The sequence below is a fragment of the Monodon monoceros genome, unplaced genomic scaffold, assembly GCF_005190385.1.
Source record: "Monodon monoceros isolate NGI ecotype Baffin Bay Population unplaced genomic scaffold, NGI_Narwhal_1 Super_Scaffold_9, whole genome shotgun sequence".
In the NCBI taxonomy this organism is placed as follows: Eukaryota; Metazoa; Chordata; class Mammalia; order Artiodactyla; family Monodontidae; genus Monodon; species Monodon monoceros.
The window spans coordinates 45,808,660-45,946,330 of NW_021703786.1; the positions used below are offsets into that span (position 1 = coordinate 45,808,660).

The window sequence follows — 137,671 nt, forward strand, 5'->3', positions numbered from 1 at the left end:
GACTTGATCTCTAGGCTCAGAGAGTTGCTGCAGCAAATGAGATACGATTAGTCCAGTGTCACTATCCAGAGTACTCTCTGATGTTGAAATCTCCTCCATTCATCCTATCAGTTTCCAATTTTTTTTCTAATTGTATTATTTTTTTATCATTTAAAAAATGTATTTATTTATTTTTGGCTGCGTTGGGTCTTCGTTGCTGCGCACAGGCTTCCTCTAGTTGCAGCGAGCCGGGGCTACTCTTCATTGCGGTGCACGGGCTTCTCCTTGCAGTGGCTTCTCTTTGTTGTGGAGCACGGGCTCTGGGCGCTCAGGCTTCAGTAGTTGTGGCTCGTGGGCTCAGTAGTTGTGGCACACGGGCTTAGTTGCTCCGCGGCATGTGGGGTCTTCCTGGATCAAGGCTTGAATCTGTGTCCCCTGCACTGGCAGGCAGATTCTTAACCACTGTGCCACCAGGGAAACCTTCAGTTTCCAAATTTTAGAAACCAATAAATTATTCTGTCCAGAGTTGCATTGCTACATATGGTAGCCGCTAGGGTGGCTATTCAATATGGGGCTATTGAAATCAAGTTAAATTTTAAAACTTCAGTCCCTTAGTCCAAATAGCCACATTTCAAGTGTTCAGTAGCCACAGGGAGCTAGCTGGCCACCATACTGGACAGAGACAATGTGGAGTATCTCCATCATCATGGAAAGTTCTGTTGGACAGTGCTGACCCCAGACTGAGACAATCTGAGACTCAAAAAGCAAAACAACTGCAATGCAATGAAACACACAAAAGATGTTAAAATCTAACAACTAAAAACAACTAATTAGTCACTTTGGGAGGATACTGGGGAACCATTATTCTGAAAACTGGTAACTAATGGAATGAAAATCACACATTTATCCAACCTTTCCTGTATGACCTGTATCTCATGGTAAACAATGAGTCGATAAGGGCACATTCTTATTTACAGGAGAATCCCAGGTGACAAATGCAGAAGGAATGATAGAATTAGGACATCCCCAGTTTGCAACCCCCCCCTTGAAATAATGGAGCTAGGCAGTGACGATTAATTAAACCAGTAGGTGAAAAACTGATGGGGAACTTTACAGTGGTTGCCTCAGTCTGACTACACCTGAACCCACTGCTCAGATTAAAAACCAGAAAAAGAGAGACAAGCAAGCATGATGTGCTGCCTGTTAAAAGTCCAAGGCACAGTCATATCCATTTTCAAGACAAGGGATCATACATCAAAATGACATACTGATGTATTACATAAAGTTCACCGAGGTACATAGTCCAGGCAAGCACTTACAAAGTGACCGGCAAGTCACCATGACGCCCTACAGAGTTGGGAAAGAATGCTATTCTTTTAAGAAGTTAAAAAAAAAAAAAGTTACACTACTAGCATCAGAAGAAAGGGGGAAAAATTGATCTTTACAGTTGAGCAGTCACTTCTGTCTTTGAGGAGCTCTGGCTAATGTGTAATGCAGATACACACTGCACATTAGGGAGAGAGGGAGGAGGGCCAAACAAACACACAGAGAGAATTTTATGTTTAGTTTCTCTTGTCCTGCCTTAAAATATAAATTTTATATCATCACCAGAATGAGGGAATTTAAGGCTAAGAAAGCTGTGTAACAAAAGTCTTCATTAGTCAGCTACCCCTAGCACAAGCCCCTTTGTTAAATCTTCACAAATAATATTTCTTTGTCAAACAATGATATATAAACAGCCTGCTTTGGTCACTTCGGTGGTCCCATTTCTATGAGACGTCCCTGTGTATGAATTAAATTGTTTTTTTCCTCCTGTTAATGTCTTGTGTCAACGTAATTATTAGATCAGCTAAAAGAACTCAAGAGAGATGGGGGGAAATTTCTTCCTCCTGGACAGAATTATTTCGTGATGTCTGGGATTTGCTTCAAAATAACCCAGTGGGACTGGGAGGGAGAGGATAGCTGAAAAAACGTTGGTCATGTGTTGGTAATCACTGAAGCAGAACGGTAGGCTTCAAATGGGGTTTTCTTTATTTTTCTTTATCTTTACATATATTTGAATATTTCTGTGATTTAAAAAATGTTTTTCTAAATTCTTTTATGACCAGTTCAAATGTTGGGACATGTGAGTTCCAGCCCTGGGACGAGTGGCCCCCTGGGGAAGGACACTTGGTCACCAGCAATACCTCCTATGGCCACAGGGTGGCTCCAAAAATCGCTTTTGTGAGACTGTAGAGCAGGCTTCCCTGAACCAAGGTCATGGAAAGTGACAGGACAGACCTAAATGCTTGCTGTTTACTAATTCACAATGTGAACTGTAACTGCCCAGTTTTTACTATCTATAGGTCCCCTAGGCAGGAAGGCTATTATGAGCAGAATACCCCAAACTTCCAGCTGCTGGAGCCCAAAATCTAACAGTCATCCTTGACTGCTCCCTTTTTCTCATCCACCCACAGCCCCATGTTCAGACTTTATCTTCTAAGGATCTCTAGATTCCTTCCACTTCACTCCACCTCCTTGACTCCACTCTGGTCCAATCTCATCCTATCTTTCTTGGATAACACCATGACTTCTTCACAGACCTTCTGCTTAAAATCTTAAAATCCATTCTCCATGTTGCAACCAAAGTCATCTATGTATGTTATACAAATCTGAGCCTGTCCCTCCCCATGGCTGCAAGGCCATGTCCCTTGTCTACCCATCCCACCTCGCCCTGATCTCTTCTTCCCCTTCCATTATGGGCTTCAGACACACTAGCTCCCTTTCTGTTCAACAAATACACTGGGCTTGTTCCCACCTAAGGATCTTTGCACTTGCTGTGCCTCACCTGGAATGCTCTTTCCCCAGATCCTCATACAGCTGACTCCTTCTGTTCATTCTATTTGCTCCAGGGACCTTGGAGAATCTTGCAAAAGCGGGTCATGGGCTTTCCTCACTTTCACTCTAGGACAGTGCTTCCTTCACCTGTGAATAGTCAGACCTGATAAACTGTCTGGGGGAGCGTGGCTCTGAAGTCCTGGGCTTTCTATTCCCAGAGAAAAGTTCTAACGAGGACATTCTCTTCCATAAAGGCAGTAGAATTATCAAAGACTCAGGAAATTAACACCGATACAATACTATTATCTAGGCTAGAGACCTTATTCAAATTTTGCCAGTTGTTCCACTAATGTCCTTTATAATAAAAAAATTTCTTTCCTGATCCAGGATCCATTAGGATCACACATTAAATTTCTCATGTCAAATTTGGCACGTCTTTTTTTTTTATTTTATTGAAGTATAGTTGTTTCACAATGTTGTGTTAATTTCTGCTGTAAAGCAAAGTGATTCAGATATATATATATAGATAGATAGATAGGTATATAGATAGATAGATATTCTTCTCCATTATGGTTATCAAGGATATTGAATATAGTTCCCTGTGCTATACAGCAGGACCTTATCGTTTGCCCATTTTTGTCACATCTCTTTGTCTTTCATGACCTTGAGGAAACATCTTTTGACTGTCTCTTTGACTTATGAATTTTTTCACCCATTGGTTTAGAAAAAAGGAAATCCATTTATTACACTGGGGACCTGGAAGAGAGAAAAGCATTTCCTCTCATTTTTGACCACATTTCCTAAAACAAAGTTTAAGAACAAATGACCCATTTTCAAAGAAACTTTCCTTGATCACATTATTCTAATATTTCCCTTAAAAATTTTTATTTACAGCACTTATTATCATGCAGATATATTATTTGTTTGCCTGTTTGTCGTCGATCTCTCTGACCCCAGGAAGGTAGACACTTCTGACTTGTTCCTCAAGAACATGAGCCCAGCACAGTGCCTGGGACTTATAGCTAGTCAATGAATATCTGTTGAATGAATGAATGAAGAAATAAAAAATGCCTCTAGGGTTTGTAGTTTAGACCCTCCTAGAAGCACTGAGATGAAGAGTGGTGATAAAAGAAATGTTCACATATTGAGGTATGGGGAAGTCATTCTGGCTTAAACATGAGCTAACTTGAATTTTTGTTTGTTTTTGTTTGTTTTTTTTTTGCGGTACGCGGGCCTGTCACTGTTGTAGCCTTTCCCGTTGCGGAGCACAGGCTCCGGACGCGCAGGCTCCACGGCATGTGGGATCTTCCCGGACCGGGGCACGAACCCGTGTTCCCTGAATCGGCAGGCGGACTCTCAACCACTGCGCCACCAGGGAAGCCCCTAACTTGAATTTTATGCTAACTAAAACAGCCTGTTTGTGGCCTATCAAACATACATTGTACACCTGCTTTATTAAAGAAAAGGGCACACTGAGCAGAAGTAAAGAATGTCCATGTTAAAAATAAACATGGCATCTTGGGATGCCAATGCTGGTCCTCTTTTGATGATGACTCCCTTCCCAGGTGCCAACACCATACTGACTTGCTGTATACTCATGGTCTGTTCTTTTTTTTTTTTAAAACCATGAAGAAATGTAACACTTACTTGTTTAATGTTCTTTGTTCTGACCAGATATAAAACTGTACTGGAAACCATGCTTCCCTGGGGCAGTTTCTCAGAGTGATCTGGGAAGTGGGCTTCCGGGCTAGTCCTTAGTTTGGTTCAAATAAAACTCTATTCTTACTATAGATGTTTATCCATTATTATTCTTGACAGTAGGAAGAGAGATGATCTGGTAAGTGGGTAGGGAGGCCCCTGCGAGGTTGTGACTAGACTGTGAGCAATGAATGCGGGCGAGAACTTTCAGTTCTGCAGGGATCCCCTGTGAGGCCCAAAGGTCAGTGAGGTCGCGATAGTGAGAGATGCTTGGACTGTAGTTGGGCTAAGTCGTGCCCACAGCTCAAAGAGATAAGGAAATCGTTGCGGAGTCTGCATCTCCGCCCTCGATCCTTGCCTCCCAGGGACGCAGTGTTTCATTCTCTTCCTCCACTCCCCGCTCCACCCCCTTTTCTCGTACACTCCCTTCCTCCCTAAACACGCCTCTCATCCACACCCTAGTTCAGAAGAGCGGGCCATTTTCTGCACACTGCAAATCCCTCACCAATCTGAGCAAGTTGTCTGGGGAGTTGGTTGGGGGGAGCCCGAATCAAGGAAGGTTCAGGTATGAACCTTGTCCGCCGACAACCAGGGGCTCCGGGAGAATAAACGACAGCCGGACAACGTAGGGGCATCCACCTCTCCAAGTTCGGCCCAGGGCAGGTGGAAGCTAAACGGATGCGGAGGATGGAAGAAAAGAGAGTGTCCAGGCCTCAGGCATGGCGATGCCCTAAGGCCGGCGTGGCGGTGACAGTGGTATCCGGAGGGTCGTCCTGGGCAGCGCAGCGGGGGCTGGGGGCCGGGCGGCTCCCGGCATGGGCATCCGGAGAGGAAGGAGTGTCCCGGGCTAGGCAGGGCGGGTTTCCGTTCGCCGTGGCTGCGCGGGCAGAGTCGGCAGTGCGGGATCGCGCCACCGCCGCACACTCTCAGGTACCGACAGCTCGGCTGCGCGCGGGGAGGCGGCTGGCTGTCCGCACCCGGCCGGGATGAGGTACAGAGGACCCGTACCCACGATCCTCTGGGGGTTCTCGGCGGCGCGATAATTTACTGCTCTCGCGATATTCTCAGAGATTCGCGTCGTAGCCCCCGCTTATGCGGTTACCAAGGCAACTGGGCGGCACCAGCGCGAGCGGGAGGGCGGAGTACGTCGAATTTTTGTAGGCTAGCCTGGGAGACTTGAGGAGTGCCTCTCCCTGAGCTTCCAGTCCCAGAGACCACGGCCTCTGCTCCAGGAGGTAACCCTTACCCAGGGGGCCATGGGTCGGATCTCGGGACTCGTGCCCTCTCGCTTTCTGACGCTCCTGGCGCATTTGGTGGTCGTCATCACCTTATTTTGGTCGCGGGTAAGACCCATGGCCCCCCTCCTCTCGCCCTCCTTCCCACCTTGGGGTGGTCCCAGCCCTACCGCACCTTTTCCCCCGGGGCCTTACCCGGTGGGGTCCTCCCATTCCCCCGCCATCCGCCGCCCGACCCTCTTTCAACTTCTCTTTCTTTCTGCCCTGTTCCCCAGGACAGCAACATCCAGGCCTGCCTGCCTCTCAAGTTCACCCCTGAGGAGTATGAAAAGCAGGACATGCAGTGAGCACTTGGGGCAGGGTGGTCAGAATTAAGCAGTAGTGGGAGTGAAGGGGTGTTAGAAAAAGGCCAGAAGGCCTAAGCCAGCTCCCTTCCTTTCTGCAGGCTGGTGGCAGCGCTCTCTGTCACCCTGGCCCTCTTTGCAGTGGAGCTGGCCGGTTTCTTCTCAGGAGTTTCCATGTTCAACAGCACCCAGAGCCTCATCTGTATCCTTTCTACTTGTGCACCTTTCCTGTACGGCCCATTTCCATCTTAACGCCCTTCAGCCACCTAACTAGGCCTTTCTGGCACAGTGATGTTTGCCCTAGCAGTCAAACAGAATCCCTCCAGTTGAGAGATCTTCTTAGGTAACGTAGAAGATTTAATACAATCTTTGATCATTTGTTAAGCTCCTGCTATGCGTCAGGCACTGGAGATCTGAAAATGGGAGTAAAACACAGTTTTCTATCAGACACACAGACAGACATCTGTAATTCAGTGTGATAAGCACTGTACCATAGGATGTGTAAAGATGTGAAGCACTATGGGAATGCAGAAGAGACTGAGGAAGATGGATCAGGGAAGGCTCTTGACACTGGGATAGTGGACGGGGAGGACCAGGTGCTGGAGAGTGATTCTAGCAGGGTGTATAATGTCACTGTGAGCATTCCCGTGTGCTTGGAGTAGGTGGGGAGCCTACTACTTCACCTGATAGATATGGGGTGGCGGTAGCTTGGGGCCCCAGCTGTGCAGGCTCAGTTCTGGCCTCCACTCACATGGCAGTCCTAAAACTCAGAAGTCAGGGCTGCTGGCTCTGGCCTTTGCAGTGTGGTAAAGGGAGCAAGAGGTGCCCTGCTCTCCAGGAGGTGAAACAGAATGCAGATGCCAGTCCCACCACTGGCCTTTTCTGGCCCATCACTACCTATTGATCCAAAGGCTTTCCTTGACTCTGGTGCGTTCCCAAGCCATTGGGGCTCACTGTAGTGCATCTGTGGCCCTATCCTTCTTCATATTTGAGCGTTGGGAGTGCACCACGTACTGGTACATTTTTGTCTTCTGCAGGTATGGTAGCACCCAATGTTTGAGGACAGGGAAGGACGGTTTACTTTAAATCTGAAGGTTTCCCCTACCCAGCCCTTTACTCCATGTGTAAGATATCAGATCCACTCAACATCCCGTGGTCTTTTTGAGGTCCCCCACTCCTACCCTTTGGGGGTGGGATTGCTGGCTTGGGGATTTGGATATTTTTATTGGAAGGGACCCTGAACCTATCACCTACCTTCCATAGTGCCATCCCAGCCGTCACCGAAATAGCATTATTCATCAGCGTCTTTGGGCTGAAAAAGAAACCTTTCTGATACCTTCGTGACTGGAAGTAGGGATGAAGGCTGGAGAAGCGAGGGACCACTCACTGTTCCTGGAAGAAGGAAACCATAGACTTCAGCCCTCCCCCTAAAACTGCATTTGGTGGAGGATGTCAGTGTTAGGGTAATTGTCTCTCGAGTCTGGAGTTATGAGTTTTGTTTACAGTTCTTCGTAAAAAAAATATATTTTAGGGTAAGATCAAGACTTACTGGAATTCCGTGGCGGTACAGTGGTTAGGACTCCGCGCTTCCACTGCAGGGGGCGCGGGTTCGATCCCTGGTCGGGGAACTAAGATCCCGCATGCCGCGCAGCGTGGCCAAAAAAAAAGATAGATCAAGACATAAAAATTTCAGGAGAAAATTGGGGTGGCCAATCTACTATAGAAACGGAACAGTCTTGCACTCTAAGATACTAGATGTCGCTTTTATTTTGGTTATTACGGTAGATTTCTGGCGGAAGGGAGTGGGCGGGGATATGTAAATAAAGTGAGGCGGCCGGGTAGGACGGCAGGCTCTTAAGTGAGTGGAGCGTTCTGGGAGGAATTAGCCTATGCTTTTTTGACGCCAAATGCAAAAATATATTTTATAACATCTGCAAATAAATGTAGTAACAGAAATGGAAGAACCTAGATAGCTTTAGGTTGCTCAGGGTAACGTGTTGGGTTCTCACCCTCTCTCAAAGTGGAATCTTTTTCCCAGAGTACGGAATGCCCCAGAGTTTTTTTGTATCGTCAGGTAGGATAATCCTTACCTGTTTCTCCTTTTGGAGAACAGAATAGAATATGATGATTGGAGCACGCATGATTTCGTGATTAACGGCTGTGCGTAATCAGGCTTTGCAACATCCTGATTGCTCCTGTCTGATTCTTTCTGACGATCTTAATCTTTAGTGTAATTTTATTCTATGGGTAGTAGTTAGTCGTTTAGTGGTATAGTGTACTTACTGAAAGAGAAAATGGGCGTGTAGGTTTTGCGGCGTTATTCGTGTCCGGAGTACAGGGATTTCTTGGAGTTTGTTAGTGATGAGATGTTTTTTTCGAAGGAGGAAGTTAAGGATTTTTTTTTTTTTCCTTTGGAGAGGTCGTGTAGCGGTAGTTCTTAGACATACGTTAAATATTACGGTAGTAAATGCTGGCTAATGTTATTTTTTAAGTTTCTAATGACGTGTTATGTGTCCTTGGGTTTTTGAGGAGTGAGTGTTCTGTATTTGTTATGGTTTTATTCTGGCAGTATTAGTATTGAATCATTAATTTCGCTTTGCAGGAGAGAGTTGTGTGTTTCACTTCAGTTTCCTTGTAGTGGAATCTTTCTTTTAAGAACCTGTTGAAGCTTCTGTTTTCAGTCAATAGTGTAAGTAAGAGTACCCTGTTTTTGCTTGGTAGTTTATAGTAAGAATATGTTCAAAAAGAAGTTATTGAAACGCGCTGTTAGGTGTTGTGAAAACTACAGGAGTCGAAGGTTTGCTCTTGTCATGGGGTGAGTATATTTATTTGCAAGCTCACGTTTTCAAGAGAAGGGTTGTTGTGTGTTGGGAAAGTTTTGTTCGTACATTTCAGTTTTAAAAGGTGGAGTCCAGGCTTTTTTTTTTTTTTTTTTAAGCGGTACGCAGGTCTCTCACAGTTGTACCGTTGTGGTCTGTCTCGTTGCGGAGTACAGGATCCAGACGCGCAGGCTCAGCGGCTATGGTTGAGAGGCCCAGCCGCTCCGCTGCATGCGGGATCTTCCCGGACCGGGGCACGAACCGCGCGTTCTCTGTATCGGCAGACGGACTCTCAACCACTGCGCCACCAGGGAAGCCTCAGGTTGTTTTAAACAAGCAAAAACACATGCAAGGAGATGTTTTCTGGTGATACCCTGCAGGTGATTCCTATACGTAGATAACCTTTTCCTAGCTCTCTCTGTTTTCTGGCAGCGCTTCTTTATGGATACTAGTACTGTATGCTGTAGTAGGCACTGAGGGAGCAGATGTTTGATACTCGGCCATCACAGATATTGCGGCTCATGGAAAGAGACAGAAGTGTGTGGTACTCCCAGAGTAGTTTAGTTCTAAATTGTTATAAAAGCTGCAGAGGCGATTTACAGGTGCCACGAAGGAGTGATGAAATTGTCGAAGGTGGCAGGAGTGCTGCTTCTCAGGAGCTGTTTGAGTGAGGTCCTCGAGTGTGGCTGGAGCAGAGAAAAAAGGGAGCAGGTTGTCCGCGAGAAAAAAAAGGTGGACCTTTGCAACGTCACGGGTTCGAGCCCTGGCTCGGGAGGATTCCACATGCCGCGGAGCAACTACACCCATGCGCCATAACTACTGAGGCTGAGCGCTGGAGCCTGCAAGCCACAACTCTTGAAGCCTACACGCATTAGAGCCTATGCTCCGCAACAAGGGAAGCCATGAAGCCACGACAATGAGAAGCCCACGCACTGCCACAAGGACCCAACGCAGCCAAAAATAATTAATTAATTAATTAAAAAAGAATCTTTGGGCTTCCCTGGTGGCGCAGTGGTTGAGAGTCCGCCTGCCAATGCAGGGGGCACGGGTTCGTGCCCCGGTCTGGGAAGAACCCACATGCCGCGGAGCGGCCAGGCCCGTGAGCCATGGCCGCTGAGCCTGCGCGTCCGGAGCCTGTGCTCCGCAACGGGAGAGACCACAACGGTGAGAGGCCCGCGTACCGCAAAAAAAAAAAAAAAAAGAATCTTGAAATGTCATGTCTATAGGCTGTTACACTGTGAATAGCACAGAAAGTTGAGGATACATTCCAGGATTTGAAAACTGTTGTCAGTTTCAGCAAAGAAATCACTCAAGTCATTGAGGAATCTGTGAGGTTTCAGCATATCATGTGTTTCATTTTTGTCTTACTCAAAAACGTAAATGAAAACATCAACGAACGTTCACGTTGGAACTGCACTTGTACTTAGGCTATAACTCCATTTATGAAATCATGGATACAGAATAGCATTTACAATAAAAAAAATATTGTACATTTTATTTGTGGATTCTGTTACATATCCTTTATATCAGTAAAATTTATAATAAACTTATGTACATACACAAATGCATACTTTTTTTGGAAAGTGGGTTGTTAAACATTTACCAGCACTTTCTTGCTCCTGCAATAATCCCAAGAAACCTCTCATCACCAATGATTTCCTTGTTCCTAAATCCAGAGGTTCCCTCTCAGACTAGAGTTTGATCTCTTTCCAATATGCCGACCACTCCCCTCATTTGAAATTTGTTCTCCCTTCGTTTCTGAAATTAGTTCCCCTGGCTTACCTCCCCCTGTTCTGGCTGCTCCTTTTTAGGCTCAGCTAATGAATATTGACTGAGAACCCAGAGCTGGCCAGTCACTGGGGACATATTACTGGGTTGTCGCCTCTGCTTGCCTCTTAAGTGCCGGTGGTCACTACTCCTTGGGTGACTTCATCCACCTCTTCAGACATCACCCAGATGCTGCTGGTTTCCATGCCTTGGCTCTCTTCTGTGATCCCCAGCCTGGGGCAGAGACCAGAAGCGAGCTGTGGAGCCAATCCTGGGGTTAACGTGCACCCTCTCTCCTTGGTTGTGTGATCACCAACAGGTCACTAAACCTCTCTGTGCCTCAATTCCTTCACGCTCCAGAAGTACTTACCACGAGCACCTCAACTATCTATCTCTTAGCCACCACCCGAGGCTTTGCCAATTAGCATCAAAAATAGGTTTTCATTTTATTGTGAAATTAGTGGCTTGTTAATCAGCGTCAGCCAGTCATGAAAAAACAAATACTGCTCGAGTCTACTTATATGAGGGACCAAGAGTAGAGGCTCAAAGTCATAGAGACGGAATGTAGAACGGTGGTTGCTGAGAGCCGGGGGAGAGGAAAAGGGGGAGTTGTTTAATGGGTAGAGAGTTTCAGTTCTGCAAGATGAAAAGAGTTCTGGAGATTGGTTGTACAACAATATGAATGTACTTAGCACTACTGAATTGTACACTTAAAAATGGTTAAGATGGTAAGTTTTATGTATTTTTTATAACTTAAAAGTAAAAAAAATTAAAAATCGGGGGGAAAGGGATTAGTCAATAAAGTTTATTAGAACAACTGAGTAGCCATTGGGGGGAAAATATGGATCAATACCTTATAATTTTAGAGCACAGAAAAGTTTCAAAAACAGTACAAATGTCCTGTATACCCTCACCCAGCTTCTCCAGATGTTCACATCTTGCATAGCCATGGTATAATTATGGAAACCAGGAAATTAGTGTTGATACAATACTGTTAACTAATCTACAAGTCATATTTGAATTTTTCCGGTTTTCCCATTAATGCATTTTTTCTGACTCAGGATCTAATTCAGGATTTCACATTGCATTTAGTTGTCATGTCTCCTTAGGCTTTTCCAACCTGAGACAGTCCCTTTTTTTTTTCCTTTCATGATCTTGACACATCTGTAGAGTACTAGTGAGTTATTTTACAGAATGTCCCTCAATTTGGATTTGTCCAATGTTTCCTCGTGATTAGTTAGATTGAGGTTATGCATTTCTGGTAAGAATACCACAGAAGTAAATAGTTTGGAGTAGGGAAGACATAAGTATGAAAACAAGATGCAGAAGTCATAAAAGACTGATATATTTAAATCTGTATTTAAAATGTTAAAAGTATGCATGGTAAAAAAAAAAGCAAAAGTTAAAAGACAAATGAAAATCTAAAGAAAAATATTCATAACTCGTATTACAAAGAGCTAATTTTGATACATAAAAATGTCCTACAAATCTGTAAGAAAAATACCGACAACCCAATAAAAATGTACAAAAAACTGTACAGACATTTCACAGAACAGGAAATATAAAAGGAAATATAAAGAACTCTCAAATATAGGAAGGGATGCCTGACTTCATTCAGCATAAGACAGATGCAAATCATGCCTAACTTACAATGACCAAGAAGTTTCATAGTTGAAGAGGGTATTGGGTTTAAGTAAACAAGCCTCACCTGTTTGTTGGTGGCGGTAACACATCCACCTGAGAGCAATTTGGCAATATTCCATCAAAATCAAAATCAATCACAAGGACCCATACCCTTTGACCTAGGACTTTCACATCTAGGAATTAGCCCTTCAGATTTGCACACAGGTAGAATGGGGATGTGTAGATTATTCCTTGCAGCTTTGCTTGTAGTGGCAAAAGATTGGAAGCAAATGTCTGTCAACAGGAAGTTGGTTAAACTGCATTACCACGTAACACTGCAGCCAGGAGGAAAGCAAACCTTATACACGGTTATAGAACAGTCTCCAAGATACTTAAGTGACAAAAGCAAGTTACAGAACAGTTCGTGTTGTGTTCTTCCATTTGTGTAAAGAAAGGTGGAAAGCTATGTGCACAGAGCATCTCTGGAAGGAGGGAAACTACTGGGAGGACTGGGGCTGAGAGGTGGAAGCTGGAGGGCTGGGAGAAAAGGGTGAGAGAGAGACTTTCTCCATATGCTCTCTTGAATTTTTGGAATTTTGAACCACATTCTTTTTTTTTTTTTTTAACTAACATTTTAAAAGAATGTGAGCCTGCAGCTGCTTCTGTTCCCTGTCTGGAAATGAAGCTAAGGCAAAGGCCAGCAGGGCTGGAAACAGAGAACCAGATCCCTGATGACATCACATGAGCACCTGGACCCTGCTGTTTCCAGCTACACTCCAGTCATGTGAGCCCTCAGAGCCTCCTTTCTGGTTTAAATCTGTCTGAGCTGTGTTGGCAAGTGTCTTGATCATTACGTCCGTCAAAGATCATGGTGGGTGCTTTTTTTTCCCTCCAGCTTTATTGAGGTATAATTGACAAACATGATGTGTTGTGGGTTTTGGTTTTGGTTTTGGTTTTTTTTGGCCGCACGACTTGGCTTGCGGGATCTTAGTTCCCCGACCAGGGATTGAACCTGCGCCCTCAGCAGTGAATGAGCAGAGTCCTAACCACTGGTGCCAGCACGGTGCCCGGCATTGTAGAGTGAAAGAGCCCTCATTTAACAAATGAGGAAGATGAGGCCCAAGCAGAAAGCTATTCACTTGAGGTCATCATGCAGATAGGGAGATCTGGGACCACAACCTGAAACTCCTGGCTGTCAGGCCAGATCAGTTGACTCAATTCAGCAAGTGTTTGATAGAGGAGCTTGTTAACCCCAGTGAATTTCTAATGAATAATGAATGGAAGGTTGCAGAGTGAGGGTATGGGATCAGGAGGCCTCCCAGGCCTGCTGTGCTGGGCTCTCCTTTAAAACACTCCTCACTGAGACCGCAGTTCACCATCATTCATTATTCATGTGCCTGCCTGGCTTCTGCGCTGTGCTTGGTACCTGAGAACTACACAGATTAAAAAGATACCAGTTTATGTACTATAATATGTTGCATACGAAAAAAAAATTAAGAGATATTTATTCTATATGTGAAATAACCAATTTAATAACTGACTAACCAATTTAATAAAAGATCCCATCAAGGCATTTCTCTGGGCCTAGGTTTCCCCAAATGTGAAATCAAGCCAATACCTACTTCACAGGATTGTCCTGAGGGCTGACTGATGGTGGGAGGTATTTACAACAATGTTCCTAAGAGCACTGTTGTAACAGCGGAAAAATTGGAAACAACCTAAAAGCTGGTCCTTGGACTTCCCTGGTGGTCCAGTTGTTAAAGACTCCAACACCCCCAAGGCAGGGGGCACGGGTTCCATCCCTGGTCAGGGAACTAAGATTCTGCAAGGAGCGTTCGGAAAAAAAACAGAAAAAAAAATCCAAATTTGGTCCTTGAGGGACATAAACTGTGGTGAGACTTCTGGCTAAACATGGAAGACATGTAAACATGAGCATTTGTCTTCTCTCCCTTCCATAACTGAACTGGATAACAGGAGAGGCGTCAGAGAGGCATGTATGTACACGGACAAAGACCCGGAGAGAAGACAGCAGTGGAGAAAAAGATTCCAACAGGCTTTAGAGGCTGGACAGTGGCCTAAGGGTGGTGACAGAATGAACAAGAAATGATGCTCCAAGATCCTGGAGGTCCCTAGACTCTGGGTCAGGGCCTGGCTGAACACAGAGGGTGGCCGAGAGCCTGTGTTCAGGGTGTCGAGACCCCTGGGTCTCCCTCACCTCTCACATCTGAGTCACACACACCAACCCTCCGCACACTCATTTTTGGGGAGGCTTTGGACTTGGGGACCCCAGGCGCAGCAGAGGTGAGGCTTGAAGCTAGAAATAGGAACTCCCACCCTGCCCTCCCAACCCACACCCATACAAGACAGGGATGGAGAATGGAGGATATTCTCTCAAAAAACTGAACGGCCCCAGAGAAAGCCTGCCACCTGTCAACATTTGGGAGTCTGTGTAAAAAGGCTTTCACTGTCCTACAGCAAAGCCGACAGTCAATGAGTGCCCTCCCCCTACACGTGCGCGCGCACACACACACACACACACACACACACACACAGAGCTTCCACTCGGCTTCTTGCTGGCTCCCTATTAGATATTAACAGAGAGCCAACGACCAGCAGACATTTAAGGAAAGCCTCCAAAATGAAAAGAGAGAGACTCCTTCCATATATTCCTCCCAGATATTAAAAAGCCTATCAAAGAAATCTGGAAGAAATAGAGAAACTAGGAAGCACAAGAAAAAAAGAAAAAAACTCTATAATTGGAAAGTTAAAAAAAAATGGAAGGGGAAACAATGCATATAGTCTGTTAGCATTTGTTGTTTTTTTTTTTTAGCATTTGTATTTTTAAAGAGAAAAGAAGTATCTATGTCTGTGTCTCTGCACCAACCAATCTGGAGGATTTACAAGACTGAAACAGCAGCTGTGTGGAATAGGGGTCTTGGGTGGCTCAGGACAAAGGTTCGCTGTACGTTCTTTCGTACCTTTTGAATTTTGATTGTTACCTATTTCTTGGGTTACAATATAATACTGCATTTAAAAAATATAGATGCAGAGAGATGCAAGAAGATATTGCACTTTGGAAATTAAAAAGGTAATCAACATCCATCTTTATTTAAGGATAAAGAGTAATGGAAAAAAATAAATATAACAAAAAACTTTTTTTCCCCCAAAAGGAGGACACAGGAAAACTTCCAGAAAGTAAAACAAGAAGATGAAGTGGGGGGTGTCCAAGGGAACCTCAGTTTTATGTCTAGTGCTTTAATATTTTTTGAGGAGAATGCAGTCATATTATTTGCGTAATTAAGACACTGAATGTGGGTGGCAATCCATGTAAAGCTCCTCACATGCAGTAGGTACTTGGTAGTTTCCCTTCCCTCCAGGAGCCCAGGGATTGGCAGGCAGCCCCGAGCCTTCCAGTTTGGAGGGCAGAGCCAGAGGTCACAGGGTTTGAGTAGCCGATTGTGAGGGAGGCTAGGCCATTGGTCCCCATTCCATGCAGCCCTCCCAGGGACATGATTCTCCTCCTAATTAGAAGGCTTTTTCTGTACATGCTGTGTTGAGGGACACACAAGGTCTCTGAAATTAATTACTAGTTTGGTCAAGTTTGACTCATGTGGATGGAGCAAGTTCATGAGTCAGTGGAGCAATGACCCAGCTCCCTTCCACCCCAACTTTGAAGTCAGTTGTTAGAAGAAGAAAAAGCAATAAAAGAAAACCTTTATTAAACCTTTATTAAAGGTCTCTGCCATGCCACCTACGTCAGAACCATTGGAGGTGCTTGGCCCCCTCGCACATCTTTTGAATGAGCGTTGGGAGTGGAGCCTGGAAATTTGGCTACCAACCCCCAGAAGCAGGTAAATGTAGAAGCTACGATCTCAGTTATGCAAATATATTATTTTATTTCTCTTTAGTTCAATTTACCTCTATTTTGGGTCTCCCTTCTAGCTGCTTGCAGAAAACATTCTCTTAGTCATTCCCAGGTGAACTCACCTGGTCTCCCCCACCCCACCTCTTCTCCTGCCTCCACCATTGATGTAAATGTGGGGAGTTCCCTAGCACCACAGCATAGGTGGGGTGGGCGGGGAGGGCTGCTCGGTGAGCTGCGCATCCTCTCTTGGGGATAAACCCTCCTGGGTCCCCGCCTCCATGGGTCCATGTGCTCTCATTTCTGTTCTGCTGCTGCTGCCCCCAGGATCCAAGAGCAATGGCAATGTGCCAGCCTTCCAAGCCACACCGCATGGCCTTGGCTCCCCCAGTGTATTCTGGGTTCCGTCCCTTCCATGTCCCCTGGACTTGGCCGTTGGGGAATGAGGATCACTCTTACACCCGTGTCTATCATCGTGTCTGGTCCTCCACTAGCTTCTCCCCTGCTAGCATAGGGTGTCGGGGCATGGTGGGGGGGGGGAGCGCTGCCTGTTTGTACCTCCTTCCAACCTTACCTGTCTGAGACCCAGACCCTGAGGCTTTTGAACTCAAAAGCCTGGAATTTGGCGTCTTTGTTCTCTGGCTAGAAAGTAAAGTAATCTCAGGGCCAAAAAGCAAGAGCTAGTCTCCCACAGCATCATCTGAGACCATCAGGGAAGCTGCTCTTTTCTTCCTTTTCACATAGGCTGAGCCACCCAGATCTTCTGTGTCAGTGCCCAAGGACCAGGGAAGTGGCGGCTCCTGGGAGGGGAAGGGAGCTGAGCTCATCTTATCTTAGATCTGCTGGGTCCCCACACCCAACACACACTCCCAGTTCACTCACCTCCCCCGGACAGCTGGGAAATGACACCTCTGGTGACAGAGCCAGTCCCAGGCTTCTGCTGGGAGGGGGTGGGGTGCTGCATGGGGGAGGCTGTCACACCATAGGCCCTGGGAAGCCTGGGTGGGAGAGGGAAGAAGCTAGCTCCTGTTTGTCTCAGAGACCAAGGCCACCAGCCTCCCCTGCCCCCCTTCCAGGGACACAGTGAGCACCCCTGCCCCCGGGCCACTAGGTCTTCTTCACTCTTGAGGCTGGTCCTGACTCATCCCACCGGACAGGCAGCTCACCTGTTCCCATCTTCCCCTGCCTCAGGGGGGCCAGTCCTTCTGGGAAGGAGCGGGGTGGGTGTGTCAGCTGCTGCGTCAGGGACGACAAGGGGTAGTGGATTATCTCCTACCGGGTCCCAGTAGTATATTTTGGGTCCAGAGCCAGGACAGGAGCTGTTAGGCTGACACCCATGAGGTTAATCGGCACGTACAGTAGTACCAAGTACCTGGGTACCGCAGGTGCCGTCCCTGCCTACTTACTGTCCTTCCACCTAAAGGAAAACCAAAACAACAAAACAACAAAAAAGTAAAAGTCCTGGGCTTCCCTGGTGGCGCAGTGGTTGAGAGTCCGCCTGCCGATGCAGGGGACGCGGGCTCGTGCCCCAGTCCGGGAAGATCCCACATGCCACGGAGCGGCTGGGCCCGTGAGCCATGGCCGCTGGGCCTGTGCGTCCGGAGCCTGTGCTCCGCAACGGGAGAGGCCACAACAGTGAGAGGCCCGCGTACCGCACACACACACACACACAAAAACCCCGCAAAAGTCCTGTCCTTTCGCCCAGGCCCTGTGCCTGGGATCAGAGGTTGAGCCCTCCTGCTGCTGCCAGGGTAGCTGCCGCCACTCTGGGACGGAGCTAGGTTTAGGCCAGTCTGCAGCCACCACCTGAAGCAGCCCCATGGGGCAGCCCCATGCCCTCCTCCCGGCGCCCTAAGCTTGCCCCACCTCAGCCAGGCCTCTCCTGCCAAGGACCCCTGGTCTGAACCTCAGCTGTGAGGATCGTGTTGCTATCCCCCCTACTCAGCTGTCAGGGGCCCCAGACCTCCCTTGAGATATCCATCTGCGGGGCAAGGGGTTGGGGACCAACTGCCACCACTTCACCTCACCAGCGGGGTTCCAGCTATCCGCATGGCCCGGGAACCTGCACTTGCCCCTTCTGATTTCCCTCCGCCCGCCCATTCCACATGCTGAAGGCGGGTCAGCAGGCGTTGGGACCTGGGGGCAGGCCGAGACCTGGGGCTGGGTGGGGTGCGGACCGGTTGATGGGTTTCACGGAGAAGGAGGAGGACGTGTTTGGGGCTGAAGGGTGCCGTAAGGGCCAGGAGGCAGGGGCACGGGGACGGCGGGGAGGGCTGTGGTCAGACCAGGTGGGCCAGCTGTTGGTGTGGGGAAGCCGCGGCCGCCAGACTCCGGGCTCCCAGGCGATGAGGGAGTGGCTGGGGCTCCGCGGCGCCAGACCAGGAGCCCAGCCAGTCGCGATCTCCGCTCTCCGCGCCCCGCCCCCGCGGCCCGGCTGCCAACTAGAGGCCCGCCGCGCCCCGCCCCCGCCTGCAGTGCCCGGATGTGAGTGACGTGCGGCCGCCATCTTCCTGTCCCGGGCAGCCAGCGCCAGTCGGAGCTAGCGCGAGTCACCGCCGCCATCACTGCCGCTGCCAAGTTCTCCGCCCGCTGCCCCCGCCATGTGAGTTGGCGCCCGCGCCCGCGCCCGCACCGGGTGGCCTGCGCCGGCCGCCGGCCGCCGCCCTTAGGCCCAGGCCCAGGGAGGGCCCGGGGTTCGACTTGCGCCCCCCGGCGCGCCCCGCATCCCGAGACCAGGCCGGCGCCAGTGACTGCGCGCAGGCAGCCGGAGGGCCCCGCGTCCCCGGCTGGCCGCGCGGGCCCTGGCCGCGGGAGGGAGCGGACCCGGCGTGCGCCCGCCCCGCCCCTGTCATCGCTGCCGCCTGTCGTTTCGGGTCCACCCTCATTTGACAGGCGGGGAAACTGAGGCCCGGGGGGGAGGGGGCCTCACTCAAGGTCACGCAACAACTCGCTCGCGGGGCCGGACGGAGTCCAGGGTTCCCATCGGGTGGCTTTCTTCCCGGGAAGGAGGAAGGAAGGGACGGATGGATGGACAGGCGGATGGGCGGGGCCCTTGCTGCGGAGCCAAGGGCTCCAGGCCTTGGGTCTTGATCCGTCCCTGCCCTTCAGGTCGGCCACGGCTGCCACCGCCCCCCCTGCCGCCCCGGCTGGGGAGGGAGGCCCCCCTGCGCCCCCTCCAAACCTCACCAGTAACAGGAGACTGCAGCAGACCCAGGCCCAGGTGGATGAGGTGAGTTGTGGGGGGGGCGGGTGTCAGGCCAGTGGGAAGGACCCTGAGGGCTGGGAAACAGGTGTACGGGCCCATCTTGGGTTGGGGGTGATGGCAGTTCATGTTAATGAGTTTGGGGACAAAATTATGTCATGCCCGGTCCTTGTCAGCATGCAGTTGGGAGGGCCGTGAGGTGTCAGTCAGCCTTGCTAGCCTGGGGTGTTTCACCCTGGGCGGGTGTGCTCTGGTGATCGGCAGGCTGCTTGAGGCTCGATAAATAGAGAGTGCTGCTGTGATATCTGAGATGTCTGGCTACCAGCATGCCCCTGATGCGTGCTCCTTGGCGCATCTGCGGCTATGCTAGGCATGTTCTGTGTATGTTCTTGTCATGTTCGCCAGGCAGCATCGGGGTGCGTGTTCTATATGTGGGCTCATGGTGGAGGAGTGCCCTTTGCGATGGGCCTTGGCACACTCCCCCTGCTTTGCGGGCCTTCCCCCAGGTGGTGGACATCATGAGGGTGAACGTGGACAAGGTCCTGGAGCGGGACCAGAAGCTCTCGGAGCTGGACGACCGTGCAGACGCACTCCAAGCAGGGGCCTCCCAGTTTGAAACAAGTGCAGCCAAGCTCAAGCGCAAATACTGGTGGAAAAACCTCAAGGTAAGGGTGGAGGCAGGCGGGAGGGCAGGTAGGAGGAGTGTGGGGGGGTGGGAGAATCATGGTCTGTCTCACTGACCTCCCCCTCGCCCCCAGATGATGATTATCTTGGGAGTGATTTGCGCCATCATCCTCGTCATCCTCATCGGTGAGTAGGTGGGAGTGGCTATAGGGCCCCTCCCGGAGAGGTGGGAGTGGCTAGGCCCCTTCCCGAAGAGGTTGCCCCTGTCCTTCCTGGGTCTTGAAGGTCATTAACCTAGTTCTTACTATTCAGCAGAAAGCACATATAGCTGCCAATAGAAGTTCTGATTCATCCACAGCCCCAAAGCTTGAAGCTGTTTAGCTTGCTCTTTGCCTGAATCTGGGCAATTTCTCTTAAGAGTTTTGGAAACAGGAAAGCTGGTGGATCCCCACTGCTCCCTTGAGGACCCTTTGGGCCTAGGAGCCCAGTCTGGGAACCCTGGAATTGGGGAGTGGGAGAGCAGCAAAGACCCAGGGGCTTGAGAAACAGTTAGGAAGCCAGCCACCCCACTGTCTGAGAGCTGTGGTCTCAGAGGCCCAGAGGATTAGGGGTCTGTGGCCCCAAGGCCATACCGTGGAGTTGAAGAGACCTTGGAACCGACCTATCCAGCCTCTTTGTGTTACAGATGGAGAACCTGAGGCCAAGAGGGGAAGGGATGTCAACCAGCTGGGAGGTGGGGAAGATGGGAGCAGGGCCGGGCTGACACACTGCTTTCTCTCTCTCTTTCTCCCTTCTCCCTCTTCTTCCTTCTCTTTCCCTCTCCACAGTTTACTTCAGCTCTTAAACCCCTGAGGAGCCTGCCCTGCCCAGAGAAGGGCCTCTCCCCCCCACCCCCAGCTGCTCCTCCACCTCTCAGCCATATCTTCCAGCCCACCTCCCTGGATCCGTGTGTGTGTGTGTGTCGTGTGTGTGCCCCCTTGTAAATAGCCAGCTGTTATTTATACATATATAATATTATATATATTTGGTCTGTTTGTAGTTTTATTACTAGAAGATTTTTTCCGGTTGTCCTTAACAGCCCTTCCTGAGGTTCTCATCACCTCCTTTTTCTCTTTCCCTCCTTCCCTTTCCCTTTCTTCCTGACCAGCCCCAAGTCCCCTTCATTTGCATCTGTTATGCAGTCCCCTCTTCCTCCTTCCCTTGGATTTAGCTGATCCTTCCTCCCGCCCTGGACTTCCCCATACCTCCACCCCCCTGCAAAAATTATAAAAAGCAACTGTCCAGGCCTCCCTAGGTGCATCTTCTTTGCATCTTTGGGAGGCTCCGAGACTGGTCCCTTATGGTCCTAAGAATCCCAAGGTCTTCTGGGAGCTTCCAGCATGTTAATTAGCATCCATTTGCCTACTGACATCCCTTTTGGTTTCCTTCTCCCCCCCCATTTTCTCTTATGTTCAGTCTTTCAACCTGTGTTTCTTTTTTACTGAGGAGTTAGTCCCTGTTGGTCCTTGTATCACACTTTCATTTGCATGATGTTACTTGCAGGTGGTGGGGAGCCTGGGCTTTTGGGGAGCCAGGTTCTTCTGGCCCCCAGGATCGCCTCCTCCTAGCCCCCCTAGTCCAGTTTGCCTCCCCTACCCCGATTTTCCAAACCTCTTGTCCCTCCTTTCCCTCCCCCCAGCTGGTGTGTAAGTGTCTTGGAGTTCAGTGTGTTATGATGGACCAATAATTCTGCCACTTGGAGTCTCTCCCCACATTCCTGCTCCCCAGTTTCCGTGTGGGGTGCTCAGTTGACATTCCCATGGGGTCTCCCTCCCTCCCATCTGCCTGATCTGCCTCCTCCTCCTCCCACCAGGAGAGTTGGGGGTTGGCCACAATCTGATCTCTCTTGGGAGAGGTGGCTGCCAGTGTGTCGGGGGGGTCATCACTGCCTTGGGGAGGATGGGGCAGGGCAAAGAATCCCCCCAGTTCCTTCCTGAAATCTCTGGCCCCACCCCTGCTGGGGGCTGAACTGAAATCCCTCCTCCCTCATTGGGGGGTGTTGCCCCGTCACTGCCCAGCTCCTCTGACTGCCCCTTTGAACTCAGGCTGGGAGTACTGGTCACTGCCAATGTGTGCATGGGACGCGCTGCAAGACGGGGATTCTTGCCCCTCTCCGGGTCTCCTCCTTAGGTGAAATGATGAAGGAAGGGTCTAATGTCTTTTTAAATGGCACAATTTTAGGGGTCTGAGGGTGCAGTCCCTTAACCTGCCACTGGAGGGCACCCCCTAAACTCTTTCTTCCCCGCACAGTCGAGGTTCCTGTGTGGAGGGGGAGCAGCGAGATCGAAGCTGTGGTGTGAAAGGGTAGGGAGAGATGCTGGGGGTGAGGGTGCTGTGTTCTAGACCCCCCATATTATCCCAGTATCCCCTGCCCCCCTTCCCTCACCCCATGCCCCCAATTCTGTGGCGCATCCAGATTGTGAAAATGTACAATAAATGTGTAATGAGTAACCAGGTGGTGTTTTAAGATCTTTTTTTAACCAGTGGGAAGCGTATTGGATCTGCAGGTGTAACAGGAAGGTTGAGAAGATACATCTGGAAGGGACAGCTTTGCCAGGGGGCCTGACCTTGGGCAGGGCAAAGGCAAAGTGTGATTCACCAAGTGGCCACGAGGGGGCACCAGGAGTTGATAATGGGAAGTGTTCATGATCCCAGTGTCTCTCGGTCCCGTGAACCCTGAGGTCTGGGCTTCCCAGCTTCCCGCCCCCCCCCCCCACTTCCCTGCGGGCATGCTCCTGCTGTTTATTGGATCCCTTTCTGCTCCTTGATTTAAGTCTCAAATGCTCTGCAGTCTCTCCCGTGGTCATGTACTCCTAGGCCTGAAGTAGATGGACAACTGTGAAACGTCTCTCCCTCATTGTGCCTAGCACAGTGCTGCATCCAGAAGGCGTTAGTAAATACTTATTGAACAAAACAGCTCAGGGAGATCCAGCCGAGTGCGGTGTGGCTGGCTGTAGATGGCCTGCTGCCCCTGCACTCAGTGTTGCCCGACTGGTGGCTCTGGACCCCATACTGAACTCCTTTAACCTCCAGCTCCATAACGCCCTTGACGTGGCACCCTAGCATCCCTGCCCACAGGCACTTTTAACGGGGGGGCGAGTGCTAGGTGAGTTCTGGAGGGCCCACTTTTCTGTGCTGCAGCATGAGGATTCAGCAGCCTAGGAAACCTAAATAGTGTTTCCCAAACTTTTAGGCTCCTAAGAACTACCGGGAATGCTTTTAAAAATAGATTTTCAGGCCCCTTCCCCGGAGATTGATTCCGCAGTTGTAAGGGACCCAGGTGATTCTTATCATTATGTATACAGCCATTATAATGTTCATCACTTGTTGAGGGCTTACTATTTTCAAGACAGTGCTCAGGGCCTTTTTGTGCTTCATCTACTGAGTCCTTCACATGTTTAGGGTTCCCGCAGGCCTTAGGGCCCACCTTTATCGTATCAGGGACCTGAGTTCAAATCTTGACCCCAGTAGAGACTAGCGTGTTAATCCGGATACATTATGTAACCTTTCTGGATCTCAGTCTCATTTATGAGACAGTGGGAAGTAGATCAGCCGCCTCCTCCGGGTTTGTAAGAAGCGCATGGCCTGGCCCACAGAAAATATAATCTGGGAGGTGGCTATCATCTTCATCGTTACCACGCGGCACTGAGACCTGAAGATCGCTTCACCGTAATGCCAGCAGCTTCCAGCTTCAGGGAGCTTCAGGAACCCAGGTCCACAGTCCCAGCGCGGGGGCGCTCTTGTCACGCGCCTAACGGCTCACAAAGCGCCCCCACCAAAGCCACCACTGCTCACATCTGCGCCTGCGCAGACTCGGCCGTCCTGGGTTAGCGTGTCGTCAAGGAAAATCCCCAGCTTCTAGGTAAACAAGTTGCCGCGTGAGATCGCCCGCACGTGTCCTCTACAGCTCCGGGACTTCTCAGCCTATGAGAAAATTTGGAGGACTGGACTGGCGTCCGCGTCACCGATATAGGCGGGTCGGGGGACGCTGCCACAGCCAGTAAGAACTTCGGAGGTGGATGTGGGCGTGGCTTTCGGTCAGCTTCCAATCAACGTGCTAGGGTGGCCCCTCCCGCACGTGGATCTGTCACTGCTCGTTGGCAAACTGACCAATGAGAAGATGAGGGAGGCGGGCGGCGCCAATGGTGGCAGTGCGGGGGCTGGGCGGCCGCACGCGGCGCGGGGCATGGGTCGGCGCCCTTCGGCCAATAAGCTTGAGGGGCGTGGCATCCTGGTCGGCGGGCGGGCCTGGAGAAGCGAATCCAAGTCTCCTTGATCCTAGTTAGGAACAAATCGGACGGCGTGCGCGCTGAGCGGTAAGTGCTCAGGCGTGGAGGGTGAGGAGCGGCGGTCGGTATGGGTTTTTCCACGGTGGTTCTGTAAGAAGGGGTGTTAATGCATTGCCGTGAGGGGGATCTTGCAAATGCGTGATCACCGCGGTGGGAGCTCTGATGGTTGCGGGGGAATAGGGGCTGCGAACTCAGCTCTAGAGAGAGGGGAGCGGGAATCCTTGACATCAAATCCCTCAACGCCCTAGGGTCCCTGTACCCCTGACTGCCGCGGGGAGGGGCTCAGAAGTCAGCGAACTGAGGGAGCTGAGAACCCTACTCCCAGGGAGGTACGGGACAGGACCCCTGAGAGCCGGTGGGAGACGTTCCAGTGCGTGACTGCTGTTTTGGTAGGTGCCTTAAGCACTTGGAATAGGCAGGGGTTCTGAGGCTGGAGAGAGGTCCTGGTAGGGCAGTTGAGAGGGTACCAAAGGGGATACGGTGATTTGAAAAAGGGTGGGGTGATGATTTGTGTGACCCTGAGCTAGTCACATCAGGGCTCTGGATGTCTTTCTCATGTGTAAAGGGGAGGGGTTGGAACTCGGAGCCATCTTTGGGAGTAAACGTGGGGTAGCAACTGTCGGATCCTGAGAGGGAGGATGGGCTTGTGCAGATTGGTTGTATACTTGTCTTCCTGAGCCCCTGGAGGTGAGGAGGCACCAACAGGGTGCTCTGGTATCTGTCTGTACAAGCAACGAGGCCTGTGGTAAAGTGACCTGCGGTAAGGTGGAAGAGTGAGGAAGTGGGGTTCCTAGGAAGTCACTGGGGCTGGTGGCTGCTAGGGTGATCTCAAGGACTTTGTGAGCATGTGAAAACTGGGACTGTGATGATTTGAAGTGTGTGGAGAGTGCAAACTGAATGTCCCAGGGTAGAGGAGAGGTTGGATGGAGTCTGTGTTTTAGGCACCAAACTTAGAATTGGCTGAGTGTTTGAGAGGCCCAGGTTCCCAGAGCTGGTAACACCTCAAAGGTTCCTGAAGGGTAAGAAATCAGAATGAGAAGCCATTATCAGAGCTCAGATTTGAACCCTGGGTCCCATTTGTTAAGAGCCTGAGAACTGATTATGAGACATTTTAGGCAAGTTTGGTAACTTCTGAGCCTTAGTTGGTCCTTGTGGAATGGGGATAATGATACCCATCTCGCAGGATTGTTCTGAAGATTAAATAAGATAGTGTATGTACAGTGCTCAGCGCAATGCCTGGGTCATGTTTTTAATTTTTTTTTTTTTTAGGTAAAAGAAAATTGCTATAGGGTGACAAAAGAACAGTGACAGGGTGTAAGATTTATGTGAATGCTGTGGTGGGGAACTATTCTCATATTCTTAAGTTTTTTTGCAAATTTTGGTGACCCCCGCCCCATTTCCCTCTTCCTGGTTCTTGTCTCGAGGCACCAGCCCCAAACCTTCATTCCTCCCTTTTATCCCTCTCCCAAGATCCAGGCCCCAGGCTGGGCCACTTGCTCTTTCCCAGTTCGAGTTCCTCATCCTAGACCCATTCTCCTCCCTCTCCCTCCTCCCTGTCTCTGCTACCATAGTAACAAGAGATTCAGGCTCTGAAGGGGGCCTCAGGGAAGGAGCAAAGGTCTCTTGCAGAACCTGGCCTCCAACTTTCCCGCCCTGGCTTTGGGATCGGGCCAGCAGATGTGTACAGTCTGGAAGAGGGGGAAAGCCAATGCCAGGAGCTGTAGGAGCAAGCCAAGGGGAGGGCGGATGCGAGTCTGGAGAAGAGAGCCAGGCGTGGGGGCAGGGGCGGGGGCGGGGGCGGGGGAGGGGGGACCCCGGGGGACCCCTTCCTCCTAATCCTCTCTCCAGGAATCCCTGGCTTTGGGACAGGGTGGCTGTCGTTGGGTTGGGGGGAGGCGCCCAGGCTGGGTGCATGTCCTGGGCTACCAGCCAAAAGAACATGATGTTCCCAAGTTCGCTGGCCGCCGCCCTCTCGGGCTGGCCGCCTCCCAAACCGCTGCCTCTCCAGCCTCCCTGCCCCACATTCCCCGGCTGCCTCGCCCCGCCCCCTTCCTCCGCTTGACGTCACCGCCGCCTCCCACCCCCTCTCCTCCATTGACGGCAGCAGGGTCTGGTTACTGTGGGGACCGTGAGGCAGGATCCTGATTAGGGCCTTGAGAGCTGCTGGAGCGCTGGACCCTTTTGTCTACGCAAAAGGAAAATATGGAGGTGGAGGTGGAGAGCAAGGATCGCCTGTGCCGGGGGAGATCACATCTAGAGCCCTAAGGAGTGCTGAGGAAGAAGAAAAAGGATGTTTCCAGAGAAGAGGTGTTTGAAAAGGAGACAAGGGACTGGGCCACAATATATGAGTTGGGGGGACATTTTCAAGGAGAGAAGACTGAGAATCCAGGCTCCTCAATCCTTTATTTCCTGTTTTCTTGCTTTGGTTTTTCTGGGTTATTCTGTAAGCTTTTCCACAGAGCCCTGACCCTGCCCACCCCCCCACCCCCCCACCCCCCCACCCCCCCCATGGGGAACACAATTGTTAAGGAAAGCTTAGGCCACGTAACAGGCGTGTGCACCCACGCTGATTACGTCAGCATCAGCCTCTTCACTTGCCACCCACGTTTCCAGGGAGCCCTGAGAGGAGCTACGCATCAGGCTTGGATGGAGGGGGTCTGTGTAACTGCAGCTCTTCGCGGCCCAAGGTGGCACTTTGTTCCCCCAAATTTAGGACTCAGTGTTCTGCTTCTTGCCTCTTAAAAAAAAAATTATAGTTTCCAGCTCCTTCTCTATTACTGAGGCCCCTCCCCCTCCCCTAGCTCTAGTTACAACGTCACCACGTTTATGATCACCTACTGCGTGTCAGGTTCTCTCCTGGGGGCTGCGGAATACAGTTAAGGAGACAGGTGATGAGGTCCTTGGCGTTCTCTTCTCCTTGCGGTGGGGACCTGAAGCCCTTGCCACCCCACCTTTGTCTAAGGTTTCTTCTCTCAGCCACCCCTTTGTTCCCCTGCAGCCCTGGCTGCCTGGCCCCGACTTTTGGTGCAGCCGTAACTGTGGGTGGCTGCATCCTCAGGAGAGAAGCACTAATCACCATGCAGGTTGCCCGGTGACCTTTTCTCTGATTGGCCATGGAAACACCTGCCATTGTTTCCCTTCACAGCTCCTGTTGGCTCTGGCTGCCCCTTCTATTGTTTGCATCCTTCCCCCCACTCCACCCCCTCCTCAGATGTGGACCCTCGATTACCCTCCTCCTAGCTGTCCACAGGATTTGAAGTGTCAGAGGAAGGGATTGGGTAAAGTGGCTCTATTGTGATGACAAGGCTGGGGAGGGGAACCTAGGAAAGGCCAAGCTGGGTTTTCTGTCCATCTCCTCCCAGGGACCAGCTGTCTCATCCAGCTTGGCCCACCTCCTAAGGTCTGCATTCTTTCTGCCCACCCCTGGCAAGGCCAGGGTGTCCTGTTGTGCAAGGCTGGTCAGTTCAGGAAGTAGAGTTATCTTAAATACCTACTGTGGCCCTGGTATGTTCGCTGAAGAGGGACAGCTTACCTCCCCTCCCTTCCCCTCCCGTCCCTTCCCCTCCCCTCCCTTCCATTATTTACTGTACAAGGCGTCCCGCGCCCATTGGCTGGGCTGTGGTGTCTGGGGCCCTTCAGCCCAGCGCCAGCACCCAGATCCACGTGCGCCCGTGTGTGTGACACAGCCCTGACCTCAGTGGGGGCCAGTAGCCAATCAGGCGCCGGGACGAGATCCCCAGCCAATTGGGGGCGGGGCCTGTGGCTCCGCCGGCAGGAGGCCAATGAGGGGCAGCGCCTGGCGTTATGCAACCCGCCTCCTGGCCCCGCGGAGCTTGCACTCAGCTGCGGGCTGCAACGGCGGCGGGCAGGCGACCGGAGGGCGCTCGCGCGGCCAGGTAAGCATCTCCGCGGCCACCCCAGGGGCCGGTCTTCGGCCCGGAGCCTGACTGCCGCCACTTCCAGCCTGATGGGCCGCTTTCGGCCCGGGCAGTCAGACGGCACACCAATAATCCGCCTTCCTTGCCGTTGTCCACCCGCTCCCTGTCCCCGGGGACCTAGGTATTCCTCACAATCCTGCACTGGGCGTCCGCACTCCTGACCTGCCTACCTTACCTCCAGCTTTGCCCCCAGCTCCCAGCTGCCCCGGCCCCACACCTGACCCTCATCAGGCATGCCCCCTGCTGCCTTTGTCACTCGGGGGTCTCCGGTTTTGCCCCAGCACCAGGACCCCTTCGGGCTTTCCGCGCTTCCCGCGCTCCCTCCTCCAGTCCCTGGCCTCGCGCCGGCTGTGATGTCAGCCCGGTTCAAACTGGAACATCTCGTTCCCGGTGCTAGTTCCTGCTGTTGGCCACAGCCTTCCCTTTTCTCCTGAAGCTCAGAAAATGCTCTGAGGTTGGGGGTGTGGTTGGAGGGAGAGTAAGGGAACAGCCGTCTCTGTCCTTTGTCCGTGCCTTGGTCAGAGCAGAGTGTGTCTGCTTCGGATGGCTGTGTGTGTGTGTGGGGGGGGTGGCGGTGGCGGCGAGTGTATAGAAAAGTAGGGGACCGAAGAGAGAGGATTCCTGGGTTCCTGACAATGGCAGGCCGCGGTCCTGGGAGTCGGGAGAAGGTGCAGGGACAAGGGGAGGAAAGGCTGTGTTGTCTTGACCAGAATGATTGGGATCCTGGAGAGCGCCAATCTAGGGGCTTTTGCGCGGAGGGCGGTGGTGGTTGTGTTTTGCCCTGGGGAGCAAGGCCAGCCTCTGAAACCCCGATGGCTGCCCCTCTTCCTACGGCCACTCGGCCCTCCGGGGACTGGGGATCTATTAGAGGTGGGCGACCCCTGGTCGCGCTTGCGAGTGCGGGAGTGTGTCGTTGCCCCGTTTCCGCCGAGAAATGGGGGAGGGGTCGCCCCCTCCCCCGCCCTCTTGCGGGCCCTCCAGCAACCGCTGAGCTCAGCCGCTGACGTCGGTTTCCCTGGCGACCGCAGTGGCGGCGGAAGCGCGTGGTGGGGCCGCGCAAGTCCGCGCGCATGTGCGGCGGAGGTGGCACCGCCCCCGGATAAAATTAGCCCGGAGGCCTAAATATAGAAGGCGGCAGGCTCGCACCCTGCTCCGAGGCCTTGGAGTTCCAGGTGGAGTGGGGGCCTGCTGGGAATTTGGGAATGGGAAGTATCCAGGCTGTGGCTCACAGCTGAAGTTCTTTCTAGTCGACCGCTTAGGTATTACCGCCTCAGGCCACGCTGGCAGGGGATGTGGGGGAAGGACCAAGAGAGGCCCCTTTCCACCTGCAGCCCCCCACGCTGCCCCGCCCCGTACGCGGACAGGAAACAGAAATTGCTTAGGCTCCATATTGGAAGCCTGGGTCTCAGGAACGTGGGGGCCTGAAAGGGAGGGGCTGAATGAAATTGGCAGGTGTTGTGAATTTACAGCCCAGGTTTTTCTCCTTTTTGGTCTTTCTTTTCAGGCGCTGGCTGTGATCAAACTTCTCAGCTCTCTGAGGCTTGAGTCTCCCACCTCACTCCCCTGGCCAGGCCTCCCGGCCCCCTCGTGCCTCTCTGGTGGCCTCTCCGCCTTCCCTGTTCTCCTGCGCTCCCCATGGCCCAGACATGAGCGGCCCCCTCGAAGGGGCTGATGGGGGAGGGGACCCCAGAACGGGGGAATCCTTTTGTCCTGGAGGGGCTCCATCCCCTGGGCCTCCGCAGCATCGACCTTGTCCTGGCCCCAGCGTGGCTGACGACACGGATGCCAACAGCAATGGCTCCAGCGGCAATGAGTCCAATGGACCGGAGTCCAGGGGTGCATCTCAGCGGAGCTCACATAGCTCCTCCTCTGGCAATGGCAAGGACTCGGCCCTGCTGGACACCACTGAAAGCAGCAAGAGGTGTGTTTGGATGGGTTGCAGGTGCTAGGAGTGGTCTTTTGAGCAGACTGAGCTGGGAGACAGGCCTGTGCTGCTGGCCACTTTCTCCTCATGTTGGATCTGTTGCTTCTCCCCTAGCACAAACTCTCAGAGCCCATCCCCACCCAGCAGTTCCATTGCCTACAGCCTCCTGAGTGCCAGCTCAGAGCAGGACAACCCGTCTACCAGTGGCTGCAGGTTCGTGGGGTGAGGCTGGGGGAGGGGGCTGGGGGCCATGCTCTGGGGCTAATGTCTAGACCCGCTCCCTCCCTGTGGGCCCTGCAGCAGTGAGCAGTCAGCTCGGGCAAGGACCCAGAAAGAACTCATGACGGCGCTGCGGGAGCTCAAGCTTCGGCTGCCACCAGAGCGCAGGGGCAAGGGCCGCTCTGGGACCCTGGCCACGCTGCAGTACGCACTGGCCTGTGTCAAGCAGGTACAAGGTGAGTGGTGCTTCCTGGGAGGGCAATGTTCAGGTCCTGGGCTACTACCACGGGGGCAGTCTCCTCACTAAGTGTGCCGCTGCCCGCACCCTGCAGCCAACCAGGAATACTACCAGCAGTGGAGCCTGGAGGAGGGCGAGCCTTGTGCCATGGACATGTCCACCTACACTCTGGAGGAACTGGAGCACATCACATCTGAGTACACGCTTCGCAACCAGGTCAGCGCAGCCCAGCCTCTGTATCCCGACGCACCCCCAGCCCCACTCCCACAGCTCCTGAACCTGCTCTTGTCTTTGCTTTCTCGCCTAGGATACTTTCTCCGTGGCTGTCTCCTTCCTGACAGGCCGCATCGTCTACATTTCTGAGCAGGCAGGTGTCCTGCTGCGCTGCAAGCAGGATGTGTTCCGCGGTGCCCGCTTCTCAGAGCTCCTGGCTCCCCAGGATGTGGGCGTCTTCTATGGTTCCACTGCCCCATCTCGCCTGCCCACCTGGGGCACGGGGGCCTCGGCAGGTGAGGTCCCGAAGTGCTTGGGGGGAGGGATGAGCAGTTCCAGGAAGCACCTGCCATGAGGGGCCAGGGGCCCCAGGCTTTTCCTTGCTGGGTTCTTCTCAGCCCAGGGAGGGGATGGGGAGCTGTGCTTACTGCCCTCCTGGTCTGTCTCAGGTTCAGGCCTCAAGGACTTCACCCAGGAGAAGTCTGTCTTCTGCCGTATCAGGTGGGCAGGGGACGTGGGAGCAGACCCCTTGCACCTCCCACACCCCGTTTTTCTTTGCTGTGTGGCCCATGACCTTGAGGTGGGTGGTGGGTGGCTCTTCACTGACAGTCCCTAATGCCTCTTTCTCTTCCTTGCTAGAGGGGGTCCTGACCGAGATCCCGGGCCTCGGTACCAGCCATTCCGCCTAACCCCATATGTGACCAAGATCCGGGTCTCTGATGGGGCCCCTGCACAGCCGTGCTGCCTGCTGATCGCAGAGCGCATTCACTCTGGTTATGAAGGTGGGCGGGCCAGGCGCCTGGCCTGGTTGGGGTAGGAGGAAGGGGGCCTTCTCTAGGCTGGGGGTGAGGCAGGACAGGAGTGTGGAAGATAGTTTGGGAACACAGAAGGTATTGTTAGAATGAGGGTTTGAACGCCCCTTTAGAGGTAGAGTTGGATGAGAGCCCTAAGCTAGGAGAGGGCAAAGCAGAGTACCTTGGTTTTCAGTTTCATTATTGGCATGGGGCACAAAGATTGGCCAGACCATCTTTGTAGGCTAGAGGGCCCAGGGCAGAGCTGTGGAGAGAACTGTCTGCCAGCCAGCCTGGGCCTGAGGCAGCATGGAGGGCTGAGGAGCTGGACCGTTCTGGAGGAAATCCAATGGCCATGCTTTCTGTGCTTCAGCTCCCCGGATTCCCCCCGACAAGAGGATCTTCACTACGAGGCACACGCCCAGCTGCCTCTTCCAGGATGTGGATGAAAGGTGAGGTCAGGACCTGGAGGAAAAGGAGGTGTCCAGGGCTGAGGCTTTGGCCATTCTGATGCCTCCTGTCATTTCAGGGCCGCCCCGTTGCTGGGCTACCTCCCCCAGGACCTCCTGGGGGCCCCAGTGCTCCTTTTCCTGCATCCTGAGGACCGACCCCTCATGCTGGCCATCCACAAGAAGAGTGAGTTCCTTTCATCCTGCGCTCCCTTCCGGCTGTCTCCAGGGCTTCCTAACAGCTGTCCTTGTAGTTGTGTCTTTCAGCGCCTTGGCCTCTTGGATTTCGGGGGGGGGGGGGCGCTCCAGGGGGCTCCACAACCTTACTTAGCTCTCCCTCCCACTGACCCGCACCTCGTTTCCCACTCCCTTCAGTCCTGCAGCTGGCTGGCCAGCCCTTTGACCACTCCCCTATCCGCTTCTGCGCCCGGAATGGGGAGTACGTCACCATGGACACCAGCTGGGCTGGCTTCGTGCACCCCTGGAGCCGCAAGGTGGCCTTTGTGTTGGGCCGCCACAAAGTACGCACGTAAGTGGGTGGTGCCCTGGAGGGCGGGCCAGTGTGGAGGGGGCAGGGCTCAGCTAATCCTTCCCACCCCGCAGGGCGCCCCTGAATGAAGACGTGTTCACTCCCCCAGTCCCCAGTCCCGCTCTCTCCCTGGACCCTGATATCCAGGAGCTCTCTGAGCAGATCCACCGGCTGCTGTTACAGGTGAGAGTTGAGGGGACGGGGCTTGAGAATGAGGAAGGGGTGCGGAACAGGGCCGTGGACATCTGACCTGTCGCTCTTCCTGCCTCAGCCTGTGCACAGCCCCAGCCCTACCGGGTTCTGTGGAGTCGGCCAGGTGACTTCCCCAGGCCCTCTCCTCAGCCCTGGCTCCTCCAGTGCCAGCAACGGGGGTGACGCCGAGGGACCTGGGCCTCCTGCGCCGGTGAGTGCCTCTCTGCCACTTTACCCCTTTAGTCTCCTGTTCCCTTGTTCTCAGAGTCAGCACTGCCAAGCCCAGAGGAGCCTCGTCCACCTCCTTTTCTTTCTCGTCCTGCTCTCATAGTGATCTCTGCTCCTCCCCACTGGGACCTTTTTCTTTTTTTTTTTTGCGGTACGTGGGCCTCTCACTGTTGTGGCCTCTCCGGACGCAGCGGCCATGGCTCACAGGCCCAGCCGCTCCGCGGCATGTGGGATCTTCCCGGACCGGGACACGAACCCGTGTCCTCTGCGTCGGCAGGTGGACTCTTAACCACTGCGCCACCAGGGAAGCCCTAGAGCCTTTTTCTTGCGCTACACCCTGGGCTCCCCAGGCTGGCCACGGCCCCCCAATGCTGCCCACTGCCCTGCCCCACAGGTGACCTTCCAGCAGATCTGTAAGGATGTGCACCTGGTGAAGCATCAGGGGCAGCAGCTTTTTATTGAGTCCCGGGCCCGGCCTCTGCCCCGGCCCCGTGTCCCTGGTGAGTTGGTGAGGGTGTGGGTGAGGAGTGAGGCCTGGGGCGGGGCAGGTCCCATGACCCTCAGCCCAACCCAGAGAAGCTTTTCTCTCCTCGGCCCAGCAACAGGCACATTCAAGGCCAAGACACTTCCCTGCCAATCCGCAGACCCAGAGCTGGAGGTGGCACCTGCTCTGACCCAGGCCCCACTAGCCTTGGCTCCTGAGGAGGCTGAGCGGAAAGAAGCCTCCAGTTGCTCCTACCAGCAGATCAACTGCCTGGACAGCATCCTCAGGTAAGGCCATCCTGGCCCCTTCTCCCGCTTGGGCCCCGGCCCTGCCCCACCCAGGCGCTGCTCTCATGTCTTCTGGTGCTTCCTCAGGTACCTGGAGAGCTGCAACCTCCCCAGCACGACCAAGCGCAAATGCACCTCCTCCTCGTCCTGCACCGCCTCTTCGGCCTCCGATGAGGACAGGCAGCGGGCGGGAGCGGTCTCTGTGGGGGCCGAGAAAGGTGAAGAGCCAGGCCGTCCTGCCTCCACAACCCTGTCCTCTGTTCCTGCGTCTGCATTTCTGTCTTTGGGGCCCCACCTCACTCTGTCCCATCCCCGCCCAGCCTCCAGATCTCCACGCTCCTCTCTCTCCCCACCCCCACTGGGGTTTCCTCTCCCAGCCTCCCAGCGGGGCGGTAACTGGCACCATCTCTCCGTACAGATCCATCGGCAGTGCTGTCTGGGGAGGGGGCCGCCCCTCTGAAGGAGCCGGTGGTGGGAGGAGGCGCCCTGAGCCCGCTCGCCCTGGCCAATAAGGCGGAGAGCGTGGTGTCCGTCACCAGTCAGTGTAGCTTCAGCTCCACCATCGTCCATGTGGGAGACAAGAAGCCCCCGGAATCGGGTACGGACGTGGCTGAGGGTGGCGGTGCCCGGGCTCCATCTGCTCCCCCAGCCAGCGTCCCCCCTCCTGCCGGCTGCCTTCTCCCGCCCTCTGGTTCCTGATGGAGAGAAGGAGGCCCCCGTCTTAGCTCAGGGTTGCCGCTTCTTGCTCTCCACCCGCCCGCCAGCCTCTGCCGCCTTGTCTGTTCCTCATCCTGCTTCCTGTGCTCTCACCGTCAGTTCACACACAGAGTCTGGGGTGTAGTTCAGCCTGGGGTGCTGCCCGCAGGGGGTCGAGGCAGGGACTGTTGAAAAGCCCTGAAGGGTCTTCGGGCATTGACCTGGAAAACGAGTGAGGGAAGTGCGAGGTGTGGGCTTCCCTTCCAAGGAGTCACGGGGGCGTCACCCTAGGGTAGTGCCACTGGCGGGGACTGAGTATCCTTTCTTACCCTGGGACGGCTTTACATGGGGAAGAAGGCCCAGAGCCAGTTCTCGGTGGGGAGGCGGCCAAGAGATGCAGGGGAGGCCCAGGCTCGGCCGCAGGGCAGAGGCCAGGTCTTTGGCTAAGCTGCTGGACATGGAGGGTGCCGTGTGGTATGGGTGTGCTAACACTTAAGGTGATTCTGACCTTTCCCCTGTCTCATCTTCCTCAGACATCATCATGATGGAGGACCTGCCTGGCCTGCCTCCCGGCCCAGCTCCCAGCCCAGCCCCCAGCCCCACGGTGGCCCCTGACCCAGCCACAGGTGCCTACCGGCCAGTGGGCCTGACCAAGGCTGTGCTGTCCCTGCACACCCAGAAGGAGGAGCAGGCCTTCCTCAGCCGTTTCCGCGACCTCGGCAGGGTGCGTGAACTTGACGGCTCCTCCACGGCCCCCTCGGGCCCCGGTAAGTCGGGGTAGCCACCTGCCTGCGCCCGGTCTAGGGCCAGACTGTCGGGGGAGGGGTTCTTGAGGGAGGTCCTTGTGCTCCAGGGACTCAGGCTATTGCCACCTCCGCCACCAGGGCCCTGCCTAGGGATGGCCCCTTGCTAGCTCCTCCCCAGCGGGCAGGGGTCCAGGCTGCCGCCAGAGGAGGGCAGCACTGAGACAGGCAGGCAGGGGCGCTCTGCTCCAGGTAAGCCACTCCAGGCCCAGTCTGGGGGCCGGGGCAGGAAGCGAGCCCACTCAGGACTCAGTTGCCGCTGACTGGGAGATCTGTGTAGACCGGCAGGGAGGACTGGGACGACTTCGGGTGGGGGCAGGGCTTCAAGGGCAGATGGCAGCCCTCCAGGTGCCTGAGGGAGGCCCCCTGCAGGCGGGCATAGGGCTAGGAACTTGGCTCCCTCATGAGCCACGCGGAGCGCGGCCCCGCTGGCCGGAGGGTCACCCAGCCTGGTAGTTAGTTGCCTGCTGGAGTTTGGTGGCTGGACCAGAGCCACCTGCCCACTCGTCCACGACCTCGCCTGCCTGCTGTCCGCCAGCAGGCCTTGGTCTTCTGCACACCCGCAGCACCCCGCCTCGTGTAACCTCTCTTTCCCCGGCCGCTTTGTCAGTGAATCCCACGTCTTCCCTGAAGGTCCCCCCACCTCCCCAGAGTCCCCTCTGTTACGTGTGGGCCAGGGAGGCAGACTCTCTGGGGCCTATCCTCTCCCTGGTCCGAGTGGCAGGGCAGCCGGCTGGGGTGGCAGGGGTGCTAACCCCCAGGTCGAGGGCCTTGCTTACCCTAGTCTCTCCCCTCAGGCTGCCGCCACGGCCCCGCAGCCCCCGGCCGCCGCCACCACTGCCGATCCAAAGCCAAGCGCTCCCGCCAGCACCCGACCCCTCAGGCCGAAGCCCCCTGCCACGTCTCCCACCCGTCACCTGTGCCATCCTCTGCCCCCTGGCCCCCACCACCAGCCACACCGCCCTTCCCAGCTGTGGTCCAGCCCTGCCCCCTCCCCGCATTCTCCCCCAGAGGAGGCCCCCAGCCTCTCCCTCCTGCACCCACATCTGTGTCTCCTGCAGCTTTCCCTGCCCCGCTGGTGACTCCAGTGGTGGCCTTGGTGCTCCCCAACTATCTCTTCCCTGCCCCACCCACCTACCCCTGTGGGGCACCCCAGGCCCCCGCCTCCCACTCCCCTTCACCGTCCCTGCCCCTGCCGCCCCCCAGCCCTCCCCGCCGCCCCGACTCTCTGCTCTTCAACTCGAGATGCAGCTCCCCGCTCCAGCTAAATCTGCTGCAGCTTGAGGAGCCCCCCCGTGTCGAGGGGAGTAGTGCTGGGCGCCCCCCTCCCAGCGAGGAGACTGCCGACCCAGCGGCCAGACCGGTGAGCACCGAGGCCCGCCCCCATCCTCTTAGGGCCCCCACGCGGCCCTCTCCCCTGCTTCTCCCATCGCACTTCCTCCTGCCCACCTGGCGTCCCCAGAGGGTGGTGCCGTGGGGTGGGAGGCCCCAGCTGCGTTTCTGAGTGAGGCAGAAATCAGCTGCCCCATCTGTGAAGTGGGGCAGGCCCATCTGTCTGACAGGTGGCGAGGACATCCCAGTAACTTCTGAGCATGCCTCTGCCGCTTGGAAAGGGCCCAGCGTCACGGCGCTGCTCTGCGCCAGCTCTCGTCACTCAGCCTGGGCCCACTATCATGGAGTGGGAAGAGGCCGCTTGGCTTGGGTGCGCTCCCGGCCAGAGGCAGCAGTTGAAGGGAAGCCTAGGTGCTGATCCCTTAATCCCTCCCCTCCCCTCCCCTCCCCTCCCCCAGGTGGAGATAACTGAGTCCTCCAACCAGGACGCGCTCTCGGGCTCCAGCGACCTACTGGAGTTGCTGCTGCAGGAGGACTCGCGCTCTGGCACGGGCTCTGCTGCCTCGGGCTCCTTGGGCTCTGGGTCTGGCTCAGGCTCCCATGAGGGGAGCAGCACCTCAGCCAGCATCACGCGTGAGTGCCCCGCCTCCCACAACACCTCCCGGGGTAGGACAGTGTCTGGGGGTTTGGGAGGCCAGGCCCCACTTTGGCCAAGCAGCCTGGGCCCCTGCCCTGCTTCCTAAGGCCAGTGGGCTTGAGTGAGGCCTGGTGGAGCGCCGGGCGGCCTGACTCTGTTGGTTGCCCACCCCTCACTCTACAGGCAGCAGTCAGAGCAGCCACACGAGCAAGTACTTCGGCAGCGTCGATTCTTCCGAGGCTGAGGCTGGGGCTGCCCGTGCCAGGGCTGAGCCCGGGGACCAGGTCATTAAGTACGTGCTCCAGGATCCCATCTGGCTGCTCATGGCCAATGCTGACCAGCATGTCATGATGACCTATCAGGTGCCCTCCAGGTGAGGACTTTCAGGGACCTCCTCTGCCTCTTTTTCAGAGGAGTGGGGAGGCTGGCGGCCCACCCTCACTCTGCAGCTAACTTGGGGTTTTCTTTCTGGGCCTGGCTCTGCTCTGGGGCTTTCCTGTTCTGCCCTCCGCCCCTTGGAGCCCCATCATTAGTCAGGCTGAGGGCAGCTTTCCTGGTCTTGGAAGGCCTGAATTCCCAGAGCACCGGTTCAGGGGAGGAGCATGAGGCAGTGAGTGGGGAGCTGGGGAGTTGAGGTAAAGGAAAAATGCCAGCCTCGTGGGCCCTGGCCCCAGCTCCCATTCTCTGCCTCCTGAACCCCTTCCCGGAGCAGGGACATGGCCTCTGTGCTGAAGCAGGACCGGGAGCGGCTCCGGGCTATGCAGAAGCAGCAGCCTCGGTTCTCAGAGGACCAGCGGAGGGAACTGGGTGCTGTGCACTCCTGGGTCCGGAAGGGTCAACTGCCTCGGGCCCTTGATGTGATGGTGAGAAGTCAAGTCTGGGCCAGGAGGGAGAAGAAAGAATTGAGCTCAAGCTGAAAGGGTAGAGGCTAAGGGCTGATCCCCTCCTTGCTCCTTGCATCATTAATTCTGAAGGATGTTAATTCCACTAAATTTGCTGCTGGGTTGCTTAGTGTTAAATGACGGGTGTTTTTGTAGACCTTTCCTCGGCCAGTCTTGTGCTAATGTATAGTGCGGTCTGGATACAGAGCACAATGCGTTTTCCAATTTTGTTGACCCCATGCGCATCCGTATGGATTAATGTTTCTTGGGCATACATTTTGGGAAGTACTCTCGAGTTGGGGAACAAGGGGAGCTGGGGTGGCAGGTCAGCAGTGAGAACTCTGCCTGACTCACTCATATCCTTTCTTTCTCCAAGGCCTGTGTGGATTGCGGTAGCAGCACCCAAGACCCTGGCCACCCTGATGACCCACTCTTCTCGGAAATGGATGGACTGGGGCTGGAGCCCATGGAGGAGGGTGGAGGCGAGGCGGGTGGCGGTGGTGGTGAGGGCGAGGGCGGTGATGAGGCCCAGGCCCAAGCTGGGGCCACGGTCTCAAGCTCTCAGGACCTGGCCATGGAGGAGGAGGAACAAGGTGGGAGCTCATCCAGTCCAGCCTTACCTGCCGCAGAAAATGGCACCAGCTAGACTACATTTGGGGCCACCTCCGGGAATGCATGAGAAGCTTCCTTCTCCCATGTCCCAACTCGCAGAACTGAGACGTGGCTGGACCAACCAATAGAAAACTGTCCCATCTTCTCCCGCTGTAGGGGGTGTGGGACCTCCCCCGTCAGCAGCCCAGGATCCAGGGGCTGCCTCTGGCCTCTTAGAGAACAGAGGGTGGCACTCTTTAGCCCAGCCCAGAGAAGCCACACCTCCCATCCCTGCTGAGGAGTTGTTCCTTCCCCTGGACAAGGTTGCTGACAAGCTGCTGAAGTGGTTCTCCAAGCCCCAGCTGAGCCGGAGTCCCTGTCCCTGAGGGTTGGGGCTGCGTTTATTTATTTGGAGAGCCAGCCCTCTGAGGCCCAAGCAGGACCCAGTGGTCCAGACCCCTAGCTGCTCCGGGGTGGGGGAGGTTGGTGGACCGTGGAGTCCCTGGTGCTGCCCCTCAGGTGGGACCCAGGTGTTCTCAGCTGTACCCTCTACCGCTGATATTTGTGTTTTTGATATCGTGTCTGTTATTTTTTAATATAAAAAGAAAAAATACCAGGACTTTGTGGAATGAACTTTGGGGGTTGGGTTAGGGGAGTTCTTTGTGGGGAGGTGTGGCGCCCCCCTTTCCGGAAGGTTGTAGTGAGAGGGAGCCATTCCCTCCCCTGAGGACCCGCATCCCTCTTCTCCACAAACCCTTTCTCGCTGAGAAAGCAGGTCAGTCTAGGTGGCTAAGGGACGGGGGGCCACGCAGCCATTCATAGTCGAGTTGCTCCCCAACGGTGTGGGGGAGAGGCGGGTGGTGCAGAGTATTAACCCTCAGGCTCAGAACTTGGGAAGGAAAGGGGGAACCTTGGAAAGGATGAGTCATTGAAGCCCCGTGGCAGCCGTTATTTCGGTCGTCTCGATTAGTGACCCTCAGGAACAGCTGATCTACATCTAGACTCAACAACCCACCCAACGGCGCCGTGGCTTAGCTGGTTAAAGCGCCTGTCTAGTAAACAGGAGATCCTGGGTTCGAATCCCAGCGGTGCCTGGGACGGTTGGCTCTAGTATATTATTGCTGCGAAGGGGACACATTTTCAGACTTTGACTTTGACAGGGCGTCTCTCTGTAGTACATATAAAAGGATTATTATTCTTACCAGCCATCCCATTGCTCCCTGTGCACTTTTAGTGTGAATTTGGAGGCTGACCCCCAGCTGTCAAGAACCAGGGTGTAGCGGCATCCCTTTGTCTGCCTTCAACGGTGTGGGACCTTTGGGCCCATTTTGTACTGTGGCTCGGGGCAGGGAGAGAGAACTGGAAAGTCGCCGCTTCTGTAGGGCCGTTGCCTCACAAGCGCGCGCACGCGCACTGACATCAAGACAGCGCTCGCGAGAGGCGGGCGTGTTGATAGGCAGCTATAGTTCCGCAGGCCCCAGTCCGCAGGCGGCTGTGATGGCCGAGTGGTTAAGGCGTTGGACTCGAAATCCAATGGGGTCTCCCCGCGCAGGTTCGAATCCTGCTCACAGCGTCAGTAGTTTTGGGACTGGATACTACTGCCGCCTCCGATGAAGAAAGCAACTTGTTTTTCCAGTGCTGTCTTCCCCTGGAGCAGATCCCAATTTTATTCCAAGACTCTCAGGGACTCAGCCACCCAGGACCTGTCCACAAGCGCCCTCTTGCGGGCCTCAGATTCCTGCTTCTACTCCTCCTCCAAAGGTTATATATCAAGCAAAAAGCCGTTTTAACTGCCAATTTGAATTCATAACTCCAAACTCAGGTGTTTTCTCAGTGCTATTAGCAATCATATCACATTTCCCCATCCATTTCCCCTCCATCTCCCCTATACGACTCTTTCATTCCTTTTCACATCAAACCACGAATCCCTTCATCCTCCTTCAGCTTTACTTCCTGTTTCACTGTGTTCAAAAGGCATTCGGTAATCAAAACACTATGGTACCGGCACAAAAACAGACATACAGATCAATGGAACAGGATAAAAGCCCAGAAATAAACCCACTCACCTATGGTCAATTAATCTACAACAAAGGAGGCAAGAATATACAATGGAAAAAAGTCTCTTCAATAAGTGCTGCTGGGAAAACTGGACAGCTACATGTAAAAGAATGAAATTAGAACATTCTCTAACACCGTATACAAAAATAAACTCAAAATGGATTAAAGACCTAAACGTAAGGCCAGAGACTATAAGACTCCTAGAGGAAAACAGGGAGAACACTCCTGGACATAAATTGCAGCAATATCTTTTTGGATCCGTCTCCTAGAGTAACGGAAATAAAAACAAAAATAAACAAATGGGACCTAATTAAACTTAAAAGCTTTTGCACAACAAAGGAAACCATAAACAAAATAAAAAGACAACCTACAGAACGGGAGAAATATCTGCAAATGATGCGACCAACAAGGGATTAATTTCCAAAATATACAAACAGCTCAGACAGTTCAGTTCAAACAACCCAAGCAAAAAATGGGCAGAAGATCTAAATGGACATTTCTGCAGAGAAGACATACATGTGCCAAGAGGCACATGAAAAAATGCTCCATATCGCTAATTTAGGGAAATGCAAATGAAAACTACAATGAAGTATCACCTCACCCTGGTCAGAATGGCCATCATCAAAAAGTCGACAAGTAATAAATGCTGGAGAGGGTGTGAAGAAAAAGGAACCCTCCTGCACTGTTGGTGGGAATGTAAATTGGTGCAGCCACTATGGAGATCAGTATGGAGGTTCCTCAAAATACTATAAGTAGAGCTACCATATGATCCAGCAATCCCACTCCTGGGCATTTATCCGGAGAAAACTATAATTTGCAAAGATACATGCACCCCTATGTTCGTAGCAGCACTATTTACAATAGCCAAGACATGGAAGCAACCTAAATGTCCATCGACAGATGAATGGATAAAGAAGATGTGGTGTATATATATATATATATATATATATATATATATATACACAGTAGAATATTAGCCATAAAAAAGAATGAAATCATGCCATTTGCAGCAACATGGATGGGCCCAGAGATTACCATATTAAGTGAAGTAAGCCAGACAAAGACAAATATTATACGATATGGCTTATATGTGGAACCTAAAAACAAAACCAAAACAAAACAAAACAAATGAACTTATTTACAAAACAGAAATAGACCCATAGTCATAGAAAACAAGCTTATGGCTATCAAAGCAGAAGTAGGGGAATAAATTAGGAGTTTGGGATTAACATATACACACTATTATATATAAAATAGATACCCAACAAGAACCTACTGTATAGCACAGGGAACTATACTCAATATTTTGTAATAAGCTATAAGGGAAGAGAATCTGAAAAAAACGTATATGTATTTACTGAATCAGTGTGCTGTACACCTGAAGCTAACATAACACTATAAATCAACTATACTTCAATTTAAAAAAAGGCATTCCGAACAAATTTTCCCACTGACATCGGCAATCGCACCTGCCTACCTACCTGAGTCTGTGACCACATGCTATTCCCCTCCCTCCTAACTGTAGATGAACCCTTCCACCTAACTAAGGCCAACCCCCACACCAACTAGATCTCCCATTCCCTCTGGCCCACTCAAGGACATTGCTCTGTTTTCTTTCTTTACCATCAATTTCCCCCTTTTCTAACTGGATTATTCCCACCAGGCTACAAACATAATGAAGTTTATCTCAATTTACAACATGCAAGACAACAAACGCCATCTTAACCCCACAACTCCCCTCCAGCTACCACTACGTTCCTCTGTTCCCCTCTACAGCAAAACAACTTCTCTTATGCCCACTGTTCCCAACACCATCTTTCCATTTTCCTTTGAACCCTCTCTAATCAGGTGCCCCCAACCCCCATTCATCAAAACTGCTTTTGTTAACGTACAAAATGACCATCACGTTGCTAAATCCATTGATCACTACTGAGCAGCAGCTGACACAGATGCTTACTCTCCCTGCTTAGAAACACTTTCTTCACTTGCCTTCTAGGACACCACACTCTTCTTATATTCCTTCCACTTCATTAACAATTCATTCACAGACTCCTTTGCTAGTTCGTCATCTCCTGGATCTCTAAATGTTGAGGTGTTTCCAAGGCTCAGTTTTCTAGCCTCTTCTCTTCTCTATCTATATTCATTCCCTTGATGATCTCCAGGCTCATGGTTTAAAATATGAACCTATATTACATTAATGCATCCCCAATTTTCATTTCTAGCTCCAAAACTCTTCCCTGCGTTACAGATGCATATATCCTATTGCCCACTTATTGTTTCTACTTGGATATCTAATAAGGAATCACAAACTTAAAACGTCCCAACCAAATTTCTGGTCATCTCCCCCAAAACTGCTTCACCTGTAGTCTTTCCATCTCAGTAAATGGAAATTCCATTTCTTCAGTTAGCCAGACCAGAAACCTTAGAATCATCTCTGATTCATCTCCCTTTCTCTCACACACACACAGTCCACATCAAATCAGTCAACAATTTCTTATTTAAAATAGGTAAAAAATTTGACTCTTTGTTACTACACCCTGGTCCATGCCACCGTCATCTCTCACCCAGATTATTGCAATAGCCCCTAAATTATTTCCTTGCTTCCACTCTTGTTCCTTGTTCCCTTACAGTCTACTCTGAACACACTGGGCAAAGTGATCCTTTTAAAACATAAATCAGATTCTGTCGTTCCTCTCTTTAAAATCTCTCAGTAGGGTATAAATATGAATTCATGGTTTTAATGTGTATAGTTAAGGAAGGAAATGTAATATAAGGAAATGTATGCACATACACAATGTATACATTCACCTATATTCCTAGCTCTGTCTGCTGAGGCAGCCTAAAAGGAATGACACACAAGTAGTGATAAACACACCAAGTGCTCAGATCTTGGTTACTAAATACCATTTTCTACTAAAACGAACCAGCACTCCTTGGAGAAAAGGGTGTCTCTAGGGCTGCAGCTGGGGAATTACAAAATGATCTTAGAACATTTTGTTTCACCAGAAAGTAAAGAAGTGCTCAAAAATATTGGGTGTATATCAAAAAGACACAGCAGCTAGGGGGCTGTGGCTAAAGGGGCTTCCACTGGCTAAATCTTGGACAATCTGAGCATTAAAATAAAGAATGCACTGAGTCAAGTAAGAATCCAAAGTTCATATCAGTATAAATAAATAAATGGGGGCTTCCCTGGTGGCGCAGTGGTTGAGAGTCTGCCTGCCGATGCAGGGGACACGGGTTCATGCCCTGGTCTGGGAAGATCCCACGTGCCGCGGAGCAGCTAGGCCCGTGAGCCATGGCCACTGAGCCTGCGCGTCCGGAGCCTGTGCTCCTCAATGGGAGAGGCCACAACAGTGAGAGGCCCGTGTACCGCAAAAATAAAATAAAATAAAATAAATAAGTAAATGGGAGGAAAAGAGAACACTCTTGTTACAGTAAACTGCCAACTAATAAATATAGAAGGAGGGCTGGAGTTAGAAATCATCAATGGATACTAAACTAGTGGGTGAACTTTTAGTGAGGTACAAGTAGTAAAGAATCTCAAAGTATCTTCCCACAAATTGCATATTAATTACTATCAAGGGGAAATGATAACCTGGAAAAAACTGGCAAACACCATTTCAACCTCAAGATCAAAGTCAATACCTCAAAATTCGGACAAACTGACATGTGTCTTCTGATGTGACGCACTGAGAAGGACACCACACCACTTCTGGGGTGATGTTCCTGCCAAAAATGCACAAACTGAATAACTTGAATCTAACCGTGGAGAAACATCTGATGAACCAAAGTGAAGGACATTCTACAAGGAAACCATCCTGTACTCTTCAAAACTATGAAGACCCACCCTCACACCATACACAAAAATAAACTCAAAATGGCTTAAAGACAAGACACCATAAAACTAGAAGAGAACGCAGGCAAAACATTCTCTGACATAAATCATACCAATGTTTTCTTAGGTCAGTCTCCCAGGCAATAGAAATAAAAGCAAAAATAAATAAATGGGGGGCTTCCCTGGTGGCGCAGTGGTTGAGAGTCCGCCTGCCGATGCAGGGTGCACGGGTTCGTACCCCGGTCCGGGAGGATCCCACATGCCGCGGAGCGGCTGGGCCTGTGAGCCATGGCCGCTGAGCCTGCGCGTCCGGAGCCTGTGCTCCGCAACGGGAGAGGCCACAACAGCGCGAGGCCCGCGTACCGCAAATAAAAAAATAAATGGGACCTAGTCAAACTTACAAGCTTTTGCACAGCAAAGGAAGCCATAAACAAAAAGACAACCTGCGGACTGGGAGAAAATATTTGCAAATGATGTGACTGACAAGGGCTTAAGTTCCAAAATACACAAACAACTCATACAATTCAACAACAACAACAACAACAAAACCAATCGAAAAATGGGCAGAAGACCTAAATAGACATACAGATGGCCAACAGGCACATGAAAAAATGCTCATCATCGCTAATTACTAGAGAAATGCAAGTCAAAACTACAATGAGGTACCACCTCACACCGGTCAGAATGCCCATCATTAAAAAGTCTGCAAATAATAAATGCTGGAGAGGGTGTGGAGAAAAGGGAACCCTCTTACACTGTTGGTGGGAGTGTAAATTGGTGCAGCCACTATGGAAAACAGTATGGAGGTTCCTCAAGAAACTAAAAATAGAGTTGCCATATGATCTAGCAATCCCACTCCTGAGCATATACCAGGAGTATATCCCACTCCATAGGCATGCATCCCTATGTTCACAGCAGCACTATTTACAATAGCCAAGACATGGAAACAATCTAAATGTCCATCGACAGATGAATGGATAAAGAAGATGTGTGTATACACAATGGAATATTACTCAGCCATCAAAAACAATGAAATAGTGCCATTTGCAGCAACATAGATGGACCTAGAGATCGTCATACTAAGTGAAGTAAGTCAGACAGAGAAAGACAAATACCATATGACATTACTTATATGTGGACCCTAAAATACAACACAAATGAACATATCTATGAAACAGAAACAGACTCACAGACATAGAGAACAGATTTGTGGTTGCCAAGGGGGAGGACAGGTGGGGAGGGAAGGATTGGGAGTTTGGGATTAGTAGATGCAAACTATTATATATAGGATGCTAAACAACAAGGTCCTACTGTATAGCACAGGGAACCATATTCAGTATCCTGTGATAAACCATAATGGAAAAGAATATGAAAAAGAATACGCATAAGTGAGTCACTTTGCTGTACAGCAGAAGTTAACACAACATTGTAAATCAACTATACTTCCATAATTTGTTTTTTAATTCCAGGATATATATTAAAAAACTGAAGATCAAGAATCTTCCAGATTAAATGAAACTGAACAGACAGAACAACTAAATGCAGTGTGGGATCCTGGATGGAATCCTGGATTGGGAAAAAAGGGCTATAAAGGACATAATTGAAACACTTGAGGAAATTTAAGTATGGACTGGCATTAAATAATAGTATTATATTAATTTTAATATTCTGATGTTGATAGTTGTACTACTATGTCTATTATTACTACAAATGTCATTCTCAGAAAACACACTGAGTCACTTGGGCAAAAGGGCCTGACGTTTTCAATTTACCCCCAAATGATTCAGAAAACAAATATTTTATATCTATATTATATTTGGAGAGAAATGATAAAGCAAACGGAGCAAACGCGAACAATTAACAGAGAAAAGAGTACACAGGAGTTCCTTGTACTTTCTTCCTTTTTTTTTTAATTGAAGAATAATAGTTGATGTATAATCCTCGTACTTTTTTGTAACTTTTCTGAAAATTTAAAATTATATAAAAATTAAAAGTTCCAAAAACAAACAAAACAAAAAAGCTAGGGGGAAAAAAGTCCTCCAATGGCTTCACATTACACTCAGAGGTGACAGAGTCCTTGCGATGGCCTAGAAGGTTCTATATAATCAGCCTACTGCTTTGTCGCTCTGATCTCACCTGCTACGTCCACTCCAGACAACCCCACTCCGCCCCCTGCTGCTCTCTGTTCCCTTGACAAGCCTGGCAGGTTGTCCTACTAGCCAGCCTGTCCCTCTGTCTGGAGTGCTTTTACCCCAGGTGGCCCTGTTTGTGCCCTCACCTCTGTAAATTTCACCTTCTCAGTGAGTCCTTCCCTAATCTTACTGTCTAAAGTCACAGTTCCCACTCTCCACTCTTCCTTGCTTCACTTTTCTCCATAGCACTTATCACCAACTGACAAATGATAAATTCTGTACGATGTGCATTTGACTGTTTCCCCCACAAGGACGTATGTGCCGTAAGGCAGGGATTATTGTCTGTTTTGTTTGGGGCTCTATAGAAGTCTTCTATCCTGATTCTTCCCTTGGCCCAGGGGCCTGGGCCTCCTACTTCCCCACCCCCAACCCCCAGGTCCCAACTCTCCAGGAACTCCCCCCTCCCAGGACCCAGGGGGTCCCAGGAAGCCAGCCTTCTCTTTGAAGAACAAAGAGGGAGGAGCTGAGCCTCGGAACCCAGGCCTGGGGAGACGTCACAGCGGGGGAGGCGAAGCAGCGACACTAGGCCAGCTGTGCTGTCTCAGTTCCTTCTCCGCCTCCCGCCTCCCTAGGGCCCCAGCGCGTGTGGGACACGAGCTCCCCTCCCCCAAGCCCTTACGCTGCCCCGTATTGAGAGGGCGGCCAGGAACAGGCCAGAGGCCCAGACACCCATACACACACCAGGTACACAGACAACCACGAGGGACACGTACACAGGCCTGCGCTGACACGGAGGCGTGCCATCCATAGAGGCCCCCAACCCATAGCCTTAGAAACCCTGGGAATGGGTGTGGAGGATGCCCTCACAGCCACATCTACACAGGAGCGATGGCTGCAGAAAATCCCCCAACCAGGCCAACTGGTCTCAGGTTTGGGGAGCCTGAAGTGTATATAATTGTTTTGGGGGGTGAGAGCTTTTTAAGAAAATAATATAAAACTAGGTACAGAAAGTAATATTTACAGTGTAAAGCAATTATGCTCCAATAAAGATGAAAAAAAATATTTACAGTGAAACAAGAGATCACAACTTACAAACTGAAAAGGCTGGCAAATGCCACAAAGGTTACAAAGTCCAGAAAAATACCTTATTGGTATCAGTTAATTGCCTGCATAGCCCCGTAATACTCTCCACAGACTGGCTACTGACTCTGTATATTTCAAATCTCATTTTCCCTCTACCACCCATGTACTTATAGTGACAAGAGCACTGGATGCATTCATATCACATGGGCCCTTGGGATTTGCACCTTCACTGCACGACGCCTAGTGAGTAGGCACAGGTGACAGGAGTTTCCCTGGAAGCCATTCCCACACCAGGATGGCTGGGCTAGCTTAGCTATGTGTGGAAGTGACTGGGAACCACATTAACTGCATTACCATTAACATACCCTCGAATCCCCACAGCGACTCCAACACCGGGGGCGGGGGAAAAGGGTGACAGAGGGGAAGCTGGAGTGAAAACAGACAGTGGGCTTTACCATTTGCAGTTAAAGTATCTTATTTTGGCAAGTTTTACAGAAGCATATGGCCATGTGAGCACGTTGCTGGGACCCTCTCAGGGGCCTGAGTGAGGGGTCCTGAATTGTACATTTCATCAGCTTCATGGTGCATTCACCTCTGAAATTGTCATTTTTGATTCCACATCTCAGATGGACTCTCAACCTGCCTAGAAATCCTATTCTATCATAGAAGGTTTGTTTTCCTACTCCCCAAAATGAACATTTCACATCTTCTTTCTCCTCAAAGGACCTGTAGCTCTCTCTCCTCCAGCAATAAGCTTGATTCATTCTTTCTTTAAAAATTCTCTTCTATTGAAGTATAGTTGACTTACAGTGTTGTGCTACTTTCTATGTCTATTTCTGAGTGATTCAGTCACACACACACACACACACACACACACACACACACACACACACATATATATATACATTCTTTTTCATATTCTTTTCCATTATGGTTTATCACAGGATTAATTCATTCTTTGGGAAAACAGGAACCACTGGAGGGAAACTGCCTCATCCTTCCCACACTCTAAGTGACCCACACCCCCTGTCTTCCCCATCTCCCTGGGGGTGAGGACTCTTCCCTACTACCTGAGACCCATTTCTCCACCTGGTAGCGAAGTCTACCCACCCACCCACCCTTAGTTACTCCCACCAGCATCAAACACACCCTAGCAACCCTCATCACTTTCTTCTGCTCCGGCTGCCAACAATGTTCCTCCCCATTCACAGCAAAGCTCGACAGAGTTGTGTCTATAGCCACCGTCTGCACGCCTTCACATCCCATTCTCACCTCGACCCACTCAAGTGGGACCGCACAGAGTCACTCTCCCCCCAGGTCATCTGTGATCTCTAAGAGCTAAACCGGGTGGTTGCTTAGCTCCCTTCTTACTTGACCTCCCAGCAGCTTAGCTAGAAGTGACGGCTCCCTCCTTCACACACTCTCTTTTCTTGGTCTCCAGGTCACTTGGCTTTTCTGCTACTTCTCCAACTCTACATCCCTTTGACAAGTCTTCTTCCTCAACCTGACCTCGAAGCGTTGGGGTGCTCCACGCTCCTTCTCTTCTCTCTCCACACTCTCTCCCTAGGCACTCCAGTCTCATGGCATTAAAAGCCATCTATCTTCCAATGGCTCCTCCATGTTTACCCTCCAGCTCTGACCCCCAAGCTCATGAACAGAGATGAGTACAGTGCCCAACGTTTTTACATAATCGGCAAATGCTAGGTCTTTTAGAGCATTTATAGATTCTCCTGCTGGGCAGACACCTGGAATGGCCTATCACAAAGTATTTCAAAGGGGCTTAATTTAAGCCTGCTTCTGTGAGCAGGGCAACTGGCAAGGCCTTATCCCAAGTTAAATTAGTCTCTCGACATATATTAATGATGTTCCTTTTTAGTGTATGATTTCTTTTCTTTTTTTTTTCCTTCTGTTGATAGAAAGGGATACTGAAGTTCTTAGCCGTCTCCAAGTAGGCTTCAGGGCTAGTACCAGCGTTTTTCCAGATTGATGTTCACACACAGATCCAGAGAGCTGACATCATAGGGCTCTAGATGGATGATGTACTCAGGGCAACTCTGTGCTTTGATTTACTATCATGGTCTTCTGCAAACACCGTTGGTTATTTTCTTTAAATAAACCCACAGAGGTTTATTTATTGGTCTGCATCAATTGTGATGTTATATAAAGTGGCCACTGGATTGTTTTGCTTAGTAGGTGTAAACTTTGCACAGAAGTAGAGAGTTTGAGGTTTATCTCAGCATTCTTGCTGAGCAAAGTGATTTTTTTCTGGTGTGAAGGAAGCATTAGCAATACTCTGTGACCAGAGGGGAACGACCTGTCCAAAGACACCAATGGACACATCGGTGATGGAATCCCCATTTAAATCTCCATGGCCATCCAGGGATCTCCCAAAGTACTGAAGATGGCTCCTAAAGGCTCCAACAGATCCCAAGATTTTCTGGGGATACCTCATGCAAATACTGCCCTCACAACCATGGTAGATGTACACAGCTCCTGAGTTCTGATTTTCCAAAAGTGAACCAATGATCACGTCATGAAAGCCATCCACGCTGACATCTGAAAGAGCTGCAATTGCTGAACCAAACCGAGCATTTTCAACACCCTTGGGGCCTTCCAGAAATTGGTGCCAATTCAAAACGCCCATTGTGGTAGAGAACAGCTAGACTCTTCCCTCCTCTTTCTTTAGGTCACCTGTGTACATTGGTGCAGTAATGTGTCTTTATCCACATCGACTGAACTCCGCACACTACCAACTTAGGAGCCAATCTGGTTACCCCCGTGAGACTGAATAACTGCGACACTGTCATTCTCATTAACACCGTACAGTACTATCCGGTCAGTACTATTTGTCCAAGGGGCGCCAGCAACGAAGTGGACACTTTTTCCAATAGAAATTGAAGCCACAAAGTAACCTAACTATGAGCGCCATCTGTAGGCTTAAAGCCTGTTCTGATGGGACTGACGTCAAGCTGTCGTGGTGAAAAAACTTCAGGGTGAGGTCTATCAGAAAGTTAATCAGCTCATTTCCCACTGTCGATTCTACCCGGGACTCCTGTGGGGAAATTGGAATTGGGTACCTCAAGTCCAAGGGAGTCCCTGGGCCTCTTCATTCATCAGAGTGTTCCTCTCTTTCTGCCATGCGAGAGGCTGTCTTCTTTTATCGTTTCTTCTTCTGTTTTAACCTAGGGCAATCTGTTTTCCAATGTTCTTCCTCCTGACAGTAAGCACGTTGTTCCTTCCCCAGTGGGGGCTTACTTCTTCTCAGGTTACTCGCCTTCTGGGGATCCAACGCCACTGTGCCAAAAGAAAGTGGCATTTCCTTTTGCATCTTCTTTCTTCTGTTGTTGCTTTAAAAGTGTTCAACAGGGAACGACATCTACCAGTTGAGGAGGGTTCAATCAAGCACCATCTCATCTTTGCAGCTCTCTCCTGATATCTGAGGCACTTCGCCCCCCCCAAACGTCAAATTTACTATTCTAATATTTTCAGGGGCCTCGGGGTCTCCACTAGTATGATGTTTGTAGGCCTGATAAATCCTTTCTAAAAATTCCGAGAGTTCTTCATTTGTTTTGCTGAATTTCTTGAATTTTGTTCAAACCCTTTTGCTTTGGTTCCCATTTTCAAAGCCCTGCCAAGGTGCACGAATAAGCAGTGCTCTAATAAGGGCCTTCTTCCCTCGCTGGGGTCCCAACTGGGTTCAGCTGTGGGGGCTGCCAAGTGGGCTTCAGGTGTAAAGGATCCTCCTTGTAAAGTAGGGTTGAAATCTTTCCAATTAAACAAGTCTGAGAAGCCCCGCCAGCCGGCCCTTTTCAGGCCCCCTAAGAGATAATGGCATAAGGGAAATCGCCTCGCCCCGGGAGTACCCTCTGGCCCAAACTGGGCGCCCAGTTGGGTCTTATGTGACAATACCAGACCAAGTCCCTGTGCCCCAGAAACTAACAAACACAGGATTTTCTAATGGATCCCTATGAGGAGGGGAAGTCCTGAGCCCCAGTGTCAGGAAGTGTGGCTGGATAGGCGTGCAAGGTGGTGGAAGGAGTGGATATATTGGCATAATGGTCAGAGCAGCTAAGACAGCTTGCTTGGCTGGAGGAGTTAAGGTTTGCAGCAACATATTCTCGCTCTCATTCCCTTCCTTTTTTCATTTTTCCTGATGTAATAGCACAAATGCTTACACATAAAGGATTTCATTATTCTTCCCTGCTTTCTCACAGAATAGCCACCATAAAATCATAAATGCAATTGATCATTTCTAACCATCAAAAGGATGCCTTTTTGCTTTGGCATCAACCAACCAGGCTGAATTCTGGGGTGGGGCTTTTGGTGATTTTAGGAACCAAGTGGAACCCTTCTCTTCTCTCTGGGAAAGTCCCACAGACTTCTTTTTTTTTTTCCTGTTGTTCCTTTCCTCCATTTGACATCAGTAAAAGCTCTATCGCAAAATTGATTTGGTTGTAAATGGAGAAACAGTACCAAACAAAATGAAATGAAAAACCCAAGGGACAACAGAAAATCCTAAATAAATCCTCAAGTTTGGTCTTGGGATTTTACATATACCAACGATACAGGAGACCACAAATGATATAATTAACACAGCAAGGGTAGCAGTACATGGTGCACAGGGTCCCAAGATAACCGTGCCTAAACCCCTTCTGGAGATCCTAACGGGTACTGAGGCCACACACTGTTTCAATAAAATATATTCGTCCCACTCATGGGTTCTTGGCTGTAATCTGATCATTTATCAAAACGTGCCTCAGAGGACTTTCTTTAGGGATAGTCGAAACATTTCCCCATTTTTAAATACAGAAATGCAAGACAAACAAAACACAAATGGCACACACAAGGGCTAGCATCCAAAGAAACAAACGAACCGGTTCACAAATTAGGTAAAAGTTCAACAACTCTTTCCTCTCTCCAACAAGGTACCCCCACTCAAATACAAAACAAATTGGCTTATTCCAGACAACCCCCCCCAAATATAGAGGAAATAAAGTTTCCCGCTGTACACACTGGAGTGACTTACCCTACAGTATAGAGCCCATTAGCTCCCAAACGTGGATTCCTTGCTCCGCCTGCCAAGTGCTGGGGCAGTCGGTGCTGCTTTGGGGAATTTTGAAGGGCAGATCCTCAGGACGAGTGGTCCTGGCAGCTGCTAGGGCCTTACCCGAGAATTCCTCAACCAGGGTCAGCTGGCCACGAGCAGCGAGGCTTGCTCACCAAGTCGAAGCCCCTACTGCTCACTGCCACAAGCAGCTAAATCAAGAGATGAGTTGTTGGGGGCAAGGAATAGCTACTTTACTTGGAAAGCCAGCTGACCAAGAAGATGGTGGACTTCTGTTCCAAAGAACTATCTTGCCTGAGTTAGAATTCAGCTTCTTTTATACCAAAAGGGGAGGGAGTAAAGTCAAACATTTCTTGGTTCTGGTCAGCCTCCAGAAGGGATGTGTCAATGTCTTCCTTCCTGCACAGGTGGGCCTGGTCAGGATGTTTCCTGTGAGCTAATAAAGGTATTTTATCTTAATGCTCATTACCTGGGAGGCAGGGTTCCCAGAGACGGGCCATTATGTGTAATTTAAGATTATAGGCAACATCCCTTTAGTGATTAAGTTGTAACAGAACACAAAGGTTCTTCCCTATTACGTAATCACCCAGAGTAAAGTAGCCCTTCACTCTCAAGTCATTGCCACGACCGGTTGTCCCCGGCCCCACTCTCATAACCATATTAGATTATTTTCTGCTTTCTTACTTATTTTCTGTCTCCTCCCCGCCCCCACCATAATGTAAATGTAAGGAGAGCCCAGATCCAAGGCACCCTCAATGCCTAACAACACTTGGTGCACAAGAGGCCCTCCATAAATAGCGGCTTCGTGACTGAGTACAGCGGCTGTGCACACCGACATACAGATGCCCAGACAGTTGTAGAGTTTCCTTCTGGGGGCCACTGTCACGCCTTAGAGTTGAGAAGAGAGCATGCCCAGTCACTGACACAATCCAGAGACGAAAAAGAAAGACCCCAAGCCTATTCCAGATGAAGCAAGAAGATGAAGCCCAGATGGAGCTGGAAGAGACAGGAGACAGGATCCAGAGGCAGAGACCCAGACCCGGGGCGAGCTCCGGAGAGAGGGACCGAGAAGGACCAGACTCAGCGAACTAGAGAGGCGGGCGCGCGGCAGCCCGGGCAGCAGCCGGAGACTGTGCCCGGAGGAGGGGCGCGAGCGCGGGGGAAGACTGCGGAAAACCAGCGCCCGAGCCCGGGGGCCCGGGAGCCCGGGAGCCCGGGCCACCCCGCCCCCGCTCACAAGTGGCCGCGGCAGCTGGCTGGAGCCCGGCCGCCCGCCGGCCCGACGCGTGCGTGATCAAAGCGGCCGGGAAGGGGCGGGCGGGGAGTGGCAGGAACCTGGAGGTGTGAGCGAGCTTCCCAGGGGATGGCCGGAGCGTGGGAGCACAGAGGGCCGGCAGGGGACAGAGTCCTGGAGACACGATCCCAGAGATCGAGACGCAGACGCGGAAAGGGATGCAGAGGTCGGAGAGACCCGGAGCCAGAGATACAGAGACCACAGAAGACCCAGAGAGACCCAGCGTAGCCGTTGTGAAGATACCTGGAAAGAATGTGAAAGAGACAGAGACGCCGATAGAAGGCGGGACAAAAAGGCCGTGACCGTGGACTTAGAGAAAAAAAAGGCGGGCTCCAGAGAACAGAAACAGAAAGCGAGGAAGAGAAAAGGAAAGAAGAGCAACTGGGCCTTAGAGCTCAAGGGGCGGAGGACCTCGCCCCTCCCCCGCGGAGGGCTGAGAGGACCCCCGGGGCAGGGATCCCAGCGCCGGGTCCTTTCTCAGGGTCACGCCTGCGGAGGTGCGGGCAGGGGGCGGAGGGAGGGGTGTGGACAGCCGGACCCCCAGGCTGGGAGGATGGGAGTGTGAGGACGTTCGAAATCAGGGGCTGGATCCGGCGCCTCAAACTCTGCTACAGAGTGAAAAAGCTAAGTATTAATATTAATATTTGGTAGAAATCTTAAAGATGCCTTTCAGATACATCAGAAAAGACATCTTTGGAGAAAGGACGAAAAGTCAGACAATGCATTGGCCGGGAATCGAACCCGGGCCTCCCGCGTGGCAGGCGAGAATTCTACCACTGAACCACCAATGCAAGTTAAGATAGACCTTCGGTAGATCCAACTCAGTTTGTAAGGAGTCGAGGCGACTGCGGCCAGGGAGGCTTTATGGCCAGGAAGGCTTTATAGCCAGGGTCTTCGCAGAGAAACGGTCCCAATAGTTGACATGGGTGGAGCGCCAGGCCATCCTTCCTCCCGCCTGGATCCGGTCACCCGGCCATAAAGTCGCCCCATATGGCCAGGGGCGGCCCCACACCCGGGTGCGAACTGCCGCCGGGGGCCCCGAGCCTCGCGTGCAGGTGAGAAAAACTCAGCCCAGCCCAGGTTCCCAAGGAGGGGGGCAGCGGGGGGTTCTGGGGCCACACATCTGCGCTCCCATTTGGCTCAGGTAGGGGGAGGTGGGATGTGCTGGGTTCCCTGATTCCAAATGGGAGCGCCCTCCCCAAGGTCTGTGTTCCCCTGGCTCGGACTTTGGCAAGGCAGACTCCGTGAAAAAACCAAGCTGTGGACGGGCGCTGGGAGGGCTCGGAGGAGCCCCATCCGTCTCTGACTCCGCAGCTATCTTCTGACTCGGTCTGCAACGCCACCGTGTCATTCTGTGTCCTTGTCCCTGGCATTCTTGCTGTCCCGTTAAATCTCTGATTTTATCTTCTCAGGCACTTTGTCTTGAAGTCTTCAAGTCTCACGCATCATTCTGCAGAGTGGCATACTCTTGGTTTGAGGTGGGTGTTGATCCCTTTTTTGTTCCCTTTCTTATCTTTTTAAGAAAACTGCCTTCTCCTTGTCCCCCCCCATAATCACGAGCGGTCCCCAGGAGCAAGCAACACGAGCTCACTTGTATCAGGTGTCCTGGCAGCCGCACCCCTGAATCTCCTATAATTAGTTTTGAATCAAATACTTCTAAGTGGGAAGATCTCTCCACCCGTGCTTCAAAGCCTTGCTTCCTCTTCCATGAGGCTTCCCCCACCCCAGTCCAGCTGTCCCTCACGATGACCCTTTCCCAGAGCACCTAATTCACTGTGCTTCTAAAATAGCTACTTGACAACACATCAGCGTTTTCTACTGAAACTTGCAGGAATAAACTGGGCCTCCAGTCCATATCTCAGTATGAACGGTCCCAGCCTAGACCAGTGCCCAGTGGGCACAATGAACACACAGATATTGGGGAACTGAATATGATTGACTTAGATTGAACAGAGCTTCTCTTCCACCTGCAAAGTCCCAGTTGAATAAACGGATCCAGCCAGCACACTCAGGTGGCTCATTATCTCAAGTAGGAGGTGAATTTTGGGGAAAGATGTATAGGATCCAGCCTAGGGGCTGAGGGGTGCTAACTTTTCGATTTCAGGGTTAGTGGGGAGTACAGTGAGCTCCCAAGAAAGCTGAAATAGTGAACGGGGGGAACTCTGAACTCCACTCCTGAGTTCTATCCCCAAACTACTCAAACTCTCTCTTCTCCTAATTACCTCCTCCCTTCAGCTGGGTCCCGCCTCATTATACAGCCTTATGGTCCTTAAACAGCCGGTGCTGCACTGGCCTCTCATTTCCCACACTCCCAGGCCAGTTCCACTCGTACCCCTCCCCCTTGTGCTCCTCCCCTTTCCGGGAGCCTCGTGCCCAGGGTAGAGTCGGGCAGGAGCCAGGTGCCGAAGGGGCGGGTCCGGGTCTTTACCACCCCCTACTCGGGAGCCTGCGGGATATAAGGCTCAGGGAGAGCGGGGACTCGGTCCACACAAGGGTCCGGAGGAGCAATGGTCACCCGGGATCGAGCCGAGAATAGGGACGGCCCCAAGGTGAGAGGCGGGAGGGGAGGAAGCAGAGGTCCCTGGGCTGGTCAGGGGACAGGGTCCCTGAGACCGAAAGTCAGAGAAGAGGCTGGAGATGCAGGGCTGGAAGGGGGAGAGGTGCGCGGGGGACCCGAGGAGCCAGGAGCTGGGGAGGAAGCTGCGAAGTATGGAGAAGGGGTTAGCGTCAGAGCTGGCACTGGGTGGGCGGCAGAAGCAGAGGTCTGGGGCGTGGGTAATGGCAGTTGACACCTTGCGGCCTGGCGGGCTTGGGCGGGGGTCAGAGTCCGAGTAAAATAAGCAGGAGGAGCACAGAGCTAAGGGAGGAGAGTGGAAACAAAAAGCGGAGAGGATAGGCCTTTGCTCCACGCGGGCTGTGAGCCGGAGCTGGGCCAATGCAGCCTTGTAAGAGAAGGTCTGGAGGGCATTGGTTCCAGAGGCCCGAGCCCAGGTGGAAGATCTTAGAACCAACGGAGAAGGGTGACCGCACAGACGGGTTAGTGGGAGAAGAGGGGGCGCGGTCGCGCTGGGTATCTCCCTTTCTACACTCAGGGCCACCAACTCAGCCCGGCGCCTTGCGGCCCACGTGTCTGGGCGCAAAGAGGGCCCCCAAAGTTCTCCACTGAGACAGAGAAAGACTGCACGAGACGGAGACGTAGAGAGAAAAGAGGAGGAGGAGAGACACAGAGAGGGGAGGAGGGAGGACAAGAATGAGAGAGGAGAATGCAGAAGACCCGGGAGAGGAGGCGAGCTACAGAAATTGACCCTAGGGGCGTTGGGAGGGGGAGCGGAGAGGGATCGAATGGGTCCGGCCTTAGGTTCTCTGGCGTCTTGGGGAAGGGGTGGAGGCCGGACTACCCTAGCGGCGGGATTCCGACGCCCGCGCGGCCGCGCTGAGTCTCGGTCGGGTCGGCCCGCTCTCCCTTTCCTGCTGGTCGCAGATGCTGAAGCCGCTTGTGGAGAAGCGGCGCCGGGACCGCATCAACCGCAGCCTGGAAGAACTGAGGCTGCTGCTGCTGGAGCGGACCCGAGACCAGGTCAGTTCTTCCGCCATCATCGGACTCCCAAGCATTCCGTCCTCCTGTCTCAGGGCTTCCCACTTGGGTGGGGACATATGCTGCTTTGACGACCCTGGCCCCAAGGCATCCTGACCCTTCGAATCCCATCCCAGACCCCCCATCGCTCTCAGAACGCGATCTTCATCGCCACCCCTCGGGTCTGTAAGTTTCACACCCGGCTCTGTAAATTTCATTACCGGGGGTCAGTCAGTTTCAACCTTTGGGTCTGTAAATTCTCCCTCCTCCTCCCCCACACTCCCCGAGATAGCCAGCAGGGTGGTTAATTTCATTCCCCGGGTTTTCTGTTCACATCCGCTCCTCACACTGTGGGTTGGTTTCATCTCCTCGGGTTGGACAGTTTCGTCTCAGGGTGGGCCAGGACCATTCTTGGTTATCTCCACTCCACATTCGGTAGCGCGCTCTGTGGTCCGCGCACAAACGCGATCCAGGGGCACCCCCAGTTCCCGCATCCCCCCTCCCTTCTTCCCCCTGCCACTTTCCCCCTCTCTCCCCACCCCTTTCTGTCTCTGCGCCCTCCCCTCCCATCTGTAGAACCTCCGGAACCCGAAGCTGGAGAAAGCAGAGATACTGGAGTTCGCCGTGGGCTACTTGAGGGAGCGAAGCCGGGTGGAGCCCCCGGGTACAGCGCGGGGGTGGGGCAGCGGAGGGAGGGAGGGGAGAATTCACTGGGGCCCGGGCCGGGGCAGATGGGGCGGACCCTGTGGTGGACGGTGGGCTTGGGGTGTGGCATGCTCCGCTCCGAGGCGAGGTTAATAATAACACCCGCGCGTGTCTGTCTCTGTGTCTCCCTCATTTTCTCCCTCTGTCGGTCCGTCTGGCTTCCTGTCTCTGTCTGTGCGCCTGTCCGGCCTCGGTATCTCTGCGCCCCTTCCCTTCCCCCCCACCTTCTGGGACCCCTGCCCTGCCCTCCCGTCCTCCCGCCGGCCGTACCCGCTGCCGCGGCTTCAGGTGTTCCCCGGTCCCCAGCCCAGGACGCCGAGGCGCTCGCCAGCTGCTACTTGTCCGGCTTCCGCGAGTGCCTGCTTCGCCTGGCGGCCTTCGCGCACGACGCCAGCCCGGCCGCCCGAGCCCAGCTCTTCTCCGCGCTGCAAGGTTACCTGCACCCCAAGCCGCCCCGGCCGGAACCGGTAGATCCGAGGCCCCAAGCGCCGCGCCCACCGCTGGACCCCGCCGCCCCAGCGCCTGGCCCCGCGCTGCACCAGCGCCCCCCAGTGCACAAGGGCCTCCCTAGCCCGCGCTGCGCATGGTCCCCGTCCCCCGGCTCCCCCCGAGCCAGGGATTCCGGCGCGCCGGCCCCCCTCACCGGACTGCTGCCGCCGCCGCCGCCTCACAGACAAGACGGGGCGCCCAAGGCCCCGCCGCCCCCGCCGCCCGCTTTCTGGAGACCTTGGCCCTGAGCTTTGGGGGGGTGGGGGTGGGGACGGGGGCTGGGGGGTTGGGGTAGAGACTCCAGCCCGAGCGCAGCAGAGGGACCCGGGCGTTGGGGTGAGGAGGTGTTGGGGAGGGCGGCGGGGCGCGCGGTCGCAGCGCGCGGGTGAGATGTGGTCTATATTAGAGTATCTATATAAATATATATTTCCCTGGTTCCTGTCCCTTCTCCCTGCCCCCTTTGCGTCTAGGATTGTACCCTCTCTGCCCCCGGCCCAGCCCCAGTCCCTTCCCCAGTCCCTAGTGCATGGAATAAAGTGGTTATTAAATCCCCGTGTGTCCCCGAGCCAGGGGCCTGCCTTTATCTCGGCGTCCACGCCCACTTTTCCTCCCCTTCTGTCTCCCCCCCCCCCCCCCCCCAGTCCTGCTCTCCTTGGCCCAAGACCCGGGGCAGACAGGTAAGTAAAGAAGAGCAGAGCGGAGGCTGAGGTTGGAACTGAAACCAGATGGAAAACAGTGAGATAGGATGGGGATGAAGGGATGGGAGCCTTTAAGAAAAAGCCGGATAAAGAGGAAAGGGAAAAAAATAAAATAAAATCGACTCTGGTGGGATTCGAACCCACAACCTTTGAATCGCTCTTTCGTCACTAGAAGTCCAATGCGCTATCCATTGCGCCACAGAGCCACCTAGCGGGCGGCGGCGTCTGACGGCTTACGGGTACTAGATTGGGAAAGGGGCGGGGGGAGGGGGAGGGTTGTGAGGGAATTGGGCGGGGCGTGTGACAGAAGCGCGTGGTTTGGACCTCAGAGGCTTGCCTGGAAGAGGTAGCGTGCGCAAAGCACGTGAGCCAGGTGGGAGTGCGGGAGCATAGGGGTGGAAGAAACTGGGAGACAGCGCAACTGAATATGAGCGAGCGAGCAAGTACAGAGCTCCAGCTGCCCGCTTGGGGGATGCTTCCAGTCCAGGCGCATCCCACTCCCAGATGTGGCCCCACCCATAAGAATAAACTTGTTTTGTTGGAAATTTTCTGTGTGTCTCTGTTTCTTCTGGTTTCTCTGCTTTCCCATCTGCTGATCCGCTCTCCGAAGGAATCTCGATAGTTCCCAAAGAAGACCAGCCAATTTAGCAGATTTGTAGCTCCACTCCTCCTTTCTAGTCTCTTAGGAAGACTGCGGGAAAACATTTCCCTCACACAGGTAGCGTGGCCGAGCGGTCTAAGGCGCTGGATTTAGGCTCCAGTCTCTTCGGAGGCGTGGGTTCGAATCCCACCGCTGCCAGACCAGAGTTTTTCTCGAGGCTTAAGCACTCTTTAATTCATAAATTACTTACTTTTATGAGAACTCCTGGTACCGGTCTCACCAACGTGTATTCCAGACAGAACTTAGGTCTGCCTCCCAGCCCCAAACCAATACATAATGGAAACTGCCAAAGAAACCTCGGACCTTCATAATCGATCTCCACTTTAACATGTCAAATAACATTCCTATCAAAATTAGTGCAACTTGCTATATATTTAAGTGACTTACTGTATGTTCTCCTGATGGTGTGCTACAGGCTCGAATTACCTAGCCTGAAAAGCTCAGAAGGTAAGATCCTAGTTTAATTTTCTTTCCAGATCCTTTCAGAACATAAGAGAATATCATTCATGAAGCTAATGAATAATATAATAGAACACATTGGTATTGACTGAAAACGAAAAAGGAAAGGTTCCACCGAGATTTGAACTCGGATCGCTGGATTCAGAGTCCAGAGTGCTAACCATTACACCATGGAACCCATTCCCTAAGACAAGCTTCTGACAGTATATATATTATTATACTTCCTATTCTGTGCCTTTACATACTTTGCCATTCATAGAAGACAAAAAAGAGTTGTCGGATTAGGGTGGATACCGCTATCGAGCACCTGAAATATGAATTTAAATGTGCTGTAAGTATAAAATACACACTGTAATTAGACGACAGTACAAAAAAATGGTTAAAATTTCATTAATAATTTAAAAATATTGATTACATGATAAAATAAGATTTAGGATATAATGGGTTAAGTAAAATGTTATTAAAATTAATTTCAAAAAAATTTCACCTATTTCTTTGTACTCTTTTTAATGTGTGGCTCCTAGAAAATTTCAATTCGCATGTATGGCTCGCATATGCACTGCTCTAAAACATCTCCGCTCTCCCTCCACTGTCATTCGTTCTGCCTTCTGAAAAATACCCTGCCGCACTTAATGCCATTTCCTCCTAACACCAGGCAGCAATATTTGCGTTACTCTTTTCCTCTGTTATGTTTGAAAGTATACAATTATTTACTCAAAAGTATTCTAAAGATTGTCATGTACCGGTGGAGAAAAAGGGTAGACGCCCGAACAGGGACTTGAACCCTGGACCCTCAGATTAAAAGTCTGATGCTCTACCGACTGAGCTATCCGGGCTCTGCTGCTCAGGCCCTTCTACTTCCTATAAGAGTTTCGCATTTACGAAAATGCTGAGGCTAAGCGACACCCTATGCACGCGCGCAGGAGACTACAGAACGCACCTCGAGGAAGCCGGTGAAGCTAATGGCGGATGATTGCGCTTTATCGGACCCCCTCCGTACAGCGGCCGCACCTGTTAGGACGCTGGGGGCTGGAGCGCCGCGGAGGCTAGGTGGGTGCGGTGTCGGTATCGGCAGCACGGGGGCGCTGCCGGCCGCGGGCTTCCCTCGAGGAGAGGTTTCCTCCCAATCCGGATGACCGAGACCCCAGGCACCCCACGCACCTGGGCTCTCCTGCCTACCGCCCCAAGGCCAAGGGCGGCCCGGAGCGGAAAGAAGGCCACATGGGGCCTTCAGATGCTGTGCGCCCGGAGACCACTTCGGTCCCCAGACCGGCCCTATTCCAAGCGAGAGACTGAGATCGGGAGTGCCAAGGACCGGGGACACAAGAGGGCCGGGCTTGGGGGTGGTGGTGCCGAGTTTAGGAGGTGACAGGAGGGCTGTTTCTGACCCCTATGCAGTGTGCAGAGATGCGTGTCCGATTCGCATGTGGCTGTAGTCACGTGTGATTTACGGCTCACTTGTGTATAGTGATTCACATGGATGATTCACAAGTAGGAATGTGGGTGCCCTGTGGCCAGTTCTGGCTGAGAGAGGATGAAAGAGTCTTGGGGGAAGTTGGGGAGTGGGCGGACAAGGGCCCCAGGGCATCAGTCGGCCCCTGACCAGGAGCAGATCAGTGTCCCAGTCATACAGGCGTCACCTAATCCCTGTCTCCCTCTCGGCATCTGGTCCCTCCCTTCCCAGTGGGACCCGGGCTCCTGACAATCATCTGGGTGAACCCGGTCCTGCCAGTCAGAGGGACCGGCTGTGCCAGATGCAAACAAACAACTATTAGGGCGAAAGGCTGTGGGCGGGAAGAGGGAGCCCTCAGCTAGCAACAACAGAGAGCTTCTGGAGCCAGCGAGCCAGCCCTAGAGCATCCCAGAGACAGCTGGACTTTTCCTCAAAGGCCTATCCTGACCCCCAGGCTCTGACACAGCAGCTCAGCAGCCCAGCCCTGCCTGGCCTGCGGCTCACCTCCTCCAGGCCGGCTGCCGGGGACATCCTTCCTTCCCTCCCATCATGGCCGTGTACCGCGTGTGTGTGGGCACTGCTCCCTACCTGATGGCCGGCACACTGGACATTTTTGTCACACTGGTGGGCACATGTGGTGAGAGCCCCAAGCGGCGGCTGGATCACGTGGGCAGGGGCTTCGCCCCTGGAGAGAGGGAGGAGCCACCCCGAGGGGCAGAGCGGACAGGGGACCCTGAAGGAGGAGAGGGTCTTTCCTCCAGAGCTCATCAAATCCTGCAGAACTCAGGATGCCGGTCCTGACCTCGTCACTACCCCTATTCTGGTCCTGTCTTTTCTGGGGATGATAAACCCTATCCAGGCAGGGCTGTGGAGAAGGAGCCCTGGGCAGGGGCTCCGGAGAATTCCACTGGCTTCCTAGCTCCTCCTCCAGTAACTGAAGGTGGGCTTTGGGGAAGGCGCTTGCCCTCTTTGAGCCTGGGTTTCCTCTTCTCTGGAAGGGGTCCACCTGCCTCTGCCAGGCCCCAGGATTGTTTGCTGCTGGCCTACATAAGGTGAGGGCTCCAGGGAGGCTAGGGAGATCCAGAATCCACTCTGCTCACACAGGACTCCTGCAGCGCCGTGGCTGCTACTGCCTGGATGAAGGATGCCTTTTTCTAATTCATGCAAAGGCACCACATGGGTTACGGTCAGCTCGGGTTTATATGTCAGACTAGGTGTCGGTGTAGTCGCACTTTTCAAGGTGCAAGGATGACGTTGGCAGTTCCTTGCCTCTCAACTGCTTGCTCTCTTGCCCCCCAGGTGCAGAAGTACAAGGTACGCTGCTCAGAGGAGCTGGGTGAGCTCTTGCTGCTGCGGCTCCACAAGGAGCGCTACGCTTTCTTCCCCAAGGACTCCTGGTACTGCAGCCGTATCTGCATCACTACCCTTGGTGGTACTCTTTGCCACTTTCCCTGCTATCAGTGGATTGAGGGCTACTGCACCATAGAGCTTCGACAAGGAACAGGTGGGCCAGAGGCAGGGGCTGGCCTAAGCTGCAGAAGACATCTGCTGGGATCAGGGGGAGCTCTCACAAGAGCCCAGGGTGTAGGGAATAGGGCTGGATTTAGGGTAACTGGAACTCAGGGCTCCCAAGTAGGTGCTTTCTGAAAATATAAGCCTCTAACGCCCTGAAATGCAGGGGCTTTCTGGGCAGTATTTACTCACCCCCCCAGACACACAGAGACTAGGCACACACACACTTACATACACTCACACCACTCAGAAACACACACACAAACACATAGGTATGTGTGCTCACCACTGACACCCTCTGCCCTTCCCCAGAGCCAATTCCTCTGAGAGGAATTAACCTGCAAGCTGAGTTACTGAATTTCAACAGGGGGAGAAGCCCTGAATGTTTAGAGAATTTAGCTGGAGAGGCCCTGGCCACTACCACTGGCTTTTCTGGTATGGATGAAGTCCCTGTGAGGGGCTGTTCAGATTCTTTCTTGAATTTGGGGGACGTTTCAAGGTTGCTGGGCTGAAGGTCCTTCAGCCCCTGGACCCCCATATCTCCTGAGCAGCTCTCTCATCTGCAGAGGCAAGACTAAGGCGAGTCCGAGCATGGAGATGAGTCTTAGGCATGAGAGATGATGTTCTAGGTCAAGGTGAAGCAAGTGAACGTCACCCTTGCTAGTACTGTGAGTTACTCATAGACTTCACTCTGAACCCCCATCTGTCATCACAGCACATCCACCCATCACTTCACAAAATATACTCGTTCATCAGTCCTTTGTCAAGTGCATATTATATGCACGGTGCAAGGCACCATGCTGGATGCTGGGAATACACAAAATGAATACGACGTGCCTTCTGCCCCCAGGGAGCCAAACATGCAAACAACTAGGAAGATTGTTCTAATCTGGGGGTGAGGTTGTCCTGAATCCCTTCTACTGACGAATGCACAAAGAATGTGGGACATCCGTGTCACTGAGGGATTGGGTTCAAGGGTTGGGGGGTTCAGGACAGGCATGCTGGAGGGGGTGTCATTTGACAAGAGACTTACCAATGAGTAACTTTCATTCCTCATGGCAAGAACTATTTGTCAGGACTCCCTTCCCCTCCTTCTGGATCACAGGAAATGGGAACTCCAGGCCTGACAGGAATGCTACCGGTGAGGGTGGCCTAATTTGACTTCTTTGCTATCTTAATCTGACCTCATCCTTAATCAGACTGGTACTAACTCTAAACTCAATTCCAACTTTGGGGGCCCAGCTCTGATCACGACCCTCATTTAAACCTAACCTTAATCTAATATTGACCCTGAGCCCAGACCCAAAATGCCAGTACCGACAATTGTCCCAACAACATCAATGAACCCACACTCAACCCCAGCTGTCCTGATGTGACCCAGATACCAGACATGACCCTAGGATTGACCAACTTCAGCCCATCCTCAGCCTCACCCCCAAACCAGCCATGATCTTGATCTCAACACAAACCCAACTCTAAACCAGTGTGGACATTCATGTCATCCTCAAATGCTATCCTGATCTGAAGCTTAGTGCCTTCAGGAAAAAAAAAAAACTTTAATTCTTTGTCATCTACCCAGAAAATGGGTGGTTTCTGGGAGTTTTAAAGTCATGTCTTTGAAAGCTAAGGTTCCTGTTTACCCTAAGCTTCACTTGCCACCTCTGACCTCTTTCCTCTGGAAGCTGGCAAGTCTACGCCCGCCCCTGGCTTCCCCGGCATTGTAGATGTCAGCAGCTTTGAGGAGGTGGAGTCAGATAAGAAATTTGCTTTGATCAAGAGGGTGCCTTGTGCAGACCAGGGCGACAGGTGAGGGTGAACTGAGATTTGGGGAAGAAGCTGGAGGGGCGTGAAGGGTCTGTTGTGAGGACTGGGTGGGCAGCCTGGAAAGCAGGATCGGTGACAAACGCAGTTTAATTCAAGTGTCTGGAGAAGAATGGGTAGGGATGGCCCCTGGGGTCTGGCAGAGAGGAGGGGAGAGGGCAGGGGAGGAGCCTGGAGTGAGGGGAGGCCTGGGGATTCTGGGGTAGGAGAGAGGAGAGGAATTAAGGGGAGTGGGCTGCAGGTCCCTCTGACTGGTTTCTGTCCTTCTGCTCCCTCCACTCCCCAGCAATGAGAATAGGTACCGGCCTGGCTTTCCCATGAAAACTGACATCCCGTCCTTGCTGTCCATGGAACCCAATATTTGCTACTCGGCCACCAAGACAACCTCGCTGCTCTTCAACGCCATCCCTGCGTGAGGCCACTGCTCTCTCCGCACTCCTGCTCACTCTTCCTTCAGCCTCTGTCCCTTTGATGCACATCCATGTCTCTGCCCCCAGTCTCCCCTCTCCCCGTCTCCAGTCTCCCCTCTCCTTGTCCCCAGTCTCCCCTCTCCCTGTCCCACCACCCCGTCTCCGCTCTCTCTTTAAGCAACTCCATTCTCTAGCTCCCCATCACCACCTCTTTGCTCTTAATTATCCCTTCTCTTTCCATTCCTCAAATCAATAGAATTAATTGAGCACCTACTCAGAGCACAGCATGGTCCCAGGCACTGTTGGTGGGACCATGTTGAGTAGGACCAGAGAGGCCCAGCCCTTAAGATTTAAGGAGGTGTTCAGGCCACCTCAGGTTCAATTTCCAGACCAAAACTTTCTAGCTTTATGACCTTGATTTTCACTTAGCCTCTAAACTGTTTTCTCATTTTTAAAATGAAAACAATATTCATATCTACCTCATAGGTGTGGGGGAGACTTTAATGAGCTAACATCCAGCACAAAATAATCTCTCAATAGAGGTTACTGAGTAGTATTAGGATAGAGTTTTGGCCAGGAGGAACTCACAGTCTCCCTCGGGAGACGTGCAGCACAGTTAATCAGCAATCGGAGGGGTCACAAGCAGCTCAAGTCTGAGGTTGTGAGTGTGATGTGGCTGGAGGGGGTACAGCTGACATCTAGTGCATAGAGGAGGCGGGTCAGCGGGGCTCAGGAGGTGGTTTTTGGGGAGACACGTGGGGATTGAAGCTTTGGGTGGGGGGGCGGGGCGGGGGGAGGATCAGTGAGGGGAGAGTGGGTGGGTTCTGGGCAGACCCAGGTCAGTATGGCAGGAGGAGTGCAGGGCTCGGCCATCTGCGTAGGGGCTGCATTAGGAGGCCCAGAGGAGGCCAGGGCAAGGAGCCGGATCCTCGTGTTCTGGGCTTTGGTGCCAGAACGGTTCTTCTGGAGAAGCACTAGTGGGAGGGGATGCAGAGGTGAGGCGGAGTATGGAGCTTGAGTGTGTCCACAGTGGATTGGGGTGCACAGGCAGACACAGGGGTCTCAGGCTTCAGGGCAAGGACGCGCTGAGAGGCCCTGGCAGGGCTAAGGGACCAGGGGAGCATCCCGGAAGGTAGAGTCACCTGAGTTGGTCCCCCGATGGATATGCGGGTCTAGGCAAGGGAGGGCCCAGGAGACCACGTGGACAGCCTGTGTGAGGCTCAGAGAAGGGCCAATGGGAAGAGGAGCTGGAATTTGGCAGCCATGTGGTCATTTACAGAGGGGTGGGAGTCACTGGGCTTTAGTGTGAGGTGACTGCAGGGTGTCCTGAAGGACATGTGTGGCAGGCCTTGGAAAAGGAAGGCCTGTTCTTTCTTCTCTCTTGTGTCCTCAGCCTCTGCTTTAATGACCAAGCTCCCATCCAGTTTTTCCCATCCCCAGGTCCTGAGTGGGCAGGCGCTCAGCAAAGACCCATGGAAGGAGGAGTGAGCGGCTTAGTGAGCACGTAGGAAGCTGCCCCTGGGCTTGTCAGGTTACTAAGGCCCCTGCGCCCTCTCCAGGTGCCCACACTCTTCATGGCACATCAGCATCCTTCCACAGCCTACCTTACTGACCAACTGCCATAACCCTCCTATCCTATGTTCCATTCCCTTCCATTTGACTTGGCCTAGCTAGTGAGCAATTATTACGAACTGGGTATGTCAGGCATACACAGCCCAGTCCTGGCCCTAAGGAGCCCACAGTATACTAGGAGCTGATTTGAGTACACTGTAGGATAATAAAGGGAGTGATGTACTTAAGGGTTTACGATGGAACGAAGGAAGTCATGGGTACTTTGTGAAAGATACACACAAGGCGTGTGTTTGGGGGGCCATCAGGCCATGCTTCATGAAGGACTTTGCATCTAAGATGCACACAGAAGAACAGATAGGTTTGATACTAGGTGGAGATGTAGCAGAAGGTTTTCTAGAAGAGGCACAGCTTGAACAAAGCCCTGGACAGGGGAGAAGCTGATTTCATTTCAAGCATTTTTTTCTGATTATAAAATAGTACATGCTCATTGTAAAATAATTAAAACAGTACCGACATCCACAAAGTGAAAAGTGCCGGCCCGCAGGTTGGCAAGCCCACTTTTACCGGTTCAGTGTACAAAGTACATCTCTGGCTATGTTTAGCAAGAAGGCTGTAACTGGATTGGTTAGTGCAAAGGGTGGGAGAAAAAGCTAGAAAGGTTGTAGAAATCAGCTGGTGGGGAGCTTCCTAGGCAGCCTGAGCAGTTGGGGCTTTGTCATGTGGGCGGAGGGGGACCAGGGAAGGTCTGTGACAAGCTGAGAGCTTGGAGAAAGCAGGACGAAACACCAACGAGGAGACCTGTCTGCACCCTGCACGCCACCTTTGCACACACATGTGGAGTCACCCCTACAAAGCCTCAAGGAGCCTCTAGACTTTTCTCCCATGTGGACTGTTAGGTACCTCTTCTCTGGGCGCTGACCTCGTCAGATCCCTCCAGGCCTCTAGGCTGGGGGCACAGTGCAGTTGGCAGCCCCTAGCCCCCCTGCCCACCCCCACTGCCCCTCCCACAGGTCCCTGGGCATGAAGCTTCTGGGTCTGCTGGACCGCAAGGGCTCCTGGAAGAAGCTGGATGACATCCGGAATATCATGTGTTGCCACAAGACCTTCACCTCAGGTGTGCAGAGCCAGGCAGAGATGTCCATCCTCCACCCTACCCCATACTCAGACCCCTCCGCCCCATCCTGGGAAAGGGCCTTCTTCTGGCCCTCTCAGGGGGACTGCTGGATCCCAAAGGGAGGGGCTCCTGGCTTCACTGGTGGCAATCTCCCAGATTCCCCTCAGGAACCAATCTCTCCTCCCTCTGGGAGGGGACAAGAATAAGTGAGTGGGGACAGAGAGAAAGTCACGGGTCACTTAAGGAGTCCTGATCCTGATCAGATGCACTTGCCTCTCTTCCCCTACCCCTGCCACCAAGAGTTCTGGGCTTTGGGGCCAGACTTTGGTTCAAATCCCTGCTCTGCCACCCAACTGAGCAAGTCACTCTACCTCTTGGAATTTCGGTGTCCAGTGTTAAACTGAAGATATAATTATACCTACTCTCATAGGATTGTTGGAAGGAAAGGCTAAACCACGGTGATGAGCAAAGGGCTGGGTTGAGCATGATCTAGTGAAGCAGTTTCCAGCACAACTGGCCCCCCTCTGTTGTCCCCTAGAGTACGTCACTGAGCACTGATGTGAAGACCACTTCTTCGGATACCAGTACCTGAACGGTGTCAATCCTGTCATGCTCCACTGCCTCTCCAGCTTGCCCAGCAAGCTGCCTGTCACCAATGACATGGTGGCCCCCTCGCTGGGACCAGGCACCTGCCCGCAGACAGAGCTAGAGGTGAATGAGTTGTCAGTAGGGAGAAGGGATGGGTATGGAGGGTAAGGGTGGGATGGCTGCATCCAGCCTGCAGGCCTCATCCCCCAGCCCTGCGCCTTTAAGTAGAGCAGATATGGATGAGAGCCAGATGGGGCTCAGGCTTGAGGCATGAGATGGGGCCTGCTGAAGTGGTATGAATGAGCATGACAGCCTGGAGGAGGAGGCCCTGTCCCTGTTCTGGGGCCTCCAAGATCCCAGGTGCTGAGGCCTGAAGAAGGCTGTTTTAGGACAGGCCAAAGGCAGCACCACTAGAGGAGCAAGAATGATCCTTGAGAACTAGAAGCTCCGAGGGTGTGGGAGGAGATGACAGCCCAGTCAAGCCCTCAGGCATCCTCCAGGAGGCTGGAGATGGGGTTGGTGGATTCCCCTCGTGTGTTGATTTTGCTGATACTGGATACAATGAAGTCATCTGACTTGAGAGAATAGGAAGGACCAGGTATGGGGAAAGGGGGAGAGGATGCCGGCTTGTCCAAGCTGCTGGGAAGCCAGGTGAGAGGCTGCACAACGAAGGACTCAGCTGGACCTCATTCCGGACATTTGGGGAAGGGTGGGGTACCCAACACTGGCCTTTAGTGCAGGCACCAATAATTATTGAGACCCAGGCTGGAGTGGGAGCGGCCAGAGAACGGAGGGAAGCAGAGCGCGGGTGGGGAGAGCACTCTAAGGCTCCGTGCAACTTCCCCAGAGGGGGCACATCTTCCTAGCGGACTACTGGATCCCGGCAGAGGTCCCCATCCATTGCATAAACGGCCGCCCGCAGTACGCAGCCTCCCCACTCTGCCGGTTGTGGCTCAACCCCCAGGGGGCGCTGGTGCCCTTGGCCATCCAGGTGAGCCTGGGGTCGGGCTCTGGGGGGTTGCGGGGGGGGGGGGGGCGGCGCGGGGCGAGGCTGCGGGGGCGGGGCCTCAAGGGGCACACTAGCAGTCTAGAGCCTCAGCCCCTTATTATTCCTGGACGCAGCTCAGCCAGACCTCCGGGCCAGGCAGCCCCATTTTTCTGCCCACTGACTCCGACTGGGACTGGCTGCTGGCCAAGACGTGGGTGCGCAACTCGGAGTTCCTGGTGCACGAGAACAACACGCACTTTTTGTGCACGCATTTGCTGTGCCAGGCCTTCGCCGTGGCCATGCTGCGTCAGCTGCCGCGCTGCCACCCCATCTACAAGGTCTGGGTGACCCCTGGGCGGGGCCAGAGGGAGCGGGGCCGGGGCGGCCTTCTCCCCTGACCTTCGGCTCCTGTGATCTCAACCCGCTCGCAGCTCCTGCTTCCGCACACTCGCTACACGCTGCAGGTGAACACCGTCGCACGCGCCACGCTGCTCAAACCAGAGGGCCTTGTGGACAAGGTGCGGCCTCCCGGCTCCCCGCCCGCCCCTTCCAAGGGGCTCCTTCCTGAGGGCACCTTGCCCCGCCCACAAACCCTGTCTCCCTCCCTTCGATCCCACCCACCGGCCCCACCTCCTCGGGCTCGGGGTTCCAAAGGCTCCTAGAGTTGGACGAGGCACCCCGGCCTGAGCACAGCCGCCCGCTGACCCTGCGTCGGCGCTCCCCTCCCGGCCTGCCCGGCCTTCAGTTATTCTTCTAGTTCCCACGTACCTAAGGATTACCGCCTACGCACGTAGTAAGGCCGCAACCTGCGCAGCCCATGCCGTGCTCTCATGGGTGTTTGATCCTTGGTCTTGGACTGCTCGATTAACTAAAAAATGCCCTCTGCTGAGTCACTAGACCAATCTCATCCCCAGGCACTGGGGTGGGGGATGAGCCGGTCCGGGAGCCCAGCTGTGTTCTGTCCTCGGGTCATGTCCATCGGGAGGCAAGTCCTCCTCTACCTCATGAGCACCGATCTGGCCCACTTGACCTACACCAATTTCTGCCTTCCAGACAGCCTGCGGGCCCGCGGCATCCTGGATACCCCCAACTACCATTACCGAGACAACGGCCTGAAGGTCTGGGTGGCCATTGAGAGGTGTGGGCCTGGGACCTGCAGCCAATCTGGCCCAGAGGCAGGGTGGACCCGTGTGCTCATGCAGGCTGGGGTGCTTGATGCTGGGGGTTTCAGGTGTCCTCAGGCCCAGCGTGGGGCACCTCAAGGGTGAGAGTTGCGGTTGGGGTTCCTTATGAAATGACAGGTAGCCATGGGCTGAGGAGGGGCTGGGCTGTGTGTGAATAAGCAGAGGACCGGAAGGACGGGCCGTCCAGAGGAGTCAGGGCAGCAGCAACAGCTAGGTGTGGGCTGGGGCCTTTAGGTGGGCAGGTCTTCCCTTCTCCTGGGTGCTGAGTGGCGAGGGTACACAGCATGTCAGGCTCTCCTCGGTGGCCTCTCTGGAGTGGGGGTGAGACTTGAGTCAAGCCTGGGCACTGGGGTTCCAACTGAATCTGGGGGTCCCCACTGAACCCCCATGGACTCTCAGTGGACTCTGGGCAGCTGGCTCTCCCTGGCCTGAGCAGCACTGGGCCTTGGTTTTCGGGTGAGGCCTGAGCCCAAGGTCACTGCCGTAGCAGGGACATCTCTTTCCTACAGTTTTGTCTCAGAAATCGTGGCCTACTATTACCCCAGTGATGCATCTGTGCAGCAAGATTCGGAGCTGCAGGCCTGGGTTGGAGAGATCTTTGCTCAGGAGTTCCTGGGCCAGGAAAGCTCAGGTATCCCCTCCCCATCCTCCAAACCCACTGTCCCCCTTGGCCCTACCATGACCCAGTTCTTATTCATTGGCAAGCCTTGGAAGTACATGCTGTTGTTAGCCCCACCAAACAGATAAGGAACAGGCGCAGAAGGCTGCACAGGTAGTTAAGTGGCAGAGGCAGGATCCAGAGCCAGCGCCCAACATCTCCAAAGCCCTTGCTTTCAGCCACTACATGGTGCCTGTCTGATCCCTGCTCGACCTTTACCACCCATTCACCTCCGCTTGCTGAGGTCTGTGGATGAGTCACATCATGTGGTAGAAGCCATCTCCAGCTGCAAGTCCTAAGGACTCTGGCATCCTCTCTCATACCCTCTTATGCCCGTCCTGCTGGGTGGCCCCTCCAGCCACCAACCTCTCTCACTTTTGGCTTCATGGAGTAGCTTGGTACTGCTGTTGCCTGATTCCTCCTTATTTACACCTGTCACTGGCCCCTAACTCTCCCCTCTCTTCTGACACTGCCAGAGTGGCCTCTGAGACCCACCAACACCAGTGGCCCCCTCTCAGGCCTCCTTTGCTTAGTCCTCCCTTCCTTAAAGTCTTCCCTTTGCTCCACGGAGGACGTGTCCTTCAGAACCTCCCACTTCTTTCAGGCCTTCTGCCGCCTCCCCATCCCAGCCCTGGCCGGAGGGTGGAAGACTGTCACTGCCTGGGATGTCTTCTCTTGGCAGGGATGTGACTTTTAGCTGACTTAGCACTTTTGATGGCCACCCAGAGGAATTCCCATTGGGGGAGACCCAGGAAGGAGGCGTGGTCTCAGGTCACCAGGAAATAGAATGAACAGCTGGTGTAGCCCTACCTGTAATGGGCTCCAAAGGTTTTTTTTTGGCCACTCTGTGCAGCCTGTGGGGATCTCAGCTCCCCGACCAGGGATCAAACCTGCACTCCCTGCATTGGAAGAATGGAGTCTTAACCACTGGACCATCAGGGAAGTCCTGGCTGTTTTTTTTTTTTTAAACAAAATTTTGAACATACAGAAAAGTATAGGATATGATGTAATGAACACCCATTTACCCACCACCTAGACACAGTTCTTAACATCTTGCCATATTTGATTAAGCTGTTGCTTTTGCTTATTGCTGAAGTCTTTTAAGGTAAATTACACACATTTCATATTTTACCCCTAATTGCTATGCATCTCAAAAAAACCCCAAACAAACCCACGATGCCGCTTTTCTACACAACCGCAATGCTGCCATCATATTTAACAAAATTGACAATAATCTCTAACATCACCCTCTTACCAGTCCATATTCAAATTTCCCCACTTGTCCCATTCTCCCTCAGCTGATCCTGTTGATTCTGGAGCCAGTCAAGGACCACATGACACCTTTGTTTGTTTTGACTCTAAAGCCTCTCTCACTTTAGCACAGGCCCCTCCACCCTTTTTGAAATCACATGACATCTCACAAGGGCTACTGAAAAGCTAGGACTAGTTGTTCTGAAGAATGTCTCACCTTCCAAATTTATCTAATTGCTTCCTCATGATGTCATTCCTCTACCCCCTGTGTTTTTTGTCAACCGGAAGCAATACCTAAAGGTTAAATGTTTTGGGCAAGAGTATTTCTCCAGTGACGCTGTGTTCTCTGCATTGCATCATATTGGGAGGCATGTGACGTCAGGCTGTCTCACTATGAGTGATGCCAAGTGTGACTTCTGGGTTAAGGTGGTGACAGCCAGGTCTCTTTTGGATCTTTTAAAGGGCAGCCCCTCCCTGTGCTTTGCACCCCTACTATTAATCAGGGGCGTCCTGATCCTGACTGCTTCTCCTCCAGGGACAGCTATTTTTCTCTTTGGGGTTATCTGTTTCCTATTCAAGACCCAGAGCGGGATCAACTCTCTGATCTTTCTTTATTCAACTTGTCTCTGATTTAATACATCAGGACATCCTTCAGATAGACAAACATCTCTTCCAAACAGCCCAAAGTAATTCTAGACTCATGTTTTAAGGTAAAACACATTCATTCATTAACCTCAGTCAGCATGCCTCTTGTTTCCATATTTCAAAGGGAAAAAACAAACAATATGCACTACAGAAAAATTCCCGTAGACGGTCTATCTTTGCTTTTTTATTCTATCCACCACGAACAGAACATTCAGAAAATTCCCACACACTCCCAGGCAGACAGACACCTGGTCCTTCCTCCAAGCCTCTCTGTCTGCTCTGTTGCATCAGCCTCTTTCTTGTCATCCTGACTCCAAACCCTGGAGGCATCTTGACTCATGTTCCCCGATTTCTTCCTCTCTCGCTACATCCAGTAGGGTGGCTAATCCTATTGTCCCCATCATTTTCTACTGTCACCATCCGAGTCCCAGTCCTCTCACTACTCGTGCGTTGTGGCAGCCGCCTCTCAACCCGTCCCACCCCTCCCAGCCTCTCGCTGCTCGCCTGCCAATTCAATTACTGGGGCCACTGCCCCAGTAATCCTCTGAAACAGTGCCCAGAAACTACCCTGCCTGGCACACTGCTGCAGCCTCACCTCCAATTAAGTCTCCTCCTTTTCCCTCACGTTGTTTATGCCTCCGTGCCTTCCCACTCTGGCTTCCTACCCTCTCACGCTTTCACTTCATTCAACCAGTAAAATTTATTAAGTACTGTTAATATTTATTAAGTATTGTTCGAGGTGCTGGGGTTCAGCAGTGAACATGACAGACAAAAATCCTGGCCTTCATGAAGCTTAACATTCTTGTGGGGAGATACAGATAATAAACTAGCAAATATGTCAGGTGGTTATGAATACTAAGGAGAACAAAAGAGCATCAGGGGATATAGTGGGTCGAGGTAGGGGGGATTATTTCAGGTAGGTGGTCAGGGAAGGCCTCTCTGAGGAGGTGATTTTTTAAAAAAATAAATTTATATATTTATTTATTTTGGGCTGTGTTGGTTCTTTGTTGCTGCTCACAGGCTTTCTCTAGTTGCAGAGAGCACGAGGCTCTAGGTGTGTGGGCTTCAGTAGTTGTGGCACGTGGGCTCAGTAGTTGTGGCTCGCAGGCTGTAGAGCACAGGCTCAGTAGTTGTGGCGTATGGGCTTACTTGCTCTGCAGCATGTGGGATCTTCCCCAACCAGGGCTCAAACCCATGTTCCCTGCACTGGCAGGCGGATTCTTACCCACTGCGCCACCAGGGAAGTCTCTGAGGAGGTGATGTTTGACAGAGATGTGAAGGAAGGGAGAGAGCTAGTTCTGTGGATAACCGGGGCAAGAGTGTACAGGCAGAGATGGAGTCAGTGCAAAGGCCCTGAGGTGGGAGTGTGCTGGTGGGTTTGAGGAATCAGAAGACCCATGTGGCTGAGTAGAGTCAGAGGGAGAAAAGTAGGGAAGGAAATTAAGTTGGAGAAGGAATGAGAGCCATATCAAGTAGGGCCATGGCGAGGCAAGTGAGGTGGGAAGCCCTTAGTGGGTTTTAGCTAGGGGTGACTTAATTGGATTTATGATTCTAAAGGATCACTCACTCCAGCTGTCACGTGAAGAACAGGCTGTCAGGGGCAAAGGCAGAAGCAGTCAGATTCATCCAGGAGCGAGATGCTGGAGACAGGGTGGTATGGTGATGGGACGAGATTGGTTTCTGCAAGAATTTGCTGACTTGTGCGGTATGAGATAAAGAGAGGAGCCAGCGCACGGATTTTGGCGGGAGCAACTGGACAGAGAGCACCGAAGTGGGACCACTGGTGGGGGAGGGGGAAATGGGTTTGGGGAGCGTGCGGAGTAGGGAGTCAAGCATTAGGCTTGGCAGGTGTCAAGTCTGAGGTGCCTCATAGACACTCAGGCAGAGGTGTCAGGTAGTAGCTGACACCCACTGCTGAGTCCAGAGTTCAGGGGCCAGGAGGAGGAGAGATGTGAATTTGGGAATCCTCAGCCAGTGGGAGGTGCTTAAAGCCACAGTCTTGAATGAGACCACTAAGGTACAGAGAAAAGAGGACCAAGGGCTGAGCTTGAAAATGCCTTCCTCTGTCTTCTTTTCTCCATTCAAAGCTCACCCATTCTTCTACCCAGGGAGGCCCTTCTCTTCCTCCAGGAAAGTCACCCCTAACCACGCCAGCCCCAGTGCCGAGCCTGCCCTGCCTGCCCTCTCCTCAAAGAGCCAAGCCCTGGCCTTAAAGCCTCCCTCTGCTTCTATCACTGCAAGCTTATAAGTAGCACCCTCTCTGGCCATCTGTCTCTGCCACTAAACCCAGCAGTGGAGGATCTGCTCCTGAGTGCTCAGACAAATCTTGGTGAACTGGGGAGAATTAAGTCATTAAGTACTAATATGGGCTGCAGAAAGAAGTGCCTTGGTGTTCAGGGAGGGGCAGCTTGGCTGTCACGTTGAACCTACCGGGCTCTTCGGTTGTGAGCTCTGCCAACTGGGCATTTTCTGGTCCCGTCCCAGTACCCCCTTCAGAGACCACACCTTGGTGAAGACCATCCCTAACCTCAGCCCAACCCTAATCCTTGTCTAAAGACAGTGGTGGCCACATGTTCAGTACGCACGGCTCACTCTCTGCCTGCAGTGAACCCCAGCCCTGGGGAATCTGGTCCCCTCCATCTGCATCCTCTTCCCTTCCTCCCACACGCAGGCTTCCCATGCAGGCTGTGCACCCCGGGAGAGCTGGTGAAGCTCCTCACCGCAGTCATCTTCAACTGCTCCGCCCAGCACGCCACCGTCAACAGTGGGCAGGTGAGGCTGCGGAGGGCGGGCCTGGGGGGCACTGGGTCACGCGACATTAGGCCCAGCAATGGACATGAGGCCAGAGTTCGGGTTGAGAGCATGGGAGGGTCGGAGCTGTGATGGGTTTATGAATAGGGCTGGGCGCTGGGGCTGGATGATGACTGGAGTGGAGCTGGGTCCAAGCTTGTAATGGTGACTCGAGTTGGGTTGTGGAGGGAGTGGAACTTAGGGGCTCCTGTCTCGGATGGGTCGCGGCCAAGTGGAGTAGCAGCCTGCTCTGTGTGTGGGGCCAATGCAAGACCCGTTTCTCGGGTGACCTCCTCCCTCCTAGGTGACTCACTCCACCCAGTCCTGGAACATTGGGCGGGGAGTGACAAGGGGTGACCCAGGCTCCTGCCACCCTTCTGGAACTTTCAACCTTATACCCCTCCCTCTCTTCCCTCTCCATGACCCCCTTATTTCCCAACTGCAAAATCTGGGGTGGCATGTGCAGGAACAGGGATGTTGAGGGAGAGGGTCCTCTTCCTCTGGCCAACCAACTCCACTGGGGTGGGGTCTCCACAGCATGACTTTGGGGCCTGCATGCCCAATGCCCCATAATCCATGAGGCAGCCCCCACCGCAGACCAAGGGGACTACCACCCTGAAAAGTTACCTAGACCCCCTCCCGGAAGTGAACACCACCTGTAACAACATTCTCCTCTTCTGGTTGGTCAGCCAAGAGCCCAAGGATCAGGTGTGTGTGGGGGTGTCTAGGGGTGGGGGGAGTTTGCAGGGCCTGGGCAGTGGAGGTGGTGGCAGCTCTCCCAGGGAGTTTGGGAGCCGATAGCTGGCATTTATGCCCACTGCTGAGCTGCCTTGGGTTCTTCAGTTTCTTCAGGAAATGACAGTTGGTCCCCAAAGACATACACTGAAGCAAATACCAGTTTAGTGGCCGGGGCACAACTTCCATCTAATTCACCAGTTTACCTATCTATCCACCTATCTGTCCATCTGTCTATCCAACCACTTACTCGTCCTTCAACCACTCATCCATTCACCCAGATATCCAGCGCACATCTGCTGGATCCCTCCCATGTGTCAACGCAGTGCTGGGCGCCAGGCTCATAGAGCTGGGTGAGAACGTCCTGCCTTCAAGAATCCTGTGGCCAGGATGAGGAGACACACAGGAAAATGGAAAAGGGCACCACCGTCTTGTAGGAATTATTCATGAACTCCTCCATTCAATCAGGACTTCCTGAGAACCTGCAATGTGCCAGACACTGGTGGGCAGTTATGAACCTTGATGTCATAAGCTTACAGTCTAGTGACAGAGGTGAGAATGGGGCCCCATGGAACCTGACCAAGTCTGGGTGAACCTGGGACAGCTTCTTGGAGGAAGTGACATCTCAGATGAAACCTCTGGGACAGGGAGGGGTTTGGCAGACAAAAGAGGGGCAGGGTTAGTTTCTAGGCAGAGGGAAGGACTCTACCAAGTGAAGCCAAGTGAAGGTGAGAGTCTGTCGGTGGGTTTGCAGGAGCATAAACGGCTCAGTGTGGGTGCGGTATTTGTTCACAGGACAGAGGGGAACCATTGAAGAGTTTAAGCCTGGGGGTGACGTGGCTAAATTTGTGTTTTAGCGAGGGTGCTTCTGTGGCTGTGCGGATGGATGGGAGCGGCAATTCTGGAAGCAGGAAGGATGGCAAGGAGGCTGTGTGTTAGGCTGGGCCAGGGGAGCAGCCCTTTAATCACCAATTACTATCACCTCCATTTACACACCACGTCACCAGTCATGTCTCTGCCCTCCAGGTCGTGTCCCCAAGCTTTCTGACGTTACGTGATATCCTCATCTCTCCTGCTTGACTCCATTTGGCACAGAGGGTTTATCTCTCTAACAAGTTTTAACTTATCATCTCATGCCCGGGAATGCAGGAACTCGTCCCTGGAGGCTGCTTCTCTCTGGTCCCACCTCCCAAGGATCTGGAGACACCCATTTCTGTCGTTATAAAGGAAAAGCTCTCTCTGCTTTTTGTCTACTCACAGAACACTCTGTGGGTACTCTCGATACTCTCAACTCGATTTTTCCAGCCAGAAAATGTGTGTGAGTGGTTCCCACCACCCCAAGCAGTTCTCCGAAACCAGCTGGGTGTCCCATGACTTAACTCGGTTCTGACACTGTCCACCTGGAGATAGTGTCAGATCCCACAGGTCAAGGGCTCAGTCCCACAAGACTGCTCCTCCACTCCACCCGCCTCACCCCCTTCAGGTGCCAATCGCAAGTCCAGCGTGTCATCTGAGCTTCTGACCAACCAGCTATAAGAGGTTTCTATGACCCCCTCCTCAGTTTTGATCATTTGCCAGAACAGCTCACAGAAAGAACTCAAGCCAACAGTTTACTGACTAGATGACCGGCTTATGCTAAAAGGATACAACTCAGGAACAGCCCGATGGAGGAGCTCCACAGAGCGTGGTGCTGGGGAAGGGGCGCGGAGCTCCCCTGCCCTCTCTGGGTCCCACCCTCCACGTGTGCAGCAACCTGAAAGCTCTCCAAACTTGTACGTGAGGGATTTTTATGGAGGCAGCCTTACCTAGGCATGATTGATTAAATTATTGGCCATTGGGGATTCATTCAACCTTCAGTCCCTCTCCTCTCCCCTGAGGCTGCAGGGGTGAAACAAAGTTCTCACCCTCTAATCACAAGGTTGATTCTCCTGGCAACCGGCCACCCCAGGGGCTTTCCAGAAGTCACCTCATTAACATAAGCTCCGGTGGGGTTGAAAAGGGCTTATTATGAATAACAAAAGACACCTTTAACATTCCATCACTTAATGAAATTATAAGGGTTTTAAGAGCTCTGTGCTAGGCACAGGAAGAAGACCAAATATACATTTCTTATTATAAATCACAATGTCACAGTACAGAGAGAAGAGTATACAAGACGATGAGAGTGGAGAGTTCCCTTTCTCATAAGCCAGTGGGAAGTTCAACCCAGAAAGTTCTAACAACAACAACAACAATAATAATAGCACCTATCACTTTCTGAGGATCTACCATGCCTCCGTCATTAAATCAGGTATCTTGTGTACACTATTTCAAAATACAAAATAAATAAGTAGCTATATTTAAAATGCTTAAGACAGTGACTGGCATATAAGCGTTCCATAAATGGCAGTTCCATTTTACAGGGGAGAAAACTGAGATTCAAAGGCACCAAGCAGGTTGTCCAAGGTCACAGCTAGTAAGTAGGCTTTGAACCCAGTCTATCATATTTCTGTGTTCTGCTTTATCAGTAGTGACACTATAGTTTTGGAAATTAGATGTCAATCTGGTAAGTAAGACATAAAGCTGATTCTTTGAAAAGACCGATAAAATAAAGAAACCAGAAACAATTCAAATCAAGAAAAAAAAAACCCCATAAATGTACAACATCAGGAACGTAAGAGGCATATAGCCACATATTCGAGAAGACTGAAAAAAATTTTTAAAAAATTAAAAAGGAGAAGAAAATACTTAGTTTTATGCAAATAAATTTGGAAACCTAAATGAAATAAGTGATTTTTTTAAGAAAACCTAAAAAACAAAAAAAACAGAAGAGGTGAAAAACATACATAAATGAAAAAGGTTGTAAAAGATCTGATCCCTCTCCTTGTAAATGGACATTCTATTAAACCTTCAAAGAACAAATAATTCCTAAATCATTCAAACTGCTTGAAAGTGTAGAAAAAAGTAGAAGCTTCCCAAATCATTTTACTGGGAACCCTGATACCAGCACCTGGCAAAGGCAGTGCTCTTGAGAAGTGAGTCTCAGGTAGAGGGTTCTAGTCCCAGATCCACATTTCCCACCTATGTGACCTTGGATATGTAATCGGGCTCTCTAAGCCTCAGTTTCTTTATCTGTAAAGTGGGAATGATAAGAGTACCTGTCTTATAGAATTGTTGTGCCGTTGTGATGGTCCATGTAAAGCCCTTGCAACATCACCTGTAATTAAGAAAATAAAATTACAAACTCATTCCACTTAGCTACAACAATCTTAAAAATATATCAGTAGTCCGTGAAGGCCAACAGTAAATAGTAAAACAATAACACATCATGATGAAATCTAGTTTAATTTAGGAATGAAAGGTTGGTTCAACCTTATGCAACCTAACAATACACTTCCTTACATCAATAAAGAAACACCATATAATCATCTCAATATATGCTGAAAAAACGTTTCATAAATGAGAACAGCCATTACTAATAAAAACTCAGTATAAGATGAAACTCCCGGGACTTCCCTGGTGGTCCAGTGGTTAGGACTTTGCCTTCCACTGCAGGGGGTGCGGGTTCGATCCCTGGTAGGGTAGCTGGGATCCCACATGCCTCGCCGCCAAAAAAAAACCCAAAAGCGTAAAGTAGAAGCAATATTGTACCAAATTCAATGGAGACTTTGAAAATGGTCCATATCCAAAAAAAAAAATCTTAAAAAAGATGAAACTCCCTAATGGAGTTTTGATAAAATATATTTCAGAAAACATTGTCCTCATGGTGAAACAATAGAGGTCGCTAAAGTCAGGGACAAGAAAACAAGGCTGTGATTTAACAGTGTTTTGGGAGGCTTCACTGGCGCAATAAAACAAGACAAAGAATATTTTAAACAACAGGATTGTTGGCAACAGTTGTATTGTATGAGCAGTGTGTGCTGGTTCGGAGACTGGCCCCAGGAACCGTGATGGCGAACTGGTTGTGCATTGCGGTCAAGCCCAGAGGGGCAGTTCTGCTCCGCCACAGGATGGCACTGACTGAAGTTCACTGCGCTGTTTCTTGACTGTGATTGGCTACACTGTAAAGCACGAGTGTATGGTGATGCTGATTATGCTGGCAACATTGGTTGTCTTCAGGGGTTTACATCTGTGAAACTGTGAGGTAACAGGTGTATCCTTGGGCATAATTGCTCGGGCGTGTTTACGTTTGATTTCAGGTGTGTTCTGAATGTGGTTGTATTTAGTTCATAGAGCAGTGGCCCAGGCACAGGAAGGGACCTTTTTAGGGACCCGTGGGCTGCGGGTGTCCAGGCTGCTCTGCGCAGGTCGCTGGAGTGGTGGTTTGGAGGTTTGAAGGGTTTGCGTTTACAGTAGCCGTGGCTGGGTCACGCCCGCCTTTAGAAGCCACTTTGACTGTATTTACTGGCAAATGTGGTCCTTCATTATTCTCCATCCCGTCCTGAACATCATCCTGACCCCGCACCTGAATTTTCTCCCAGCGGCCCCTGGACACCTACCCGGACGAGCACTTCACCGAGGAAAGGCCACTCCGCGGCACCGCCATCTTCCAGAGCCGCTTGGCTCAGATCTCGCGAGACATCCGGGAGCGGAGCGGGGGCCTGGAGCTGCCCTATACTACCTGGACCCTCCCCTCATCGAGAACAGCGTCTCCATTTAACCCCTTCCTCCTACCACCCGGAAAGCCCAAGCGTGAGGAGGCCCAGTTTCTCAGGGTCCTCAAGGCTCTTCCGTCTTCCCTGTTCTCGGTCAGCGTGAACTTTCTCTGCACCTTTTCCACCCACGGTGGCTCTAGCATCACATGAACTGGGCCCTGAGCTGCCAGTACAGCGGTGTCCAGGGTGAGAAACCGCTGGCTAAAGTCAAATGCACAACAGGCCCTCCAAAAGGAAGGAACCCCAACACCCCTTGCCCTACTTTGGGCAGGCTCCTGTGAAAGCCTAGCCTACCCCCGCCTTCTGTGAAAACTCTTCCTCCTCCCATTGGGCCCAGGTTGGGACTCTGAGGGCGCCTTCCCAGTCCTCCCCATTCCAAAACTCCTTCTCCTACTTTGCCTCTTTGTTTCCACTTTCCTCCCATCCTAGGACCAACCCAATGCAACTTCCTTCTTTGGAAGAGCCTGGAAACTGGACAAGGAAGGATGTGTGCCCTGGATCTGTCATGTGGTCCACTTTGACCCCAGCATCTTTAGGGAGAGGGTTACAATTAGAGCCCAGCTTACCTGTACCTCTAGCTGTAGTTCTCAGGGCCAGGCTCCCTGGCTTGTGTGTATGTGCGTGTGTGTGTGTGTGTGTGGAGTCTCTCCCCAGCTCTTTCCTATACCCACTATCATTCCCCACCATTTTTGTCCTTGAGCCCAGTAAATTCAATAAAAATCAATATACTTGGCTCCCATTTCATTTTTGTTTTTGTTCCTGTGTGCATGTAGGTGGGTGGGGAACCAGGGGATTAGAGAAAGAAAGAGCAGCAATGAGTCCCTGGATCACCTGCTCTGGAGACAGGAAGCCTCCCAGCTCAACCCACCACCTAGCCAGATCCTACGTTCCTTCACCTCCCAGAGTGTGTTATCCATCAGAAGGTGAAGGGATATCCAGACTCAAGGAGCCGATACAAAAAAGTGGGTATTTTGCAAAGCCTGAGAATCCAGCTTCTGGGTGTGGGAGTTGTTAGCATTGCCACTGAGATCTGGTTCCTCTTCTGGACACATGGAGGATTCAACCTCTGGCTCTCTTGTGCATGGGTGGAGTCATGGATGAGTTTTGGCCAAAAAGCTATGAGCAGAAGTGATGTGGTCATCTCCAGGCTGGAGCATTTAACTGCTGGCATGAGCTCACCAGAGTTCTCTGCTCTCTGCCTCTCTGTTCTAGAAGCATGTGATGAGATGTTGCTTCCATCAGCTTCTGTCTCTGAGGGACTAGAGCAGAGCCCTGTGATGACCTGAGCTGGGCATGGAGCTGAGTGAGAAATGAACTTTTGCTGGGTTAAGCCATTGAGATTTTGAGATTATTTGTTGTTGCAGCATAATCTAACCCACCCTGACTGAAACAGATGGTAATCTGGGGGGTCTAATGTTCTCCCTTCCAGCCCTGTAGCCCTTAAAAATTGAGATTTGTGCAGCCCTCAAGCCAGTCATCCACATCTTTCTCCACAGCCACCCAACCTTCCCATTTTCCTGCTTCCCTAGACTTCAGATCTAGCCCCCCTTACCTCTTCTGCCTCCTGAGTCAAATTTTGTACCCGACCAAACCCTGGTCACAGTGTCTTTGGGGAGTGGACGTGGGGCAGACTTTGGCTCTGCCAAAGATCGGATTTTCACTTCCTGAACATGTGATACTGGGAGAATAGGATCCCCATGGCATTGTGCATGAAGAGGCGTGTTCGGGGATGTCTCACCTGCAGATTCCAACCTAAGAATTTAGCCAAAATCACCAGTTTCTGCTCGCCTTTGAACAAAATCAAGGAATAAGACATACCCAACGGCGCCCCCTTGTGGCTATAATAACTATAGCAGAGGCTGGATGTGCCATCCCCTTAAACCTGGGCTTTGACTTAGAACAGCAGGACCGGGATACGCTGGAAGGATGTCCGGGCACAGTCAGGCACCTTGTCTTTCCAAGAGGACGGACACTCCTTTGCCTGCACCAAAGTTAGCATTAGAAGATATGCCTCGTCTGCAAATGTCCCAGAGCCAGAGAGGGTGGAACCAGGGGGGATCATTGGAATCTGTTTCCCCAGAAAGCCAGCTTGGAGGGAGATTTACTGGGGAGACACACCTGGCCACATGTAGGATCCTACGTGGGCTCTGGAAGCCTCTGGGGACAGGATGTGGGGAGGGGGGCCATGTAAAGCTCCAGCCTTGTCAGACAGGTGGCGTCCCTCAGCTTGCACCCTGGACCCCCTCTGTGCTTTTCCGTAAGTCTGGAGGGCAGCTGGTATGGTGTAAAGAGAAGATACCAGCCTTCTTTCCGAGTCCCTCAGCCTCAGTGGCCCAGATTTTTCAGATAAATGGGAGGAACGTGAAGACCGGGAAAGTCCCTTCCAGCACTGACGTTCTGGGGTCTGCTTGCCTCATGGCTCCTGTCTCCCTAGACAGTATGTGGAGGACGCGGCTGTCAATTCCCCTGGCATGACCCCTACTTCAACTGGCTTATGGGGGCAGACAAAAAACACATAAACAAATACATCCTTTCAGATGGTTGCAAGTGCAGTCAGGAGATGAAACCAGGTGGTGTGTTAGCATGACCTGGGTGGGGGGGAGCATTAGATGTGGTGATCAGGGAAGGTCACTCTGAGGAGGTGACAGCTGAGTTGAGACTGGGGGGAAATGTGTTACAAACAAGGACAGGGCAAGTGCAAGGGCCCTGAAGGGTGTGTGTTCAAGGCCCGAGTGGCTGCAATAGGTGACCCAGGGGTGGACGGAAGCTGGGTCATGCACGATCCTATAGTCCACAGTTGAGTCCTTGGATTTGATTCTAAGGGAAACACGGTTTTAAGCTCTGGCTTACAGTAAGGGAGTGACCCAATCTGATTGTTTTCCCTCTGACTTGGGGGGCGGGGGGCTCCAGGGGTTGCTCCCCTGCCTTGCAGAGCTCTGGGTGGGGCAAGGTGGGGGTGGGGTGGGTGCCCCAGCAGTGAGGGCTCAGCTTCCTGTGTGGGTGGCTCATTGTGAGCCAACCCAGCGAGCTCACATCCTTCCCTGGGGCCTCTCCTGCTCTCCGGGTCCACCCCTGGTCAAGGAGAACCAGTTCTTCAGCCCAATGAGCACCTACCCAGAGTCACGCATCCACATTTTGGTTGTAACTGGGGAGCCCTCCATCTACATCCTCATGCCTAATCCCATCCATGTCCCCGGCCACACCGACGTCCCCACCATCCCCATCTCCATCTGTTTCCCTTGGGAACCTAATTTCCACTCCAGACTTGAGCCCTGATCAAACCTGGAGCCACCACTCCTGCTTTTTTTGGGACAGAGGGGTTGGCTGGGGGACACCTATTGAGAATGGATTGTGATTTGGAAAATGGCGCCCAAACTCTTCTACACCATCAGCTCCCTCCCCTGTTTCTTCCGAATCCCCTCCCACAATCCCCTCCAGGCTGACTGTGTGCCCCTGCCTCCTTCCCACCCCCACAGAGTGATGCTACTGCTGGATTAGAAGGTTAAGGCTGGGCCTCTCACCCCTGCTCCTCCAGGACCCAGCATCCCAGAGGGGCCTGGAGGTGCAGTTTCCCAAACCTCTGAGCCTCAATTCCCCCCTCCACTGGCCCTGCTCCTTACAGAGCCTTAGCAGCCCCCTGGGGGCACAGTCTCAAGAGAAGGGGAGTGGCTAGAAGGCAGGAGGCTGGGTAAATTTTCATCTTAAGATGCAAATTTGAATCATCAAATTCCTCGCATCACACAAGGGTCATCAGGGTGGCTGAGCAGAGCCCAGGAGGGCAGGTCTGACCGGCCTGACAACCCGTGAGAGTACTGTGACCAGGCAAATGAGACAGCTCTGCCAGTCACAGAGCATGCGCATGACCTTCATCCCCAGCCTCTTCTCTGTCCTGCCTCCATCCCCTTAAGGCATTCCCCGCCCTCACGTCACCTCCTACCCCTCATCTCATCCTTACTGAATATTCATCCTAATTCCAATCCCATCATTGATTCAGTTCCCAACCCTGATCTTGTCCTCATCACTAACCCGTGTTTCAAGAATCTCCCACTTACCAGGTACTGTGCCTGGAGGTGGGGAGAAAACCAAACCAAATTACACACAGTCTAATCTAGTGGAAAAGAAAGATATCCATCAAAGATGTTAACTACAGTGCTCTGGGAGCCATTAAGAGTTAAACCTGGTCTTTCTTGATGAAGCAATTATCAAGCTAAGATCTGAAGGAAGAGGAAACATTAACCAGGTCTAAGAGGTGGAGAGGCAACAGTATGTGCAAAGGCCCTGTGGTTGGAAGGAGTCGACCACACTTTATACCTTTACTCAAAAGTCCCCTTCTAAAGAGCTCTTGCCTGGCTACTCTATATCTATATTTGCTCCCCTATACTTTATACAGTAAGTCCCCTACATACTAATGAGTTGTGTTCTGAGAGCACGTTCATAAGTCCAATTTGTTCCTAATTTCAGCAAATTTAGCCTAGGTACCCAACTAACACAACTGGCTGTACAGTACTGTACTGTAATAGGTTTATAATATTTTTCACACAAATAATACATAAACAAACAAAACAAAACAAACAAACAAAAAATAAAGAAAGCATTTTTAATCTTACAGGATAGTACCTTGAAAAGTACAGGAGTACAGGACAACAGCTGGCACTTCTCAGCAGTACCAGCTACATCACCGCTGCTTCTATTCTTGCTTCCAGACATCCTGGGCTTGAAATAAAGATAATGCACTACTATACTCTATACAGTGCTGTACAGTAAAGTACACAAAAGCACAACCACTTGCAGAGGATGCAGGGACATGACAATATATACCAGACACGGGAACTAACTTAGGTGATTGGATATGCGAAAGCATGTTCGCATCTTTAAAAGTTGGCTACTTGAAGGTTCGTGTGTAGGGGACTTACTGTATTATCCTTCCCTGCTTTATAGCTTCTCTTCAGCACTTATCACTCTTTAATGTAGTATTTATTTATTTTTGAAATTAAAATTTTATTTATTTATTTATTTTTGGCTGTGCTCAGTCTTCTTTGCTGTGCGCGGGCTTTCTCTAGTTGCGGCAAGCGGGGGCTACTCTTCGTTGCAGTGCATGGGCTTCTCATTGCGGTGGCTTCTTTTGTTGCGAAGCACGGGCTCTAGGCATGTGGGCTTCCGTAGTTGTGGCACACAGGCTTAGTTGCTCCACCACATATGGGATCTTCCCGGAGCAGGGCTCGAACCCATGTCCCCCGCATTAGCAGGTGGTTTCTTAACCACCGAGCCACCGGGGAAGTCCCGGGGTATGTTATTTTTAGAAAGCATATGTGGGCACTGCCTGCAAGTCCCCGGCAGTAGGTCTTCCTTCTGCCCTGCTTCCCATGGCCCTTTCTCAGTGGGTTGTTCATTTTAAAGTTGGGACCATAGGTCACCATCAACCTCTCGAGCAGTTTTCAGGCGGGCCACGCCTTATGCTGCTGGACGGTCTGGAAGAGGGCTGCCCTTGAGCCGCATGACCATTAGGTCCAGTCAGCTGTGGTCAGTGGGATTGGGGGCAGGACTGTCTTCCCCCTATGGTACCCTTCCAGGGGGCTGTGGGTGTGCAGGTACTGTGAGGCTTGGAGTCTTCAAAAGACATAGTGGTGCCGTCCAATGAGCTTTTATTCTCTGGGGGTTTTTTTTTGTTTCTGTTTTGTGGTGTATTGGGGATGAGTTAGACCAGACCCAGCAGGGGCATATGGGGGCCTGGTTTTCTGGGGAGTCCTTTTCTCTGGGTGGCAGGTAGCCTAGAGCTATGGGGTCAAAGGGATGTCATGTGGGGCCCTTTTCCCCAGGGGATTTAGATGGAGACGCTGTTCTCGATGATGGGAGGGTCCAGGTAGGTGTAGGGGAGCTCCAGGTCCTGGTTTCTCTCCTGGATGTCTCGCGAGATCTGAGCCAGGCGGCTCTGGAAGGCCGCGATGCTCCAGCACGGGGCCGCCTCCGTGAAGTGCTCGTCCGGGTAGGTGCCCAGGGACCGCTGGGAACCAAACACAAGGCTGGGTGAAGGGGCTGCTTTACAGCCAGGACCCGCCTTAGCCATCCACCCTGGGGGACCTGAAGCAGCCTACGACTGAACCTCATCCGTGCCCCCTCCCCTTGAACAGTGATGATTACTGCAGGCAGCTCTCGGGGATGAAAGCCCAAGTGAGAGTTTTAAAGGGGGCGGCCTCACTGGAACATATCACACGTTGCCCTTGCAGCTAAGGGTGACTCTGAATCATCTCATTTGGCCATTTGACCCTCCTTGTGCGATGTCCAATGCCCTTGTGTCCTCCTGGGAAGACTCACTGGGGTCTGATGGCACAGTGGGGTGTGGGTCAGGGAGAGTAAACAGTGTCGCCTCCCTTACCCCAGGGCTGGCCTGGTCAGGCTCCCAGCCCCACACTCACTCTGTCTCCAGGCTCCTTGCTCAGCGCCCAGAGGGCAATGATGACATCACATGTGGCATTGACTGGTGGGAGGGTGGCTATGAACCTCTCCGGGCTTGCCTGGCCTTTAGAGGTGGGCGGTGGCAGCTGCATGGTGGGTGGCAGGTTGGGCATCCAGGCACTGAAGTCAAACTGAAGGCCGAGAGGGCAGAGTGAGGCTAGGAGCCCGGCCCCCTCCGTCCCGCCACCCTGGCATTGACCCTTCTCACCTGCCCTGTACCGACAGCGGAATGCTTGGCCGAGCAGGTGAATATCACCATAGTGACATACTGTATCAGGGCTTCCCGTGTCCCCAGGGAGGAGGGTACACCTGCAGGGAGAGCTGGGCTGGGAACGGGGCTACCAGGGTCCTGAGGACAATGCCGCAGTGGCCTGAGGGTAGGACCTAAGAACCGAGGTCCCCCTACCTGAGCTCTCCCGGCCTAGGAAGCCCTCGGAGAAGATCTCCCACACCCAGGCCTGGAGTTCACTGTCATCGCGGACAGACTCATCGCTCAGGTAGTAGATGCCGATCATTTCGGAGACAAAGCTGCTGGTGCACGGGGTTCCATCCCAGCTGTGAACCCCGACCCTCTCTGAGGAGTGCCCCCTCCTGGTCCCAGTGCTATTAATGTCTGGCCCTCCTCCTGGTGGACGCCTCCCTGGGCCTTCCTTCTCCTTCCCAGTCTTCCTTCCTGTCCCCCAAGGCCCCAGTTCTCTGGGGCTGGCCCCCTCACCATTCCACTGCACCCCAGATCTGCATCCCATCGTCCCGGTAGTAGTAGCCTGGGATGTCTTCAACTCCTCGGGCCTGGATATCCTCAGGCAGACACAGGACGGAATAGTTCAGCTGTTCCATGTACCTCTGTACCAGCTCAGAGAAACCTTCAATGCCAAGGCCTGTGGACTGGGAAACGGGACTCCTGGGTACCACAGCCCTTGCCCCAGAAGCAGGAGGTAATAGTGGTTGGGGAGACAGGGCCACTCCCACCCCAAGACCCCAGATTGTTTTTTTTTTTTTTTTTTTTTGCGGTACGTGGGCCTCTCACTGTTGTGGCCTCTCCCGTTGCGGAGCACAGGCTCCGGACGTGCAGGCTCAGCGGCCATGGCTCACGGGCCCAGCCGCTCCGCAGCATGTGGGATCTTCCCAGACCGGGGCACGAACCCGCGTCCCCTGCATCGGCAGGCGGACTCTCAACCACTGCGTCACCAGGGAGGCCCAAGACCCCAGATTCTTTACACTGAAGGAATATCCCATCCCCACCCTCCCTAAAGCAGTCCTTACCCTGTCCACCACCTTCCCGGGGGCAATGAGTAGCTCACGGGCCAGCGTGTTGATGTGCAAGGTGTACCGTGTGTGTGGGATCAACAGCTGTAAGGGCCAGAGGAGGCAGAGCTAGGCGAAGCCTGGGTCTCTGTGGCCCCAGACCCGCCCCCCCATAGAGGAACCCAGTCTTGTCAATCACACATGGAGAGAGATGACAGGGACAAGGGAGCAGCCTGGGATAGGGACCAGGGCTCCAGGCCCAGTGATGGGGGCTAAGGTCCACCAGCATCCTCTCCTGTGACCTTGAGCGTGTGTTTTCCTCTCTCTGGGCATCAGATCACTGGGCTAATGAGAGGGCTGATCTGGATAGCACTATGAATCCCTCCAGCTCTGGCCTCCTGTGATTTCCTAACCCCAGGCAGGCAAAGCACCGTGATAACCAGGGCCTGCGGGCCTGGCAATGTGAAATGGTCCCCTAGAGACCACGTCTGAGTGCCAGGCCCTGGGAGCTGTAGATTGTCAGAAAGAATCAGCCTGGATTGAAGAGGACAGAGTAGGGCCTGCATCCAGGACCCAGGAGACTGTCTAAGGAAGAATCAGAAAGTGAGTAGCTGTGGACCCCTCATCTTTACAGAGGAGATGCTCCAGGTCCCTGGAGGAAATGAATCTGGGCCATCTGAAGGCTTAGCAGAGCCCACCTTAGAGACACGGGTCTCCCTCCCAGGGCTCCCCACCCTGCAGCTATCTGCAGAAAACCTGTTGGTCAAAGCCATGTTCGCACTTTGGCATCTGTCAGCCCCAGGTCTCTCCTTTCCTAGGAGCTGGGCTTCTGTGATCGCTGTTGGCTTGAGCTCCCCTAAGAAGAGAATCTCTCTGGGGCATAGCCTGCTCTCACATGCGGTCCTCTCCCTCACGCCTGTCCTCATCACCTCACCCTAGCTCAGGGCCTGCTGGAAAGCAGCCTCTCAGGGGAATTGTGCAGGGAGATGCCGCTGAGGCAGAATGGGGGCTCAGCATCTCAGCCTGAAAGGACAGGGCCACGTGGGGACAGGCGGCATAGGACCCCGAAGGGCAGGCCCAGGTGCAGCGACCTGCAGGCTTGGGGCACAGTCTGGGTCGTCTTGCTGGGCGACTGACCTTGAAGAGTGGGTGGCAGTGAGGCAGCTGGCGCAGCGTAGCCAGGGTGAAGACCTCGGTCACCAGGTGTACCTGTAACAGGTGTGTGAGGGCCTCGTGGATGGAGAACTCGGCATTGCGCACCCACGTCTTGGCCAGCAGCCAGTCCCACTTGTCGTCGCTGGGCAGAAAGATGGGGCTGTCGGGCCCAGGGGTCTGGCTGAGCTATAGCAGAGGCCAGTGGGGAGAGGCAGCCTTGAGTGTCTGCCAACCATTTAGTCAGACCTCTCCCTGCCCCTGCTCTGTCGCCTGCCCGGCTGCTGACCTGGATGGCGAGGGGCAGCAGGGGCCCACACCCTGGGCGCTGGTATAGCAGGGTCATTGGGGCCGCGGAGAACTGAGGCCTCCTATTAATGACATTGGTGTGGATGCCAGAGAGGATGCCGTGATCCACCAGGAACAAGGACCCTTTCTGCGGGAGAGAGAAGGGGAGCCAGGGCTGCCATCTGGCTTTCTAAAGGCAGAAGGTGGGGAGTATGGGGGTGGGGAGAGGATTCAGGGCCAGGAGACTGTGCACGGGAGAGGGTGTTCCTGGCACGTAGCACACAGTAGGTCCTTAACAAATGTGAGTGTTATTCCTCTCCAGTAGGGGATGGGCCCAAAGCACTGAGATGGGGGCATGCAGAGCCAGGACTCCTGTGCCCCTCACCTCCAGCTCAGCCTGCAGACTCGTCCCGGGGCCCAACACTGGGGCCACCATGGCATCAGTGACAGGGAAGTTCTTTGGGAGGTGGCGACAGCGGCGGATCAGGACCGGGTTGAGGCCATTCAGGAACTGGTAGGCGAAGAAGGCATCCTCCTGCCAGTGCTCAAACACATACTCTGCAGGGGGGCAGGGGAGATGGGACCAGTCACCCCAGCGCCCAGGGGTCTCCCCCTGAGCGCCATTGTGGCGTTTCTCCTGCGTCCATCCTGTGCTCCCGTCTCTTCTCATGCAGTACTTCCCAGGGTGACCTCTGACCCCTTGGCTTCAGTTCACCAAACAGCAAACCTTAGTCCCCAGCCCACCAGTCCCACCATCTACCTGCCATCTCCACCCCCATGACTCAAACACAGTATATCGGAGGCTGAACATGGGCTCCTGCTCTAGCCCAGTCCCCAGCCCATTGCCTGGCATCCCGGGAATGGCACCTTCATCCACTGGATTGCAGGTGGCAGAGCCCGGAGTCCTCTCGGCAGCTCCCCCCATCCTCCGCCCATCAAGTCCCACCGATTCTCCATCCTCAGTAGCTCTTGCTCCACACGTCCACTCCATCTCTGCTGTCACTGCCTCGCTGAGGATTCCATCCTCTGCTGACCACAGCCAGAGCCTCATAACTGGTCCTCCTGCTTGCACTCCTGTCCCCTAACAGCCCCCTCCCCATGGCACATCTGGCCACAGTACTCCTCAGCTGGCAGCTGGTCCCACTGCACTTAGGAAAGGCCCGAGCTCCTGCCACGGCCTCCACAGTCCTGCACGGCCCAGGGCAAATGCACCTCTCCTGCTTCGCCTCCTGTCTTCCTTCCCTGGCTCAACCCCCTTTGGCCACAGCAGCATCTTTCCCCTCAAAGGTCTCCACTCCTTCCATCTTCAGGGCCTTCACATGCACCGGACCGCCCCCCCCCCGAACCTGAAGCACCCTCTGCCCTCACACACCATGCCTGGCGCTGTTGACACCTGCCCCACTTTGAGGTCTCAGCATAAAAGTCACCTCTGTAGAGAGTTCCCTAGCTGGACTAGGCCAGGTTCCCCTTTCACACACTCTCACTGGAGCTAATGCACAGGTTTCATAAGCGAAACTCATTATTTGCCTTTGAGCCTAATGTCTACTTGTCTGCTCAACTGGGAGCCCTGTGGGGGCAAGGACTGTGTCCACAGCCCCTAAGCGAGTGTCTCATGTGTAGTAGCTCAACAAGTGTCTGAGGGATACAAGGCATTAGAAGGTCAGAGATGTCCCCACGACATGTCCTTTTCTGTGTCTGAGGAGAAAGTAAGGTCTCGTGGGAGTCAGGGGCCTGCCCAGGGTCACACAGTGAACTGGCGCTTGGTTTTCTGAGATTCCTGACAGCCAGGAGAGCTGATATCCCAGGGAAGAGGTCTGGAGCCCCGGCTGGAGCCCCTCACCCACGGCTGGGGTCTTCCGGAAGTTGAACACACTTCTCATCTCCTCCAGGCTCTTCCAGAGCCCCTTGCGGTCCAGCAGCCCTTTGAGTTTCAGATGTGCCAACCTGCCAGAAGATGTGAAAAGTGGGGAGAGGGAGGCAAGAGGCCCTGGGAGACCCGCCCGCGTTGGCTAAGCTTATCCATCCTGGGGTCCTGAACCAGCCTCCGGGGGGGCCGTGGTAGTCACTGCCCCTGAGGTCATCCTCACCTTGTTGGAATAGGTGGTGAGCAGAGGCTGTGCCCTGGGCTGGGCTGTGTGACCCACATCCCTGATGGTGGGGGAGCTGAGTGGGGGAGGGCAGAAGGCAGGGGTACCAGTACATCTGAGGCCCAGGGGCAGGAGAGGGTGGGCATCCTCACATAGAGCCGCCTCGCAGGTAGAAGGTGATGTTCTTTGCCAGAGAGTATTTGATGTTGAGGTCCAGGTTTTTTATGGTCTCCTCGTTGAGGCAGCGAGGCCAGCCTGGGATGTAAGTCTTCCAGCTGGAGGGAGGAGCAGGGAGGCAGCCAGCAAGAAGCCTCAGGGAAACCACTGACTAGGGAGACGGAGTGGCAGACCCCTTGGAGGCCCTGGTCAGGGCCAGCCCCCTTCCACAAGCAGGGGTCTTCCTGGGCTCTGCCCTTCCCCTCCACCCTCAAGGCCGCAGGGAGAGCTGCCATGTTCCCACAGCCATGTTCTCCCCTGGTCAGTTGATTGGTCCAGGGTTGGGCACCTGGCCAGAGCAAGGCCAATCAGAATCCTTCCCAGGGAATTGGAGATTGGGGCTGGACCAGAGGTCATCTCTCTCTGGATATCTGGGTTATAGCACATAAACACCAGGACTGGGAGACTTCCCTGGTGGTGAAGTGGTGAAGAGTCCGTGCTTCCAATGCACGGGGCCCAAGTTTCGATCCCTGGTCAGGGAACTAGACCCCATGTGAGTGCCGCAGCTAAGAGTTTGCCTGCCGCCACTAAGACCAGGCACAACCAAATAAATAAATAAATTTTAAAAAATAATTAAAAATAAAGGAGTTGCTATTAAAAAAAAAAAAAGGCCATTTTCCACTGTGTGGACTGGGAACCAAAGAAAGCTGTTCTGCAGGGAGAGAGGAAAGTGAAGCCAGAGAGAGAAGCATCTAGGGGGCTCCAGAGACAGGGGGAGAGTCACCCTGGCTTCTGGCCCGTAAGATCTGGCTACGCTTCCAGCCCTCACTTCTGTGACCTGTTGACGCATTCCCATTTTTTCTGTCTGCTAGCTGGAGTCTGTTATCGTTCTTGCAACCACAAAACTCCTGACTAACACAGATGCATCACAGAGCGGAGGTTGTCCTGAAGGTGGGAACACAGGAAGACGTCAGTTGCCTTTGGCAGGCATCCCGTGGAGAGACACTTCAGCCTCCAAAGCTTGGGGGAGCCCAGAAATGTACTCTGGCCTGGCCTAAAGAGATTTAGCCTCTTTAAATCCCTTTATCCAGCAAGCAACACAGCCTGAAGACTTTAGGTGAAATGGTAAAATCATGTCCCTGCAAAGCTGAGGACCCCCAGCCAGTCATCCTCTCATTCCCTCCCATATTCATTCTTTGGTTCATTCCGCCAGTGCCTTTGGGTTTGAACAGGCAACTTCAGAACACAATTTGCAGTTAAAGTACACTGCCACCAGGTGGTGGCCAAACCCTGCTTCTCAAACTTTAATGCACAAAAACTTAGTTCCCCCAGGGATCTTGGTAAAATGCAGATTCTCATCAAGTAGGTTTGGGGTGGGTGGCCCAAGACCCTGTATTTCTAACAAGCTCCCAGGTGATGCCGACCCTGTGGACGTGAGACCTCACTCTGAGTATTGAGGGCGTAGCCACTTGGATCAGAGGTAACTGAGGGACATTATGAACCTCAGTACACACGTGTGCAGGGCTTTGCGGCTGACAAGCTGCATTCTCAACCATCTTCTCATTTGTTCTTCCTAATAACACAAATCAGCCTGGTATTCTTAGTTCCTTTTGCAGAAGAAATTAAGGATCAAAAAGGTTAACTAATTTGCTTAAGATTTCACAGCTCCTTTCGGCAGGGCCTAGGCTGGCCTTGCGTCTCCTGACTCCTGTGTCCTTGTTTTGCCAAGAAAGGAAGAAAGGCCACTCCACAGACACAGCTCCCTCCATCTGTTCCCTCACCTGGGGCTGATGCTGGCAGATTAGGCGCCATGGTTTTCTCCGGGATGTAATTCACAACACACGTGGAATCACCAGGAGCCAAGTAAGCCTGCAGCTGCTGTGCCCCCAGAGACCTAAAGCGAAAGCCTGCAGCCCGCTCTTCAGACAGCAGCTCAGCTGGCCAGACCATGACCTTTTGAACATTTGCTCACGCGTGTGGTCCCTGGCTTTCTGCCTTAGAAGTCCTCGCCAGCGACCCAGAAAGACTCCAGCAAGAGTGAGGCATGTAAAAGCAGTGGGTTTCAGGGCTTCCCTGGTGGCGCGGTGGTTGAGAGTCCGTCCCCTGCCAATGCAGGGGACGCGGGTTCGTGCCCCGGTCCGGGAGGATCCCACATGCCGTGGAGCGGCTGGGCCCGTGAGCCATGACCACTGAGCCTGCGCGTCCGGAGCCTGTGCTCCGCAACGGGAGAGGCCACAACAGTGAGAGGCCCGCGTACCGCAAAAAAAAAAAAAAAAAAAAGCAGTGGGTTTCAAACTTCAGTGGGCATGAGTCATCTGGAAGGCTTGTTAAAACAATATTGCTAGCGGAACTTCCCTGGTGGGGCAGTGGTTAAGACTCCCCGCTCCTAATGCAGGCGGCTTGGGTTTGATCTCCGGTCAGGCGCAGCCCAAAAAAAAAACCAACCAAAAAACAAAAAAAAAAACCCCAATATTGTTAGCAACAAGGATTTACTGTTATCGCACAGGGAATTATACATCCAGCGCCAACTACAATTTGGTACTTGCCATCCTCCGCTACAAGGACAAGGACTAAATTATGTGTTGCTGCTGTTGCTGACTTTCAACTCCCACAGGAGTTCAGGGTGGCGAGCAGAAATGAGGCATTCTGTGCTCTGGGAGAAATGGGCAGAACAGGTTTTCAGATAGATGTGATTTTATGAACCCAATTCTTGTATCTCCTCATATCCAGAAAAGCACTAAAATCCTTCATGGTGACGACTGCTCTTCGTGACTAGCAGAAACCTTCTGCAAAACAAAATATGTGCTCGATTGCAAGAGCTCCCCCTTCACCAAAATCACGTAGGTACTGACTTTCCCCACTACCTCTGTGGAGCAGTTTCTCAGAGCTCTCTGAAATGCCGTCTCCTGGGCTGTAGTCCTCATTTTGCCCCAAATAAAACTTAACCCACAACTGTCATGCTGCACATTTTTATTAAGCTGATGCCAGTATCTTGTAATAACGTATAGTGGAATATAATCTGCAAATAAACAACCCAGAGCACGCTGCTGTACACCTGAAATGGACACAACGTTGTAAATCAACTACACTTCAGTTAAAAACACCAACACTGCTGCCCCTCACCCTCAACATCTGATTCAGTAGCTGTGAGGTGGGTCTGAGAAACTGTATTTCTAACGAGTTCCTGGAGATGCTGTGATTGGAAAGGACAGAGGACCAGGCAGGGACTTCAGGCCGCGTCAACACCAGCGGAACGAGGCTGACCCTCATCCCCTCGGCAACCCGCCTCCCCCTCAGTAACCCCCTCCTCACCTGTACATCTCCCGCCTGGCCTGCAGCTCCTCCTGGCGCTGCTGCTGGAGGGTGGGGTGGCGGTCCTCCCAGGAAATCTTCGCTGTGGGAGCAGCGGAGCCGGTGGGGAGGACAGAGAAAGCCCCCTGACCTCCGGCCCCAGCCGCTCTCCCCTCCACTCCAGCCGCCCCTTACCAGATCCCCTGCCCCCATAAGTAGTTTCTCCCACACCAGACTGCCACCCCCCTCTTCCCCCAAACTCCCTGTCCCTCCCCCTCGGCGACACCGGCTCACCTCTCCACTCCCCTTGCCTTTCCCCCCAACACACCAGCCCCCTCCTCCCTCTTGTGTCCTCCTCACCTGTCCCCTCCCGCAGCACCAGGCTCCCCTGGTCCTCCAGCCACTGGTAGCAGGGGAAGCGGAGGGGGGCGCCCCGGGGCGGCGTGAGCTGGACCCAGCGGCAGAACCAGGCGTCGGAGGCCAGGGGCCAGAAAGGACGGAGCAGCGCGGGGGGAGTCTTGTGCAAGCGCAGCAGCAGCACCCGGCCCACGTCCTGGGGGCACGTCACCTCGAAGTCCTCCTCCTGGGGGGCAAGTTTAGTATCCTAGAGCACCGCCTCTCCTGCTTCCTCCTCCGCCGCCCCCACCCCCACCCGACACTCACAGCGCCCGCGCTGAACTCTTTGCCGAAATGGTCCAGGGGCAGTGGCAGGGTCTCTCCTTCGGTCCCCACGATGATGACAGACATTTTGTCCCACGTGCCAGCCCCGAAGGCCTCCCCAGTGGATACCCTCACCCTGAACTCAGCCATGGTGACAGCTGGAGTCTGGCTCTCTCCTGCTCATCCGACGCAACTGCACAGCCCAGAGCCTCACCCCCAGGGACAGGCACCGCCCCACCCTGGCCAGGCCTTGTGGAGGCAACTCAGTTCCCACGGGGCTCATCACCACCCCCAAAAGCAAGCGCTGGCTCGGGGCAGAGAGGGCGTGGCTGAGAGGCAGGAAGGGAGGGATGCAGATGGGGGTTGGGGTGCTCTGAGACGTGAGGGACTGGGCGTCCTGAGGTTTGGGAAACAGAACATTTCAGTGATGGGTGGGGCCGGAGGGAGTTGGGATCCAGTGGAGTTCATGGGTTCGTTTGTCCCCCTCTTAGTTTCTTTGCCTCCTTAGCCTTTAAAAGCCTAGGCAGGGCCAACTCCCCACTTTCTACAAGTCTTCTTGGCCTGCCTTCATTATTTTATTTGATTCATGAATAATTTTGAGAACCTGCTCTGTGCCAGGTATTATGTTGGGTGCTGTGAGTATGGCCCCAGGCAAGGCCCAGTCTTTGCCCTTTTGCAGGTTAAAACTCAAGTGTGGAGGGCTTCCCTGGTGGCGCAGTGGTTGGGAGTCCGCCTGCCGATGCAGGGGTCACGGGTTCGTGCCCTGGTCCGGGAAGATCCCACATGCCGCGGAGCAACTAAGCCCGTGCGCCACAGCTACTGAACCTGCGCTCTAGAGCCCGTGAGCCACAACTACTGAAGCCTGCGTGCCTAGAGCCCGTGTTCCGCAACAAGAGAAGCCACCGCAATGAGAAGCCCATGCACCACAGCTACTGAGCAACTAAGCCCGTGCGCCACAGCTACTGAACCTGCGCTTTAGAGCCCGTGAACCCCAACTACTGAAGCCCGAATGCCTAGAGCCTGTACTCCGCAACAAGAGAAGCCACCGCAATGAAGAGTAGCCGCTGCTCGCCGCAATGAGAGAAAGCCCGTGCACAGCAACGAAGACCCAATGCAGCTAAAGATAAATAAATAAATTTATTTAAAAAAAAATTGGAGGATGAGGTGACGGTGGAGGCTCTGGCCCCATTCCCTGGATGGCCCCAAGTATGTTGGCAGTCAAGTACCCCCCCCCCCCCCGCTGCCCCACCTCGACCCTCACCCTCTGGTAAGACTGGAAGGTGTCTCTCTAGAGGAACGGACCAGCCCAAGTGTCATGTGGGGTTCCCCAATGAAATGGCTCTGCCAATTAAGCCCGCCAGTTGATAAGTCCTGTTCACACAGTTTCCAATCAGTTTTTCTTGCCTCATTCTTAAAAATGAATGAATGGCCAAGGATCACCCCATCTTCAAGGAAGGCTTCCATCTAAAAGACAAGGACAAAAACAAAACTGAAGGGGCAGATAATTTAGGGAACAGAAGACTTCAAAGAAATCGTCATTTGGATCCTCAGAGAGAGGAAATCATGCGGCTATAGAAAATATACCCATTGCTTGTATTAAAATATACCCAATTTTACCCGTCGTTTCTGGGGAAAAAGTTTGGATTTTATAGATCACCCATTTTATAAATTGTGGTAAAATACACATAACATAGGGGCTTCCCTGGTGGCGCAGTGGTTGAGAGTCCGCCTGCCGATGCAGGGGACACGGGTTCGTGCCCCGGACTCAGAAGATCCCACATGCCGCGGAGCGGCTGGGCCCGTGAGCCATGGCTGCTGAGCCTGCACGTCTGGAGCCTGTGCTCCGCAACGGGAGAGGCCACAACAGTGAGAGGCCCACGTACCGCAAAAAAAAAAAAAGATATCAGGGTGGCTGTGTCCATTGTAGCCACGTTGGTGATGATGATGAGGTGTGAGGGCTGTGGGGATTTTTCAGAAGTATGTTGGGAGGTCTTTTCTGGGCAATAGAAAAGCCCAAACAATAAATACTCCCTAAATAATTCAAGGAAATCTTCTCGTAGGAAGTGAGTTTTAAACTAGTGATGAAAAACTGATACAATTTTAATAGGCAGAGATGAACAAACAGGATAATCTAAACTCAAACCAGCCCGATAAAATATGGGAGCATATTGGTTTATGTAACTGGAAAATTCAGGAGTAATGGCTTCAGGCCTGGATGGATCCAGGTGCCCAGAACATGTGTCAGGAATTGTGCTTCCTCAATATTTCATTTCTGCTTTCTTCTGTGTTGAGCTGTGTTAGCTCATTCTCAGGCAGACTTTTCCCAAGTGGTGGCAGAAATGATGACCAGCAGCTCTGGGCTTCTATCCTTCCAGCTTAGCAACCCTAGCACAAAGACGATGTCACCCGCTTACTGCAGATGTTCTGGGGCTGACCCTCACTGAACTGGCCTTGGTCACAGACTCTGAAGCTGGAGCTGGAATTAGTCCCATACAAACTATATGGATTGAGGGTGGAGATGGGTGGATCCCCAAAGGAATTTTAGATGTGGGAAGAAATAGGCAAAAAAAAAAAAAATGTGTTTATTCTACCTTTTCTGGGAGAAGTCCCTCTCAGAAACCATCTGTCAGCGGATTGCTGACCTGAGTTTTTCAAAACTCTCAGCCAAGGTTTAGAGGTCTTCTGAAATGGAGAGCTTGTTCTGGTTATCCATTGCTGCATGATAAACTACACTAAAACTCTCTCTTTTTTTAAAAAATGTATTTGTTTATTTAGTTTTGGCTGCGTTGGGTCTTCGTTGCTGCGTGCGGGCTTTCTCTAGTTGCGGTGAGTGGGGGTTACTCTTCGTTGAGGTGCGCCGGCTTCTCATTGCGGTGGCTTTTCTTGTTGCGGAGCACGGGCTCTAGGCGCATGGGCTTCAGTGGTTGTGGCTTGCAGGCTCAGTAGTTGTGGCGCTCCATGGCCTGTGGGATCTTCCCGGACCAGGGCTCGAACCCGTGTCCCCTGCACTGGCAGGCAGATTCTTAACCACTGCGCCACCTGGGTAGCCTCGTCTTTATTGAATTTGTTACAGCATTGCTTCTGTTTTATGTTTTGGTTTTTTGGCCAAGGCATGGGAGATCTTAGCTCCCCGACCAGGGATCGAACCCGCATCCCCTGCATTAGAAGGCGAAGTCTTAACCACTGGACCACCAGAGAAGTCCCAGCTGCTGCTTTCTGCCTTCAGTGATGAAGAAGGCTGGGGAAGCTACTCCCCAACCCCCAGGGGACTATACCCAGGATGGATCCAAATGTTGTGGGGACCCTCAGCTCATCCAACCTTTTTTTGTTTGTTTGTTTGTTTTTGGCTGGGCTGCGCGGCTCGCGGGATCTTAGTTCCCCGACCAGTGATCGAACCTGGGCCCCCGGCAGTGAAAGCACAGAGTCCTAACTACTGGACCACCAGGGAATTCCCAAGCTTATCCAACTTTGAAGGCCCTCTTTAAGAAAAAGAATACAAAATTGGGTAGTGAGGCTTGGAAGGGACTTGTGCGGGTGAGAGATTGTGAAGTTTCACCTTCATCAGCTTTGCAGTGAAATCACCTCTGCACAGGTAGAGAGGATGTCATCTCCAGCCAGCACCAGCAGACCAGGGGAATTTTCCTGAGCCGGCAGCCAGTTAAGCTTCCGCTGTATTCCTCCTTTGAAGAATGAGGGGGTGGGGGTCCCAGGATCAAATGATGCCCCTATGTCCCTCCTCTCCTGATGGAGAAGCCAGAGTTGGGGGAGGAGGGAAGGAGCAGGCCTGCTCCTTCCCTCCTCCCCCACTACACCCCCGCCCCACCAGGGCCCTGACCGGCGTGGTGAGGAACAGACTTTCAGAGCATATTAGGAAATGGGAGTTTTCAACTGGACTGGACTTTTGAAGGTACTGGTTGGAGAAATGTAAAATGGGTTCATGTTCATATCCCACCAAGTCAAAAGTCTTTAAGAATCTGATTGCACAGACATTGGTTTGGAGTTTAAGTCGTGCTCTTGCAGAAAAGAATCAAGGGGTCACAAAGCAGGGCTGCCTGTGAGAGAAACATCTCCAGAGCATCGCTGAGAGGCACCCCGAGGCCTAGAGCCTGAACTCCTGGGTGTGCTTCCTGATCCCAAGATTTGCTGGAACTGCGGTGATTGACAAGGCTTTTCACCACTGGAAGCCTCAGTTTCCATGTGTGTAAAATGGGTTGTGTGAGGATTAGGGGTCGTATATGGGGACGTGCTTTTTAGGTGATGGGATCGATGTTCCCTGTGACAGAATGGGTAAGCGCCAGTGTGGCATGCCCTTCTCTGGGTCCAGGACCAGAGACCCAGACTCAGGGGTGGGTGGTAAAGTGCAATGTCCCTGGTGGAGGTGACAAAATGGCTTTAGTTTGGATGGACGAGTCTCTAGACTGTGACAAACAAGCTCCTCTCTGTGGGAACCTGGGTTTCCCAGACATCGCAGTTGTCCTTCTCCCCAATTTCTCTGCTCCCTTCCCCCTCTGGGAGCAGGGCAAGCCGCCTGTCCCACCCTAATCTCCTTGTCAAAGTCTAGTCACTAACTCACGAGGATGTTGACAAGCAAGATGCGCTGATCTTAGAGACCTCACTTCACTCTCCTTTGCATCGTCTCCTCTGGGGCAGGACCTGAAAGATTCCTCCACCTTCTAAATGCTGAGTCAGCACGAGAGTCCCGACAAGGCTACCAGGCTGTGCGCCTTTTCTCTCACAAGGTCCTAACCTCTGCCTGGGTTAGGTTCCCCCGTAAATGGAATTTCAGGAACAGTCATACTGCAGGGAAGGGCCCGGGCTGACTCTCAGTGGAGTTGAGGCTTAGAGAGAGACATCATCTCTTGTCATTCATCCTTCACTCCCTCCTCCCTCCAAATTCAGTGTTTATCTCCTTTTCTTTCCTCTTAAACCAGTCCAACCCCCACTGCTTCCCACAATCCTTTTGAGACACTTTTGACTGCAAAGAACAGAATACCTGATTCAATCTGGCTTAAGCAAAGAAAACAACTTGCTATCCCATCGTACTGGACTAGCAGGAACTGGTTAAGCCTAGTGAAGGGTAGAGGCTCAAACAAGTGGCAGCAGGACTTAGTCACTGCCCAGCTGTCGGTTCTGCTCCTTCTTTGTGGTGGCAAAACCACTCAGAGTCACATCCTCTCAGCAACCCCAGAGAAGAGATGCAACTTCTGCCCTTGGCTTCTAGCAATGTCTCAACACGAAGCCTTGTTTGCTTCGACTGGGTCACCTGCCTGTCCTTGAAGCAATCCCTGTGGCCAGAGGGATGGAGCGATTGGGCAGGACTGGAGGGAGGTCTGGGGTCAGTTCCACAGGGACTGAGAGTGGGGCAGGGATGGTTGCCCATCATGGAGCAGACGGTTGCTAGGAAGGCAGAACATCCGACGTCCATCACGAGTCATCATGTCAGAAACATTGAGCCTGGGGCCGGGATAGCTGGGCTCAAAGAAAATAGATGACCAATGGGCTGGTCACCCATGGGTGGCTTTGGGATGTTCTCTCCTGTTCTAATGTGCCAGTGGTAGGCTCTGGAAGGGTTGGAGGTAGAGTGTGGGTTTTGGTGAGGTCTTGTCCAGAGATCAGTGGACCTCAACTTCCCAATTTGGGGGCCCCCTTCCCTCAGAATCGGACTCTGGCCTCCACGGTTCCTGGGTCCTGGCCGTAGACAAGCTCTGCTCTTCTTTTCCTTCCTCTCTCCTGCCTATGACCAAGGGATGAGGCCACACCACCCATTTCCAGAGCCTCAGAGACCCTGGTCTTTTCTAGAAGCTTGAAAGACCTGTAGCTTCCCTGCTTGGTTCCCTCAGAGTAGATCCCCTGAGCAGAGGGGTTTCTGGGCGGGGGGTTGCTGACCCCAGTTCATCTCCCCCTGCCTGGGTCATCTCTAAGGTTCACCCCTTATCTGAAGCCCTCCATGGCAATGCCAGCACTCCGGGGATGGGGGTGTTCGGGCCACCCAGGCCAAAAGGACCACACACCGTGGAATGGAAGAAAGCACACCTTTATTCCAGCCCCCACCCTGCCAGGACCCAGCACCACGGCACACGGCCTGGTGTCCACAGCGAACAGTCCAGATCTCGGTGAACGCGGTCCCACAACGCAGTGTCACAGGTCCCCCAAAGGGGGGTGTCGGGGGTCCACTGCAGGTGGGGATGGGGAGCAGGGCCCCGACCCTGAGGAACAGCACAGACAACGGCGCCAGGTGAGCCCTGGGTCAGGGTGCGGCGTCCCGGCTATGGGATGGAAGCAGCAGCAGAGCTGCGGGAGGTCCCTGCTTCGGCCAGCGCTGCTCCTGGCGACAGAGCCATCCCGAAGGCAAGGCCACCCCGAGCGTGGGCTCCTGGCACAGGCCAGCTGGCCGAGGTAGTGTAAACACGTCTGAGGGTGAGGGGTGCCTAGTGGCCAAGCCGGGTGCTCTCTGGGCTGGGAATTGCCCGGGTCCCCGGAACAAGAGGGGTGACCAGGTGGAGAGGACTTGGGTCTGAGGGCAGCTGGGCTCTAGGAGACTGACTGGGCCCAGGAGAAAAGGTTCCACAGAAATGGAGGAGAAAGGCAAGGAGAAACTTCCCGGCAGAGAGAGGAGACTAGGGGCAGAGAGGAGACTGGGGCTTAGCTGTTTCCCTCCTCTTCTCTCACCAGCTCTCTGGGGCGGGTGGTCCTGCATTCTCCTGGCTGGGGAGGAGGACAGGCCTCTCCTTTACCAGCTCCTCCCCACTGTCACTCGCCTTTGAGACTGAGTCCCAGGAACAAGGCTGAGTTGAGGGTGGGAAGGGATCCGCTCAGCCCTGCCCGCCCCGCCTCTGCCCCAAACTGGGTTTGGGCCCCAGGTCATACTCCTCCCCCTCTGGGGGTGCCTTGCCCCAGCCTGTCCACACTAATCCTCCTGCACCTAATCCCAGGCCAATTCTTTCCCAAAGCTCCGAGCCTGCCCTTGATTCCTGGGGCCTAAGTACAGAGAAAATCTGAAGAGAGATGTTTAAGAATGTACATAATTTAAAAAATATCTTGTGTGTGTGTGCATCAGGGTTTTTAAAAAAATCTTTAATTCATCATCTCTGAACTCGGTTAAAAATGTTCTTTAAATTATACTATATTACTCACTATAGCAGCACCACCTTAGTAACCAGAACCTACAAGTGCTGGATTTTAGGTATCTTGTCTGTTCTTCCCCTACCTTTAGGAAGGAGGGGCAGACCATTGAACTTGTGGACTTTACGAGCCAGGCAGAGCGATCTCCAGCAGTGCCTGTAATCCTAACATCAGCTACTCCAGAGTCCTGAGGTCTAACGTCTACAGGCTCTGGACAGGTACATAAGAGATGTTCAGAAAATCTTGGTGTCTCGGAGTCCAGGGGGAGTGGTGGGCACTCCACTCCCCGTGGTGAGAACAGAAAAGCGCAACCCTGGAGAGACGGGACGAGGGGATGGTTGCTCTTTCGCTCCAGCAGGAAGTCAACAATTGCCCCTGTGTGGGGCTTTTGATTTCAGAGAAGAGGGAAATTTGGCAGCCATTTTTACAATGTGGTATCTCTTGATTTCTAAATGTTAGCTCAAAACAAAAACAAAACCACGTCATTGATCAAACGAAACAAGTCTCAGGGCTAGTTTCTAGGCTGGTTTTTATGAAATCTTAGCAGTTCTGAGATTTTAGGGATCCTAGGATCCTTTAGTTCTCTGACTCAGAAACTTTAATGTGCATAGAAATACTCTGAAGGAACTTTGTTAGGGTGTAGATTCTGTTGCAATACGCCTGGGCCTGAGATTCTGCATTGCTAACAAGCTCCCAGGCGATGTCGCTGCTGCTGGCCTACCTACCACACTGTGTGGCGAGGATTTAGTTCATCCTTCCGCCTAGGAAGTCCCTCTGACCGTTCTCTCCCTGCTCAAAGAGGTCTCCAGTTCTGCTTGCACATCTCCAGGGACTGGAGGCTCACCACCTAGTGACAGCCTGCGTGGCTACAGCTGCTGCTAACTTCTGCCAGGTTCTGCAGCAACGGCGAAGGCCACCCAGAGTCCAATATGCCAAGGCTCAGGCTCTGGGACATCAGAGTTCCACAAAAGAAGCTCTACCTGGGGACTTACTGGGATGGGAGGGGTTGATACTTGTCGCAAAGATCTAAGCTGGGAGGATTTTCTGTTCAACTGCCTGCTCAGTGGCGCCCAGTTAAACAGAGAATACTACTATTCCTGGGTGTTCTGGTTAGGAGAGGTTTCGTGGGGTTTGTTTACCTTCGTTTCCCCAAAGCTTTGAAACAAGCTTTTCTCTGCACTTGGGCAAAGTATGTGGTTATGCCACAGAAGAAGGAGGGGGATGGAGAAGCCCTCAAATCCTCAGGCCACACGACACCCCTGCTCTGGTGGAATAGGTGGTCTCCACCTCCTCTGGGGTTGGGACATCCAATCCCAGATCCTCCTTCCTGGGGCCTTTCTGATGGGCTCAGGGTCACTGGGGCTGGAGGCCACGTGCCCAGTGCCCTGTACCCCAAGGCCAACCATTCTGAAGGCCAGCTGTCAGGGCCGGAGGGTATGGAAACCACCTAGGTAGGCCACTCTTCATTTTACCATGGAGGGGAAACCAAGCCCAGAGAGTGCATGAGACTTTCCCAGGGTCACACAGCTGGTTTGCAACCAGCTCTTGCAAAGGCTCAGAATCCTTTGAGGCAGAGCTGGACGGAAGCCACTGGTATTAGCCAGACTTTTGGTCACCTACAGCAGCAACTTTCAGGAAAAGGACCTTCTGGAATAATCCTGAGGGAGAGAGGAGTGTTTCAGAGGGAAACCATGGAAAGGGGTCACGGGGGTTCACCTCAGTAGGGGAGAGTCATTCTCGAGTCTGGACTCCTGGCTCACTCCAGACCTACCGAACCAGGGTCCCTGTGGCTGGGAAATCCCTGGGTTTAGGAACCAGCCTGGGCTCACCGAGTCAGAGAAGGACGGGGACACCTGGCTTGAGTGGGACGTTCTGCAGGCAGGCAGGGCTAGGTCCTCAGGCTGGGGAAGAGGTGCCCGTCCTCCAGGAAGCATGTGTGTAGCCCTCGGGGTCTGTGGGGCGTGGGAGCCAAGGGGGCAGTACCTTGTCCCAGGCCCAGCCTCACTTTCCGGAAAACTGGCCCGGCCTCGCCTTCTCCAGCTTCTGGCGCCGCTCAGGCGGGATACTCTGCAAGCTGATGCCGTGGTTGCTGGCCCTGTGGCGAAGGGAGGGGCGGCCTCATGGAGGGAGGATAGGCAGTAGGAGGGCGGGGTCCAGTGCAGGGCAGGAGGGGAGGGAGGGCATGGAGGGACCAACTCGGTCATGGCGCATGAGGGCCGGATCCTCACCCTGGTTGCAGGTCAGGCGGTTTGGGGATGGGCTTGTCGAAACCGCATCTGCCCACCAGCCAGTACGTTTCCTCGCAGCCCTTGCCCTGGGGAGACACGGGGGAGGGGAGGACTCAGGCGGACTGAGGTGAGGGCCGGTGGATCTCGAGGTCTCAGTGGAACCGGGCATGGTGAGTTGCGTCTTCCAGCCCGGCCTCACCTTCAGCTCCGTGCGACCCCGCACCTCGGTCTGGAAGCCCTCGTCTAGGGCGCAGAGAATCTCCACGGTGCTCCGGTTCACGTGGATGCGGTAAGCTGGGACGGCAGGGGACACCGCGAGCTCAGAGGACACCGTGAGCTCAGGACACCCCTCCCGCTCCCCCTCCCCACCCCTCCCGCCCCGTCACACTCACGCAGCCCGGTGGACTCCATGCGCGAGGCTGTGTTGACCGTGTCCCCAAACAGGCAGTACCGCGGCATGGTGAGGCCCACCACGCCCGCCACGCACGGGCCTGTGGAGACACGCGGCGTCGGTGGGCTGGTTGGCCCGCGCTGAAGCTGGCCTGCTGGCGGCTGGGTGGCACCTAGGGCTCGGCGGGGGGACCTTTAGCACCGCATAATCTCCACTGGCTTCCCAAAGAAACCCTCTCAAGCGTACCCTCCCAATTACAAGGCGGTGCCTGCTGTGAAAAGGTGGCTTCAAGACAAGTCCCCGCCCCCACCCACTCCACGAGTTTGCCTCCTATCTAGGAAACCTGGAGCCCGGCCCTAACGAGGGAGATGGGCTGGAGAGCCCGGGAAGGCACGGAGTTACCCGAGTGCAGGCCGATGCGTATGCGCACGGGCACCTCGGGCATGTGCCGCATGCGGAAGGTGCCCACGGCACTGAGGATGTCCAGAGCCATGTTGGCGATCTCCGCTGCGTGCCGCTGCCCGTTCCGTTGGGGCAGCCCTGAGGCCACCATATAGGCGTCCCCGATTGTCTCCACCTGAGGAGAGAATTCAGTACTGAGCACCCCGCCAATGCCAATGTCCCTTGTCGGGAGGCCTAAACTGGGGTGAGTACAGAGATCCTGGGGAGCCTTCCAGCTGGGGGACTGAGCTGGGGACCGGCAGAGGAGAAAAGGGACAGGAGGGCTGGGAAAGAGGATCGTGCTGGTGACCTCGGGCAGGGGGGCGGGGGCCGGAGAAGCTGAAGGAGGGCTTGCCCCCTACACACCCCACCTTGTAGACATCGTGGGAGCCGATGATGGCGTCAAAGAGCGTGTAGAGGTCATTGAGCAGGTCCACCACTTCGATGGGCTCACTCATGGCTGAGATGGTGGTGAAACCCACAATGTCACTGAAGTACAGTGTCACCTCCTCGAAATACTCGGGCTCCACAGGTGTCCCCATCTTCAGCGCCTCAGCCACAGACCTGGGGATGGCAGGTGGTGAGCTCACCTGGAGGCCACCCCAGTCTGGCTGGATTCCAGCTGTCCTCCCCACCCACCTCTCCCCGTAGGCACCCACGGAGGCAGCATCTGTGTGAGCAGCCGGTCTGTCTTCTGCTTTTCCAGCTCCAGCTCCTCGGTGCGCTCCCGGATCAGGTCCTCCAGGTTGCTGGAGTACTGCTCCAGCATCCGCAGCATCGAGTCAATGATGTTCATCTTCCGGCCCTTGTTGATGCTCTTGAACTAGTAGGAGGAGGAAGCTGGTGGGGCTGCTGAGGACCTGGCCGGCCATGCCCCTCTCATGGGGCTGTATTATGCCTGATCCTCTGCCCCCACCCCCTTTCATCTATACCCATCAAGCCCGTGCTGCCCCGTGCTGGGCACTGTGTTTTCACAAGTTATTAGGAGGTCACCTGTTCTGTTAGCAACTGACAAGGCGCTGGAACCAGCCCAGTCTTTGGACTCCCAGGCCAAGGGTCCTTCTCCCTCACTAGGCCAAACACATACTCAATAAATGTCATTTGAATTGAATTAAATATTTCTCCCACCCAGAGATCCATCTTCCCCTCCAAAGGCCTCCACAGCCCCCATTCTAATTCTGTCCCCACCAAACCCTTAATCCTCAGACGACCCCTTAGGAAGTAGCCTGGAAGGTCAGAGATCCTGCCAGCTTGCCTTCCTGCAGCCTCCCCTCCCCCACCCCAAGTTGTTGGCAAATGGCCAGCCCAGTCCTTGCCCAGCCCAGCCCCTGACCAGGTCGAAGGTGCGGTCCATGGAGGGCCGCAGTTCCGGCTGCTCTGCCCAGCACTGTTTCATCAGCTGGATGCACTCCATGGGCGCCTGGTCCATGGACACCGAGGGCCGACACAGCGGAGGGGGGCTCTGTACCCTCTTCACCACTTCTGGAGGCATGAAGGGAACAAGAGAGGGGGTGTGCCAGAACAGAAGCCACCTCTGACTCTGGCCTGATTGTTGAAGCTCAAGAGGAGGGGGCTGGAAGGGGAAGCTTCAGTAGGTGGGGAAGTGTAGTGTGGGAGGTGTTGCTGGGAGCAACAGGACCCTGAACTCTGGGGGCCAGGGGCAGTAGGAGGGGCCAGGCAAAGAGACTGACATTTATTGCACATAAGACAAGTGAGGGTTAGAGTGATCAAGTAGCATGCTGTATCCTATACATGATAATATAGATCTGAACCAGATCCATCTGCTCTGTTTCCCCCTTCCCCCTATGGTGCTGCCTCCCTGGGGCCCCTAAGAACCAGAGAGGAGCTTGCTACCACCGTTGGGGCAGCAGGCTGGGTCCAGGGTTGGGACAGAGGAAACCACTGACGTCTGGGTGCTGAAAGGCCGCCCCCTCCCATCCTGATGCTTGGCTCTCCACAGCCCTGACCCTTCAGAACTCAGCTCTAGGGAGTCCCACATAAGTAAGTCTCAGCACCGAGTGAGGCTGGGTCTCTGCCTAACAGCAGGGTGTCTTTCTAGTCCAAAGGCCAGGCGAGAGCGGCCGTACCCTCGGGAGTCAGCTCCAGCATGGCGTAAGGGGCGCTGCGGCACACGACCTCTTGCATGATGATGCCCAGACTGAAGACGTCGCCGGCCAGCGTTCCCCGGCGCTCCAGGGCCGGGTCCCGAAGCAGCTCCGGGGCTGTCCATAGCTGGTCTGGGGTCGGGGAAGGGGGCGTGGGCACGCGGAGGGCCATAGAGGCGCTAGGGACAGACCCCCCCACACCCTCACCAGAAAGCCCAGGCTCGCACCCGCTCAACTCCCCAGCCTCAGTCTGGCCCTGCTGCCCGCAGTGATCCCCAGGAGAAACTACCAGAAACCCAGAGCAGGTCTCAGAAAGCCGGGCCCTCACAAATAGGACCCGCCCTTTAGACAAAGCGGTGCCGAGAGCAGACTAGGTTCCTTGGGCACAAGCCCCGCCCTTAGGCAAAGCCCCACTAGAAGCAGACCCCCCCTGCAAGGGCAGGAGCTCCGCCCCTCAGGCACAAGTCCCGCCCCCTAACGACTCCCCGCCTCCCCAGTCACGGAGCCAGACTCCCTTCATCTCAGAGGTCACAAGACCTCCTCCGCGGCAGGAGTCCCGTCCGGTGGGTGTGGGATGGACAGAGTGCGAGGGAAGGAGGAAAGGAGAGGGCCTTGAAACATCGGGGATGCGGGGGCCGCTCGGCCGCCCGGGAGGCAGCCTGGGAATCCTACCCTCCGCGCTGGGAGGCTCCGGTAACACCCTCTGCGCTTCCAGCAGTCGCCCATGACCGTGGTCGGTGACTTTAAGCACGAACCTCCCGTCCACCACGCAGTTCCGTGACTTCAGCCGCCCGTGGGCCACGCCTCGATGGTGCAGATACCTTATTCCCTGGAAGGAGTGGCGTCAGGGGCAGCCTCAGCCCACGCGGTTCCCCCCGCCGGCTCCTCCCCGCCGCAGCCCACCCGGTCCCACCCCGACACGCACACCTTGATGAGGTCCAGTAGGAGGGAGGACTTGAACATCCAGTCCAGCTTTATGTCTCTCTGAGCGAGGAGGTCTTGGAGGGAGCCACGGGCACAGTGCTCTGAGACTACAGCCAGCATCCCTTCCCCGGGGGCCGCGGCACCGCCAGCTCCCCCCGCCAGGAAGAGCCCCAGGTAGAGGGCCACGTTCTCATGCCGGAGCTCCCGGATCTGGGGGAGGGGGCGGGAATTAACAGGTATTTGCTGTTTTGGGAGCGAGGTGGGGAGGAGGCTGTTCTTCAGGTCTGTTTTTGATTGGAGGATGGGGTAAAAATGGTGAGTGGAGAGGTCTATAGGGCATGTAGGGGCTTCCTTCTACAGATACCTTCTCTCTCTAGGAAAGACAACACAGTCAAAGGCCACCGTGCAGACACAGAACGTGGTGTTAACTTAAAGTTATGAATGAAAAGACAATTTTGCGCTGGCAAATCAGGACCCAGGCAGTTTCTGATTTATTAACCATAAGACTTTGAACTTCCTGGGTCTTAAGGGAAAACACCTCATGAAGGAAAAGCTCCTGGTACTCACCGCCCCCCGCCCCCAACTTCTGATATAACCGTCCCTTGAGGGGACAATCAGGCAGACACTGCAGTGCTTTCAAAAATCACCAGAAGTGGCTTATGCTGGTGACTCAGCCCAGGGCTGCTTTGCTTGTTACATCATTGTGCCAGATAGAGGCCCCCCCCCCCCCGCCCCCCACCACGTTAAGGAAGAAGGACTAACTAGTTGAGCTGTGTCCCAGAGGAGCCAGCAACAAGGCCACACCCACTCGGTGGGACAGAGGCCCTCACAGTCTGGCTGGGAAAATGAGGGCTAGTGGGTGACTGGTGCCCTTTCTAGTTTTTCTTTGGTCCAACAAGGGACTTCTTTTCATCTTAATGCCTGTTGTTAAACGGTGATTTAGTCCGTTGACAACTGGTGGCCCACTTAATGACTTAAGTCATTCTGCAGCTGTGACCAAGAGCTTCTGTGGAGGCATCCGGGAAGGAGGCCAGGCCAAGGCTGTATGGTGTTAGGGGCAAGGGGGGCACTAAGGTTGGAATGACCAGAATAAGCCAGTTTATAGCCTCCTTGCCAACTTTCCATGTCACTCAGTATGCACCAACTAGGCCATTCTGTGCAAGCAGCCTGACAGAACTGGAAACCCATTTATTTTCTAGCATTCACTCAACAAACATTCACTGGATGTCTCTAATGTTCCAGACACTGTGCTGGGTGCTGGAAATATTAATACAATGGAGGGGGAAGGGGAAAAGCCCTCACTCAGCTTACAGTTCAGGGAGGGAGGCAGATAAGAAATAAGCAAGCACACACAGGTGAACAACTACAAATTATGATCAACACCTCCAAGGAAAGAACTAGTGTTATAGGAGAGCATGATAAGAAACCTGCTTTAGAGAGGAGGGGACACTTCACTGAGAGCTCTTCGTCGTCCCTGCCACAGTGGGGTCTACTTGGACTCAGCTGCAAAGAGAAGGCAAGGAGGGAGGAAACGATGGCCACCTCACACCCCATCACAGGCCCACTCTCACCTTGGAGAAGGCCATCTTGGTCGCTGGGCGGATAGCTATGTGCTGTTCCCCCGGGAATTTCTTCAGCCAAACCCAGTCTCCCTGGAGCAGAGACAGGAGTAGGGAACTCGGTTTCTCAAAACCCCATGATGTGAGGAGCCGTAGAGAGCCCCCATGTTTCCCTTGGCCCCCTGCCCCAGAACCCATCTTCCATGTGACAAAGAGCTTCAGGGGCAAGGGGTATAACGTCTGCCAGCCCACTTCACAGCCAGCTGCATGAGAGCCCGCCCGTGGGAAAGAGAGACGCAGAGGCTGTCCTCACCACGCCAGATGCGCTCACCAACAGCCCTATTAAGTGAGCCAACACCACCACAAGTGTCATTGAAATCACAGCCCTCATCACCACCCGCTGCCATAAGAGAGCACTGTGGTGGGCGTCGAGGAGTCTGGGTAGATCACGCGTTATTACAGACTAACGGTGAAGGATAGACAGCTCCCCTGCAGGCTCTGGGCCTCGCTGTCCTCAGCTGTCCGCAGGGCCAGTTCATGGGCGTGCGACCCATGCAGTCCCCCAGGGCCCTGTGCTCAGAAGGGCCTGAGCTTGGTTCAGTGATCTGCTGCTGTCATCCTGAATGAACAAAGGGCACTTCATTTTTATTTTGCCCTAGACCTTGCAGATTATGTAGTTGGCCTTGCCTGTTGATAAAGGATTTGGACTAGGAGGGAATTCTGGGGGTTTGGTACTGACCCCTAAAGAAGATTTGGAAATAAATGTGGAGACATTTTTAATTGTCACAAAAACTGGGGGCTGTGATCAGTGGACAGAGTCAGAGACAAGCGGCGCTAAACATTCTTCAAGGCATAGGGTCCTGCCCCAAACGACAATAGCATTCTACTGGGAAACGGCTGCAATGGCCTCTAGGTGACACACTAGGAGCCTCTGCGTTCTCTCCACGACATGACACCCAAGAGCTCTAAATCTCCACGCCCTCTTCATTAGTGGAGCTCTCTCCCAGCGCTCTCTGAATCTGTTCTCACCATCTCCCACCCATCCCACCACATTCAGATCTGCCGACCCCGTGGTTAATGTCCTAATGCCCTTTTGTGACTTTCTTTTTCCCCTCTAAGTCTTACTGCTCCACAGTGTGATCTGATTGGGGTAGAAGTGCTGGGTGGGGCCAAGACGTGGGTCTGGCTTGAGTCAGAGATTAGCTCAGTCTGGAAGCCCCTTCCTGAACAATCCAATCCTGGAAAAGTCCTCTTTGTGACCATGAGATCACTTCCCAGATGAACCTCTGTCTCAATCTTTCCAGGGAGGCCTGTGCCCTGCAGTAACCCAAAGGCTTGGAGCACTGAGGGGGAGGACGATGACCTCAGTGGCCTCTTCAGGCTACATGCTGGTCCCATCAAACTCCCCACCGTCAGGCCTCTAGTCTTTAGGCCACTGTGATTAGCCTTTGAAGAGCCCTCACCCGGATAATGGCTAAGGGAAAATCCCCCAGCAGGAAGGATTCCCAGATGCTCCCCTTCGAGGAGGAATCCATGAAGTCTCCCTAGTTCCCATTCTGGGCTCCTATCCCCATTTCCTGGACTCTGCAAGATACGACGCGACTCCAGGAACGGAGCTCGGCCTTCCTGGGTCTCAGGCTCACCTCATAGAGGCCAACGTTGGTGTAATCCGGGATCTGGCTGTGGATGCTGCGAACGTCTGACAAGCTGCGGGCGGCCAGACTCCATCGACTCCCCTGGGCCACCTGGAGGGTAGAGGTCAGTGCATGGGGTCAAAATATACTATGGGGTCAGGGTCCTGGGTTGAGGTCAGGCTTAAATCTGGGGATTAAAGAGGGGAAGGGAAGAAATCTTAGTTCGGGAAGGTGATAATGACATTACTTCCCAAGTACACGACACTTCAGAGCTTACAAAACAAACATATTCATTTTCTGTTGGAGCTTCACCCTATCCAAGGAAAGCGGTCAGGACAGGGGCTGTTATCCTCATTGCACACATGAGGGCGTTGATCCCAGCACTCAGACCTGGGACGGAGCGAAGGCAGAAACCAGGCCTTCCCAGGTGGGGGCTGGGGTGAGGGCTGGCCCAGGCAGGGGACCGAACATATAGGGGAGGACAGCTGGGTCCTGGCTCCCCTCCTCCCCCACCTTCCGAGAGCTGCCCCTCTGCGGGGGGAGGAAGGTGACGTCATCCAGAGTCAGGATGATCTTGTTGGGGCCGGAGACCATTTGGATGTGAAGTAGCCGGTGCCTGGTAGAGAAAGGAGGTCATCTTCGCAAAGGGGACCAAGGTCCATGAGAGGAAGCCAGTGGGGGAAAATGCTGGCTCAGGGGAGGGCAGTCATCCGCAAACCAGACCCCCCCTGGGACTCTGCCAGCCCTCCAAGGACTCCTTCCTTCTCCCCCTCTCCAAAAAACATCCTCCCTCCTTCTACTCTTGAGTGGGCCCAGCCTGCTGCACAGCTGCATTTCTGGCAGGTGGAGAGCCAAGCTCCTCTCCTACTTACCCTACTCACCTAAAATAATGGGCCAGGAAGGCCCCTGTCAGCCCCATCAAAACCACCAGGAGGAAGCCGATAAAGACGACGCCGGGCTCCACTCCTGGAGGGGCAGTGAGAGGAGAGATGCTGAGGACTGCAGCAGAGGGGAGGCATCCTCTCTAGCAGAGGTCCCCAGCCCCCGGGCCGCAGACCGCTACTTGTCCGCGCAGCCTGTTAGGAACCCCGCCGCACAGCAGGAGGTGAGCGGCGTGAGTGAGCGAAGCTTCGTCTGCCGCTGCCCATAGCTGGCATCACCGCCTGAACACCCCCCCGCCCCGCCCCAGTCCGTGGAAAAACTGTCGTCCACGAAACAGGTCCCTGCTGCCAAAAAGGTTGGGGACCGCTGCTCTCTAGGGAGGAATGCGGTCACGTCAAATCTTGGAGGCTCCAGAAAAGGGGGATGGGAGCCCATAACAGGATCTAGGGAAAGGTCATGGGGTCCTGCAAAGGGTGGGGCGGGGGGTGGTCTGGGAATGCTAGAAAGGTTCCAAGAGTGTTCCAGGGGCTCAGCAAGACAGGGGTCCTGCACAAGCCAGGGGTCTCTGAGGAGGACCTGGAAGGGCCTCCAACAGGAGTTACAGGATGAGAGTTCACCACTTTGTGGAGGGTTCACGGTCACTGTCCCAGTGTGGGCTGGGATGTTCGCCCTCACCTCCGTTGCAGATGACGTCTGGGTCGAACCAACACGAGGGGTCGGGCCCAGGCCCCCGTCCCCCTCTAGGAAAATGCACCGGGGTTCCGGCGGAGCGGAAGAAGCCCCGGGTGGGGTTCAGCACGTATGTGGTGAACAGCCGGTCCCCGGCTGCATCCGTGTCCAGCAGCACAAAGGAGGGCTCCTCGGCTCCTCCCAGGGCCCCACAGAAGCCGGGGACCTGGGCATCCCGGACGTGGCGGGCCACGGCTGCTCCGGACACCCAGCCGCCACCTGCGGCCGCCCGCGCTCGCGCCACGCCCCCGGCCAACAAGAAGACCGAGTCATAGATGGTGCCGAAGAGAGGGGATACCTGGGGAGGAAGGGTAGGGGGTTCAGGTTTCGGGGTCACGGCCCGTAAATACACGGGGACTTACTGTCTCCGCTTATCCTTTCACTGGGCCCTTCGAGTCCTTCAAGCCCTTCAAGCCCTGTGTGTTTTGACTGTTTGCACCTCCTAGTTAGTGGTTCCACATCCCTCCTCATTGGCTCTCTCTTCCTCTCTCCCCAATTGTCTATCCCACCCCTTTTTGCCACTGCCCTTTCCTCTTTTCAGTATTCTTACGCTCTTCTTATCACCTGTTACTTCTAACTCCAATACCTACATCTTCTCTCTTCCCTCTCCTTTTGGTTGCCCTGCATATATTTTTAAAATCATTACCTACCATTCATTGAAAGCCTTCTTTCTCGTCTTTTGGTTGGCTTCTATTTTCTATCTTTAGGTCTTTTCTTTTCCCCAAGGCAACCACCTGATCTCACGGAGCTTCTCTATTATTCCCAGTTCCCATCTCTCACAGCGCCAGGCACTGTGTAGAGCACTAGGGATATATCAGGGTACAAGACAGAGTCCCTATCTCGAGGAATCTTTCCTCTAGTGGGGGGAGACAGACAGGGATGTTAATGCAGTGTAACGAGTGAGGGGAGGGGTAACCGAGGGAGCTGAGGAGACAGAAAAGATGCCCATCCCAGGCTGGGGGAGGAGGAAGACGCTTCCAGAAGTGACCATCCCTCAGGGGACGAATCCGAAATATCTGGGGGAGTGTAGGGACAGGAGAGAGGGAACAGTACACCCAGTAGCACAGAAGCAAAAGAGAAGGTCACATCTGGGGAACCCAAAGTAGCTCGGTCTGGCTGAAGTTCAAGAAAGAAGAGAGAGGAAGACATGAGACCTGATAAACCAAGTGAAGAGACCTGTATCTATCCAGGGCAAGAGAAGCCACTGGGAGACTTTGGATGGGGGAGTGACACAGTCCGATGTGCCAGCTTTCTGAAGGTCACTCTGATTGCTGGGTGGGGAAAGGCCTGGGGTAGGTAAGTGCTGAAGCAGAGGCCACTTGGGAGATTTTATTTGGGGATTTGGACCAGAGGTGCTGTGGCCTGAACCAGGGCTGTGACAGTGAGGATGGAGAAAGTAGATGGATTCAAATGACCTTTGGGAAGCATAAGTGACAGAACTTGGTGTCTGGATGTTGGGGGAAGGGTTAGAGGAATCAAGGGTGACTCCCAGGGGTCTCACTTGGGCAGCTAGGTGAAAGGCTATGCTACTTACTGAGAACTGAAGAGGGTTTTCCCCACCATTTCCCCCACCTCTATTTCCCCACCTGTCCGCCATCCCATCTCACCACTGTTCTCAGGAAATCCTGGATATTAGCTGCTTGATGGGAATAAACTGTGAATCTAGATGGTTATAGAAGCCCTTGCTCCACCTAGGGACCTTTCTGCTTCTCACAAGATGTAAGGCTCTCAAAAAGTTAAGACCACTAGGTGAAGGCCCAGAGGAAACACCTCTGAACTGGGCATGGAGGCTGGATCTGTATTCTCCCTCCTTCCTGCTCTCTTAAGAACACCGGTTGTTTAATACAGACTGTATGTCATGGCCGTGTTGGAAGTGGGTTTACTTTAAAGTAGACTGCAAAAGATGCTGCAGTGCAGAGTTTGTTAACGTTTGCTCTTTGGAGCTGACCTTGAGAGGTCTCATTGCCAACTCTCTGGAAGCAATTCCAATACACAAAGATACTCCAAGCAAGGGCAGAGCCTTTACATCACCCAGGACATGCAGAGCTGCTGGTTATTCTCTCCCTACTGGCCTCCTACTCCCTCCTATTGACTGCATCCTCCTCTCATTCCATCGACTCTATCCACTTCTCTTTCCATTGCCTCCAGCCTCCATCTCCCCTTTTTGGCTATTCTCTGCTCTCTTCCCCGCTTCCCTCCTCCCTGGTCCCTCTACCTGCTGCAGATTGAGGTCAGGGGGCAGCTCCTGATGCTCTTGGGCCCTGCGCAGACTGTCCAGCACGCTGCCTCCCGTGGGACAGTGACGCGTGAGGGTGAGCACCGCATCGTGGGCCTTGCGAAGCTGTGAGCTGTTGGCGAGCACGGCCAAGGCGTCCGGGCCTGGAGACAAGGCGTAGTGCAGCGTGTCGAAGGGCAGGAAGACCAGGGAACCATCAGCCAAGCCCAGCTCCTCTGCAGCCTCCAGCAGGCAGCGCTGCTCCTCACCGCCCAGCAGGACCGAGTGCATCACCATGATCACTGCTGCGGACACAGAGGCTCCGCTCGGTGCTCTGTCCTTTGCTCGCTGGACGGCCGACCCCCCGCATCCTGCAGGGGAGCCTACCTCTGACTCTGGGTCCACCTTGGACCCTCCTCAGGGCATCCCGGGCTCCAGACAGGTCCGAGGGCTCCATAGAGGTCACCAGGGCAACGGGCAGACCCCGGGCCCTGAGCGCCGTAGAAAGTGCGCGTCCCGCCTCCACCCACAGGTCCTGGGGGGCGGTGACCACGGCCACGTGCGCCCAGCGGAACGCGCGCAGGAGGGCGTAGAGCGCATCCGCCGCGGGCGTCACCGCGGGAGCCGTGGTGCCCGCCGCCCGCATTCCGGGGCAGCCCCAGGGAACCAGGGCGATCCCCGCCTCTTGAGCTAGTAGCTCCGCCGGCCGGCAGGCTGCGGGGTTCACCGGCCCCACGAGGCCCGAGACGCGGGTGAGCGCGGAGGACACCGCCCCCAGCGAGCCCGGCGTCCGGCACGGCTCGGGCAGCAGCGCGACCTCGAAGCGGGGGCCGTTCTCCAGGGCAGCTTCGTGGTTCAGGCGGGCGGCGGCCAGGCGGGCGGCCAGGTCCGGGCGGGCACGGGCGAAGATGGGGTCGCAGGCCCAGGGGCCCAGCACCCCAACTGTGAACACAGCGGAGAGGGCGGGGCGCGGCAGGAGGAGCAGCGGCAGCAGCAGCAGGGGGCGCAGCAGAGGCCGGGGCCGGGACGGCGTCCGGGGAAGGCCGGGCGGAGACGGAGCCTCCCGCGTGGGGGCGCAGAGCCCGGGGTCCCGAAGCCCACCCGCGAGGAGGGCGCGGGCGGTCATTGCCGGCTTCTGGGAGCATAAACAGAGCAGCATGAGAGGACGCGACCCCCAGGGCTCTCTTAGGGCTCTCCGCAACCCCCAAGGTTCTCAAAGCCCAATTAACCCACGGCTTGTCTATGCTTCCACACCCCCCTCCGCGGGCTTGGACGACTATATGGGGTCAGGGGCATAGCCTGGAAGCACCCCCCCCCCCCCCCCCCCCCCCGCTTTGCTCTGCTTCCCGCTCCTCCTTGTCTGCCCCTCTCCCCCTCTTAGAGCTGTCAGGGGCCAGTGGGGACACTCCCATTCCCTTCCATGGTCTCTTTCCGGCAGGAAGGACCTGGAGTTCCGTGTGGAGGGGGCTCTGCCACTCACCGGAAAGTCCGGGGCTCGGGCCAGGGCCGGGGCTCGGGGTCACAGGGCCGATCCTTCTGACGCCCTCCCACGGGTCTCCTTTGCCAGGGCCCAGGACGGGGGTGTGGGAAGAGCCGGCCAGAACCCTTAATCTCCCCAAGCTGATTAGGGTCTCTTAAGCAGGCAGGGAGGGGCTGGTGGAGGATGGGGCTCCCTGGGGTGGGCTCTGTCCTAGCTTCCAGGCAGCCAGCCAGATTCTTTCCCCTCCCTGCGTCCCAAGCCCCCCACCATAACCCCCAGCATAGAAGCAGCCGCAGGTCCCCCTGTCAGGCTGCTGCCACATTACCCTGCTCAGCCTGGGAAGCAGCAAGATGTGCCCATGGAGACCTGTGGGTGATCAGTCCTGGGGTCCCATTTCCTCCAATCTTGTTTCCAGTTCTGCCAGCCAAGTCAGAACCAAGTCCCTTGGCTGGCAAAGTCTACACCCAGAGACCAAACCCAAACCCAGTCTGATACCTGCCTTCTCTCACCTGCCCACACTTGATTCTCTGACCTCCACTTCTCCATGCCTAGGTAAGCATCCCTTTGGCTTTGGGTAGGCAGAACCCCAGGAAGAAATGGAAAGAACTCTGACCTTGGGCAGGCCTGGGTTCAAATTCCTCCTTATTGGCCTTGTGACCTTGGGAAAGTTTCTTAATCTCTCTCAAGATTGTTGTGGAAATTATCTGTGACAATGAATATAATTGCCAGGAAGACAAAAATGGAGAAGACAATTTTAAAGAAGAATATAATGGGATACTTGCCTTACTATATATCAAAATTTATTACAAAACTATAATAATTAAAACACTGTAATATCGGTGCAGGGATAAACAAATAAACCAATTGGACAGAATAGAGACTACTGAAACAAACCCAGCAAAAATGGAAATTTGATGTATGAAGGAGTGGACATTTCTTATCAGCTTTTCCACAAATGGAGCTGATTACTTAGCCATACAGGAGGGGGAGGGAGGAGGTAGAATTTGATCCCTATCTCACACTACAAAATCAATTCCAGGTTAAAAACATACATAAAAACACAATTTTAAACTTTAAATGAATCATTTTCCAACTGTCATGGCAAAGGTTGGATCAGGAAAGAATCATCGATGCTAAAGCTAGGAAGAAATTTTGATGAGCAGGATATTTGCATATCTTTTTTTTTTTTTGAAATATGTATTTATTTGTTGGGCTGTGTGGGGTCTTCGTTGCAGCACAGGGATCTTCATTGCCTGCGTTGCTGCCAGCGGCATCTAGTTCCCTGACCAGGGATCGAACCTGGACCCCCTGCACTGGGAGCCTCGAATCTTAACCACTGGACCACCAGGGAAGTCCCCAGCGTATTGGCATGTCTTAAGGTGTCTCCCTACCGATTGCTTATGAGTGTGGGGGAGCAAAAAAATAAAAAGCAGTTATTAGGGCTTCCCTGGTGGTGCAGTGGTTGAGAATCTGCCTGCTAATGCAGGGGACACCGGTTCGAGCCCTGGTCTGGGAGTATGCCACATGCCGCAGAGCAGCTAGGCCCGTGCGCCACAACTACTGAGCCTGCACTCTAGAGCCCGCGAGCCACAACTACCGAGCCTGCGCGTCTGGAACCTGTGCTCCGCAACAAGAGAGGCCGCGATAGTGAGAGGCCTGCGCACCGCGATGAAGAGTAGCCCCCGCTTGCCACAACTAGAGAAAGCCCTCGCACAGAAACGAAGACCCAGCACAGCAAAAATAAATTAATAACAATAAAAAAAGCAGTGATTATACAGTGGAGAAATCGGACAACACTTTGACTAGCATTGGTCAACCAATGAGGGGCAGATAGACATTGTGTACCTCCAGACAGCATAACCTGAGAAAGATACAATACTACATCTTTGTAACACTGCACAGCTGCAATACTCCACAATATTCATCTATGTGTGTTCCCGCCGAGAGTGCATTTCATCAGTCTAATCTCAAGGAAACAGCAGATGAACACAAAACAAGGAACATTCTACTGAAAAGAGGGGAGGGGCCTGTATTCTTCAAAAATGTCAATATCATAAAAGACAAATAAAGGTTGAGGAAATGTTCCAGATTAAAGGAAGCTAAAAAGATATGACAATTAAATGCAATACCTGCCTCTAGCTTGGAGCCTGTACAAAGGGTTTTTATAACTGCTATATGGTTATAGAGTTCATAGGATTATAAAAATGCTATAAAGTGTATCAACATCAAATTTGTCAACTGACGAAACTGGGATATGAACAGGAGATTTGATAAAAGTATTTTATCAGTGTAAATTTTGAACTGTGCTATCCCTATTTGTAGGAAGTACACACTGAAGTATTTAGCTGTAAAGCACCATAATGTATGTAACTTACCCTCAAATAGATCAGAAAAAATATATGTACATGTTTTATATCATATGTATTACATACTATATGTTGTATATTATACTTATCAAATGATAAACAAATGTGATTAAATGTTAACACTATCTGGGTAAAGGGTATATGAATGTTCTTTGTACTGTTTTTATCTTTGCAGCATTTTGTAAATTTGAAATTATTTCCCAATAAGAGTTAATAAAAAAATTTTAGATAAAAAGAGAATGTCTTTATCAACTCAGAGTAGGAAAGAATTTCTTAAACAAAACACATAAAGTACAAACCATAAAGGAAAATATTCATAAATTTGAAAATATTAAAATTTCTGGTCAAAAAATCATATCACAGAGAAAACATGAGCCACCAACAAGAAGAAGATATTTGCAAAACATTAACAAAGAGTTAGTATCCAAAATATATATTGGATACTATAAAAGATAACCCAGTAGAAAAATGGGCATAGGAAAAAGGAACAGGCAAGTCATAAGAAAAGCCTAAGGAAAAATGCCCAACCTCACTAATAATCAAGGAAATGCAAAATAAAACAGTGAGATACCATTAACATCCATCAGATTGGCAAAAATAAGAAAGCGTGATAATTTCAAACGTTGGTATGAATCTGAGCAAACACAAAACCTACATATTTGTGACGAGGGTGTAAATTGGTGGGCTGTTTGGCAATTAACTTATTAGAGTTGAAGCAATTCCACTTGTAGGAATTACCCTAGAGGAGCTAACATTTATTTGTATATGAAGAGACATAAGGAGTCATTTATTCATTCAAAAAAAAACTCACTGAGTTTCTACTGTGTCCCAGGCACTGTTCTAGGCTCTGGGGATACAGCAGTGAATAAAGAGTTAAGATCTCATGGAGGTGGACACAATCACTATATTTAGGGATTTTTCTGTATGTTTAAAATATTTGATAATTTAAATTTTTTAAAAATGTTAATAAAAAATGTTTTTGTCTGACCTGTAGTAGAGTCTCAAAACCTAGTAGGTATCAATGTTTATTTATATAGTCCTGGGCTTCTTATTTTCCGTAGGGGTTATTTCCCCCAAGTCTCTCCTCTTCTAACACAACAACTCTAGGAATCATGGATTCTCCACCCAACCCTTCCATTTCACAGATGGTAAGAATGAGGCCCGGAGAGTGATTTGGCTTACTCCATAATCTCCTTTTTTTTTTTTTTAATTGGGGTATAGTTGTTTTACAATGTTATGTTAGTTTCTACTATACAGCAAAGTGAAGTAGAGTTCCCTGTGCTATATAGCAGGTTCTCATTAGTTATCTATTTTATACATATTAGCGTATATATGTCAATCCCAATCTCCCAATTCATCTCACCCCCACCCCCCCACCCCGGCTTTTCCCCCTTGGTATCCATACATTTGTTCTCTATGTCTGTGTCTCTATTTCTGCCTTGCAAACCAGTTCATCTGTACCATTTTTCTAGATTCCACATATATGTGTTAATATATATTTGTTTTTCTCTTTCTGACTTACCTCACTCTGTATGACAGTCTCTAGGTCCATCCACGACTCTACAAATGACCCAATTTCATTCCTTTTTATGGCTGAGTAATATTCCATTGTATATATGTACCACATCTTCTTTATCCATTCACCTGTTGATGGACATTTAGGTTGCTTCCGTGACCTGGCTATTGTAAATAGTGCTGCAATGAACATGGGGGTGCATGTGTCTTTTTGAATTATGGTTTTCTCTGGGTATATGCCCAGTAGTGGGATTGCTGGGTCATATGGTAGTTCTATTTTTAGTTTTTTAAGGAGCCTCCATACTGTTCTCCATAGTGGCTGACTCAATTTACATTCCCCCCAACTGTGCAAGAGGGTTCCCTTTTCTCCACACCCTCTCCAGCATTTATTGTTTGTAGATTTTCTGATGATGGCCATTCTGACCAGTGTGAGGTGATACCTCATTGTAGTTTTGATCTGCATTTCTCTAATAATTAGTGATGCTGAGCATCTTTTCATGTGCCTCTTGGCCACCTGTATGTCTTCTGTGGAGAAATTTCTATTTAGGTCTTCCGCCCATTTTTTGATTGGGTTGTTTGATTTTTTGATATTGAGCTGCATGAGCTGTTTGTATATCTTGGATTCTCCTAGGATCCGTGAAGTGACAACTAATGTAGATAATGATGAGGAGCGAATTTTTTTCTTTACTTTTAAAAATTGTGGGAAATATGCATAACATAAAATTTACCATTTGAGCCATTTTTAAGTGTATCATTCAATGGCATTAAATATATTCACATTGTTGGACCACCATCACCACTATCCATCTCTAAAACTTTTTCATCATCCCAAACTGAAAATCCATATCCAGCAAACGATAATTCCCATTTCCCCTCCCTCTAGCCCCTAGTAACCACACTGTCTCTATGAATTTGACTACTCTGGGTGCCTCATGTAAGTGGAATCATACAGTATTTGTCCTTTTGTGACCGGCTTATTTCCCTTAGCATAATGTACTCAAACTTTAACCATGTTATAGCATGTATCAAAATTTCCTTCCTTTTTACGGCTGAATAATATTTCATTATATGCATAGACCACATTAGTTTATCCATTCATCCCTCCCCGGACATTTGGTTTACTTCCACCTTTTGGCTATTGTAAATAATCCTGCTATGAACATGGGTGTACGAATACCTGTTCCAGTCCCTGCTTTCAATTCTTTTGGGTATATATCTAGAAGTGGAATTGCTGGATCAGGTGATTTTTTTTTTTTTTTGCGGTAGGCGGGCCTCTCACTGTTGTGGCCTCTCCCGTTGCGGAGCACAGGCTCCGGATGCGCAGGATCAGCGGCCATGGCTCACGGGCCCAGCCGCTCCACCGTATGTGGGATCTTCCCAGACCGGGGCACGAACTCGTGTCCCCTGCATCGGCAGGCGGACTCTCAACCACTGCGCCACCTGGGAAGCCCCAGGTGATAATTTTATATTTAATTTTTTTATTTGGAATTGCCACACTGTTTTCCCCAGAGTCTGCACCAATTTATATTTGGGAAGGGGGACAGAATATTTTAAATCTGTGCTGGTCCTCATGCCAGGATCACACAGCCAGACTTCACCCTCCCTTCCAGACCCATACCAGAGCTTGTCTATGTTTCTCGTCTGTTGCCAGCTAAGTTTGTATTCAATCTGTAAAGTACCGAAGCAAAATATCCTCTTACACAAAGGGGCGGGGCCAGCTCTTAAAGTAGCTGTTCTGCTGGAGTTACCAGAGGGCAGAATTACATTTAAATCCAACTCTATAAATAACCGCAGCTACAGGTGGAGCGCCCCTCTGGCAGGTCTTGGTTCTCCTTCGTTAGAGGGCAAGGTAAAATGTCTTTCTTCTGGGATTTTTAGTCCTTCCCCCGCCTCCCATAAAGTCATTAAATTTGGGGCTGACAGAAGGAATTAGAAGCCTCTGTTTGTGGAGTCACTGCAGCAGCAGACAAAAAAAAAAAAAATTCCTTAAATTTAAATGAGGCAAAAGGACTTTTGAAACCAATCTGGCCTGAATCTCAGAGTAGCCTGGGGGAGTCTAAGTCTTAAAACATAATTCCAGTTGAGTTTGAAAAGAACACTGAATCTAAAAAAAGAGAAGGTGAAAGCCAGGATTCCATTCAACTGCAGTTGTAACAGTTAAAGAATAGAGAGGAGGGAACATACAAATATATCACTTTTCCCTATTCAATTAGAAGATAAATTTAAAATCTCCACTTTTGTTATTTCTGATAATACATGTTTCTTGTACAAGTGAAAGCATACAAAAATGTGTAAGTAAGGGCTTCCCTGGTGGCACAGTGGTTGAGAATCTGCCTGCCAATGCAGGGGACACAGGTTCGAGCCCTGGTCTGGGAGGATCCCACATGCCACGGAGCAACTAAGCTCGTGCGCCACAACTACTGAGCCTGCGCGTCTGGAGCCTGTGCTCTGCAACGAGAGAGGCCGCAATAGTGAGAGGCCCGCGCACCGCACCGCGATGAAGAGTGGCCCCGGCTCGCTGCAACTAGAGAAAGCCCTTGCACAGAAACAAAGACCCAACACAGCTAAAAGTAAATAAATAAATAAATAAATAAAATTTTAAAAAATGTGTAAGTAAAAAATGAAAGTCTTGCAATGATAACCAATGTTAATAGCTTTTAAAAATGCACATATGAGAAAACAAATCATTCTACGTACTGCTTTACAATCTGCTACACTCCTTAAAAATATTTTATTTTATATTTTTGATAAAAGATAATACACTTCCCTGTTTAAAAAATAAAATAAGGAATTCCCTGGCGGTCCAGTGGTTGGGACTCCGTGCTTTCACTGGGGAGGGCCCGGGTTCGGTTCCTGGTCCGGGAAATAGGATCCCACGGGCCACAAGGCATGGCCAAAAAAAAATAATAATAAATAAAATTAAAAATTTAAAACATAAAATAAATAAAAAAGAGTACAATGAAAGTCTCCCTCTCACCCTTGTCTCCTGGAATCTCACTGCCCCAAAGAGGCAACCATTGTTAGATTCTTGTGTATCCTCTGGAGGCCCTTCTGCATACACAAGCAAATAAAAACATATTTTCGTATAGTTCCCTTATTTTCATAAAAGATATTACTGTTCTGTACCTTGATATTTTATTTTAATGATAGATCTTGGAGGACTTTCCATTTTTTGTTTCACAGAGAGCTGATTATAGCTGCATAATATTCCATTGAATGAAGATACTGTAACTTGGCTGACCAGTTAATCTTGCTATTACTAGCACTGCTCCAAAAAATAACCCTGTCCAGACCTCATTCTGCTGTGTGTGCAAGCACACTGGTAGGGTAAATTGCAAAATCAAAGGGCCTATGCACTGTGAATTGGATAGGTGTTGCCAAATTGTCCCCTACAGGGATTATAGCAATTTACTAGCAATAACTAGAGTGTCTTTTTGCCCACAGCCTGGATACAGAGTACATTAAAAAAATTTTCAATCTGCTATTTGAAAAAAAAGCATAAAAGTATCTCAGTGTGGTTTAAATTGGCATTTCTCGTATGAGTGAGGCTGAATATATTTTCATGTTTGTAAGCCACTTGAATATCACTTTCTGTGAATTGATAGTTCCTATTCTTTGCTCACTTTTCTATTGTGTTATTGGTCTTTTTCTCATAATTTTTTAGAGTTCTTTAAATGTTGGGTTAATTACACATTTGTGATACAATTTGCAAAAGAAATATTTTTCCCAGTTTATATGTTTAGTGGTTGCTTATAACCTGGGTGTGCTTTTGCCAAGCACCTTTTTTTTTTTGCGGTGCGCGGGCCTCTCACTGTTGTGGTCTCTCCGGTTGCGCTCCGGACGCGCAGACTCAGCGGCCATGGCTCACGGGCCCAGCCGCGCCGCGGCATGTGGGATCTTCCCGACCGGGGCACGAACCCATGTCCCCTGCATCGGCAGGTGGACTCTCAACCACTGCGCCACCAGGGAAGCCCTGCCAAGCATCTTTTTAAGTGTGTTTTTTTGTTAATGCTGTTTGGATACTAAGTCATTGTCTTAAAAGTCTTTGCCTTGCCAAGGTTATAAATGAATTCTCCAATGTTTTCTTTAAGGACTTATAGTTTCACCTTTGATGACCCATTTGGAATTTGTCCTGATGTTAGGCATCAGTAATGGATCCAACTTTCCTTCTGGCTGGCTCTCATTGCCTTATTATTATTCATTGAATAATTCAGTTTCCCCCCATATTAATCATAAAGAACATTCCTGAATGTATTTGCATCTATTTCTGGGCTTTCTCTTCTCTTCCATTGGTCAGTCTGCCTAATATGAACCAGCACCATACTGTTTTCATTACTGAAATATTATAATATTTTTAAATAACGAAGAGAGCTACTTCCACCCCCGTCTCATTGCTCTTCTTTTCCAGAATTTTCCTGGCTATTCTTATGCATTTATTTTCTATATAGTCTTTATAATCACTTCGTCTAAGTTTTTTCCCCAAAGAATTAGTACTTTCATTGTTACTGTGTTAAATTTATAAATTAATTTATGGAACATTCATATTTTATGATGTTGAAACTCTCTGTGCAAGAATATGACATATATGTTGATTTGTTCAAGTGTACTTTTGCGTCCTGGAGTGTTTTAAACTTCTCTTTAATGTAGGTATGATATTGTTTTTGCTAAGTTTATTAGAAGGTATTTTGTCTTTTAATTGCTTTTGTAGTGTCTTTTATATCTTCTAACTTGTTGCTACTTGTTAATGTCTATTTTTCTCTTTATAATATACCTTGGGCATTTCTCATGTTCTTAGATATAGATTTACCTCATTTTCCCATGTTTTTCCATATAGACTTACCTCATTTCCTTAAATAGTGTTCTTCTGTTTGAATGTATATAAAGGTAAGGATCTTGTGATGGGGAGATTATTCTGGATTATCTGAGTGGGCCCTAAATCCCATCACAAATGTCCTTATAAGAGGGAGGCAGAGGGAAATTTGAGACAGAAGGCAGCAATGGTGGACTGAAGCAAGATACTAGCTGCTGACTTTGAAGATGGATGAAGACGCTGTGAGTTAAGGAACCCGAGGGGTGCAGCTCTAGAAGCTGGAAAAGGCTGGGAAAGAGGTATAATTCACAAACGATAAATGCACCCATATTAAATGTACAGTTTGATAGGATTATGACAAACGTGTATACCCCTGTAACCACCACCCCAATCAAGATATAGAACCTTTCATCGCCTCAAAAAGTTCTCTTGTGGGAGTCGGGGAGGGATGGATTGGGAGTTTGGGATTAGCAGATGCAAACCATTATACATGGAATGGATAAACAACAAGGTCCGACTGTGCAGCACAGGACAGGGAACTATATTCAATATCCTGTGGTAGGGACTTCCCTGGACTTCGCCTTCCAGTGCAGGGGGGTGTGGGTTCGACCCCTGGTTGGGGAGCTAAGATCCCACATGCCTCGGGGCCAAAAAACCAAAACATAAAACAAAAGCAATATGGCAACAAATTCAATAAAGACTTTAAAAATGGCCCACCTCGGGCTTCCCTGGCGGCGCAGTGGTTGAGAGTCCGCCTGCCGATGCAGGGAACACGGGTTCGTGCCCCGGTCCGGGAAGATCCCACGTGCTGCGGAGCGGCTGGGCCCGTGAGCCGTGGCCGCTGAGGCTGCGCGTCCGGAGCCTGTGCTCCGCAACGGGAGAAAATAAACATAACATTGTAAATCAACTACTCTTCAATAAAATAAATTTTAAAAAAAAAGGTTCTCTTGTGGCTGTTTCCAGTCAGTTCTCTCCCACCCCTGGCCCCAGGGAAGCACTTGTTCCTCTCACCAGAGACCAGATTGGCTTTTTTTAAAAAAATTAAGATATAATCAACATATAACATTTTATTAGCTTTAGGTGTACAACATAGTGATTTGATATATGTACATACTGAAAAATGATTACCACAATAAGTTTAGTTAACATCCATCAACACACATAATAACAAATTTTTTTCTTGTGGTGAGAATTTTTAAGATCTACTCTCTTAGAAACTTTCAAATATACAATAGAGTATTGTTAACTTTAGTCACCATGTTGTGCATTACACCCCCAGGACTTATTTATCTTATAACTGGAAGTTTATACCTTTTGATCACCTTCACCCAGTTTTCCCACTCCCCACCCCCCGACCTCTGGCAACCACCAATCTGTTTTTTGTATTTATAAGTTCATGTTTGTTTGTTTTTTTAAAATACCCCCCCCACCACCCCAGTTCAGTTTTTAAAAAATTCCACATATGAGATCATGAAAGTATTTGTCTTTGATTTATTTCACTTAGCATAATGCCCTCAAGGTTCATCTATGTTACTGCAAATGGCAGAATTTCCTTCAAATTTTACAGCTGAGCAATATTCCATTGTATGTATGTGCCACATCTTCTTTATCCATTCATCTGTCGATGGACACTTAGGTTGCTTCTGTGTCTTGGTTATTGTAAACAATGCTGCTATGAACATGGGGGTGTAGGCATCACTTTGGATAGTGATTTCATTTCTTTCAGCTAGATACCTGTAAGTGGATTACTGGATTTTTTGTAGTTCTATTTTTCATTTTTTGAGGAACCTCCTTACTGTTTTCCACAGTGACTGCACCAATTTACATTCCCGCCAATAGCGCACAAGCGTTCCCTTTTCTCCACAGCCTTACCAACACTTGTTATTTCTTGTCTTTTTTAAATAAGCGCCATTCTAACAGGCGTGAGGTGATGTTTTATTTTGCTTTTTCATTTGGCTTGCTTTGGAAACTTTTCTTCTTCCTCTCTACTCACCACCATCCGCCCCACTCAGTCAGAAACTTGAAAAGAATCTAGATTCTAGAATTTTAGTTCCAGATTTTTAAAAATACTGTCTTTTATTTTTTTAATGTCTTTTCTGTTTTTATGATTCTTTCTAATCAGTTGCATTAAGTTTCTCAAAAATTTGGAACAGTACTTAAGACTTAACCACATGTTTTGCTGGTTTCCTTTCTCACCATTGTTTCTTGTTTATCGTGTTTTATCATTTACTGTGTTCTCAACTCTGATTCATGTTTACGTAGCAGGGTTGTAAATTTACACACACACTCAGATGTGCACATGATGGAAACGCTTCATGTCTGTGACTGCTCTTCCTTCCTTTCCCCTGCCGGCAGCAGGAGAAAAGACATTAACCTGATAGTTAACGGAATCTCTGTCTCCTCCAGATTAGATGCTGTCTTTGAAGTAGGTACACAGTCATTTCCAAGTTCATCTTCTCAACAGGGCTGTCCTTCCCCTTTTCATCTCATCAGGTGGCATCCAGGCATGGTGGGAGAGGGGGGCTATCCTTGTGCCGCTCTCAGCTGGTTTCTGACCCAAGCTGGGCTGGGCTGGCCTCCGGGCTGGTGTGTGCTTGGGGCAGCAGGTCCCACCTGGCCTCGGGCATGTCATGGCATCCACTGCTTCTGACCCTCCATGCCCGTGGCCACCAATGACTCCTCTCTTCCACCCAAGCCCTCAGCTGGCGCGGTGGCCTCTCAGCAGATTGGCATCCCCTCACTGTGCCGAGCTGGGAGCCCTGGATCACTTGCATCACACTGCATCTCGAGGCTCTTCTCTCTTCCCTCCTTCCTCTGCGTCTTCTGCACTCTTACGCAAATCCCTGTTGGGTGCAGCTACCTAAGGGTCTTCTTCTGGTTTGAAATATCTCCCAGTCTGTTCCATGAGCTGCCCCCATACCCACCTGGATGGTTCCACCATGCCAGCACTCCCCAATTCCAAACCAAAAAGGGAAAACAAGAACATGTGGGCCTGACTTTTCTTTTTTCTCTTCCCCTTTCATATCCTCCAAGGCCTGAAGAGTTGGGCTTTGCTTCCTTAAGAGGAAAAATTAAGCGCTCTCTCTTAGCCAGGTTTGCCCCTATGCCTTCCCTTTCTCCTCCTTGGGACACTAAACCTTGCGACTCAGTCTTGAGGTGAGGTGCAAGGGCTGTTTTCATCGCACTGTGGAGTGAACACTGCTTTTGCATTGACAGGCCTGAGTTTTTACATTTGCACCACAGACTTCTTTGGAAATAGGACTTACTAAGGATGGAAATAATTATAAAGCCAGAGTTCTCAAAAATATTCTGAGAGTTCCTTAGCCTGCCTTCTAAATGACAAAATTTTTAAAGCAGTGGCCATTCCATTATTTTCTGCTTCTACTGAGATTTTATTTTTGCCATTATATTCTAAATTTCTAAGAACACTTTTTCTCTGATTGATCTTTTTTCTTTTTTTTTTTCGGGCCATGTCATGTGGCATGCAGAATCCTAGTTTCTGACCAGGGATGGAGCCCGTGCCCCCTACAGTGGAAGCGCAGAGTCCTGACCACTGGACCACCAGGGTAGTCCCTGATTGCTCCTTTTTCTATAACAGGTTGGTTTGGGGAGGGTATTTTTTATCGTAGTGAAATATACATACCTAAATTTACTATTTTAACCATTAAAAAAAACATTTATTTATTTATTTATTTGGGGCTGTGTTGGGTCTTCATTGCTGCGGGTGGGCTTTCTCTAGTTGTGGCGAGTCGGGGTTACTCTTGGTTGTGGTGCACGGGTTTCTCGTTGCAGTGGCTTCTTGTGTTGCGGAGCACCGGCTCTAGGCGCGCAGGCTTCAGTAGTTGCAGCACACAGGCCCTAGAGTCCGTGGGCTTCAGTAGTTGCAGCATGTGGGCTCAGTAGTTGTGGTTCACGGGCCTAGTTGCTCTGCGGCATGTGGGATCTTCCTAGACCAGGACTTGAACCCATGTGCCCTGCATTGGCAGGCAGATTCTTGACCACTGCGCCACCAGGGAAGTCCCTAACGATTTTTTAAATGTATAGTTCAGTGACATTAAGTACATTCACAATTTTGTATACCCGTCACCACTATCTATACTCAAAATTTTTTCATGATGGCCAACAAAAATTCTGTACCCATTAAACACTAAGTTCCCCTCTCCCCTTCCTCTATCCCTTGGTAACCTCCATTCTACTTTCTGTCTCTGTATATTTGCCTATTCTAGTATCTCATATGGGTAGAATCGTACAATATCTGTCCTTCTGTATCTGGCTTATTTCGGCTAGCATAATGTTTTCAGGGCCCACCCATGTTACACTATATATTGAAATTTCAGGGCTTCCCTGGTGGCGCAGTGGTTGAGAGTCCGCCTGCCGATGCTAGGGGACACGGGTTCGTGCCCCGGTCCGGGAAGATCCCATATGCCGCGGAGCAGCTGGGCCCGTGAACCATGGCCGCTGATCCTGCGCGTCCGGAGCCTGTGCTCCGCAACGGGAGAGGCCACAACAGTGAGAGGCCCGCGTACCGTAAAAAAAAAAAAAAAGAAATTTCATTCCTTCTTACGGCTGAATAATATATCCCACTGTATGTTTATATCACATTTCGTGTACCAGGTTTTTTTTTATGACTGCGATATTCTGTCATACATAATTTTGAGGACATTAATTTGAACATTTTAAGTACTTTTGTATTTCCTCTGTTCTCCTGGGGACCGTTATTTTCCAGACTGTCCCGCCTTTATCAGGATGCTGATGGTTCTTACTCATGCGGTGGTTCTCTGTTGGCTGTTCACACTTAACGCTTGGGTGGAAGTGGGCAGGGATAGAGGCTCCCCGGGTATTTGCACAAATCATCTTGTGCTTCCCCCGTGGGACCCTCTCCCCTCCGCAGGACCATCTTAGCACAGCGGAGGGCTGTCGGCTGGATGCTGTGTGAGTGGAGAAGAGGCAAAGGGCACATTTCCCTGCAGGGACTGGACCAGCCACTGGGAGCCTCAGCGGTGGACCTCAAACCCCTCAAATCTTCAGTTCGGTTGATGGCATTCTCCCAGTCTTTTGTTTGCTGGAACAGATTTTTTATTTTTTCTTGTAATGTTTCTCTCTTTGATCATTTCCATGGGATATGGAGCAAAAAGAGAGGTGGGATGTGAGACAGTCCTTGAAAGCAGAAGCCGATGAAGTTATCCTTGTATGGATATTAAAATTCTACCGCATTATAGTCTTCTGCTACTTTTATCCTGTCTTCTTATTTTTCTCTTTTTTCAATAGTTATAAAATACGATTCCTAATGGTCTAGCACATTCTAAATTCACTGTACGATTTTGGGACATGTTTCGATCAGGATTATAGTTCTGAACTACAAAGTATTATGGGAAAGTGCTGTGATCAGGATTATCAATATCAGCAATTATATATTTTTTGAACTAGGAAAGATGTTCTAACTTAACTTAGATATATACAGACTTTTGGGAAACCTGGTGGCATATCATCCAGACGCTGAAAAACAATGTTATCCACTAGGGGGAGCTGTAGGCTATCGCTGAAGTTTTTTTTTTTAAAGAGAAATGTTTCTTTGTGTCTTTCATGTGTCACTTTATTTTTAAAAAGATTTATTTATTATTTTTGGCTGCGCCGGGTCTCAGTAGGCGGGATCTTTCACTGTGGTGCGCGAGCTTCTCTCTAGTTGTGGTGTGCAGGTTTTTTCCTCTTCTCCAGTTGAGAAGTTTCTCTTCTCTAGTGGCGCACGGGCTGCAGGGGGCGTGGGCTCTGTAGTTTGTGGCACTTGGGCTCTAGCTGAGGTGTGAGAGCTCAGTAGTTGTGGCACACAGCTCAGTTGCACCGAGGCATGTGGGATCTTAGTTCCTTACCAGGGATCGAACCCACATCCCCTACGTTGTAAGGTGGATTCTTTACCACTGGACCACCAGGGAAGTCCCTCATGTGTCACTTTAAAATATGATTCTCCTGATGGATTCTGTGAGGGCTCGGAGGCCAAACAGACTAAGCCAGAAAGCTTTAATGGCTTCTTGTAACTGAAAACTTGAGGGATAGGGCTTACTTCAGGTATAGCTGGATTCAGGCGTAAACAACCCCAGGCCTCAGGCTTTGCTCTCTGGCCTCTGTGATTGGCTTTATTGTCCAAAAGGCCCTCCTCTCCTAGTGGCAACGTGGCTGCACCAATTCTGGCCTCCCATTCTCCCAGGCTTAATTCCAACAAACAATGACCTCACTTACCTAATGGCTTCAACAAAAGTCTGAAAACTGAGTCTCTTGATTCAGATTGGCCTGACTTTTGTTGAGTGTCCACTCCTGAGCCCATCTCACCTGGCAATGTGGTGGACTGGCGAGGCCTGGGTCACCTGGGGCTGAGGGTGGAGTCCGCCTAACCCAGATGACATGGACGGAGGGTGAGGGCAGAGGGGTCTACAGACAAAATCAGGCTCTGCTACTAGCAGCTGGGTGAATGGGTGCTGGGCAGCCCTCAGAAATCACGGTGAAGCCACAGGGAGATGGAATGAGGTCCTGCGGAGGTGGGGCACGAGGGGTACAGAGCATAGCTTGCAGGATCAGCTGCAGACAAGAGGAGAGAGACTCCTCGGACAGACGTTGTGATGAGCAGACAATTGCCCTTCTGCATGACCCAATGGCCAGGCCGTTAAACACCACTCATGAGTTGGTAAAAACTCAAACACAGGGTCAAACATCACAAGTTCAGCCTACTGACCTGGATTGATTTTACTTTCTTCAGTCAGCGTGGTGGTCTTCCAAACAGGATGATATCTGTTCATCTTGAAACTGCCACTTGTCATCTTGGAAGCTCTTTGCTGGCCAATAGAGAGCTGCGCAAGGGCCTGCCCACATGGCCCAAGTGGCTATAGGATCCAGCAGCTCTTGGGGTACTTCCGTAGTTGGCCCTGCGGGGAAAGAGACTACCTGCTGGTGAGTATCTCCTTGCACCCCCCTGGTAGCATGTTCCCATATAAACCATTTCCATTTTGTTATGAAACTCTTCTGGGCTCTGCCCTCCCCCCTGGAGTGTTTCTTTAACATTACCCAAGACATTGTGGGTATTTCAGGTTTGAGATTATTTTATATCCTTTAGTCATAGGCACAGTTTCAATTAATGTCCAATAGCAAGCTAGTAATTGTCTCTCAAATGGAAATTTTCTGGTCCCAAATCCCAGTGGTCATTGTTGGGTGGTATTTTGCTATAGCCCAAGTCTGCACTGTACACAAGGCTGTTGTACAGACAACTGTCCACACCAGGACTGTAGCTTCTAATGGGGCATTAATTAAAGTGGTAATCTCCTTCTGTCCACCAGGTATTCCACACTGTTTCAAATTAACAACCTGTGTGGACTCAGGCAAATTTGTTGGTTCTCCTTTAGCATGGCCAGTCATATTGGCAGAAGGGCAGAATTTCCTGCCTTCGGTTTTACAATGCTAGATAAGGGAAGACGCAATATCCATCCCCCAAATACATTCAGGTAAAGGGGACAAAACCACTTCACATAAAGTCTGTTCAAACCTTACAATTTTTATCCAAATTTTCACCTTAATTCCATCAACTGTTACATTGCCATATCCTCCCAATCTAACTGTAGCCTCCGTTATGACTCACCAACAGGTTTTGGAACCACAGTGTATGGGGCCTTGATGTCAAAGAGTCCCAGAAAAGTCTCTTCTCTAGCTGCTGACCATTTTCCCCATGCACGTGGCTGTGAGTCCCCAGCCAGGGGTGGGGCGGAGGGACTCAGGCTTTTCCAGAAGTCCTTATTAGACTGTGAGGGTCTCAGGCATCTGAAGTAAGGTTTCTCATTGTCATCTTTGCCTTCTGGCTTTTTAAATTCCTCCAAACTATGGTGACTAAAGCAGATCTATTTAGGGTCCCTCATTGTTGGTGGACCAGCAGGGGCTCCCATTGGTCCATCCAAATTCCAAACGAATTAATACCTTTGTTTTTTCATCAACACATGAATGGATACACACACACACACACACACACACACACACACACACACAGGAATACTACTCAGCCATAAAAAAGAATGAAATTTTGCCATTTGTAACAATGTGGATGGACTTGGAAGGCATTATGCTAAGTGAAATGAGTCAGGCAGAGAAAAACAAATACTGTATGATATCACTTACGTGTGAAATCTGAAAAATACAACAAACTAGTGAATATAACAAAAAATAAGCAGACTCACAGATACAGAGAACAAACTAGTGATTACCAGTGGGGAGAGGGAAGGGGGGAGGGGCAATATAGGGGTAGGAGATTAAGAGGTACAAACTATTAGGTATAAAATAAGCTACAAGGATATATTATACAACACAGGGAATATAACCAATATTTTATAATAACTATAAATGGAGTATAACCTTTAAAAATTGTGAATCACTATTATACACCTGTAACTTTACATGTTGTACATCAACTATACTTCAATTTTTTTTTTTTCCTTTGGTACGCGGGCCTCTCACTGTTGCGGCCTCTCTCGTTGCGGAGCACAGGCTCGCGGACGCGCAGGCTCAGCGGCCATGGCTCACGGGCCCAGCCGCTCCGCGGCATGGGGGATCTTCCCGGACCAGGGCTCGAACCCGTGTCCCCTGCATTGGCAGGTGGATTCTTAACTACTGCACCACCAGGGAAGTCCGATCTGTAATTGTAAAAAAAATTTTTTTTAAATTTATTTAGACTGCACCGGGTCTTAGTTGCGGCATGCAGACTCTTGGTTGCAGCACGCATGAGGGATCTAGTTCCCCGACCAGGGATCAGACCCAGGCCCCCTGCATTGGGACCGCAGAGTCTTACCCACTGGACCACCAGGGAAGTCCCTGTAATTTTTTAATTATACTTTTTATTTTGAGGTAAGTATAGATTCACATGCAGTAGTAAAAAATAATACAGAGCCATCTTGACTACCCTTTACCAAGCTTCCCCTAATGGTAATATCTTGCAGAACTATAGTGCAGTATATTTATGATTTTTTTTTTGCCACGCAGAGTGTGCGTGTGTGTGTGTGTGTGTGTGTGTGTAAGGTGGTGGAATTTATCAATATTTATAGCTTCTGGATTTTGACTCAGTCGCAAAGCCCCTCTTGCAATATCTGTGTCACCACTAGAGAGAGCAGTTGCTTCTATGAATCTTTCATACTTCTCTCAGCAGGGAAAGGGGATTTCTAGAGAGATGCTCTTTTCCCTGGGAGTTGTTGCTTGCCCCACATTCTGACTTTTGCTCTCCCCAAAGAGCCCACTTCTTGCAGGCCCCAGCCTCTAATGTCGAACCCGGGGAGGACAGTTTCTGGCCACATGCAGCTGCACTCAGCTGCAGACACTGGTGCTGGAGGCTCCTAACCTGGCCTGATGGTCCCACCCATGAGCCCCTCTGCCTGGAGAGTCTCTGCAGTCAGGTAAGTACCTGGGTGGGCAGCAATGCATGGCAGTGCAACGTCCAGTGTCTCGGGGCAAACCTCTCAGTGGTTGGTTCTTCATCTCTGGGAACCTCTTCCTCTCTCCAACTCTCCTGCCTTTTCTTCCCACTAGAGATTCAGGGGCTTTGAAGTCAAACTCATCCCCAGGCTGCTATTGATCACCTGTCATTTCTCCTGCTTAAGCCACAATTACTGGGCTTCCTACACTTGACCTGTAATTGAATTTCCCTGGGAACTCAATGACAAGATTGATTTAGCCTAATTGAGTCAAAGATCAACTCTCCCTGCCATTCATCTAGTTCCTGTCTCTGCCTGGGGCTCTCTGAGCTGAGGCTATAAGACTTCCACAGTTTTTGTTTTAAA

General features: G+C 51.9%; 7 protein-coding genes and 8 non-coding genes across 20 annotated transcripts; 9 read left to right on the forward strand and 6 right to left on the reverse strand.

The window, feature by feature from the left end:
- The first annotated feature begins 5,624 nt into the window (after positions 1–5,624).
- On the forward strand, positions 5,625–9,808 carry TMEM107 (transmembrane protein 107). Its single transcript, XM_029210670.1, has 5 exons — positions 5,625–5,837; positions 6,005–6,072; positions 6,175–6,275; positions 7,014–7,110; positions 7,337–9,808. The coding sequence occupies exons 1-5, from the start codon at positions 5,751–5,753 to the stop codon at positions 7,404–7,406; spliced, it is 423 nt and encodes a 140-aa protein (XP_029066503.1). The 5' UTR covers positions 5,625–5,750; the 3' UTR covers positions 7,407–9,808.
- Positions 8,141–8,277, forward strand: LOC114889879. Its single transcript, XR_003792171.1, has one exon. It is a non-coding gene; the product is annotated as a U8 small nucleolar RNA (small nucleolar RNA).
- Positions 9,809–18,626: 8,818 nt separating the features above from the next.
- Positions 18,627–22,465, forward strand: VAMP2 (vesicle associated membrane protein 2). Its single transcript, XM_029212797.1, has 5 exons — positions 18,627–18,746; positions 19,253–19,373; positions 19,853–20,011; positions 20,105–20,156; positions 20,798–22,465. Coding segments are annotated over exons 1-5 (351 nt in total). The 5' UTR covers positions 18,627–18,744; the 3' UTR covers positions 20,815–22,465.
- A 1,792-nt stretch (positions 22,466–24,257) lies between these two features.
- PER1 (period circadian regulator 1) lies at positions 24,258–39,346 on the forward strand. 3 transcript variants are annotated; one of them, XM_029212024.1, is made up of 23 exons: positions 24,258–24,325; positions 29,741–30,157; positions 30,275–30,373; positions 30,461–30,615; positions 30,712–30,833; positions 30,925–31,126; positions 31,280–31,331; positions 31,470–31,612; positions 31,995–32,073; positions 32,151–32,257; positions 32,446–32,599; positions 32,674–32,782; positions 32,871–33,002; positions 33,414–33,519; positions 33,619–33,790; positions 33,878–34,008; positions 34,209–34,388; positions 35,020–35,253; positions 36,087–36,652; positions 37,080–37,254; positions 37,442–37,631; positions 37,971–38,121; positions 38,516–39,346. In XM_029212024.1, exons 2-23 carry the CDS (start codon positions 29,883–29,885, stop codon positions 38,783–38,785), a joined length of 3,804 nt encoding a protein of 1,267 aa, XP_029067857.1. In that variant the 5' UTR covers positions 24,258–24,325; positions 29,741–29,882; the 3' UTR covers positions 38,786–39,346. The 3 variants fall into 3 exon arrangements, with proteins under 3 accessions (XP_029067857.1, XP_029067856.1, XP_029067858.1); XM_029212023.1 differs by lacking the exon at positions 24,258–24,325 and adding an exon at positions 24,355–24,687; XM_029212025.1 differs by lacking the exon at positions 24,258–24,325 and adding an exon at positions 26,830–28,194.
- Positions 39,347–39,750: 404 nt separating this feature from the next.
- Positions 39,751–39,824, forward strand: TRNAT-AGU. Its single transcript has one exon. It is a non-coding gene; the product is annotated as a tRNA-Thr (tRNA).
- A 397-nt stretch (positions 39,825–40,221) lies between these two features.
- On the forward strand, positions 40,222–40,303 carry TRNAS-CGA. The gene has a single exon. It is a non-coding gene; the product is annotated as a tRNA-Ser (tRNA).
- A 14,614-nt stretch (positions 40,304–54,917) lies between these two features.
- Positions 54,918–54,988, reverse strand: TRNAG-GCC. The gene has a single exon. It is a non-coding gene; the product is annotated as a tRNA-Gly (tRNA).
- Positions 54,989–56,702: 1,714 nt separating this feature from the next.
- On the forward strand, positions 56,703–60,210 carry HES7 (hes family bHLH transcription factor 7). Of its 2 annotated transcripts, none has more exons than XM_029212780.1 (4): positions 56,703–56,746; positions 57,679–57,774; positions 58,348–58,435; positions 58,765–60,210. In XM_029212780.1, the coding sequence occupies exons 1-4, from the start codon at positions 56,705–56,707 to the stop codon at positions 59,211–59,213; spliced, it is 675 nt and encodes a 224-aa protein (XP_029068613.1). In that variant the 5' UTR covers positions 56,703–56,704; the 3' UTR covers positions 59,214–60,210. The 2 variants fall into 2 exon arrangements, with proteins under 2 accessions (XP_029068613.1, XP_029068614.1); XM_029212781.1 differs by having other exon boundaries at positions 56,705–56,746; positions 58,348–58,430; positions 58,745–59,213.
- TRNAR-UCU lies at positions 59,783–59,869 on the reverse strand. Its single transcript is given in 2 exon segments — positions 59,783–59,818; positions 59,833–59,869. It is a non-coding gene; the product is annotated as a tRNA-Arg (tRNA).
- Positions 60,211–60,380: 170 nt separating the features above from the next.
- Positions 60,381–60,462, forward strand: TRNAL-UAG. Its single transcript has one exon. It is a non-coding gene; the product is annotated as a tRNA-Leu (tRNA).
- Positions 60,463–60,889: 427 nt separating this feature from the next.
- On the reverse strand, positions 60,890–60,961 carry TRNAQ-CUG. The gene has a single exon. It is a non-coding gene; the product is annotated as a tRNA-Gln (tRNA).
- Positions 60,962–61,546: 585 nt separating this feature from the next.
- TRNAK-UUU lies at positions 61,547–61,619 on the reverse strand. The gene has a single exon. It is a non-coding gene; the product is annotated as a tRNA-Lys (tRNA).
- An 852-nt stretch (positions 61,620–62,471) lies between these two features.
- On the forward strand, positions 62,472–82,143 carry LOC114889203 (hydroperoxide isomerase ALOXE3-like). Its single transcript, XM_029212240.1, is given in 17 exon segments — positions 62,472–62,925; positions 63,532–63,744; positions 64,812–64,889; positions 65,431–65,443; positions 65,445–65,554; positions 65,856–65,981; positions 68,562–68,665; positions 69,204–69,376; positions 70,101–70,244; positions 70,376–70,579; positions 70,673–70,755; positions 71,206–71,379; positions 71,935–72,056; positions 76,651–76,751; positions 77,307–77,477; positions 81,965–82,097; positions 82,100–82,143. Coding segments are annotated over 17 exon segments (2,133 nt in total). The 5' UTR covers positions 62,472–62,785.
- Positions 82,144–87,795: 5,652 nt separating this feature from the next.
- Positions 87,796–97,620, reverse strand: ALOX15B (arachidonate 15-lipoxygenase type B). 3 transcript variants are annotated; one of them, XM_029212220.1, is made up of 14 exons: positions 97,474–97,620; positions 97,171–97,393; positions 96,832–96,913; positions 93,516–93,638; positions 93,117–93,220; positions 91,662–91,834; positions 91,278–91,424; positions 90,974–91,177; positions 89,855–89,941; positions 89,307–89,476; positions 88,998–89,119; positions 88,800–88,900; positions 88,552–88,722; positions 87,796–88,139 (listed from the first exon to the last, which is right to left on the reverse strand). In XM_029212220.1, exons 1-14 carry the CDS (start codon positions 97,618–97,620, stop codon positions 87,960–87,962), a joined length of 2,034 nt encoding a protein of 677 aa, XP_029068053.1. In that variant the 3' UTR covers positions 87,796–87,959. The 3 variants fall into 3 exon arrangements, with proteins under 3 accessions (XP_029068053.1, XP_029068054.1, XP_029068055.1); XM_029212221.1 differs by lacking the exon at positions 89,855–89,941 and having other exon boundaries at positions 87,960–88,139; XM_029212222.1 differs by lacking the exons at positions 88,998–89,119; positions 89,855–89,941 and having other exon boundaries at positions 87,960–88,139; positions 89,320–89,476.
- An 8,237-nt stretch (positions 97,621–105,857) lies between these two features.
- GUCY2D (guanylate cyclase 2D, retinal) lies at positions 105,858–118,859 on the reverse strand. Its single transcript, XM_029212466.1, has 19 exons — positions 118,088–118,859; positions 117,701–118,005; positions 115,432–115,783; positions 114,756–114,840; positions 114,388–114,490; positions 113,884–113,985; positions 112,253–112,333; positions 110,685–110,891; positions 110,430–110,586; positions 109,740–109,889; positions 108,986–109,134; positions 108,312–108,475; positions 108,024–108,216; positions 107,614–107,788; positions 107,213–107,311; positions 107,020–107,114; positions 106,821–106,906; positions 106,576–106,687; positions 105,858–106,250 (listed from the first exon to the last, which is right to left on the reverse strand). The coding sequence occupies exons 1-18, from the start codon at positions 118,857–118,859 to the stop codon at positions 106,594–106,596; spliced, it is 3,369 nt and encodes a 1,122-aa protein (XP_029068299.1). The 3' UTR covers positions 105,858–106,250; positions 106,576–106,593.
- Positions 118,860–137,671: the final 18,812 nt, after the last annotated feature.

Bases quoted from the DNA above. Each gene is read 5' to 3' on its own strand.
- TMEM107 (XM_029210670.1), top strand. From the start codon at position 5,751: ATGGGTCGGATCTCGGGACTCGTGCCCTCTCGCTTTCTGACGCTCCTG. The intron at 5,838-6,004 runs GTAAGACCCATG...CCTGTTCCCCAG, and splicing joins TCACCTTATTTTGGTCGCGG to GACAGCAACATCCAGGCCTG. The intron at 6,276-7,013 runs GTATCCTTTCTA...TGCGTTCCCAAG, and splicing joins CAGCACCCAGAGCCTCATCT to CCATTGGGGCTCACTGTAGT.
- VAMP2 (XM_029212797.1), top strand. The intron at 19,374-19,852 runs GTGAGTTGTGGG...GCCTTCCCCCAG, and splicing joins CCCAGGCCCAGGTGGATGAG to GTGGTGGACATCATGAGGGT. The intron at 20,012-20,104 runs GTAAGGGTGGAG...CCTCGCCCCCAG, and splicing joins ACTGGTGGAAAAACCTCAAG to ATGATGATTATCTTGGGAGT.
- PER1 (XM_029212024.1), top strand. From the start codon at position 29,883: ATGAGCGGCCCCCTCGAAGGGGCTGATGGGGGAGGGGACCCCAGAACG. The intron at 30,374-30,460 runs GTTCGTGGGGTG...TGGGCCCTGCAG, and splicing joins CCGTCTACCAGTGGCTGCAG to CAGTGAGCAGTCAGCTCGGG. The intron at 32,258-32,445 runs GTGAGTTCCTTT...CACTCCCTTCAG, and splicing joins GCTGGCCATCCACAAGAAGA to TCCTGCAGCTGGCTGGCCAG.
- HES7 (XM_029212781.1), top strand. From the start codon at position 56,705: ATGGTCACCCGGGATCGAGCCGAGAATAGGGACGGCCCCAAG. The intron at 56,747-57,678 runs GTGAGAGGCGGG...TGCTGGTCGCAG, and splicing joins AGAATAGGGACGGCCCCAAG to ATGCTGAAGCCGCTTGTGGA. The intron at 57,775-58,347 runs GTCAGTTCTTCC...TCCCATCTGTAG, and splicing joins TGGAGCGGACCCGAGACCAG to AACCTCCGGAACCCGAAGCT.
- ALOX15B (XM_029212220.1), bottom strand. From the start codon at position 97,620: ATGGCTGAGTTCAGGGTGAGGGTATCCACTGGGGAGGCCTTCGGGGCT. The intron at 89,942-90,973 runs GTCAGTCGCCCA...TGGCCCTTACAG, and splicing joins ACTGCCACCCACTCTTCAAG to CTGTTGATCCCACACACACG. The intron at 89,477-89,854 runs GTAAGGACTGCT...CCCGTTTCCCAG, and splicing joins CCGGGAAGGTGGTGGACAGG to TCCACAGGCCTTGGCATTGA.
- GUCY2D (XM_029212466.1), bottom strand. From the start codon at position 118,859: ATGCTGCTCTGTTTATGCTCCCAGAAGCCGGCAATGACCGCCCGCGCC. The intron at 115,784-117,700 runs GTAGAGGGACCA...CTTCCTCCCCAG, and splicing joins CTGACCTCAATCTGCAGCAG to GTATCCCCTCTCTTCGGCAC. The intron at 114,841-115,431 runs GTGAGGGCGAAC...CTGCCCCTCCAG, and splicing joins AGACGTCATCTGCAACGGAG to GAGTGGAGCCCGGCGTCGTC.